This window comes from Embiotoca jacksoni, unplaced genomic scaffold (assembly GCF_022577435.1).
Source record: "Embiotoca jacksoni isolate LCO1_2020_lvr unplaced genomic scaffold, fEmbJac1.0.p SCAF_10, whole genome shotgun sequence".
NCBI classification, from domain to species: Eukaryota; Metazoa; Chordata; class Actinopteri; family Embiotocidae; genus Embiotoca; species Embiotoca jacksoni.
In genome coordinates this window covers 957,273-1,063,130 of record NW_027185230.1, presented here as the reverse complement: position 1 = coordinate 1,063,130, position 105,858 = coordinate 957,273, and the positions used below count along the sequence as shown (strand labels likewise).

General features: G+C 40.5%; 6 protein-coding genes across 6 annotated transcripts; 2 read left to right on the top strand and 4 right to left on the bottom strand.

Moving 5' to 3' along the window:
• The first annotated feature begins 3,915 nt into the window (after positions 1 to 3,915).
• Positions 3,916 to 14,283, top strand: c7b (complement component 7b). Its single transcript, XM_069160942.1, has 18 exons — positions 3,916 to 3,948; positions 4,161 to 4,222; positions 4,523 to 4,598; positions 6,291 to 6,432; positions 6,516 to 6,660; positions 6,807 to 6,945; positions 7,769 to 7,897; positions 8,081 to 8,324; positions 8,726 to 8,839; positions 8,962 to 9,128; positions 10,617 to 10,845; positions 11,082 to 11,253; positions 11,616 to 11,703; positions 11,918 to 12,050; positions 12,330 to 12,521; positions 13,407 to 13,503; positions 13,614 to 13,795; positions 13,890 to 14,283. The coding sequence occupies exons 1-18, from the start codon at positions 3,931 to 3,933 to the stop codon at positions 14,063 to 14,065; spliced, it is 2,505 nt and encodes an 834-aa protein (XP_069017043.1). The 5' UTR covers positions 3,916 to 3,930; the 3' UTR covers positions 14,066 to 14,283.
• Positions 14,284 to 14,376: 93 nt separating this feature from the next.
• Positions 14,377 to 25,490, bottom strand: c6.2 (complement component 6, duplicate 2). Its single transcript, XM_069160931.1, has 18 exons — positions 25,293 to 25,490; positions 24,765 to 24,939; positions 23,983 to 24,139; positions 23,555 to 23,699; positions 23,228 to 23,369; positions 22,790 to 22,928; positions 21,609 to 21,806; positions 21,229 to 21,472; positions 20,574 to 20,696; positions 20,302 to 20,468; positions 19,982 to 20,207; positions 19,682 to 19,850; positions 19,355 to 19,466; positions 17,869 to 18,001; positions 17,515 to 17,709; positions 17,036 to 17,123; positions 16,616 to 16,848; positions 14,377 to 16,352 (listed from the first exon to the last, which is right to left on the bottom strand). Exons 2-18 carry the CDS (start codon positions 24,908 to 24,910, stop codon positions 16,171 to 16,173), a joined length of 2,799 nt encoding a protein of 932 aa, XP_069017032.1. The 5' UTR covers positions 24,911 to 24,939; positions 25,293 to 25,490; the 3' UTR covers positions 14,377 to 16,170.
• A 1,986-nt stretch (positions 25,491 to 27,476) lies between these two features.
• LOC138205204 (regulator of G-protein signaling 7-binding protein B-like) lies at positions 27,477 to 35,422 on the bottom strand. The gene is made up of 6 exons (XM_069160971.1): positions 34,797 to 35,422; positions 34,410 to 34,582; positions 33,745 to 33,875; positions 31,096 to 31,234; positions 30,917 to 30,987; positions 27,477 to 30,341 (listed from the first exon to the last, which is right to left on the bottom strand). The coding sequence occupies exons 1-6, from the start codon at positions 34,926 to 34,928 to the stop codon at positions 30,250 to 30,252; spliced, it is 738 nt and encodes a 245-aa protein (XP_069017072.1). The 5' UTR covers positions 34,929 to 35,422; the 3' UTR covers positions 27,477 to 30,249.
• Positions 35,423 to 38,442: 3,020 nt separating this feature from the next.
• LOC138205163 (E3 ubiquitin-protein ligase RNF180-like) lies at positions 38,443 to 47,645 on the bottom strand. The gene is made up of 8 exons (XM_069160919.1): positions 47,581 to 47,645; positions 45,321 to 45,414; positions 44,571 to 44,666; positions 43,488 to 44,234; positions 42,449 to 42,577; positions 41,543 to 41,753; positions 41,267 to 41,392; positions 38,443 to 40,129 (listed from the first exon to the last, which is right to left on the bottom strand). The coding sequence occupies exons 2-8, from the start codon at positions 45,375 to 45,377 to the stop codon at positions 39,963 to 39,965; spliced, it is 1,533 nt and encodes a 510-aa protein (XP_069017020.1). The 5' UTR covers positions 45,378 to 45,414; positions 47,581 to 47,645; the 3' UTR covers positions 38,443 to 39,962.
• Positions 47,646 to 48,708: 1,063 nt separating this feature from the next.
• Positions 48,709 to 50,433, top strand: LOC138204112 (5-hydroxytryptamine receptor 1A-beta). The gene has a single exon (XM_069159262.1). It carries the CDS (start codon positions 48,880 to 48,882, stop codon positions 50,128 to 50,130), a length of 1,251 nt encoding a protein of 416 aa, XP_069015363.1. The 5' UTR covers positions 48,709 to 48,879; the 3' UTR covers positions 50,131 to 50,433.
• Positions 50,434 to 62,540: 12,107 nt separating this feature from the next.
• LOC138204107 (uncharacterized) lies at positions 62,541 to 67,720 on the bottom strand. The gene is made up of 3 exons (XM_069159247.1): positions 67,638 to 67,720; positions 66,259 to 66,675; positions 62,541 to 64,747 (listed from the first exon to the last, which is right to left on the bottom strand). The coding sequence occupies exons 1-3, from the start codon at positions 67,640 to 67,642 to the stop codon at positions 64,282 to 64,284; spliced, it is 888 nt and encodes a 295-aa protein (XP_069015348.1). The 5' UTR covers positions 67,643 to 67,720; the 3' UTR covers positions 62,541 to 64,281.
• Positions 67,721 to 105,858: the final 38,138 nt, after the last annotated feature.

Sequence of the window (105,858 nt, the reverse complement as noted above, 5' to 3'; positions counted from 1 at the left end):
TGCAAATATCGACTCTTTGCATAAACCTTAATGTAATTGTCAATAAAAGCCTTTGACACTTATGAAATGCTTGTAATTATACTTCAGTATACCACAGTAACATCGGACAAAAAGATCTAAAAACACCGAAGCAGCAAACTTTGTGAAAACCAATACTTGTCATTCTCAAAACGTTTGGCCAAAGCTGGATGTTGTGTGGTTATATTGAGTATGTTTGTGTAAATGAAGATGTCTGGTAGTGTAAGGGGATATTTTAATAAAAAACAGCAAAAACAAATTATACCAATACATGGAGACAGGTAGAGACCAACTGGGTCCTGTGTTTTAGTATTTTGTGAAAAAAAAACAACCAAAAAAACCAGGGGATCACCAAAGGGGGATGGGGAGAGGGAGGTGAGTGGGGGAGATGAGGGGGGGGGGGGACCAGGGCTGCAGGGGTAAGAAAAAGGCCAGAATGATATTTTTTCTACCTGTTGTTACAGCAGGTCTTTTGAAATGTCCTTCTGATGTTTATTTGCATAGTATCTTGGTGCTAAATCCAACAGAAGGAAGCAACTGACCACTGAAGGGCAACCACAACCAGCTGTGTATGTAGATGCGCTGTATGATGACACACTACTGGCTGCTGTCTATAATCCTCTCCTGTGGTGGTTTTCGAGCGTTAAAGGAGTTTTCACTCATCATTAGGATCCTCCAGCACATAGTGAAGGTCACTTTGACCTCCTGCACTGTGGGTCGCTAGGCAACCCATTGACAAAGACAGGAGCCACTGGTGAAGGGCCAGACACTCAATTTGTATGATAATAGAAGTAGACTACCGCCAATGTCCCAAGATTAACCAGGTTTCAAGGATGAAGAGAGACATCGTTGATGGTGGGAGTTCATTAAGACCAAAAGACGAAGGAGCTCAGAGGTCGATGGTAAGGTGCCGCTGGCTGTCGAGGTGGTGTCCCGCTAACGATGTGGGCTTCATTGACAATTGGAACCCTTTCTGGGGGAAACCTGGTTTGATCCGGAGAGAGGCATCCATCCCACTTTGGATGGTGCAGCTCTTCTTTCTAGAAACATGGCCATGTCTCCTAACACCCCTAAAACATAACTTCCCGGGGTTGAGGCCAGGACGCAGAGCTGCAGTCTTACACGCTCCTCTGCAGCTTCTTTAGAGCTGTCACTTACCCAAAACCTTCAACACCAGGTAGTCAAGTTTAGGACTGTCTTTAGGTCGCTCTGGGAGTGAATGAAACACGGCAAATGTTTGCAGTTTAAAACAAGGAAATGAACTGCAATGTATTATAGTTATTAACACACACAGAAAACCAAGGGAACAGCATAAAAGAAAAATAACAAATTCAAGTAATAACCCCAATACCGGTATTTCTCCCACAGTCAGTCAGTTTCAGTCTCTTGTCTTTCAGTCTACTACCCGGGTAGTGTACGTCTGGAGGCTCTCAGACTAACTCTTATTTGAATCCTTTGCTCGTCGGTTCCCCGGCAGGAGAATCCAAGAAGCCCAAATGCAGCTTCACCCACGGCGAAGACGATCAGGGGTCGCAGGGTCACTCAGCTCCAGCGCTCTGCGGAGGTTTCGGAGATTCTTCTTGGACTTAAAAGAAACTTCTTCCTTCGGAGTCGGTCTGGTTAACGGGTCAAATAAATAGAGCTCCTCAAAAGCAGTGAGCAAAAATCAACCAAAGGAGATTCTTCATGGTGTAGATCATGACCTGCTGTTTCATTGGAGACATAAAGGGTCGTCTCCGGGGAGAAGGCTTTGATCTCCCGACGTGCACGACAGCGCCTCTCTGGTAAACGTCAGTATTGCGTGTGTGAGTTAACCCTTTAGTTGCTGGTAAAACTAATGTGGGTTACAATCACATAGAGGTTGTGTCTGTTCCTACATTTAAAAATTACACAAAATTCAACAAAAGATATTTCAATAAAAATGTAATCAAAATTGATCCTACCAATTTAATGGATCAAAAAAATTTTGACTATTAAATATCAGATCTCTCTTATCTAAAAAAAATCTGACTCTTTGTCTCTCTCACACAAATTGGAAAAACACAAAATCCGATTCTATTTGTTGTTGTTTATCGTTCACCCGGACAACCATCTCAACTTCGACCAGGACATCAACTCTGTTGTCCAATCATGCCTTTTTCAACTCAGGAAAATCTCAAAAATTCAAGTCATTTCTATCCCCCAAACAGTAATTCATGCTTTCATCTAATCCCATTTAGATTACTGCAATGCACTGTAACACAATTTTACATAAACAAACTTCAACTCATTCAAAATGCAGAAGCCAGACTCATAACCAGGTCCAACAGGAGAGAGCACATTACACCTTTTTTAAAATCACTTCATTGGCTCCCTGTCCATTTTAGAATAGATTTTAAAATTGTAATGATTACTTATAAGGCTCGCAGGGGGCTGGCGTCTGAATATATAGCAGACATCCTGTCCCCCTACGAGCCTACATGCAACCTGAGATCCTCTGGTGGGTCGTTCCTGACCATACCCCGAACTAACCATGAAACTAAAGGTTGACCGGGCGTTTTCTGTTCGGGCCCCTCAGTTATGGAACGACCTGCCAGAGGTGATCGAGGACCCTAACACTCTGTTTTCTTTTAAGTCACTCTTAAAAACGCACTCGTTTAGACTTACCTTTGGTTGATGGCATTTTTATTGATTGACTGTCTATTATATTTTTGTTGTATCTTATCATTATATTTTATACTGTTGCATATTATGTTTTGAAAATGCTTTGTAACTTGTTTTTAAAAAGCACTATAGAAATAAAGTTATTATTAGTATTAGTATTATTATTCCGAGTTTCTAACTGAATTCTCTTTTCTCAACACTCACTGTTATAACCACACCCTCCACCTTGTTCTGTCATACGGCATGGAAACTGAACATATAATCATATTTTCTCTAAACCCTCTTTTGTCGCACCACTTTTTATTAACTTGAACTGTTTGATCACCAAACTGAAGAGCACCAGAGGGACAACAATTCACAAACCGGAGCAGCACTCCACACTGACAGTTTTTTTGACAGACTTTTTATTAACATTTGAAATATGGACTACACAGTGTGTGAGAATAAATTCCATTACAGTAGAAATGTGTCTGATAATGCTGTGTCCATGTTTAAGGAAGCAATTACATGTTTGTCCTCTTCAATGCCGAATGGATTGTCTTGTAGAAAACACTGCAGCCTCTCTGCGTACAACTCTTGATAATGTCGCCGCTCTGAAGAAGAGAGTAATAAACCAGAGGAGGCTGTCTCCTTGGTACAATTCACAATTATGCTCTGTTAGGCAGGCAACGCGAAAACTGGAAAGGAAGTGGCTAATTTCACCTGGCCTGGAAGGATAGTCTAATATCATATAAGAAAGCTCTTCGTAAGGTCAGTATATTGTATTGTATATTATTCATCATTAATAGAGGAAAACAAGAACAACCCCAGGTTTCTTTTCAGCACTGTAGCCAGGCTGCTTCTCATGGCTTTAAATTTCAGAAAAAACAGTTGTGATGCAACAACTCCTGTCCCACTCCAGTGAGGCTCTACTGCCAAAATAATTTTCTTTTAAAAAGATTTCATCATCTTGTTGTTGTACACATGAGAACCCAAAGCCCAACAGGATTACCTTTTTTTTTTTTTTTACTGGAAACAAGCTTACTGTTGTTGGAAATAAACGCAGGAAGAAAAAGAAGAAAACAGAGCTTTAAACGTGGACTGAGGAAAAGAACACCGGGTCTGTGTTCATGACTTATTGTGTCAGTGAGTCCATATATTTCATCATAGATGAAAGTTTCTTCAGTGGGGGAATTCCTGAACTCCAGGTCTGTTGAGTAACACCACCCACCAACCCCCCCAACCACTTGATTATATGACCCTGAGTGTTCCAGTGCTGGACCAGACCAGATGGAGCACATCATGAAGGTAAACCCCTTATTATTATTATTATTATTATTATTATTATTATTATTATTATTATTATTATTATTATTTACCCTTCAGACTCAGATTAGGTTTCAGAAATCTGTTTCTTATTGATCAACAATCATCTGATTTCATTTCATTTCATTTAAAAGGTTAGTACTCTCTCTTCTTTCTTAGATTGAGTAAACTCTCTTCTTTCTTTATGTTCACAGCTGAATGCTGCTGCAGCTCTGCTCTCTTCAGTAGTGTTGCTCATCTTTATGTCACCGATTAGGTATGTACACACACGCCTGGACCTCTGAGACTGTCTTTACATCTTCCTGCAGTGATATTAGTTGGATAATAATGTCTTGATGATTTTAAATAATTATCTTTTATCGGTAATATTTATATTCCAATGACATTAGAATGCAAATGTTGTCAAATGTATGGCCTCTCTTTTATTTGTTTAATGTTATTCTTCTGCTTTATTATAAAAAGGAAACTGTACCATGAGTATCAAGTTTATTCTCAAGAAAGTAATATACTGATAAAATATTTGTTTTGTAATAATGACAGTGTTTCCTCCCGTCAGGTGTCAGCAGCCTGTAAACTGCAGATGGGGGTCTTATGGAGAGTGGTCTGCGTGTGATGGCTGCACCAGTACAAAGGTACTACAGACACTGCTCACACTGAGGACATTGTATAGAATACTGTATTCTCATTTTATGGAAGTTATGTCAAGGCCTAAACCCAACAATTGCCCTCACCTTTTTTTATTATGTATTTGACCAAAGTCCGCCGAGCGGAATGACCATGCAGATTGTTTGTTCTATCACAATAATCATAATAAGCTACAAGCACAAACAACCTGTGCGGTGTTGTTTTTTTAATGAAAGGACAGTCTCTTCTGGACCTTACTGTAAAGCCTGTAGCCTTACAATATCATTACTGACTGTTTGAGTAATGTGTATGCTTGTTAGTTTGAAGTTAGTTTTGTGTCTTGCAAGGAAAGGAAAGAAAGGAGCTCGGTCACCTAGAAGACAATAACTGACCGCAGTTTATTCAGAGCATGTTGTATGTTAGCACTGACTTCTCTCAGTGTTTATTGTGGAGCAGTTTATACTCTGGCAGATCAGGGTTGAATATGAAGCAGTAAGCAACAGCTGATAATACAGTGTCTTCTCTTACAGACTCTCTAGTTTTCTGTTCCCTCAAAAGTTAGATCTGCCAGAATGGTTTGGTATTTGGCACCGGTGTAAAATGGACTCTCAAAGTTGAAATCAGTGTAACAAAGATACAGATTTACTACGTCCCTGCAACCAAGCCACCAATTGTGGCCATTCCACTGAAATGAATTGATATTTCGAGCATTTTAAATGCTGGTGTCGCCACAGATCTTCCCAAGTTTGGCATCAGCATGTCATGTGTGGCCATTTGATATACACTACAAGGGTGGATCAAAAAGTTCTGAGACTGTTCATGTTAAGCACAATTGGAGCAAAGCACCATTACGTGAATGGAGCAGGGGGCAGGGAGAAGGTACAACGTTTGTTTCACCACTTAATCAAAATCAGCACCTGAGTTACACAAGTTTTTGTGACCTGTGACATTTCTGACCAGAGGGAGCACATCAAATATTTGGTCAAAACCAGGAAATGCTTCATATAACTATGTCAATGAATCAATGAGCCTTGAGAGGTGTTTTGAATGACATTTGCGTTTCCAAGGGGCAGAATGTCACTTTCCAAGATTAATAATAGCACATTAGGTCATGTGCCCAACCAGGCTGGTTTCCTTTGCGCACCATAAATTTGTCCCCCAGGGTCAAACTGTCAACACTAAGTTCTGCTGTGATGCTCTGAGGTGTCTGAAGGAAAACATCCGGTGCAAATGACCTGAACTGTGGCGTGATGGCACTTTGGTTCACAGTGCGTTGAAAACACGCTGGTTCCTCGCCCTCAACAACTCTTCACGTCTCCTTTCACCACCACCCCAACGCACTGAATTTGACTCTCCAACTTCCTTTCGTTCCCCAAAAATTTGACACAAACATTGATGTGCATCTTCTGTTTAAGTTTGATGTGTTAGACCGGTGGTAACAAAACACGCGTAATTTAGTTGCTGATGCTAATCAAGTGATTCAGGTTGGAACACTTACTGATATCCAAACTATCTAGGAATTAAAAACTGAAGATATCATAACATCTTCACAGCTGTGACTTAATGTCATTTGGGACCTGAACCAGAGTCACCTGAAAGGTCATAAGTAGCAGAGACTCTGATCTTATTGATTCTGCTAGACATTGGATGATGTTCATCTCTTTCATTGAATTCATGTTTATGATCACTTCCCTTTTCAGGTGCGAACTCGCCACGTTGACGTGTATGCCCAGTTTGGTGGTGTGCCATGTTCTGGAGAAGCCACTCAAACAGAGCCATGTGTGTCACAGAAAAGATGTCTCCTGGAAACAGGCTGTGGAGATAGGTTCCGCTGTACCTCTGGTATGTTGTCATATGAATCATTTCAGACATAATTCTAGTTTTAGAGTGTGTGATAAGAACTCTTTACTGAAACCTTGATGCAGGTCAGTGCATCAGCCAGTCTCTGGTGTGTAACGGAGACCACGACTGTCAGGACAGTCTGGATGAGCGAACCTGTGACCAAGACAACAGTCAATACTCATGTGACCTTGACAAAACACCTCCAAACTCTGACTTCACTGGCAGAGGGTAAATAACTACAACTCCCAACACCATGAAACTGGTTCTAATAACTGCTATCTGTTCAGGAATCAGGATGTGATGTTTAAAGTGGAGCGTATGTCACTTGTTAGAAAGAAAACAATAAATTATATGTGTTGTGTCATATTTTACAGGTACGACATTTTAACAGGGAAACTCAGAGCAGGTGTGCTCAACACTCTGAGCTTTGGAGGGCAGTGTAGGAAGGTGTTCAGCGGTGACCATACAATATTTTACAGACTGCCACAGAACATCCTCAGATACAACTTTGAGGTGAGTCAAAAGAGAAATGTTCACAAGAAATAATCCAGACATTTTTGTAGCAAATGTGATATGAATTTACATAATACAAGAGGTGAAAGTGTCTGCCTTGAAAATATGTAATAGATAGTTAAAGTAAATAACTGAATACGTTGTATCACCACTATTATTGATTTTATGTTTTTCAAATGTAAAATGTTGTCATTAAGAAGTTGGTGTCTATGGAATTTGATTTTGAGATAAACTCTAAATAAGGAAAGATGTTACAATATTTATTAACATTGATAAAAAAAAATGTTCTTAGTGCACTTTCCCTGTTGCATTGCAGATAAAGAAATAGAATAACAAGAACCAGAGACTGTGTTAGCGTGCTAACATTTTCTTACAGCACAGGGTACATATTAGGATGATAAAGAAGTCACTTTTGGAAGTATTTTGAATAATTTGATGAATATAAAATATTGGGTAAATTGAAATGCTGCCTTTATTATGGTATTATTATAATTCATTCTGAAAAGGAAAATGTTTTTGAGTGTTGAAAAATTTCACTGATATCCACATACATGCACCTTATTCTGCCACTGGACGAAAAGTTAGAGGATCACTAATGTGGGTCCCTGGTAATCATGATTGTTCAGAATTTTATGTCAATCCAGTCTAATATTTCAGTCTGGACCAAAGTGGTGAAACGACAGATACGCCAAACAACAATGCAATCCTTTGAGCCACACAACTAACAGAGCTAAAAATAGAATAATGTAAACAACAGAGTAGGATGAGCTGTTCTCGCAGCTGCCGTCCCTATGAAAGCAAACTGTGTTTGTTTGTGCTGCAGGTGAAAGTAGACAACGAAGAGAGCGATGAATCCTACGAGAGCGCCTGGTCCTACATGCAGCACATCCAGGCCAACGCCTTGGTGGGACACGACCGTCGCACCTTTCACAAAGAGCTCACTGACAACAAGGTGATTATATAAACCTGATCTGCTTCACAAACCACTCTTCAAGTTAAGACCTCCCAAAGACCAGCTGATGGACGAGCTGAAAGACTGGCCCGGCATCACTGTCTGTGGGCTCTGTCATTAGCAGTTCAAAGTTTTCTGTTTCCCGTTTCCGAAGATCACACCCTGTTATTATCTGTCGTTCAGGCCTACAGACTGATAATCCTGAAGAATAAAGTGGAGCTGGCCCAATTTCAGAACTCCGCCCCCCAGTACCTGACTCTGTCCGAAGGCTTCTGGAAGGCCTTGTCCTCACTACCCTTCACATATGACTACTCAGCCTACCGCCGGCTGCTGCAGACGTACGGCACTCACTACCTCTCTGAGGGCTCACTGGGAGGCGAATACCAAGGCTTGCTGGAGTTGAACCAACAGGCACTCACATCAACCAGTAAGAACCTTTGATATGAATGATGATGATGTGCTGATAATTCTAGGCTATACTGTCACTGTATTAGCCAGAACATTCAAACTTTTCCTTTAGAAGTTATTAATACTGAAAGGGAGGCCACCTAGAGTGTTTGTATTTGTTAAAGACAACTTTTATCAAATAATTATTAGCTAAAAAAAGTTGCCAATTAATGTACATCATAAAATAATACAGACCTATATTAGATATGAGTTTAATTGCACTAAAAGCTGTGAGAAATCCAATTTTGTCTTTTAAGAACATTTTTATTATTGTTATTTTCACAATTTACCAAAATGTGGTTCCCTTCATCTGATAATCTGAACATTGTATATTGATGTATGTCACATTGTATGTCACTTGAATCCATCCTGTTTGTAAAGGTACAACAGATATTGAGTACCAGCGGTGTTGGAGAAAGGTGAAGCGCCGTTTCTTCAGGAAGAAGATCAAAACTGTTTGTGAAAAACTGACGAAATCTTTGTCATCCAGCCATGGTGAGTGAAAGCTTTCATATTTAGACTTTTAAATCACCTGTAGGGCCTTGGAGGGTCGAAGAAATCAAATGACTGAATAAAATTAAACTTAGTTAAACACCGCTATTGTCATTTTTCCACAGGAAACAGTGTAAACAGGATGCCCATTAAGGTCAATGTGTTTGGAGGAGATCCATCCTTCATAGGTGCTCTGGCTGTTCTGGATCTGGAAAACCCGGAGGCTAACGGAGAGATCTATGACAACTGGGCCTCGTCTGTCAAAGACTTCCCCCAAATCATAGATCAGAAGGTATGACAGTCAATACATCTACTTGACTGATTGATTAACTCTATATTGACTTTAAAAATTTCTCTTTAAGATTTGTTGTAAGTGACTCTTTGCTCAGGGTCAATACTAGAACCCAGGATTCTGAAGAGGGCAGGGATGAGGTTTAGGTCAGGGTAACATTGGGATCAAGTTTTAGCATCATAAAAGACAATTGTTTGGGCTTAGAGTTCACTTACTCCAAATTTCCACGTAAGTCCTATAATTTAATACCAAGCCTTTGCTTAGCCTAACCTACCTTAGTTACTGTTGTTACACCTGTCAAACATTCCTTTAGCATGGAGCGTTTGTAGTTTCAGCAATGATTTACCTCCTGAAACATATTAATTTGTTCATCACTGGGATGTTGATTCAGATCAAAGTAAACTAAGTTGCTTCTCTTTTTAACCAGTGAACATAATTTTTTCTCCTAAGCTAACGACTGTTGATGACAAATTTTATCAGCTCAAGGTAGCTGGTCAATTAAAAAAGGTTAGCTCTGTGAATTGTCTGAAAACTGGTTGTCAAGTTTTTTAAAGGCAACCCATCAAAATGCTTATAATGATGCAGTCTGACCATGCTGCATTGTGGATGGTCTCCAGCTATTGCATCCGAATGGATGGAGACCTCAAGTTAATTTCCAGCCTTTAACCAATCAGCATTGACACCATATGTGTTGTGCGCCAAACCTCACCAAGCTGTGACCCTCCCCCGATGTGAGCAATGCTGGGTGCTGATTGGTCAGACCTTCAGAGTGGCTAAGGTTGCTAACACAGTTACTTTATTTGGTCTGGACCGTTGGATTTCTTAGCTTCGTGTCAAAGGTGCTCAGACCAACGGTCTAAAGGACCAAAATAAATGGTCTCAGTCCAGTTCAAACTGAGCAGTGGTTTGTTTCATTTGCAGGATAAAAACACTTCATTGATGGTTCGGACTTTTGAGACATTTATAGGAAATTTAGGCAGTAATCATTAAACTAAACAGAACAAGAAAAGTAACCTTGGTTTGGACCTTGGTCCAGACTTTCAAGTGTGAAAATGCCCTGACCGAACCCTCATATGAACACGGTTTCCAGACTATAATCAGAATCAGAATCAGAATCAGCTTTATTGGCCCGGTATGTTTACACATACTGTACAAGGAATTTGACTCCGGTTGTAGCTGCTCTCTCAGGGTGCAAAAAACAAAATCAGACGTACATAAATAGACATATAAAACATAAATAGACATATAAAAACAGCTAATCACAGCAAAGACTGAAGCTGTGAGATGTAGGTGGGAAGAACCATGCTGGGTTGGACTGTCTTCCTCACCATAGAAGTCTTAAATAGGGCTTTTCCTAATGTTTCCCTCAAAATAATGTAGTGTTCGTTTTTTTTTGGTTTTTTTTTAGCTGAAATACCTTGTTTTATCTCCATTTATTTCTTCCTTGTCCACATGAATGTTAAAAAAAATGTCAAACTTCTACCTCAGCTGCGCCCTCTGTACGAGCTGGTGAAGGAGGTGCAGTGTGCAAGTTTGAAGAAGCTCCACCTGAAAAGGGCCACAGAGGAGTACCTGGCGGAGGAGCATCCCTGTCACTGCCGACCGTGCCAGAACAACGGCCAGCCGCTGCTGACGGCCTCCGAGTGTCGCTGCGTCTGCCGCCCGGGAACCTCAGGACAGGCCTGCGAGAGGGGAGCTGTGATCGGTGAACAACCAGGTGAACAACCAAAACACTCGGAGGGGATCATGGGGACAGATAACGTTACTCTCTGAATAGACTTTTAATTGGCAATAAAGTTGAATATATCCAGGTTTGGATAAGATTTCATGCAAAGGCTACAAAAATTTAGGAAATATTTCTACTTCTGCACTACCATGACATCCAGTCAGTACGACAACCTCCTTCACAGACAAGACAGAAGAAGAAAGAGAATCTCTCTTTCTTTTTCTCAGGGGTGATCCATGGCAGCTGGAACTGCTGGTCGTCCTGGGGATCCTGCTCTGGAGGTCAGAGGTCAAGGACCCGAAGCTGCAACAACCCCGCCCCGAGCAGAGGAGGACACCGCTGCACCGGACTTCAGGTGGAGCAGAAGCCTTGTGAGGACCCTGACATCCAGTTCTTGCAGTAAGAACACACACAAATACAGAATGACAGAAACTTACCCTAAAGACTAATATCAAATGGGATTAAACATAAAATGCAATGCTTTATCTTGTGGGGACCTGATTTGTGCCATAAAATAGGAAATTCTACCTTTAAAGTATCATTATAAGTAGTGCACATAGTTATATTTTTCTTTATTTACATCTGGAGGATCACAGAGGAAACACAACTTTATTTTGATGTGTATACAGTATATGGAGGTGATACAATCAAACGATCATGTCCCCGTATAGTACCAATCAATCAATTCAAACACTTGAGTTTCAGGAATATGTGAGATTCTTAATATGCAGCGTGTGTCACTGTGAACTTTTTGCTCTTAGGATGATGGAGCCTCAGTGCTTCAGTCTTTCCGTAACACCGCCAAAAACCTGTGGGCCACCTCCAAACCTCAGGAATGGATTTATTCAGGTGAGATAGTGTAACTGATATTTCCATTCATTTTTATTTGATTTAATAATAATAATAATAATAATAATAATAATAATAATAATAATAATAATAATAATAATAATCATTTAATTTTGAGACCACTGGGCTTTGTCATTTGGGGACAGAAAAGGTTGCTAAATTGTATTAAACCTCAAGTGTGTATTGCTTATTTCTGTGATTATATTTTCCTCAGAATCCCAAAGATTTTTACCTGGTTGGACACGCGGTGGAGTACTCCTGCATAGACGGGTATCACCTCAGTGGAAACGCTGTTGCCACATGTGCTGAAAACCAGAAGTGGAGCACAGGAGGGATGGTTTGTAAAAGTACGTCTTCACTTCACAAACAATATTTTCTTTTTCACTACTCGCACGTTTTCTCAGAAACTACTTATTTTACAAGATTACGACGTTTATTTCCGAAAACTCATGATTTACCAACCACCATGTAACCATTTGTGAAGCACCTTATGTTATTACACAAACATTGTTCTTGGAGTCTTTGGTTTACTATTCAGGCACACTGAAGTTCCTGTTTTCTGAATTACAATGGTGTTGTGTTTCTCTCACTTCCTTTTGCTCAAAATGCCTCTTTTCCTGTTCCAGGTTCAACATGTGGGATTCCTCCAATCAACAGTTTAGTATTAGCCACGCCCACCAAAGCAGCCTATCAGATTGGAGACAGAGTGTCCCTGTCCTGTGCTGTGGGGTCAGTGCCAGACACTGAGGTGTCAGATATCATATGCAGTCCCAGTCTGCAGTGGTCTCCGTCTCCCGCTGACACTCATTGTAAAGCAGGTACAGCACATACAGTGTCCACAGTGTCAGCTGTCATTGTTGTGATGCCTCATACCTTCAACAGGTAGAAATCTCAGAAATAGTTGAGACTAAGAAACGTTTAAAACAGTTGCACTTTTAACTTTATATGGCTAATGTGTTAGCCAACAGTTTCCTTTTTGCACATTCAGCAAATACAAAGCAACATTATCACTAATTAGTTCATTTTTTTTGGTCTCCAGTTACTCCTGTGAGAAATATGGGACTCTTTAGCTGTTAGATATTTACTATGTTCTGATACTGGGTAGTTTACTGACGTCGATGATGGGTGGGCCGGGGGACACGCTGCCTGTGTGGTGTGTGTGTGCATTACCTTTTTGGACATTGAGTGTTTTTATTTTGGCGTCCATGTTAACAGATTAGAGCAGCCGCGCTGCCTGCGAGTCACGCCTCGGGCGTGCGGCGCATCACACCCGGCACTTATTCTTCACACGTGCCACGGCCGGTTCCCAGAAGAAATACAGGGAAAAGATCTGTGATCACATGTGCACAATAAAATCATGACAAAAACCCAGTGGAGGCTCTAATTACAGTTGTATCATGTCAGTAGTTTAATAGGCCGTGTTTTCCTGCTGCTCTCTCCCTCTCTTTCTCTCCTTAGTGTCCGTGTGAGTGCTTCTGTGTGTGTCTGTGTGTCTCGCACTGAACGAGGGTAAACAAAAACGTTGCTCCATCGACCTTCACCTGAGTTACAGTTCTTTGCGAGTGCATTGCCACAAGCAACTATTTTCACACACTAATCTTGTGACCAGTTGTCGTTGTACACGTGTTTATTAAAGCTGCTTTAAGGTTGAGTGTCTGTGGAGTGAACACACATTAATCCTGCTCTCTTTATTTTCTTCTCAGAGCCCGCGGCTCCTTCTCCTCCATCCGGCCTGAAGTGTAAAGTTTGGGAGACTGTAGGAAAAACGGATTGCGTATGTAAAATGCCGTTTCAGTGCTCGTGAGTGAACTTTTCAAGAAGAATTATATCCACATTCAGCACAAAATGCTCTGTCACACTACAAAAGATAATTAAAATGCAGAATTGTTCTATTCATTGTCTTCTCTTAGAACTTCTCTGCAGTTGTGTGCCAGACTGGGTTCGACCCAAGCCCGTTTACTGGGCGTTTGCCAGCTGGGAGCTCTGCAGTGTTTGGGGCGGAGCTTCACACTGGCCACTGACAGTGACTGTAACTGGCCGGAGGAGGCGTTCACGTCCTGTGAGGACTGTAAACTGGGGACAACTTGTCATGGTGAGTCTACTGGACAACTTTAAATTTGGATGAGTGTGTGACTGCATCAGTATTCATAATTAATATATATATATATTTTTTTTTATTATCGTAGAATCAACAAAAAAATGCATCTGCCAGAACGTGTCAGAGTGCCCTTCAGACTCCGCCCCCCTGTGCGTCAGCTCTGTTGGCAGCGCTGCTGTGACCATGACTGACTGTGAGGTGGGGGCCCGGCGGTGTGCTGGGCTGCAGGTCAACGTGATCAGCATCGAGGCTTGTCCAGAGTAAAGATAGTTGTTTTATTTCACTGACTGTTTTCACACTACATTATGCACGTCCTTTTTTTTTTTTTCTTTTTTTCTCATAATTGAATTGTAAATAGAACCAAGTAATTTTTTTCAACACTTTTTATATTCATAATGATTAAATATATTTGGAATTTCAGAAGAACATCTGTTTTATAAATTGTTTTTTCATAGAAAATGAATAAAAAAAATTTTTTTTTTTTTGAATATTTGTGCGGTCTTGATTTGATCATATCTCGTTGAAGGGGTTACTGTTAGGTTCAGAACCGTAACATAGTGCTGATAGGATAAGAATCAAACCCACAGTCAGACAAAAACAAGGCTTGGACCCAAATCTGAGTTTTACTTGCAGCAAGGGAAGTCCGTGCAGGGTCTTAGAGTTGTAAGCTCTTCACCTGGCATCAGCCAACTCCGAATCAGACTTCCCTCTTTGCACCTTTTATTGTACATATGAGGTTACATAACAGCACGTGATTACAGTCATATATAAGCATGTTCACATGTTGTGCAACGTGAGTATGTAGGCATTAAATGTTCTTTGCACACTATATGGGTATGTTTGCTTTTAATTTATGTGCGTGCTAAACTAGATAAGCCAGTTCCTCCTCCGAGGGGATGTGTTGCAGGAGAGGAATTCGTGATTTGTGCATACAGTAGTGACCTTTCAACTACAGTTTAATGCATAGACTAGATGAAACTTTACACACATAGCAGTAACTTAATTTACACACTGACAATGAGTTACTATTTTTCCTAACAGTTACTTTTCTGGAAGGCCCCTCATCATATACAAGCCAGACGATTTCACAACACATCAGTGATGAATTCAAAGCACCGACCAACAATTATGTGAAGTCAAAATATCTTTCTTTTCTCCTTTTCTCCAAAGCAGTTTTTTTTAAGAACACAAATGTGTCATTTTAATCAACTTTGGTGCAGAATTTCAATATATTTCTATATATTTTATGAATATGCTCTGATCTTCAAATACTGGTCTGTATATTAGATGTATCATTTTGATTCGACCTGCTGAGACTTGTGCTTAAATGGTACGAGGTGCAGTGAAAATCTCTGTAAGAACTAAAAACAGACAGTGTAAGAATTTTATATTTTTATTCTTACATGTGAAGCACATTTAGCAAGTATAAATATTCCACACCACTGAGTGATAGAGCAGGGACTGAGCTTTTCTTCCATGGTGTCTGCAACAAAATGGACTATAGTGCGTTGATGTATTTGCCAATCACATGTTAAAAAAACTATTTCAAATTTTCTTTCTTTAAACAATATCTTTAATGTTGCTGAACAGAAACATTGGCCTGATTCAGGTAATGCAACGCTTGTAGGTTTATGTTGAAGACACCGGTTTGAATTATTTAAATTTGTTTCTCAGAGACAATGATTTTTTTTATAGTACGTCAGCTGATTAAAATAAAGTTCAGTGATTTGTGGTGGCCAGCTTGTCCCTTGAAAATGTTATAATGACCAGTTTATACCATCTTCTTTTAATCAAATAACCAGAAACTTTGTCATGCAGTTCTAAATCATTTGGACAGATTTGGACTAACTGTGTGGGTTCATGCTGATAAAAGTCACATTAGTGCTCCAACTGTGAGTTCAATAACATTTTCTATGGGAAAAATGAATGGAATTTTTACTCGTGGAAATGGGGGGTCCGAAGCAGCTCCACCCACTCAGAGAGGGTACCTCATCGTCCACAGTTGTCAAGTGGTCATCTAGTGCCTTTTTGAAAAATAGCACGAGATGCCCTGTAGCACAAACGTGGTAAAATGCATCCCAAAGCACCTGCTGTTTGACCCAAAAATACCTGCTTACCATTTAAATTTGTGCGTATGTAAACGTAATGTTTTGTTTTAAATGTCAGAGTGCAAAATGTGCTCACATCTACGTCTTTTCATTTGTGGGTATAATGCACAATGAACTAGAAAAACATAGTCATGGTCATTTTTGTGAATCACCTGCATTATACACTACATATTTACTTCACAATTTTTAAAGCAGTGCTGGAATATTGTTTTAGATGAATCCAGAAGTTTGGTGTAAAGCAGCAGAAAAGCATCAGCAGGATCATCTGGACTCACAGACACCTTCACTGAGAATTTCAAACTGATAGTTGACACATTTAAGGGCGGCCATAGAGCAGAGGCTCAGGCTACGAGTTCTCTGGGTTGTCGTCAGCTTCACACAGAACATGTGGTCCTCCGATCTGGCGCAGTTCCGAGCAGCTCTGCACTCACACTTCTTAGACGCTGGGGACAGATGGGAGGTAATGTTAGCTCATCTATTTAATGGGAGATGTTGATATTCAAATCATATTTGTGTTCATTAAGTTGCCTCATGAGGCTTTATTACATAATAAAAATAAACCACTTTAGGTTTTTAACAGGTATAATCCGTTTAAATGACAGCAAAAACTACTATCTTACACCCTGCAGTACACCATTAAAGCAAGTTAGTGTGGAACTTGTAAAAACTTGATCCGCATCAAAGTTTTCATGTCCGACAAACTCACCAGAACATGTCTCCCATTCGTAACACGTGTCAAGATTACAGGGCTCTTGAACAGAGCTCTTGGAGGACATCTTGGCTCTGAACTTGGCCCACTCCAGTTTGCCGTCACACTCTCCCTCACTGACGAAGAAGAGTGGATCTCCGTGGCAACGGCCAGAGTGGAAGGAGCAGGGGGACATTAACATGGTGGTGCCGACATCTGCGTTCAGGATGCAGAGGTTCTCCATTTGTGAACTAAACACACACACACACACGCACGCACGCACGCACGCACGCACGCACACACACACATACATACATATTTCATATGCATGGCTAAATCACAAAATGAAACTGCTTCACCCAAGAATAACTTCAAAAAGATCATTTTAATTTAATTTAAAAGAATTAAAACAGGATAATATGAAGAATAAAATCTTACAGGCAGCTCTCGCGTTGGATACAAACACAGTGAGAGTTCTGCATCTTCTTCCCCAGACCGCACTCACCGTCTGCAACAATCGGTTCCTCTACACTCAGGAAACACACAGAAACAAGAGAAACCAAGAAATGTTCAGCTCATAAAACATGTTAAATTATAACAGATTAAAGTAGTTCCACATCTGGTGTTATGGCTATTTTAGACTAATTCTCATTAAATTAGGTTTATGTTAAATATATCGGGGACACTATATGCAAAAATTGGTTCAGATTTCTATAAATAAAAGCTGTTTTAAAATGTATGATTTATGCATGTCTGTCCACTCTGATTGGCTGAAGGTGAGGTCAGAATACTACCTAATGAAAAATGTCAATGTAATAACTCTGTGGCACACCTGTAAGAAAAGCGTCAGAGGTTTTTCCTGATTTCTCGTCACTGTTGGAACTCAAAATTCTGGAAACTTAAACCATGTACACTACCATTAGAGCAGCGCAGGTTAGCCGGTAACGGAGGCTCCCAGGTGAGACTGATACTGCATTTGTAGAAGCCTCGTGGCAGCGGCTCCATGCCCGCCTCGTTGCAGTTCAAACCCACTGATTCACCCACTCTGTACTCCTCTTTGCTGTGAAACAGCGTCATGTCCTCAGGGATCTCAGGAGGAAGACATAACTTCCCTAAAGGTTACAGGAGGACAGGTTTCAGGTGCAGAAATATTTGAGGTCATTTATACAGTTTTTTGAATTATAGAGAACAAAGTAATCAGAAAAGGTAAACACACGGCTGCCAAAGCACATCTATAATTTTGCACTGGTCTGGTGAGACGACAGACTTACTGCTGCACTGTCCCTTTGGTTGAGTCCAGGTTCCGTCTGGCAAACAGTTGATGTACTGAAAACCCTCCAGGTCAAACCCAGTGAAGCACTGGAACTCCTCATCCTCACCAAAGTTATAATACTGCTTTGATTTCTGCCAGAGGACAAAATTAATAAATATCAATCCAAAAATAGTCTTCTTTATACTCTTTTACAACTCACTCTAATTTTTGTCTTTTCTTTTCTTTTCTTTTCTTTTCTTTTAATTTCCTTTTTCCTGGCTTTCTCTCTTTATTTTCCTTCATTTCCATAATTCTTGGATTTCTTATAAAATAGTAGCACATAATAATGTGTTACTATTGTTAGACCAAGGCGATATTGAGTTATAATCATATAAGTTTAAATTAATTGTTGAGGGAAACTAAATGAAAGTTTTGGTTATGATTTTAAGATACTGCACTTCATTTGATTGATCACGACAAAGTCATTATTGAGAAAGAGTTAATTTTCTTACAGTGTGTTATGACGTACAGACTTTGATGAGTGACAACAGAACAAGAGCTTTTATCAGAGCTGCTACTGCTTTGTTGGTTGGATTTCATTTTCAGGAGTCACACTGCTTCTGCTTTTACATATTAAATACAGTCATCTTTAAATTAAAGAGATAGTCTGGCAGTTTAGTGTTGAACTTTCATTAGGGACCCATGAGAGACAAAATGGAGAAGTGACAATGGGCAGTGAATGGTTGAAATTGACGCAGCAGCGGAAAATATATCTTGGCTGGAAGTCAATAGTATTAGTCATGCTCCAAAAACACTGGATTCCCACAATGCAACTCATTGGTGTCTCAAGTCTCATTAAGTTCACAACTTTTGTAATCAATTATCTAATTATGTGTTAAAATGTAATCATATTGTTTTATCCTTTTAAAATTGTGACATGTTTTCCTTTAATTGTATAATTTAAATGTAATTGCATTTAATTTGTAATGTCATTTTGTAATGTTTTTCAAATGTGGCACATCTCTGACTTCATAAAGTGGTAAATCTTTATTTTACTCCCATCCTCCCATTGAGCATGTATGAGCAGTAAATAAAGACTTAAGAAAGGCTTTAATCACTCCTCAGGAGTTACAACATATAGTAGTTATATAAATCATTTTTACATTGGAGGAGTTAAAACTGATGAAAATACTGTGCACAAACAAACTTTATAATGTCCTTATATTTACATATAACAACATTGTGTTACCAATAATGTATTATAAGTTTATGTGCTTGTTTTAAGTAATGTATAGGGGTTTGAAGTGGAGCCCATCCTCATATATTATGTTTTTTAAAATTTTTATTATTATTATTATTATTATTATTATTATTATTATGGACTTTTCCTATGTGCAATTATTTTACTGGCAGTAAAGAGCTTCCATATGAGGACACTTTAACCAATAAATCTAAGCCTCTGTGTCTTTGAATCTCTAACTGCAGGCTGGCCGTTTCGTTTTTACCCTGAGGAAGCTGTTGGCAGGCCTCTGTGGCCTCAGACAGCCCTGCACACCGGGAGGCAGCTCGTCCCTCCAGCCCACAGTGAAATCATCATCATTGTCACAGGTCTCCTGTCTGAACGACAAACACGAATCACAGCGGGCAGAATTAAACCGAGAAGATTTGTAAATTTGAGTTTAAATGTGTGAAGGAGGAGACACAGCGTAAAAAGAGTGAAAATGTAACAAAAAGCTAATGTTTTCGTAAGTAAAAAAAAAAAGAAGGGTTAATGTAAAGACTTGACAACACCAATTCAGATTAAAGGTTGCTGTTTTAACAGTCGGTCCTACTTTTCAAAGATGGAGATGTAACACGGCTCCTCCTGTCTGTCTGGACCAGCGCAGGGTTGGCCTCCTCTGAGGGGGGCGGGGTTATCACACCGCCTTGTTCGATGTCTCTTCATGGAGGCTACACAGCGACTCCACGGCCCCCAGCAGCTCCAGTAACCATCCACCGCCTCTGTGGAAATTACACCCCAAACCACATTTCCAAAGTGAACTTTAATTATCTCTGCTCATCAGGCAGCAACAATCTTGACTTCAACCCCTTGAGGACTGAGCATGTTGCTTGTTGTAGCTGTCGCTGTGTACCTGAAGTGTAATCCTGAGCCCGTCTCTCACAGTTGGTGCCGAAGGTGCCGGTCTGGCAAAGACACTTGCACTCTGTGCCAGAGAGAACTGGTCTGGCATTGTTGGGGCAAGGAGCACACTTACAGGTATCAAACTCCTCCAGGTACTGCAGCAGGGCCTTCCTCAGGTGCCTCCTCTTCGTGACAGCACAGGGAATTCCCCGAACCAGATCTATGATGGGAAGCAGCTGGAAAAAAAAAACGCACATACAATGAGCCTTTTCAAAAGGATGACTTAGAGGATGTCACTGTGGTGCTTGAATGAAGAACTGGAGAGGGAACCTTGTAATCAACCACTGCAGGGTTGTCGAGAACAGACTTGGCCCAGTTCTTGTAGGAGGTTCTGTCCGGAGTGGGGCCCTGCCTCTGCCAGGCCAGAGATGCTGCCTCTCTGATTCGACCTCCTTTCACCAAGGAGAAAGACTTCTCTGCTGCCTGAATGTACGAGCCTGGAGAAAAGAAATGTGGAGGAAATTAACAAAGTAAAGAACAAGATCAATGTTGTTATCTGAGTCAGAAATACAGGAATACTGAAGACAGATTTTTGATAAAACCTTGATATGTCTGAGTCATCCTGTTGTCAGAGCAGCGGGTCACACTGCTGTGTTCAGTGTAGAGGATGACGGACCAGGTGGTCTCTCGGCTCAGGCAGCCTTTGACACGCTCTTCTGTTTCACCTGTCAGAGAGTGGACATGATGGAGAAACAAAGAAACTGACATCAAGCATTATACTGGCACTACAACAAAACAAAACAAAAACTGCAGAGAGTTTTCTTTGAACAAGATGAAATTAGATTAAAATAGAAATCAATATCAGTCCTCTGTGTTAGAAAACCTTTCCATGTGGATATATGTTTAATGTTGAGGAGAGAAGCTCAACTGATTGCCCAGAAATGTTCTCAGGATGGCAGATGGAAGTGTACTTTACAAATCACCATGTTGTGAATTACAAAAACACTTAGCGGATAAAGCATTTTTGGAGAAGTCAGGATGCAGTGAGATTCTTCCAGGAAGTTATGACAGCTGCGTTGTTGAATGCGGCCGTTCGGGATAAGTATTAACAGAGTCAATCCCGACCTGCCCTGCGACCTGGTTTGTCTCTAGTACACTGAGCCTCTTCCAGTTCTAGGTTTGTGTCAAGATGTTTGGGTTCCCACTGCAGCCCTGGGTGTCATTCTAAACTTTGTCCACCAGGCAGCGCTGTTGTACCTGAACTGGTGAGCTCCTCCCGGCTGTACTGGTACAGCAGGTCATAGTGGCCCCCCAGTGTCCCCGAGCTGTAGTAGTGAGTCCCGAACCGCTGGAAGATGTCCCTGTAGAGGGCGTAGCTGTACAGGAGGGGAAGAGCGTGGAGGAACTGGAGGAAGGGCTGCGACAGGACCAGATCCGCCGGGTCCTTTATCTTGAACGTAGACACGGGAAGAACCTGATGCACTCTGAAAAACTTGGAGTCCTAGAAGAACAAAAAACGATGGTGAAGAGGAGTGTAGTTATAACCAGCAATGTCTGCTTATGTTAGTATATGTATCTTTGTAAGGGCCAAGTTACAGACCTTGGAAATGAGGAGTGCTGAAGTTTTCATCACTCACCTTTTTCTTTGAAGCTTCAAAAGCGTACTTGTTGGAGCTGACCTGCGTCATAGCTCTCCTGTTTAAGAAAAAGATAAGGAAGCTAACGCTGCTGTGATCTTGTTTGTTGCTTTCAGGAGATGAATGGGATGTTTTCACATTGATGGACTCGGTGTGGAGCGACTGAGGTTGGTTGCTGAAGTCCTCTAACTCTCCAACCTAAACAAAGACATCATCATGTATTAAACTAAGGTCTGTAACAAGAAGAACAAAAAACAAAACCTTTCCTGAAGCGTTCTTTGATGTTGCAAAATTGAAAAGATTGAAGATTTGAATCATTTTTAAAATATCCAAATCATTATGTGTGTGTGTAATAACTGTTGTCTAAAATTAAATTAAATGATAATTCTTTGGACAGTTGGAGTGCAGTTGTTAAGCCTTTCACGTGAGGCTCTTGTGGACCGTCAGGTGGAGGCTCGTGATTTAAGCTTTTAGAATCATTTGTAAAAGCTCATAAAAATCAATATTCTTTTAAAAGTCCAATAAATTGCCATTTTGTTTATTTATTCATCCTGACATTGTGTTGGTGAGGTTTTGTTTTTTTACTAACAGCTGATATGTGCAGAAGCAATTGTTAGCGGCAGTTAACTTGTTTCACGTAACATTTTGAAGAAAAAAAATTGCAGTTTCAAGAGTTATTAATGGAACATAACTGCCTGAATTTGCAGTAGTCTCTTGTGGTTCTGCACCTATGATGTTCACAATATTAATTTATATAAATGAAAACAAGGAAGTTGTTTGAAAAGTTTGAAGCAGGTCAAATGTGGAGAGTACATCCTTCATGACTCATCACTTGGTTCTCAATTCTATGTGAGGAACTTTCTAATGTTCAGACAAACGAGGACATTTTAGGGAACAAAAATGCAGTTTTTACTCCTTTAAAAAAACACGAGTTTAACTGGGAGTTATTCATCTGGACCAGTGGTGGTGATGTCAAACTGTAGCTGACTGCTGCAGCTGGTTCTTTCATACACGTTGCATCAACAAGCTCTTCACTGCCTTGACGAATGCTTATGTTGCCCCTTTTTGTCACACAGGTAATGTACGGCGTCCTCGTTGTTAAGCTCTCATTGGTCAGTTGTTTTTTACAATAATCAGGAAATGGCTCTCACAAAATACAAAACCACATTACCAAATCCCACCTTAATGTCAAAGCTCTCGAAGTTGTGAGGAACGCGATGGTAGAGTAACGTGCTCGGAGGCCTCCTGATGACGCAGCTTCCTCCCATAAACATGTTGTCCAGCACAGCTCCCTTCGGCTCCTCTGCCAGAGCATCAAACCTTCAAACACAAGGCAAGGAAAGTCAGATATTGTTCAGCCATGAGGAACAGTAAATATCAAAGTCTGACAGGACATTGGCCGATATTATTGGCTGTTTGATTTTTGCATGTTTGGGTTTGTGGTACAACCACAGTCAGAGCTTCAAGATCACAATCACTGCAACGATGTCTGAAGTTCCAGTAATGATCTGCTACAAGGAGCAACATGACAGAAGAGCTCTTGAAGCCAATTTAGAAACACAGCAGGGAAGCATGTGAGTTGTGAAGTCAGTGGTGACCTTTTGACCTTTGCAGCTTACCCATTTCCCACCAGGTCAGCCCCCGGGGCCGGTCTCCTGTCGGCCGGACACACAATTTTGAAGTTGTCACAGTCCCTCTCATCAGAGTTATCTCCACAGTCGTTCTGTTTGTTGCAGGTTAGTGTGGAGTTGATGCAGCGTCCTGCAGCAGGAAGAGTGCTTTTAGACGTGTGGTGTATGTGTATATGTGTTTACATATGTATATGTATATGTGTATGTGTACATGGTGTATGTGCGTGTTGTGACAGGAGATGGCAAAATCAGCTTTAGAAAAAAACACAAGTTTCTATTAATCTATGACACATTTAAAAGAAATCCAGTACTCACCATTATCACACTTGAAGTCGTCTCTGCAGTCGACGGGCACTAACTTGCACTCAGTGGAGGGATGACAGGGCCTGTCCTCTGTCAGCTCCACGCTGCAGTCCGATCCGCCGAACTGGGACGGCCTCTGGACAGACCGAGTCCGAAACTATGGCAACGACATGAGTGACAGGTTGATGAAGAGTTAAGTTATATTTAGACCAATTATCATCTACTCAGAGACCTGAAACTGGTCACCATGAACAGTAGTTAGAAAGAAAAATGATCTGTTTTCTAGCTGTGAGCTGCTCCTTCATTGTGCATTGCATTGTGGGACACAAGTAATACACTACACACCCCAAACCAGCTTTGGAACTTGTCTATATGGAAACAGTATGAGTTCAGGGAGAGTGTGTGTCTGTGTCACTGCAGTGTGATTATGTGTTTCTTACCTGCTTCTTGGCGCAGGGCGAGCAGTCGGACCACAGCCCGAACTCTGTCAGCAGGCAGTTGATTGGACAGGCCTCCTCATTACAAGCTCTCCTGTCTTGTTTCTCACACAGTTGACGGCAGCTGCTTCTCCAGAAATAATCATCATACTGAAACTGCCTGTCAAAACAGCACAAAAAAATCCCTCTTGGATCAACTGCTTTGGGCTTTTATTTCACAACGGTAACTGAAGTGATTAAAAAGGTTCACTATCGATTGCATTATTGAACAATTCCTCTGACTCTATTTTCACAACAGTTTACATTTGCAAAATGCTTCTAATGCTGGCCGATACACACCTGTCACACCAAACAGCGACGTTTATTGACAGAAGTCGATCGAGGAGAGTGTTAAGTGTAAAGGTGTCTAGCCAATGCATCTAAAAAGTAAAGTGGAAGGGAAAAGAAGCAGAGGAAGACAGAAACTCTGCTGGACAGATGGAATTACAACTGTCACAAAGAAATCAATTTATAGGTGCTACATCAAAGCTCAAAACTGCTATGAATGGAAAAACTTCATCAAAAAGGTCACGAATACTCAGATATGAGTAGAACGACGAAGACGACAATGCATATCAGAGTTTCCCCTTTTCCCAGGTCCAGTTGATGCCCGCCTAATCCTTGAAACTTAGATAACCTTGGAAGTCTGTCTCAGTAGCCCTAATAAACCTGTCTCCTGTGTCTGTGCGGTTGTGGTGTTTGACTCGTGTTCAAAGTGCATCTGGTTTAGGTCTGTGCTGTCTCACCTGTGTCTCTGCTGTGTACCGTGGTTGCAGGTCCTGGTGCAGGTAGACCAGGAGCTCCAGGGGTATCGGTCACAGAAACAGGCCAAACCAGCTGATATGCAGCCGAGGAGCTGCAGCAGGAGGACCAAGTTGCTGGACGGAGCCATCGGGGGAGCTCAAAGTGGTTTTACCTCCTCTGAAAAACAATAATCTTCTTTAAATATTTAGATAAATACAAAATCAAATAGCTTTTTTTTTTATTTTATTTTAAAAACCAAAGCAATTATCAAAAGTTAAGAATGAACTTTGTTTTGTCATTTTTTTCAAACAATACATTTCTAGGACAGGTTTAGCACATTTTAAACATAAAAACATTTAATAATGAAAGACAAAATAATAACAAATAAAAGAAAGAACAAAGCAACTAATATGGTTGTGGTACAGTTTTTAGCAGAACCACACACATTTTAATCTTTGCAACATTTCATGTTTCAGTTTTTTAGCACCAATTTGTCAAAACGTGATTTAAAACCTTTAAATCTGACTCACCACATGTACTGATGCCTTCCTCAGCAGGTATCAGCATGTAATTGTGCAGCTCCTGTGTCTGGCTGTATGGCAGTTGGGAGTGTAAGTAGAGTGAGTGGTCTCCGCACTGCAGGCAGAGCTGAAACCGACTCTGAGGTTTGTGCCTTAGTTGACTGCAGGGATATAAACCCTCCGGCAGCAAGTCCTCACGGGAATCCATTTTTTTTTGGACTGAAACCGATCAATCTGTGTTCAAAAGCATATCAAAAATAAATTTATATAAAAAACACTTATGAGAGCACAAAACACCACTTAAAGTTCTTGCATAACCCTGTTGTCCCTCGTTATTACGGGAAGGAAAGCGCTCTGGAGTTTCCCAGCAGCTGACACGTACTCCAGATGTTCTCTGTCTGAGACTTGACAGTTAGAGATACTGTGGGGGGGACAAACACTTTCCACACTTTCTTAAGTTGTTCAAGCATTTTCACAATCTGGCACTAAACACAAAGAACCCATTGTTTTTGGTCCATGTTGTAAAAATCAACATAATTGAATTCAGTCTCACCTAATAAAACTGCAACACTGTCACCGCTATCTACTGCATGACTGGAGGATTTTGATTCATTACAGTTTGTAAATAACACTTTTTTTATGGCCTGCAAGATGTCTGGATGTTTCACTGTTTTCACAAATATGTAGCTGTTGAAACATTGCTTGAATTGTTTTGATGGTATCATAAACAGGCCCATACGGTTGCATTTTGTTGTCTATAATACAATAAAAGGGATGCGTGTGATTGCTTTATTTCATGTATTAATATATCTATTGACATTAAATGTTTTTGTAACTATTAATTGACTAAATATTCTGTGGCCCTCCAGCTCCCAGTGTTGTTCCTATCCAGCCCGTTATTATCGAGTTTGAATAGTCCTGGCTTCATATATCTCATTGTGGCAGTAGTACAAAAGATGAGACATTAAATGTATTTTTGAAATTTCACAGGTGAAACTGAACCAAATGAGAAAGATAAACAGGATATTAATAGCAAGATCATACCAATATAAATTGGAGATATTGAAACAAGTGAAATCTGAAGGTAACTTTTGATTTGACAGAAACAGAAAAGTGAATTCGGTAAGAAGACTGTCAAAATGAAAAATATAAGTCAAATATTCTTTCTTTTAAGGTGCTTTTGCCATACTAGTTCTATATTTTGTTAACCTGGCTTTGTCAAAAGCCCAGAAATAAACATAATGAACACTAAATAACATTTTGTTTAATTGCCAGTTACATAGAAAAACAAACATTTGTTTTGGTGGACATTAGTGAGGTTGCCAGGAGATGAACATTTCTGACAACCTGCACTGGAACCTTTAAATACAGTCTACGATTGGAACAAGAGATGCTGCACAAAAATGCAGGATGGATCAAAGGGTTGGGAGGTCCCTTTTTCTTACATGGAACAGAACCAGGTGATTTCCCTCTGCTTCATGCATGTTAACTAGGCTAACAACATCCTGACCATAGACTGTATATAAAAGTGTTTGTAGCTTCCGGATCTGAAAAATGAGGCTGATGCAAAAGTGCCTTAACACCACTAGGTGCTGCTTGAGGTCGGCTCCAAAAAGTCTCCGACTCCAAAAAGTCTCCGGCTCCATGGACTCACATTCAACTGGTCCCATAAAATTCTAAGGCAATAAAATTTCTCCATGAGTTATTTCAATTTTGCTGGGTAAAGTCGCTCCCTCTTATTAGTGTTCTGGCTGTCCATCTGAAAATAATCCTGTAATTTATTATAAAACAAGCTTTAAAATTTTTATTTTTTTTGGGGGGGGGGGCATGTCTGTTTGATTGACAGGCATGTGGTGCAGTCAGGTCACAGTAATTGGTAGGCAGAACATAGTATCACCCGGTTTCCAATCAGATTGAGTCAGATCGCCGCTCCCTCCCCCCTGCTCGCCCGAATATGGTCACTACCGGCCTCAAACCATTCAAACTAGCAAGATGGCGCCTGAACTCGAGCTGTTCACAAACCAAAGTCACAGCTGGTTGCCGCTTGATCCTGACTCTAGCTCTGTACAGAATGCAAAAAGCATTGGTTCATGTTGATCTCATCATCTGACTCGAAGAGAGAAAACAAATTAGTCATTTCCCAAAATATTCAATTATTTTTTTTTAAATTGAACCCAATTAAAAAAAATCAGCCCATTTGTATATAAAACTTTATTCACGTTATAAAATGTCTTAAGCTGTACATAAGTTTAGCTGTGTTAGTCTACATTGCAGGACACACTAACTACACATGGCCCAGTTTGAGTCATACACATGCCAAAACAAAACAGAGACTTTAGCAATTTAAATATCACCACATTACATTAAAGAAAAGAAATTGCACAAACACTAATTTACAAATTACATTTGACTTACATTCAATGGGAAAATGGCTGAACAATGGAGAATACTTCAGATGAAGAACCTCACAAGGGGATTTTAATAAGGTTTCTTTGTGTGTGTTTTTTTCAACCCTACTGTTTCTGCATGTGGAACATCTGCAAAGCCCTTGTGATGGAAAAGCTGCAAGTTCAAAATTGGGGAAGACTGCTGATGCTAGTGTCCCCTAGAGGCTGCAGTGTGTGTTACATCCCTTAATGCTGACTGAAAAACACATCAAAAAAGATTAGAGCAACTGGTAGGTAAAATATGTGAGGGGAAAAAGTTCAGATATAAAGGAACTAAGTCTTTGGAAAATTAGATTCAGTGCTCTGATTTTTTACAATGAACGAGCTTGAAAAGAATCTGAATAATTTACCACTTCATTCTCAAATTTACGGCTTCTTCCTGAAAATCCCGACTTCATTTTGTAATGTTATGATCAATTCTCCTAACTCGACTCCCTTTGACTGGCAGGAACAATAAAACTCTCTTATAACTCGTACAGTATTACTGGGGCTAATAATCAAAATTTTGTTCAGAGGGTAGTGCTGGAGGAAAGTCAATAGGAATCAAGGGAGTTTATCCTCTGGGGAGCACATTTACAAAAGGTAACTTTCATATCACATCTTTCCAATTAGACATTTTCTACATATTCTGTAGAATATATTAGATTTAGACTTTAAATGGACAAAAAGCAAAGTTTATGGCTGAGGTATCCATCCTCTGGGGACTCTGAATATGCATATGGCTGAGAGTTCTTAAGGTCTCATGCAATGGAAAACAAATGGAAAATGGTAAACTTGACTTCCCGTAACAGAAGAAACCAAAGGCTGTATTCATAAAGATTCCTCGGACTAAAAGTTACTTCGAGTGATGAAATTCTCTGAAAATTCTTACAATTGTGACATTTTCTGGGAATTTACCCTTAAAGTTAAGAGTAGGTCCTTGTAAAGAAACAACTTGAGCTCCAGAGAGAAAAACTGTTAAAAGCAGGGAGGAAGATTTTTAAAGAGGATTCATATTTTTTTTTAAGTCGTGGAGAAACTTTCTGAAGTACAGCGAGGTAAAAGAAATATCCTTTAAACGCTGAATGACAGCAGATTAGTGAAACGGTATAAATTACATCGTGCTGGGATGATGTTTGTGTTCGATCTCATTTGAGACGCTCACTTCTCCAACTCAACGCAATAACGGCAGAAATAAAAGTGATTTCAGCGCTAACGGGAAAAATGACTCGAGTCTGCAGCGAGCACAAACAAAAACAGCTTTCGCAGCCTCGTATTGGCGCGCAGTTCATTTTGTTTCCACTGGATGTCACTGTCTATTCTGTGGCCTTTCTCCCAAAGAGAGCTTTCTTTAAAAAAAAACAAAAACAAAAAAAACCCACCAATCAAATCTTTTAAAAGAATGTGTCACACCTAGCAACAGGGATGACCACACCTCCTCCCTGAGATAAGGGTTTCTTTCCTTTCCTTACACTCCTAAGCTGAGACTCATTGCCAAAACAGTTGAGGCTTTTTTAAGTTCGGAGCTCTCTGAGAAGATTCGAAGAATGTTTTATGAATACGGCAGCAGGAGATCACCGAAACCAATAGAAACCATCATCTGTCCAAAACGGAATAGAACTCGAGTATTGAACCAACTGATTGACAACATCATTGTTTAACACCGACAACATCAGGGTGTAAAACAAAAAGGTTGATGACGTCTAAAAGGTTCAAGTTCAGGTCAAATCTGAAACAGCGTTTTCTTTTTGGGCATAAAGTTTTTTGTTTTTTTACACACACACAGTTGAATAAGGTCTAAATCCTTTTATTTTTTTCCTACAGTAATATAAATGTTATGATTATAGGAGGCAGTAATGTGGATGCACCATAATACTGTAGATGAATTGCTTTGTTTTCTACATGGAGTCACACCAGACAGGTGAGCACAGACTCAGCGGTCTCAAAAGACATCTCACATTGTGACACATTCAAACATGGAGGCAGTGTAACACAAGCACAGAGAGACAACTGCAAACTGAACATACCTGTGCATAGCCTGAATATGTACATTTATTAGCTTTCATTATAGAAAAACAGAGAGGTTAAGAGGGAAATGACTGAATGTGTGAAATAAAAAATAAATGGTTCACCTTAGAAAGAGCCAAACAGAGTTCGGCCAACTAAACCTGAACTTTGCTGCCAATCTGAGAGCAGCGAGCGATTTATTTCTGCTTTATCTAATGCATTACTCGCTGTCAGCTCGGCAGCCGGAGCGTATCTGCTGCCTGCCAGACACATCTCTTAATAAGAAACAATTGAAAATAATCAAATCCAAATCAAGCCTGAAACTTTATGCACTAAAACGACCTGAATCCAAATGAGCTGAGGAGTGAAAATCTGATGAGATATTACAAGGTTACAATTTCAGATATTGGTAAAAAAAAAAAAAAAAAATGAAGAATTTCATGAAAGAATAGGAGATCATCTTTAAATGAACATACGTCACTGAATGAAACAAGCTGAAATGAATGTCCTCCCTGTGTGCTGCCGTCCGACTGTCAGCCGGACACCATGCAGCAGAGTCCGGGGAAACGTCTCTTCCTCTGCCTGACCAGCGGGTGTGGAGTCAGATTCAACAAGCTGCTGTCGTCTGCAACACACAAGCATCATGTCGTCAGACTTAAGTCAGTGGTTCTCGACCAGTTTACTTAACACCCCTAAATATGAAACAGCAACACATGTTGTACGTGTCCCAGCAGCTCTTGAAATATATTGATTTAAAAAAAAAAAAAAAAAAATTTAAACTGGCTGATTTTCATTTTGCTCTCCTTCCCAATTTCTAACGCATGATCCCATCCAGATGATTACAACTCCCTCCAGTGAATACTAACTGTTGTGGTGGGAAGCAAAAGGAGTGCATATGTCTTTACCTCCACATTGTATTTCATGCAACAGTATTTCAGTAAAAAAAGATGTCCCTCCGTAACTCTTCAGGGGCTCTTTCATCAAACTCTACTAATTTAAAAAGCAAAAATTATGTATTAAATCATGCCCAGACATTATATTTAAAACCAGGACAACTTTCTGCTCCTTGTTATTTCTTAAAAAAATAATGTCCTGCTTCTCTTTCTTCCTCACCACCTCTCTGTGGTTCTCACTCAGTCTTATTCTGCTGTTCTTGTCTCCATAATAATTTGTTGAATTTCAAGGCTACTAAACGTATACCTTGATTTTTCAGTGGCAATGGCATCGTCTCCCTGAGTTTGCTGAGTAAGTTTCGCATCTCTCGCATGTCTCTGTGAACACAAAGAAACCCTGAATCAGCAGATTGTTATTTACAGTTAAAACGAGTTCTTCTGCAGAAAACTACAGTTCAGGCTGCATCAAAAAAAGCAGGAGTGTACCTCTCTATGTTTTCTATATCAGTTCCCACCAGCCACTGCTCGTGAGAGAAGTCGATGGGAGAGGACGATCGGTCCTCCAGGATGGGAATGTCCGAGCTCTCGTCCAGCCTGAAGTCCACCCTCGGCTCCGAGTCGGTTCCTTCAGGAGCCAACAGAGACAGCAGCTCTGACGCAACATCACCAACAACAAAGGTCCGTTTTTTTGTAATATTCAGATTGATTCCGCATTGATCATTAATTGTATTAAAGTCTGAACACCTAAAACCACATTTGGAGGACGTTTGACATGCGATTCAAAATTTCTACAGATGCGTCTCAGTCTGGACGCTATGGAGGACAACGATACGCAGAAATACGTAAATGGTCTGCTGGCACTTTGCTTTCACGTTGCAAAGGCGTAGCTACATGTACGCAGACAGGATGGTGATGTCTGGACACACCGTTATCGATCCATTTACTTACTAATAACAGTGAGAAATGTCTGTCCTGAAGATCTGATTTGAGAAACAAATCTGATTTGCCTGCAGTCTGAACAAAACCGAAGAAACCTCACACTAAAAACAGCAACATATTTAAAGCAATGGATGATTGTTAGCCATAAAACAGGAAGTTCAGGTGATCTCAAAAGGCCAACATATACATTGTGCCAATCATTTGATCATTGAGGAATCAAATTTTTCTGGAAGTCAAGTTTTTTCTCATAAATGTAAATAGAAATGTCTTCATCTCCCAAAAGCTATTTTAAATTTGATCTTTATATGGCTTCTAATTGTTTTTTTTTTTTTTTTTTTTTTTTTTTTTTTTTTAAAGTAATGAAATGAGCCCAAGTCCCTGTGGAAATGTACCATAGGCAACACTAATAGCTATCTGCTGCCCTCTGTTGTGTGATTCAAAAATAAAAAATAAAAAGTGTTGTTTTATTTTTTTTTTATATTTTTTTTTTATTGATGTATACACACCATATAGTGTATATTTTATAGCTTTTATATTCTTTATTATTGACTGCTTCAGCTCATCATAATTATAATATCTGCAAGCAAACATAACCAGTATTTTAAAAAATACTGTGTTTTAAACACATTTGCAGTTGATTGGATTTCAAGAAGAAAATATGTGGTATAGCTTGAAAAAGCACTTCATACTTCGTACTTTTATTATCTTTATTTGTCTGAAATGCTTTGATATCCCCATGAATCAGTGGAATCAGATTGCGGAACAAACAACTTAAAAGTGTTTTCCTGTGCTAATATGCATTATTTTATACACTTTCGAATCATTACACTGAAACTAAAGTCTACTTAAGTTTCTTACATGAAGGCCATCGAGGCCACGATACATTCTTAGCTAAAGCTGACTGAACTTGCATTTAATCATTTACGTAACGCTATTTCCCCCTCAAGGCCTTAACATAGTTCAACTGCAAGGAGAGCTTCTGTCACTCCTTATCGGGTGACAGGTGGAATCTGTCTTACTGACATTCAGCGTCTGCTGTTCTCTTTGATGTTGAAAGGTGCAGTGTCATCATGCCAAAATATAAAGGGCTCAGTAAGGCCTCAACAAAAGCTCGTGGATGTCCACGCATCTGTCAAAAGATCTAAAACCATCTCCAAATTATTCCACTGGAAGACAAATCATCTACAACGACTGCCAGTTTGTCTGAGTCTGTCCGCCGCAGAAAATTCAGCCCATGATGAGCAGCCACTTTGATGCAAAAAGAAGTCTCCAAGAACCCAAACAGCTCAATCAATGTGGATGGATCTACAGTCAGAAAGAGATCGAACAAATTGGACCTGCATGGGAGGTGTGCCGGTAAAAAGCCTCTGCTGTCCAAATACAACGGTAAGTAGTCTGCACTTATTCAGCACCTTTTTACCTCGCCGGTCGACAAGGTGCTTAAGAATGTTTGCCTCCGTTTCACTCCATCACACACCGATGACGGTGGAGCTTCCATGCCAGGCGTTGGCTGACACTGGGAAGAACTTGGGGTTCGCTAAGACAAATACATGTGGACGAGAGGACCGGGAACCTTTCGATGAGTGGGTGACCCGCTCCACCACCTCAGCCACAGATTTCCCAGAAGAACATTTGAACAAAGCTGCAGTTTGCCAGTGAAGTTACAGAAGAAGAGCAGACCTTCTGGAATAAAGTGTTCTGGTTTGGACTTGCAGTCATACAACTGCATCACAATAAAGAACGTTCATCTGTTCCCTTTTAAAATGAATGAACTTTTTGTTCTACTCAAAACTTTTGTTAAGGGGAAAACGTTAAAATGGGAGGAAAGATATGATAAATTGTTTCCATATATACGTCCTTTTGGATTTGAAATGATGTAAGAAAAGATGTAAAATCTGTGTCTTATCAGGCTTTTCTCATTTCTGACTGACAGATGGTCACTGAAAGAGTTGATCTTTGTGTAAAACAATTGGAAGGTGATTCAAATGAATTAATATCAATAATTAATTATAAGCTTGAGATCCAAATCTGAAATGTAATAATCAATGCAAACAAATTAATTTAGAAAATTTGAAAATGTTTCACTCTTCAAAATGATGTACATCTGCCGTCAGTAATCTCTTACTTTGATATTGGATTCAATTGGCTTTTATTTTGTGATCTTTACTTAAAAACGTGTCATATCGTGTACGGTACTTTTTCGGTGTAGCTGCAGCACCCCCAGCAGGCACATGGACTTGAGCATCTCCGTTATGAACATCTCCAGGCAGCACTGCAGCTGGATGAAGAGCCGACAGATCTCAGGGTGGATCTCTCCGTCCTCTGGCCTGCAGTGTGACGAAGAGGACAGGAGACATGGTGAGAGGAAGACAGAGATACGATCAGAGTTAACTTACAGACACGTCACAGACCCGTGGCAGTGCACTTGATGTCTGCTTCGTTTCTCAGCCACAGAAGTGTCATTTACAGCATCTGATATTCACTTTATTAAATTACTCCGGAACCTCTTATGTTGCTGCAAATGTGCCGTTTCCTATCAGAAAAAAAAAAAAATTGTCTGTTGTAATTTTTATGCTAAAAATGTGTGGGGGGCTGAGAAAAAAAAACATTTAAACTGTGTTTAACTGTTTTCTTACTATTTTGACTTACTCAGCTTTTTGCTTTCATCCTTTTCCGTCTTGTTATTTTTATTTTAAAACACACTAATTTCTCTTTAAGATTCACCTGTTCTTTCACCAGAACTTTATTTTGTAATGGTGCTTGGAAACAAACCATGGACAGTTGAAATGTTTGATGAAATAAAACATGTGGAGCCCAAATTCTTTCATTAAAAATTAATAAAATTCCCACTCCCCTCTTACCCTGAAACAGAGACGACGGCGAGGTCCTGGTGCGCAGCCCGGGCCATGGAGCATCCTTTGGACCGTGTGTGATGCATCTGAGCCCGCAGGGACGGACAGTCGGCTGAGATCTCCCCGACGGAGATGACCTGCTCCCGGTACAGCGCTACGAGGGTGTTGAATTCCTGGACAGTCTGGGAGAAAAATGATAAACCGCCATCACCGACAGTCAGATAACCTTGAAACAGACCGAGAACGTACAGATTGTGTTCTTGTCCGTTTTGCGCCAGTGCCGCTGCACCTGCACATGATAAAGTCGGTGATAAACACGAGACTCTGTCTTTTGGTGCAGAGCTCAGCATCTCCTGTCAATCATTAACAGGCACTAATGCTTATTTCAGTACCCACCATCCTGCTGCCGTCCACGGGCCCCTCCGTGCTCTCCCTGCGCTCCGGCTCCGGCTGCGCCGCTTTGCTGATGGGGAAAATACTCCCTGCAGATCTTGGGCGCTTTTTCCGCCCGTACGGTGCAGAACACATGCATGCACACCCACCACCGGAGCCCAGACACACACAGCGAGAAATAGCGTCTCTTTACAGGCGACTGCCGCGTCCCTCCGTGGAGAAGAAAATGACTCGGTCCGACGCCTGCTGGGTCAGTCGGGTTTTGGTTATTGCTGAAAGCCCCCGCAAGAGCGAGTGGTTATTCCCCGTGACAGGATCGTGTATCGGGCCGAAAGGACCCGCAGCGGCTCCCGCTGCATCCCAGCTAAGAGGAGAGTCACCTTCAGCCCTTCCTAAAGGCCGACACGGAGGCTCCTCCGTCTTCCGCCCTTCGCTCACGTGTGCGGAGGATTCAGAGGGAGCCAACAGCAAAACAAGTCGTCACCCTCCGACTGACAGTTAACTGTTTATGAGCAGCGGTGGTTCACAACAAGAACCGCATTATTTCCCCATGTGACACACAATATCAAACCTGAAACATGTACATCACATTACCTGCATATTGTTGTTCTAACGGGTGGAAATGGATTCAGTTTGGAAGCAGGCTATTTAACATAGTGGCCACGAGGGGGTGCTGTTCTCACCGAGCATGATTGTATGTTCGCAAACAATTCACACCAGGGGTCTTCAACGTTTTTCAGGCCAAGGACCCCCAAACTGATAGAGAGATGGAGCAGGGACCCCCTACTATATATATTGTATAAAATTGTGTTTTATATTAAAGTGTAGGAGTGCAGCAGGCTTGGAGGGACAGGTCCAGGCTAGTCTCGCTGTGAGTGAACCGGTGCCCAGCTTCAGAGAGCTCCTGTGTGTCGCTGAATGTGTGCATTTCTGGCTGGAAGATAACATCTTCTGCCTCCATTTAGCCATTCACTATAATATGTTGGATTCATGTTAATGTGTATTTAAAGACATTTTAATTCGTGGAAAAAAAAAATTGTGGGAAAAAAAACCCCTGAAAAATTGGACGATCTCACTGTTGGCAGCTCATTAGCGAAGCATTATCAGAAGAACAATGTTTACACTTGCTGTACCATCAAGTTTTTTAGAGCAAACATTTTGATGTGTAATAGCAGAAAAAGCACCGGTGAGGAAAATTTAATTAAGGAAGGCTTGGTTCTTTTATCGTCCCAGTATAAGCCATGACAGTGACATAGGACGTTTAAACACCTGAAATTCTAGACCAAGGTTCATGTCTGTCATATTGTAAACATTTGATCTGGTTTGGTTTTGGTGCTTCTGTTAATGGTTCCTTTCCAGATGTGAAGTTTACCCATGCCATGTGCACTAATGCATTCCCATACACTCATGGATGCTGGCTTTTCAACTGTTCACTGATAACAAGCTGGGTGGTCCCTCTCCTCTTTAGCCAAGAGGATGCAGCGTACAGGATTTCCAAAAAGAATCTCAAGACAGTTTTCCACTTCCCTTTGGGGCCCAGAGAAAGAGGCGGCGCTTCTGGATCATGTTTATGTGATTCTTCTTTGCATGGTAGAGATTTAATCAGCATTTGTGGATGCAGTGATGAACTGTGTTCACAGATAGTTTTCAGAAGTGTGTAGCCCAGACAATGATTTCCATTACAGATTTATGTCTGTTTTTAATACTGTGCTGCGTGAGGGCCCGAAGATCACTGCAATCCCATTTTGGTTTTCTGGCTTGTCCCTTGTGTACATAGATATCTCCAGATTCTCACTTTTTTTTTAATCGTATAATAGGCGATAAAATCCAAAAATTCTACATGTCCTTAAAATCTACATGATACATCTAATAGCAGTAGTTAATTAAAAAAAAAAAAAAAAAAAAAAAAGTTCACAGCTCAAATGACAGTTTACTTTCAGTAAGAAGACAGTTAATGATAAAGACAGGAATATAAGCAGTGTTTCCCTTATGTGCATTCAGCAGAGTTGCAAAAATACACCAAAAATTGTTACAGTGGCAGAGAGAAGGAGGCGACTCCGTCTCATCGCTTTAAAAAAATAACATATTTTTTTGCTGTATGTTGGACAACAGGAAACCCTTAATGTGTGACGTGATGGAGGTTAATGCTGGAAAAAGAACCGTGCAAATGATTGACAGCTGGTGGATGTAACCAGTCACCTAGTGGGTGATTTCAGTCAAACAGAAAACTTGTAGTCAAATTACATTTTAATTTTCTAATTTTACTGTATATGGCTGCTTGTGGATAGATCTTTTTTGTTCAAAAAATGTTTAGTGCACAAAACCTGTTTTGGCACGTGCGTTAACTTTTTTCCATAACGTGCACACGCACAGAATACTTTTCCACGTGCACGCATGCTTCACCTCTGCAAGTGGAAAACTGTTCTGTGGTCTGACAAAATAAAATGTTATATTCTTTTTGGATATCATGGATGCTGCAGCCTCAGGGCTAAAGAGGAGAGGGACCATCCATCTTGTTGTCAGTGCCCAGTTCAAGAGCCAGCATCTGGGATGTACACGAATGCATTAGTGCACATGGCATGGGTAGCTTGCACATCTGGGAAGGGGCCATTGTTGCTGAATGATATATTCAGGTTTTGGAGCAACATATGCTGACATCCAGACAACGTCTCTTTCAGGGAAGGCCTGAAGCAACGAGTCCATCCGGGGAAACACGAAAGGTTTTGGATATTTAGACACTTTTATAACTCCACCACTTAATCAATTGAACGAGGCCAATTCTAACCCATTACTTGAAGAAAAAAAAGCTAAAATCAGATTTAAATGATGGAACACACTTTCTGTTTCCTGGTTAGGATGAATAGCACTGATAGAAATGAATGCATTACCTACATTGCCATATCCCATTCAAATAATCCCTATATTGTTTTGGAAGAGGTTCTTAAAAGATTTGAAGAGGTGGCTGGGCTCTATGTGGAATAAACATAGACCCAGACTTAAAATAACAATACTCCAATTGCTGGGCTCAATGGTGGATTAGGTTTTTCTAATATTAAAGTGTATCAGCTGTGCGCTCACTTAAAGGTTTATACCTGAATGGGTGAAGAGCGATACCTCCTCTATTTGGCTGGATATTGTCGTCATCATTGTCAGAATGTAGATTGTGTGACTTACAATTCTTTGATAACATAAAAAGTAGAAAGAGAAAAAGGCACCAATCCGAAAACAGTCAATACGCTGGCAGCATGGCGATCAATCAGGCCAGACGTCAGGGGGAACCGTGTATGAAACGCTAGAAGGCTTTATATTTGAAATGGATAAAGGGAGTTGTAGCATTTGGCTGACCAATGCTGTAACTTTATCACTCGGCCACTCGGTGACAAGACACACGTTTGCGAGCCCGGTCCCCCTGTTGCAGTCAAGCCAAAAACACATCTACCATAAGGGCTCACTCATTGCCAATTAGTATCTTGTTTAATTGTTTTCTGAATTTGTTTTAATTGTGGGAAGAGCTAGCAAAGCAGTTTCCAACTGCTTCCAGTCTTTAAAGTAAGCTCGGCCAATCGCCTCATTGCTTCAGCTCTCTACGTACGACACAGAAATGAGATTTTATCGATCTTCTCATCCAACTCTCAGAAACAAAAGGGAACAGATTTTCCTGAATTGTTGAAAGATTGCATCAAATATCAAAAACCAGAGAATAAAATTACATTTTGCCGTATTATCACCCAAATGTTTTACAACAAACGGAAGGTTTCACAATAAACCGCATGTTTTTAACAATTCAATTCATTACTAGAAGAAATGTCACTCAGCTTCAGCTTGTGTCTTGCTCAGTAAATAAGAGGTTTTCAAAGTGTACGGAATAAAAAAAAAAACACAGGACATGATGTTTGACTGTCCCTTGTGCCAAGGTGGTGAGCACTTCCAGGAAATTAACCTTGTTTTTCTATGAGAGTGGTTGATGATCGACAAGTGGGGGTTTTCGGGCTTGTGGGGTGGGGGGTGGGGGGTATCTCAGTCTGGTTTAGGTTGTAGAATTTTGGGACAGCTGGGCCCAGAACACATCGTCAGTAATGTTCCTTTGTATCATTGGGTGTTTTGGCCTTTCGACACTATAAACCCTCCTCGAAGGAGGAGCTGCAGGATGATCAGCCCTCAGCTTGTGTGCCGTGCCCGACTGTCCCCAAATTGGCAACATTGAGGAAGGCAGACGGCTGAATGGTAAACAGGTGGGGGTTCTCAAGTGGGTTATGTTGGCGTAGTTGGAGCCCAGCATGGGTCATTCTGCTTAATCCAAATCCACTGGCTGCTTCTTTCAGCCGCCTCTGAGACTGCCCTGATGTTCTGCCGCCGAGTCTGACCGTGGCTTCCCAGCTCTTTCAACAGTCTGATGGTCGAAGAAGCCACAAATCCTCTGCATCCCACTTCCACTGGAAAGATTTTAGTGTTCCAGCCGTGCTGCTTTGCTTCTGCTGCAAGCTCTGCATAGCGCAGCTTCTGACGTTCGTAGGCCTCTTCAAGCGCGTTCTCCCATGAGACTGTGAGCTCCATGATGTAAACAGTCTTCAGCGACGTGGACCAGAGTACCAGGTCTGGCCTGAGGTTGGTGGAAGCAATCTCCGGAGGAAAGATCAATTGCTGGCCGATGTCTACCAGCATCTTCCAGTCGCGGGCCATGATTAAGTGTCCCGTCTCTGGATTGGTGGAAAGATGTTTGGGGGCTTTTTGTCCTTCTCGGACAAATGCTGTTGCCTTCAGGGGATTGGCTACTCTCGGGGGCAAGGAGTTGGTCGCACACCGCTTGATGTCAATCGCTGCTGCCAGGCTCTTGAGGACCTGGTTGTGCCACCAGGTATATCTGCCTAGCGTGAGGCTGGTCTTGCAGCTTACCATGATGTGTTTGAGAGTCGCTGGAGTTGGGCAGAGGCCACAGGTTGGATCCTCGCCATACCACTGATGGAGATTCTTTGATGGTGGAAGCACGTCATAAGTAGCCCCTGTAACTCCTCGACCGCCAATGTTTTTCATGTCAATTTTCATGTCCTGAGCTCCTCTTTCATCCCTGAGATATTCCAACAGTGAAACAACAGCTCCGGCGTGTGTATCTTACCTTCCCCTTTCAAAGACACGGAAACCTGCACGGCAAACTGTCGAGCATGAAGTGTCTTAAAATAGGAAGTAGTAGAGGAGCATAGAGAGGCAAGGGAGAGCCAGGATCCACTGGATGAAGCCAATGTTCTGAACGATGACGAAGAACCAGCCGAACAAGTCCTCCTCGTTGAAAATGGGCAAGTGATTGAAGCCACTCAAATCGTCCAGCATCAGTGTCCTTTCTGAAGTATAAAACATAAAAAGGTACAATTTGTATTCAGAGATAAAACCAGTTTTCCAGGTTTGAACTTAATTAGCAGACAGAAATTCAAACAATTCAGTTTGAATATTTCTGTCCCAACACGCTTTTTTTTTGTCTATTACCAAATTAGTTATTTAGTTTGTTTGTAAACTTACATTCACACCTAAAACACTGTGTGGATGTTTTGGACTGATTATTATAGAATATGACCACAGAAAATACCACTGTGTTGTTTTAGAGCACCTGCCTCAATTCAAATCAAACAGTCCAGTTTGCAGTTGTATTGTATGCTAATTCCACCAAACAACCCTTTTCAGTGTGATTCTTTTTACTTTCATATTTTTTTTAAATATATTTTAAAATAAGAAAAAACATAAATTGAATATATTCCACACTTTTTTCAACAACAAAAAAAGAAAGAAGGAAATTTAATTTCACCAATATCAGACAAAAATAAAAATAATATCTAATATATACACACACACACACACATACATACACACACACACACACACACACACCTATTTACAACACAGTCATATGCCTGTGACAGGTTAATTTTTGTCAAAGTTTTAAAAGAGACGTGGAATAAAGTGATTTCAATGACATATCACTATTTTAAGGTTATGTTTGGTAGGTTGCTGATGGAAGTGTACGTGTGCATGATTAGTTCAAGAAACATCAAAAGTTTGAAAGCTGTGAAAATGTCAGTTTTTACAGTTTCTGGCTGATATTGTGTCAATTTGGTGTGTTTTCTTCAGATGTGAGGTGAAATAACTTTATGGAATAAGTCCTGGATTTGATTTAGTGCTCATAAAGCAGTGTCTAAAACTGAATCATCACTTCCTGAAAAGAAAACATTTACCACTGCTACTGAAGTGATAACATTTCTTGCTTTTGCAGTGAACTTGGTCACTGTAAGAAGTTAGAAGTTAAGACTTAAAATGAGGTCTGTCCTACCGAGAGAAACATGTTTTGTTTTGTTACAAGCCCGTCGTAGTAAACCACAACATGTCTTTACAAAAACTGTATCAAGACTTCACTGTCAAAAGAGAACACTGAAACCTGGCAGATAGAAACAAATACATCCGTACAACTAATCAGCGAAGTTTCTCACCCAAGGCGGAAAGGTGGTTTCGGTAAAACCTGGGCAAAGGCCAGTTAGCACACGAGGCCTTCTGGAAGTTCTTCTGGCGGGCGAAGTAAACTTTAGGGAAGAAGATCTTTGTTGTCTGGTTGAGCTCTGAAGAAGAAGGACAACAGCACAGTGAGAAATAAACACAAAAGCCTCGCATTTGAGCTGGTGAAACCAGAAAAGTGCTGGAAATAATTATGTTTTCTGTCACCGTAATAACATCTGGATGGACAGATAGGTCCGGGTGGGGAAGCTCACCTTTGTGGAAGCTGGTGCTTGAGATGACGGCGCGGCAGAGAGGGCAGGTTGTGTTTTCCATCCGGTTATTGGCGAGCGTGCGGAGACAGGGCTCGCAGAAGACATGACCGCAGGGCTGACAGCTGTACGGGCTGAAGAAGACGTCCAGACAGATGGCGCAGGTGAGGCCGTCTCGGTCTTCGTCCGGCGGTAAATCGCTTTCACTCACAGCCTGGACACAAACACATCGGATATTTTTCCCACCTGCTGAAAGTTTTTGTAATGGTTACAATGGTTTTCTGAAATGTTTTTTTTTTCTTCTTCTTTTAGCCCAGACAATGATTTCTACCACTGAACCGAGTCTGTTTTTAATGCAGTGCTGCCTGAGGGCCCGAAGATCACCGCAATCCAATATTGGTTTTCGGCCTCGTCCCTCGCACACAGAGATTTCTCCAGATTCTCCAAGTCTCAATCATATTATGTAACACAGATGATGAAATCCCAAAATTCTTATTCTTAAGATTGTTGCACTATTTTCCCACACAGTGGTGAACATCTCCCCATCTTCAGTGTATATCTTTTAGTATTTTTTTTTATTTTTTTTATTGCCTTTACACAATTGAATGCTTTTCATTTGTATTTGTATGCAGTTTTTTCTAGTTTCATGTGTGTATAAAATAAAATTCTTTCACAAACATATTAAGACAGTACATTACCAAAATTGTCACTGGATATATTACTAAAAAAAACCATTTCCTCAGTGTCTTTTATATGCAAGTCAAGCTTTGTAGGAGCAGAAGAGATATCCAATATTTGTTTCCAGTTTTAATGTACTTCTGAAAAAGGGCAGTAATTGCACATTTGTTCAGTGGTAGTTATTTCGAACTACACTCTGAATACACTCTTCAACGTTGCTCTCTCTCACACCTGCTCCTGCTCCTGCTGACGGCGAAGCCATCTCTCTCTCCTCCTCTGTTTCCTGCGCAGACTCTTCAGATGGTTCTTCTCTCTTTTGCTCAGTCGGTTGGAGGGTGAAGAGTCCACAGAGGCTTCAACCTGAGAGGGTCACACACACACACACACACACACACACACACACACACACACACACACACACACACACACACACACAAGCAGTTTAGTCAAAAGATGAGTTCGATGAGTGCTTGTTCACTGGGTTATAAAGTCATGATTTAACCACACCGACTGCTTAAACTTCAGCCACTCCATTGTTCTCCTGATCTGTGGAGGCAGTAATGATTACCATCTTCGAGCAAATCTTTAATAAATATTCCCACAACAAAATTAATGGGTTCGATAAAAGAAAACAATCTAAAACTTGACACATAGAAATTATGATTCCCAGAAGAAAAATCTCAATTTACTTATGTCGGCGTTTCCTGTAGGAATCTGATTGGACGAGGTAAAAAGCCAACAGTAGCCTGATTAAAATCCACTGTGGTGTGCTCTCCCGCAATCTTTAAAAAAAAAGAAATTACAAGAGGTGTATAAAATTAGATATAACGGTAGCAGAGGTGGTGTTCGTTTCCAGTGAGATGGCCCACCTGAAACCCTGAATGTGCTGCTTTCTTGGTTCTTATAAACATCACAAGGGCTGAAAATTCCATTTTAAGTTCCAGCTATAAAAAAAAAAAAAAAAAGAACTCTTTCACATGTAGCTCTGTGCTGGTTACATTATATTGAGTTGCGCACGATCACACAGCCCCTCCTACAAGAGGACAAAAGGGCGAAAATGGTCGCTGCAAACAAAATAGCTGTCAATTAACTTCAGAAGTGCGGCCATTGTCGTGTGACATTTTTATGCCCCTGTGCTGTAAGTTATGGAAACATTTAATAAAATAAATGTAGTAGAAATATTGATATAATGTGATAATATATCAAAATAATCATAGGCTACAGTCCTAATAAAAGCAGTTTGAATGCCACTGCAAATAAAGAAATGTACCAGCACTTCTTCCTCCTCCTTAGCTTCGCTGTCAGAGAGGGACGTTCCTCTGAGAAGCAGCGCTGCATCAGGAACCTCCTCGTCGACAACCGTGGTCTCTACAGAAGACTCGACGTCCTGCCCGGATGGCAGCAGCTGTGGATTCCGATGCGGCCGCGTACCTCCAGAAACAGATGAACGGCGAGGGACGGCGTCACCATCTCTGGCAAACTGCCAACTTGTGGGATATGAGACAGTTGACCTTGCGGACTCGTACGACCCTGATCTCATCAAATCCACAACAGACGTGTTCGCGGGGCCCGCGGGGCAAAAACACGACGACCTTAAGTCGGCATCGTCTTCCAGACTGCCCCTCCTCCGGTGAGAGATGCAGTATAGAGGACTGAAAGAAAACAAGAGGCTGTTTTCACCATCACCGAGCGGATTTGAGGCCTCCGCTGGGCGCATGAAGGACGTGACGGCGGCACAGTTCAGCTGTAAACTGTCCTGCGCAGTCCTGTCAAAGTCGGTCCTCTCCTCTCTACTCCGAGAGCCATCGCTCAGCAGACCAGCCCGTCCCCTCCCGGGCCTCGTCCTCCTCGGCTGGACGATGAGGACGGCGGGATCCTGGTCGTGATCCACGCGGCTTTTGCTGAGGTGGACGGTGCCGTCCTGGCCACAGGGACACTCGCTGCAATTGATGAAGTTGAAGCCGCCCAAACGAGCACCGCAGTTCTGGCAGTTCAGTTTCCCCACAGTCCACTGGGCCTAGACAGAAACCACAGACACACGAACCGCAGCAAGATCACGAAAGGGATTGGTTTTTACTAAATAAAATGTATCATCTACTTTTTGTATGACTGAATTATAGGGATGCATATATTTTCTAATCAATTATTCATTTGTTGATTATATTTCCAATAATAACCTAACAAAAACACTATCTCTCTGTAATGTAGCATGTTTTAATTTTGTTATGCGGAAATTTGATATGATTGAAAATATGAAAGTTAAAATCCAATTATATATTTTTTTTGTCTTCCTCCTTGAACAGCAGTGAACACAATAATCTAAAACTCGTCCCACCTCAGCTGACACACTTACCTGGTTCACTGAGATCAGTATCCACTCTGGCATCGTGTCAACATTCACGTGCCAAATTCTGCAAACAGCAGCTGAACTTTCTTCTGTGGCCTGAACCTAAAAAACAATGAGTGGTGACAGTTCTCATCAGACCCAGTTATCTTTTTTTTTTAATGACTGAAACACAAACTGTTATGTTTCACTTTTAACACTGATGTTCCCAAACAACCTTACGACTACTATTACGGCTGCAACTAATTTATGGGTTCCATTGTCAGATTATCTCGTAATTTGTGGGGATTTGTTGATGAATAGATTAATTCACTAAATAAAATGTGAGTTAATGGTGAGAAAAACCCTAAAGAACTTCTCAGAACCCAACAAGATATCCCGTCTCGTTTTGTCTGACCTGCAACTAATTTAACTAAAAAAAAATTATCTACAGACCAGTGGTTCTCAACTCGTGGGTCAGGACCCAAAAGTTGGTCGCGGAGCAACTTTGAGTGGGTCCCTGATGTGCGTGTGAAATATACATTTCCTATTAAGCACCAGTGGGTGTGTAGCCCTATTTGGACTTTTGTAGGAGTAAATGTAAAAACTGGGTTGTGACTTAATGAGTAAGGAAATATGCGAGTCCTGAGGCTGCCCCAGTTGAGAACCACCACTGTCGACTATGTCAGCTCACCAGGCCTGAAAATACACACAAAAGTGAGGGTTGACAGATGAAAAGACAATTTCCGTACGCATCAGACACACAAAATCTGCACCAACCGTCGACAAACATGTCGAGTCGATAATGGCTTTCCGACACTTCCTGCAGCGAAGCATGGTGCTCTCTCTTAACAGCAGTAGGTTTTCAGTCCAGCTGTTGATGAAGATGATTGACAAGACACAGTCAGGACGTACAACTGAAAACACACCTGCATCAGTGCTGATTCTGGCAAAAACATCGTTGTCTTCTTCAAAGTAAAAGATAAATTCAGAAATGGCACAAAACCAAAGGCTCAGCATTGTCAGCTATGTGTATATGCATTTGACCAGATATGCTCACATACCATAAACTGTAATCAGATTGTACGGACTTTTGGCGAGACAAATGTGCACACATCGGATGATCAGTTGTAAATTAACCTTTAAAAAGGAGTAAAAAGACAGGAGTGGGAAGCTATTGCACTGCACCAGTTTATTAACATGAGGTAACCAGAAGTTTTACTCTGTACAGCTGCATTTACATCGATGGGAACTATTGTTTATGGAGGACTTCTTTAGAACTGAACAGGAGATAAATTGAAGAGCCGTAACATTAAAACCAGCAACAGGTGAGGCATTAGGCATAATAAAACAGTCTGGCATTAAATGTTCCCATTATGAGCATTATAATATTGAACTGTTTTTTAATGATTGCGAGAGGTGAGGATTCATTTAAATGGTGAGTAGATAGATAGAGATAGAAATAGACAGATCGACACATAATATAGACTGACTTTATATTGTGTTACAGCAACATGGGTAAAATACATTAAGAAACTAATAAAACTGACAGAATATAATGGATAGAAAAATATAATATAAAACCTGTACGGTATATACATAATAAAAATAGAATAGTGCAACAGTCTAGCCTGGTGTGAACCAGACCCATATTGTTTGGCCACCGCCGTAGAGATTTGTTAGCAGTCGTTCAACCCAATTGACGCAGACCTCGGCTTCATTTTAACCAATCAGCATGCGCTGAAACCTGCTGACACTCTGCCACCGCTGCAACTACCCAAGGCCGGTCCAACAAAGCCATTTTTCTTGGAGTACAGCACATGTTTTAATTTGTTTTAATGAACGGCAGCAGCTTGACGAGGTTCTGAGCGTTTATTCTGTGCTAAACGTTCAGTATTCTCACAATGGCACCAGTTTCATCCAGATGCGACCGAGCTCGCTGCAGCAGGTACATGATGGCGTCGTCCACTCCCCCATGGAGGCGCGTATGCAAATTGCAGAGGGTGCAATGATTTCACCTCCAGCATGAGGTGGACCAGGACCAGCCTCTCCAGCACCGTCATCACACGAGATGTGAGGCAACCGGTCGATAGTCGTTGAGGCCAGATGGAGTCGTCTTCTCGGAAACTGGTACCGGTCGTGATGTCGTCTACATCACTGGGATTTTCTCCTGCTTCAGCCTCAGGGTTGTGAGAACCTGAGGCTGATGCTGCCAGCGCCTGCAGCCTTGCATTGGTCTCCAGCTGTCTCCTAACCCAGACTGGCTGAGGGGGGTGGGGCGTGGGGGCTGGGGTGTGTGGGGCTCACTCAGGAAGGGGCTGAGGAGAAGAGGGCAACAGCAGCGAAGGTGTGTGTGGGGGGTGGAGGAGGGCTATGGGGGGTATCACTGTGTGTGGGGGTGGGGGTGGGGGGTATCACTGTAGGCATCCAGGGCATTTGCATACACGAGTTTCAACATGTTATTGTTCATGGCTGGGCAGTTAACGTACTGATCAAAAGTTCGTTGTGTGCAGTGTGGTGCTGTTGAGGTGATCAGAACACCTCTCAGGACAACACGTGTTTGTTTTTACCCTCGTTCAGAGCAACATACACAAACACCGACAGAGAGGGACGATGGGGGGAGGGGGGGGGGGGGGCTACTATTGTGTTATAACTGTTAAAAACCAATGTGTCCCAGGACAGTCAGGAGCACGAACACCAGCCACACACTAAAAGTATGCGAGCAGCCTCGTCCGGAATTTCAAACATTAAGCTCCGAGGCTGTGCTGCAGGGCGATGAGATGAGAAATGTCCCGTCATTGTCCCGTCAGTGTCCCGTCACTGTCCCGTCAGTGTCCCGTCAGTGTTTGAATTTCAGCGCGGACATACATCTGGTATTCGTATCGTTTAGCGTGTACACTGCAGAGCTATCGTAGCTCGTCAACTACTGAGGTCTGTTTACAACAACAGGGTTTCTCATGGCAGTTTTAAGAAAACAAGTAATATTGTTAAGATGGTGAAAGTCACCGCATTGAAAGTTGCACTATTTAAATGAGCTTACCTGACAACTTGGAAGACTTGCAGTGTCGCTGTAGCAAAGGACACAAGTCCGAGGAAAATAAAAAGTTAAACAGCTGTTAGCTTTAAAAAAAAAAAAAAAAAAAAAAAAAAGGGGCTGTGACGTCACGAAAACTGGGACACTACGGGATCTCCACTATGCCAAAAATCCTTTTGCGCTAAAAGCTTAAAGGGTCAGTTGACCATTTTACTTGAAAGAAATTGAATCTAATGAACGGGAATGTGCCAAAATATGGAATCATGTTGGACCGACGATTTCATTTTTTTTTCTTTCTTTTTTTTAGGCCACACCTTCACTCTCTGGCCTTAATGTAGAAAAATGAAGTAAACAACATTTTTAAATATAGTTTAGTTGGATAAAAGCTCATATTTAAGTAAACCTAATACTTCTGGACTCCTTGTAAAGTTGAGTTAAGTGGCCAGCGTCCCAGATTATGGAAAAGAAAATGATCTGTACATTTAAAAATCAATGTACAAATAGATGTCAAATTTTCCTGTGGAGCAATATGTCATGCATGGTAGGATTTTGTGGCAAAAAAACAACAACGCATTCATAAAAAAAGAAGAGGCATATGGCATACAATAGGCTAATTATTGTCCCTGTGTGTTTTTACAACGTTATTAGAACCTAATTTTATTTAAGGTTGCATCAATTTGTATTTTTTTAGTCCAACGCCAGGTGGCAGTGTCACATCTGGTGGCCCAAGTGCGCTGGGCATGGTGCTGAAAACAGATGAGAGTAAGTATAAAATAAAAACTGAGGATGAAAATAAAACAACTAATTGCTATCGAGGCTAAATTGAAACAAATATTTGAATTTGCGTAAAAGGAAAAAAAGACTGCAAATACAACTTCATAGCTCACTAAATGGCCAAATCCATTATTTCAAGAAATAACAGTTTATATGAAAATAACTCACAAGTATCCCTTGATTTTCAGTCTGTCAAGGTTAAAAAAAAAAAAAAAGAAAGAAAGAAAATATTTATGTTTTATGTGTTTATTTCATTGCTCCGTCATCCTCACTGACTGAGCTGTCAACTGAACAAACAGAACCAAAACAGCCGGACTCCGTTACATCCTCACAAATGACGCATTTTCCATCACTGGTATAAATATGCAGCATCATTCTCCCCCAGCAGCCAACACTTGCAGTTCAGAGCCTCGTTGAAGCACTGTGCAGTCCAACAGTCCGCTATGCGCTCTGCAGGGTGACACCGTGTGATGCGCACTGGGCTCTTCACGGGGTAACCGAAGCTCTCCAAACACATCTAGTTTACTAACAATGGAGGGAACAAACAACACGACATTCTGGTCTCAGTTTGACAACTTTTCCAACAAATCCCTCAAACCTGAAGACGAGGAGGTGAAGCTGAGTTATCAAGTGGTCACATCCTTCTTGCTGGGCGCGCTCATCCTCTGCGCAATATTTGGGAACGCGTGCGTGGTTGCAGCCATTGCGTTGGAGCGGTCTCTCCAGAATGTGGCCAACTACCTGATCGGTTCCCTAGCCGTCACCGACCTGATGGTGTCAGTGCTTGTGCTGCCCATGGCGGCGCTTTACCAGGTTTTAAACCGATGGACTCTCGGGCAAATTCCATGCGACATCTTCATCTCTCTGGATGTGTTGTGCTGCACGTCGTCCATCCTGCACCTGTGCGCTATCGCGCTGGACAGATACTGGGCAATAACAGAGCCCATAGAATATATGAAGAAAAGGACGCCGAGGAGAGCGGCGGTCCTCATCAGTGTCACTTGGCTCGTTGGGTTCTCTATCTCAGTGCCACCCATGTTGATCATGCGCTCCCAGCCCAGCAGCATGGCAGAAGACAGGGCGAACCCTAAGCAGTGTAAGATAGGACAAGACCCCTGGTACACAATATACTCCACATTTGGGGCATTTTACATCCCGTTGACGCTGATGTTAGTTTTATACGGTCGGATATTCAAAGCAGCCCGGTTTCGGATCAGGAGGACTGTGCGTAAAACAGAGAAAAAAAAAGTGTCCGACTCTTGCTTGGCGTTATCTCCCGCGCTGTTCCACAAAAAGACTCATGGAGACGCACAAGGCAAGGGCTGGAAAAGAAGCGTGGAGCCGCGGCCGCTGCCGAGTGTCAACGGCGCGGTGAAACACGCGGAGGACGGGGAGTCCCTGGAGATCATCGAAGTTCACAGCAACTCTAAAGGCAACCTGCCGCTGCCCAACACCCCGAGCTCCGTCCCACTGTTCGAGAGCAGGCACGAGAAGGCGACCGAGGCGAAGAGGAAGATCGCGATGGCACGGGAACGCAAAACAGTGAAGACTCTGGGCATCATCATGGGCACCTTCATCCTCTGCTGGCTGCCCTTCTTCATCGTCGCTCTTGTGATGCCTTTTTGCCAAGAATCGTGCTACATGCCCCGCTGGCTGGAGGATGTCATAAACTGGCTTGGCTACTCCAACTCCTTACTGAACCCCATCATTTACGCGTACTTCAACAAAGACTTTCAGAGCGCCTTTAAGAAAATAATCAAGTGTCATTTCTGCAGACCGTGATGGTTCCAGTTTTTTAATATTTTGTTTATGTTTTGTTTTTTTGTGATTTCACCATCGACTGCATCACCGAGGTTTGATCTGGAGACATCCAGGTGAAAAGAGGCGCTCCCTGGAAGCCTACAGCCTATAAAGAGATTGTTCTGAATAAAGAATGAAGCTACATCTGAAATGAGGGCTCATTATGATTATTGTTGATCATCACCATCGTTAAATATCTCCAAAAATGTCTGTAGTCTATGCATAGATAAAGCTGTGATCGTTTGATTGAAGCTGCATGTTCTCCATCCTGTTCTGTAATGTCCAATAAAGAAATACTTTACTAATTTTTTTGAAGTCATTATTTCAAAAATTCTGACTTATAATTTTATATTCTGCAATCTAAACAATTTCAAAAGTGTTAAATGAAGAAAAGGTGGCTCTACATCTGCAGTTGCAACTTGGGCATATTGGAAAAATTTTGATCATGGATCAATCATTTCATAAAACTAACATACCAGTTCATTTCATTTTCCAGCTTCTTAAATGTTGGAATTTATTTTTCTCAGTTAATTATTGTTGTAAATTGAAGGCATCACTGTGGTGTATTTTCTAACATTTTAATGACCAACCCATTCATATTTTGAAATATAGTTAAAGGATTGATGCACAGTGAAAATGTCCAGCTCCAGCCTATTTTACTCTAAATACTATACGTCATACTATATGTTTAAATACTTTAATATTGTATATGATGCCCTTAGAAAATTAGGAATGAAAGCACAGTTTCACATTTTCAACAATTAGTTGATAAACTAATACAAAAGACTTAAGTCCTTTAACTTTTAGGGTTTTTACTGGAGACAACTGTCATCTTCCATCTGCAAATTATCTCTCCATGTGCATGTAAATGATTGTATTAAACTCCTAGCCTCCTACTGCAGTGCCCACAAGCAAGGCACAAAATGAGACACCTTTTCAAATAGAAGTTTTCAGCATGGAGGATGTAACTGTACAATTTTCAGGTGTGGATTTGGTTGATTTGCTTGTATGTGTGTCTCTGTCTGTGAGTGTGTTTCTGTATGACTGTGAAGCAGAAAAATCATGATTCATGGACCATGAAAAAACAACCTCTTTAACTTGGCAGGTTGGCAGATCACTTGTTCCAAACTTATTCAGGAATAATTTTTTGAAATCCAAAGAACTGCGTTTTTACTCTGATCGAGGATCCATCAAAAGATAATACATAAATCAGGCTGAATTTTGGGTAAATTTGCTTGATAGGCTATAAGAATTAGACAGAGCGGTATCTTTAAACTAAAGAAGCTGAAAGACTGAAACAGATTATTTATGTGATCCTGCACAGATTGTTTTAATAACCTTATTAAAGGGAAAAAGGGAATAGTTGTGAATTTCAATTTGTCACAGAGGGACTTTAATTCCTAAAAGCTTCGCAGCATTTGATCCCCTGCAACAGAAAACGTGTTATGCTCCTCAGCATGTCTTCAGCCCCCAAATGGTTTCCCCTGAGCTCCATCTGTACCCTGATCCTCTCGTGTCATGCGTGTGCAGGTCTGCTGTATATCAGAGCTGATTGTGAAACGAAGATAATCCTTATTATAGTTTAAAGAAATCCATTTTGTCTTCCCAGTGATACAGAGAACATCTCAGATGTGCATAGGTGGGTAAACAGACACACACACACACACACACACACACACACACACACACACACACACACACACACACACACACACTGGTCACCATAGATGAGCAGTAATAAAAACCTTGCTGTTAAAGTGCACCAAGTGCCACTTGTAGCGCCTTGTTGCCCTTTTCCTTCACCACTTCGGGCCTTATAACATAAGTCCGTCTCAGAAGGGGTGTGAAGGCGGAGCACAGATGGTTGGTGGAGAGGTGGTCGCCATAGCGACATATGGAGGATGCAAACTCCGGCCGAGGGGCAATTACCTGATCAAAGGCCTGTTGCAACACAAGAATACAGAGGTGTGTGTGAGGGGCCCACAGCTGGCAGCCAGCTCAGACAATAAGCAGGTGTATTATTTTTATTTCATTCATTTATTTATTGGCTGCTGCTAAACAGTACGATTACTCCACAATCTTCTGTCTGTAACAGTTCCCCGTCCACCCTTTTTAAAAAGTTGGTCTAAACTTAACGGTTTTCCACTGTTTGACAGTGTCAGGGTCATACATACATACATGCATATATATATATATATATATATATATATATATATATATATATATATATATATATATATATATATATATATATATATGTATACACACACACATACTTAATGAGTTTGCTATTCATTCAATTTAATAATCATAGGCAATCTTACCATGTTTTTATATTGTAAGAAGGAAAGAGAAGCAACAGGAATAATACTGTAATAATAATAATAATAATAATAATAATAATAATAATAATAATAACATGCATGGAGTTGACCTGAAGGTTCGTTTGCAATTATGGGAACATTTATCCTTCACTGCGGTCGGTCGTGTCGTGATGTACATACTTGTGATTTGTCTTGCTGGTTGTACTTTAAAATCAAAACATTTCAATCTTCATTCAAGTTATATTGAAGAACTTCTAATATATGACAGTAGTCCGTATTGAGTTCTATTGTAACTGTGATGGCATTGTGACAAGTTACCATCTTAGTCTTTAGGTCTTTTCAGTTTCCATGCTCAGTTTAAAATATTTGTTAGATATAATTAAAAAAATGAGTTATATTACTTTGATGAAGAAATATTTACATTCAATTTTCAAAAGGGTAAGTAATGTGTGAACTATTACATTTAAATAATAGGCATCCAAACACCAACATTAATTTCAGCTTTCTATTTGTTTCTTAGGTGGAGAAATTTCTTTACTTGCTAACTAAACTTTCCCTGAGAGAATCCAAATTTCATAAGGTCACCTGGAAAGTGTGCAGCACGATACTAAAACCACTTTACCACTCTTTGGACGTGTCGCTGCAGATGCTTGCACATTCACCAGGTTCGTTCTCTGCGCTCCCACGGAGACTGCTGCCGAGAGCATTTGGCTGTAAATACGTCTGGATATTGGAGGAGGTGAAGAGCATGGATTAAATTTCATCCATGCGCTCCTGAACTGTGCAGTCATGCTTCCCCTGCAGGGCTGCTGGTGGCGTTTTGCTGTCAGAAGAATTACGTTACGGGATTTCACAACCTCACAGGACACAAAGATACAATAACGCCTCCTCATCTTATTTTGGATTTCTTCTTGGAGCTGTTGTTAAAGAGCTTCGAGGGAAAGAGCAAAACAGGAGCTGCAGAAAAAAGAACTATAGTTCTACCAATATGCTGCTATGCTAACTTTAGGTTTTTTTTGTATCTTTACATGGGAAAGACATCTTTACTGCAGTATATGGTGTCTGAAAGTGAGTGGTGGATTCTGTGTTTTGTTGCAGTCACGCTCAACAAGAACAAGGGAATAATTAGGTGTTGTAGGACCTTTATGTGATTGGTGTAGCATCTTTCAATTTTTTGATGGGATGATTTTTTTTTTGGGAAAAGTTAGACAATTCCCTTTGGTGCAGTCTGTGTTGCTTTAAAAACATCCATCTCTCTGTTCTTGTGTTGGAACTACAGGAAATGTACTAAAATGTAATGTAATGTAATTACTTGTTTTTCCTGTCACTGTCGAATGTTATAAAGCTCAAATTATATTAAACCAGAAGAGCAGAGAAGAAAACATTTCAAATGCAACAATTTCATTAATAAATATTCTGAAACAAATTGTCATTTATGCCAAATCCAAACTGTCAGTCTATAATCGTCATTATGATTGTCATTTACAAGTGCCTTCATCTTTTTTGTCTCTGGCGCCACTCTCAGGAAAGTTTCTACAAAGTAGGCTAAATATGGTATCAAGCTAAATGAGAAAGTACTGTTTTGCCCTGTAGCCCAAGAGGGTTAGACTGTATTAAACTCAGCAAAATAATTTGGTACTGTGGTTACACATTTATATTTTCCTTTAATTTGCTGACATTATATTAATTCAATTCAATCCAATTTTATTTATATGGTGCCAAATCACAACACCAGTTATTGCAGGGCACTTAACATACAGTAAAGTTGTTACAACAGAACTTTACAACATTAAAAAAAAAGGAACCCAAATATGCTCAGAGATGAGTTGGCGTCTGCCTCGACCGGATTACAGCCACCACAAGATACTGGTAATATCAGACCAAGTAAGGTAGAGTACTGAAATGATTAATGGTGCATATTATACATTTGAAATAAACTCTTTTCATTCATTAAGAAAATTTTCTGACCTTAATCTATGTCATAGAAATGCATTTTCATCATCTCGTGATATAGGCTGGAGCCAGAAGAGGCCAAAGTTCGATTCCTTTTTAATATAAGGTTTAATACTCCCATGCCTCTTTTGATCAATTTAGTTAATACATTGCTCCTGACTACACTTTTAAAAGTGCAACTTGTGTTTCTTTGGTGATGAAACTTCAATTAATGGGATCATGTGAAACGTAAATTACTGGTGATGTGCAAATGTTTCTCATGGAGCTATAAGATAACTAATGAAGCCTCTGCTGTGGAGTCTTGAGGCTTCAGTGTGCAGCACAGGGCTTCTCCAGCAGTAATGAACTCACGACTGATTATGTTTACATCTTTATTAAATTAACTTTACCAACCTGAGGCCTGAGAAAAGCTTTCTTGGACTTTACTTGGGTGCTCAGGCCCTTTAACATTTGAACTTTGGTGCTAATTGGCTGTCTACAGTTTTACATTGAGTGCCTTAAATCCTGATGTCAAATACTGTGTTAGCAAATCTTAACAGCTGTTTTTTAAATACAAATTTTTCAGGGAATTGGGCTTTTACTGTTGCTGTGTTCCAAATGGTGTACTTGTGTACTAACACACTATTCAAGTACCGAAACATGCAGTGCACTACAAGTACCAGAATGACGCACTTAAAACGGTCCAAAAAAGATGTGTGAAACGTCGGACACTTTCCAGCCTAAACTGTCGCCATCTTGGCTACGTAGAGGAAGGGGCTGACGTAAAGAATTTTCAAATTAAGGCATCTGAGGAAGCCGCCGCTGTTCCTGAACACCAAACAAAAGTGTTTTGTTTTTTTCCACTTCTGCTACTGGACAGATACATCAGTGTGTTTATTGAGGGTGTTAAACAGAGGGCACAAAAACACATTAATTTCTGGGTAAAATAATGAAAGCTGCAGATATTTTGACGGGTGGCAGCAGTGTGCGGTTTGAAACAACACTACTCTGTCAAAATTCCTGCGCTACACAAGTAAGAGTCCTTTAGTGGATGAGCACTATTTGTTAGTGTACTACAGGAAGTTTGTCATTTGGAACACAGCAAGAGTCAAGCAGAGGACCTCTAAAGCTCACATTAACTGGTTAATCTATTCACAAACAGAAGTATCGATACAAATTTGTTTTATTTTAGATGAGTTATGTGCGTAACTACTTCTTGGCAAACTAGTGTTCACTGTTTTTGTTCATTCACAAGCTGCTCTCCCTTCATAAAACCCAAAGCCAGGTCTCCCTGAACCTGACCCTCTTAATCCCACAGCAGGTGTCAGCGCCGTCGCCTTGTTCCGTTTCACAGGCAGTCATTTTTAGGTGGGACATCAAACAGAGGCTTATTGTTTGTTGCCTTGCTCTTTGATAACTTCTGCAGGTGTTGCTTCTCCAGCGGATTTAAGCACAAGAAGATAAGCTGTTACCTGGACAACCTTGTTGTTCTGTCGGAATGCATTTACTGAGATTTTACATTCGAGCAACATATTTGTTGATAAGGCATAAGAAATGCAAAGTTATGTTTACTTCTGGACCTTATTTACCTTATGTTTCTTATCTAAAATACAAGCCCGTCTCCAAAAATGTTGGGACGCTGTGTAAAATGTAAATAAAAAAAAGAATGTGATAATTTGCAAATCATGTAAAGCCCTAGTGAATTGAAAATAGAGCAAAGACTACATATCTAATGCTGAAACTGAGAAATGTTATTGTTCTATGACAAATATATGCTCAGTTTGGATTTGATGCCAGCATGTTGGACTGACTCTTGTGAACACTGTGTAGCTATATAGTAGGGATGAATTCAGAGGAAAGATATTTTCACCAGCAGCATTACATTTAATCACTGATTTTTTTGTGTGTGACTGTTTCTCCCATAATAGATTTGTTCATTCTTTCTTTTCCGTTTCTAAACAATGAAAAGAAACTCCAACAGGGTAAACAATCCTTATTAAAAATGCTGAAAGCACAGCATCATTTAAAAACAGCAAGGCATGCGTCACTGTGCAGAGCGATTTCCAGGCGTTCTCACTCAGAGTTAATACGGATGGATCAATCCGTGACATTTTCCATCTGCCTTTTGAATCGACTGTCTGGGCACTTTGAGACACATGTCTGGAAGATGGAAGTCTGTTTTTATTGTTCAAAGCTAACACCAATCTTCTCAGGATTATGACTGCATGATTCCACCATTAACTGAGAGTTACCTTTCAGCATTCCCTTATGGTTTAATATGATTCTTGTTGGTAAGTTATCAATAAAATGCTGCATTCAGCTTTTGATAAATTCTTCTTTATTCTTCTTACTTTTAATAAATTGTATGAAATACCATCAGTAAACTGAACTCAGCAAGTTGTCTGTGTTCCTAAAATCCGATTTTTTTTGTTTTTAATTTCATTTGTGTCCAGAAAAAACATGAATTAACCAAAAGGAGTTACAGTGGGTGATGTGCTCCTTCAACTTGACCACATGTTTACCATCCTGCTGCTGTAAATACAAAGTACCATCTAATGTATATTAATCCACCACTATTCCCTAAACGAATGGGACTATCTACTAATGTAATGTTTGCTAAACACACAGTGGCCAGTGGTTTTAGTGCATTAATGAGCCTTCTTTTGTAAAATAAAACTATGTACTTGTGACCTTTGTGACGTCTGACGTTTTTAAAATCTTGAACCAGTATGAAGCCACAGACAGGGTATGGAAGTCTGTGAAGTAATTAGAGAGGCACGAACACATGGTTGGTCTTCAGTTATAGCGCCCTTAGTCGTCCAGTTGTATGAAACTTGGGGATCCTCCACAGCATGGCATAAAGATTGGTCAATTTTGTGATATTCAGATGTTGCATTTGCAAGACATAAGACATCTACTGAACATATATGTTTAGATGAAGAGTTTTTCACATGTAAAATGTAAATCGAGTTTTGTAATGACTGGTCAAGCAGTTGCTGCGGTCAAAGGAAGGTTTCTCAGGAAATGGAGGAACAGTAGCACAATTTGATACAAGACCAGTGGAGTAAAGAGGCAGATGAATTCACAACAAAACAATATGGTTCCTGCAACTTGTACAAAACAGCAGCAAAGCAGAAGACCCTGCTGGCAGCATGATGCTATGGGAGTGTTTCTCAGTGGCAGGGACAGATAGATTGGTCAGAACTGAGGGAAGGATGAATGGATTCACACTCAGAGAGGTTAGATAAAACCTGCTCAGTGCAGTGACCTGAGACTGGGGCGGTGGTTCACATTTCACCATGACAGTGAAGCAAAGTAAACAGCCAAGACGATGTTGGAATGGCTTCAAGTAAAAATCTCTGACCGTCTTTGAGTGGCTAAGCAAAAAGCCCAGACTTAAACCATGTAGAACATCAATACAAATTCCTAAAGATGGCAGTTCAGAGACTTCCCATCCAATCTGAGGGAGCTTAACAGGATCTGAGGAAGAATGGGATAAACTGCTCAATTCTAAATGTGCAAAGCCTGCAGAGACTTAACCAAGAAAACCTGAACTTGAAATTGCTGCAAAAGAGGCTTCTGACTGAGAACCTCGGGACACTATGCTGGGCCATTTATCCCGACATCCTAACTGCACCCAGGTATGTCAATAAAACCAGGCAGGCTCCCAAAAATACATCTCTTGGAGGCCTATCATCCATCCATCCATTATCTATACCTGCTTTATCCTGAACCGGGTCATGGAGGGCTGGAGTCTGAAGCAGACAGGCTACCAGTGATATACTGTGAAATTATTTTCAGAAGGACCACCAGGACTGGACAGAAGGCATCAATTTAGCTAATAACACCCTAATGACCTTTGAAAAAAAAAAAATCAAATTACTTTGTATTCATGGGTAAATTGATGTTTTTCACTGGGAGTCTATTGGAGCCAGAGGTTATTAGGAGCCAGCCCCTAGTGGCCCTGAGGGGTATTGCACTTTTAGGAACTTTCACATTGGCTTCAATTGTTACACCCGGAAAAAAGTAGTTCCTATTTATTTTTGATTGATCCTGGTAATAGTATAGTTTATTTTCCTGTCAAACATATAATACACATTTACTCCAAATTCCTGACTTTGAATATCGATCGTTTCATAAGAAAATCTATACTAGAAGAGAAACGTTTGGGATCAGAATTACCAATATTTTTGTATCAATCTGCACACCAATAGCCAAAATCAATACTCTAGTGGTAGCAGACGTTCTGCTCACTCACTGTGTGTCGTGTTATGAGTGATGCACGAAATTGAGACCCACCAGAGCATTCAGACTGAGACACACCTGTAGAAATCCACTTCCAAATTTGCAAAAGTTGCATTTCATGTGTTTTTTGCTGTTCAGACTTTCAATAATCGATCTGGATATAACAAAAATACAGATTTGGGCTGGCAGTGTGAAGAAGGCCTCAAATTCACGTAAGGTGCTTTAGGTTTAAGCATAAAAAAATCCCTTGGTTAGGAAAAGATCCTGGTTTGGGCTAAACATGATACAGTCGTAATTTGGTTTAGGTAAGCCATCAACACTGCATGGTTTGGGCGAAGTAAGTTACTTAATGTAAGTGGCTGAGTTAACACTAATGCGAGCCGAGTTCCCAGACTGTTATCACAGTGAAAAAACGGAAGCTCTGAGTGAAGGTCGGTGCAGCCAGGATAATTTGTTGCATCATCCTGGCGACTTGGGTGCAACTAATACAAATCTATTTATTTACTTAAGAAAACAATGCAAGTGTTCAAAATTCAGTGGAAGTGGGGTTGCATTAAAACAGGCCCAACTTGCTCTTAATTAAAAAATAGGTCAGTTTAAGTTGACATGACTCAAAAAAGTGACTTGATTGTAATGAATGTTGTAAAAAAGTAAAATAGAAGGAACTGTTAGAGTTGTTTTTCCTGCTTTCCACAGCTAAAGGTCAAGTTAGCAGAAATTCTCACTTTGCAATGAATCACGTCCAAGACTCCAAACTATCAATCATAAATGCCTGTAATCCTTCTTTCCTCTAATTAATGCATGTTGGCAGTTTTTACTGTGCAGCTACTGTAGCACAGCTCATTGTTTCCTCAGATTGGAGGCATTTTCTGAGCTGTTTCTTTGAGACAGGGTCCCTCCCTGTTTCACACCCCTCTCTGGATTCTCTGTGTTCCCTCCAACTGTCTCTGGTTCTGCATCAGACTTACTTTGTAGTTCCGTCACTCACAGTTTTAAATTATAACTGAAGTTTTCCTTTTTCATAAAAACAACAACAACAAAAAAAGAGTATTTCTGACATGAATTAAAATTTTTCACTTTAATACATTCAAAAGCTTGCACAACAGTTAACTAACTTCCTGAGTCACGGTACAACTTCTGAATACTTTATTCCTTAGCGGTCAAACTAAGACTTTACACAGCTGCACAGATTGAGGATTCTCTGAAGACAACAAACATCTGAAGACAGATGTCAAAGCCTGTTGACATCTGTCTTTTTCTTCTATGATAATCTTACCTTGGCTTTAACAAGCTGTTAAGATGAATTTTCCCTCAATATTTAACAAATTTTTTTTCAGCTGGTCTCTCATTTATTATTCATCAATAGTTTGAAAATTCATGAGGAAAACTGTTTCAGTTGATGGCTGTTTGTGGCTTTCTGCATGCCAGGGTGAAAACGGAAACCTTGAGTGACATTCCTCTTTCGTCTTTTCTGTATCCAAGTCTGCAAATGAGGCCGTTGTCTCCATACTAAAACCCAGTTAATTCAATCTGTGCATGTTCTGCTGCATTGTCTCTGAATTGGTTGTAAGCTGAACAGGAAAGATATTTGTAACAATATACTGCAGAAGCAATTAAATAAAATGAGGCAATGTCAAGCAAGGATGAATATGAATGTGTTTGTGTTCGAGATGTGATTATTATTAATTGGAGGTTTTCATCTCAAAATGTTACTCATTCATTTTAAGAATGCTCATAGAAATGCTTCGCACAGCAGGAAAAAGTCTGCATGAGGAAATTGTTCACTGAAAAGAAGGTTGCTGTTCCATTTTCAAAAGCAACTAATTCAAGTATTTTTAAAAAAATTTAATTTCTCCTTTTAACATGTGAAGCACTTGTTAGATCTGGTTTATAATTCCCTCACTCATTCCCAAGTAATACTTTAACAACAGCGATTGAAATCAGGTAAAATAAATATACTGCCGTTTACAGGCAAAAGAAAGTAATAATCTGTTGTGTGTTTAACTTTTTGTGCCCCCTGCAGACAACGAGTGGTACAGCTGCAGGATGTTTTTCCCTTTTAGTACATAAAACTATCGCATTTCTCTTTCTAAAGATCATGCTTAGAAGAAGAGTTTCACATCTTGTAATTTAAAAGTGGTTATTAATCTTTGCTACTGAAGAGGGCAGGATCAATGCTACTACCTGATTTAATGTCATGAATAGGAGATTCAGGATTCATTTTTATATTTTTTTCAACAAAGAATATCGGACGATGTCACATTAAAAGTCTTCACTTGTGTGGACAATCAAATTGAAATATAAAATAGAATATTTTGCACCCCACAACGAAACTCACTATATCCATAGCACCCAATATACTTTCCTCTTTCTTGGTTAAATTACATGTTCCAGATCTCGTAATTACAACATTTTTGAAAAAGCAAGGTCCACAATTTTTTTTACCCTTTTGTGACTTATCGGCAATACCTTTTTTAAGGACCGATTTGGCATTCCCTTGCAATATGTTTTACATTACCTCGCAATAAATTTTGCTTGTCCTTTTCTTCTTCCTTTCCTTTTGCGCTATATGTCTGCTGGTCCTCATGAACAGTGTTTAACTGTCTGCTAAAAATATGTTGTTGTTCCACAGGAGTGGCCGATAAGTACTTCATTATTTTAAAAAAATGTACACCATTTTCTTTGCGTTTATTACCCCTAAACTATTGCAGTGGGAGCTCAATTGTAATTTTCTGGAATGTACCCCATGTTTCATTTGTTGTAAAACTTTTTAGGTTAATTTTCCTCCCTGAAATTAAACCAAAAAGAGTTTTTTGTGAACAAACATGACTAATCGTCGACAGTCTGCTGAATCATAAATCTGACCCTGACTGCCAATAAATGACTGTTTGTCCCAGAAGCCCTCGAATCAAAGTGCAGATTCTTGGTGATTGCATCTGTCTTCTCACTTTTTAATCACTGCTATAACAGTGAGAGGAAATGGCCTTTGTTCGCATTGCCCTCAGTGTTGTTACCTCTGCACGATAACAAATACGGGGCTAGAACAGTGACATTAAAGTTTGATAAACAAAACCTGAAACTGAAAAATAAATCATTGCCATCATCATGGCATTGAAACACTTGGCAGGTAAGAGTGATGCACTTCATTAATATGCTAATTATATGGAAATGATGCGTACGTCTCATGCTCCTTGCCCCTTCACTCAAACTTCTCTCTACGCCAAAATGGTAACAGAAAATTGCAACTGAAAAACAGAAGATTGGAATTGTAACCTGTGACATTGAACAAATACTGAGCGCAAAAAAACCTGACAAACAGGAAATGAAAATCTAAAGATGAAAGATGGAAATCACATCGTACTGCAAAAAATATCAAAATAAAATACAGTAATAAAATGTAAGATTATGTTTCTTTTAATGACTGTGTTACTTTTCAGGAAACTTTTTTTTATTAAGTACCAATACAACTTTTAATGCAAGTATTTCAATGCCAATGATTCCTCTTTTCAGTTTCAGGGTTTTCTTTTTGTGCCAATGCCAATCTTACTTTCATTGTCAAACTTTAATGTCACTGTTCCAGGCAAATAATATTCTACCACCGATAACAACACTATCACTTACTCAGGCCACTGAACTCTGTTGGGAAGCAGCTCTCAAACATTCTCTGCCAGGGCGAGGGGCAAGGACTCAACCTGCAGCAGGGTCCCACCAGCCCTGTGTGCATGCTTGGATTACTGTATGAGCATACTAACATGCCCTGGGGCCCAAAGGGTCAGAAGGCATCTACCACTCTTCTTGTTTGAGGGGACTTCTCAAAAGTGTTTTCATATATATGTACTGCACGGTGCAAAAGTTTAGGCACTACAAGTAAAGAGATGCTTTCAGAAAGGATACCATGGATAGATTTTATTTATGAAAAATCTAAATCAAGTCAAACAGTTGATGACCACTCCTTGCCTTCATAGCAGCATCAGATATAATTGTGCAACATTTTTCAGTACTTGGCATGTAGATTGTATCAAGTATCTTGTCACGGCGGATGTTAAATTATTTGGTTAATTTATGGCAAAAGTTTTTCATTTAGTTAATCCGGTATGTATTTATTTTTCTTTGTAATTGCATTTGCATTTAATTGTTTTCAATTTAGTGGGTGTCTTGATTACTCTTTTACACACATCTATCAAACAAATGATGTGATGCAATCATGGCAACATGAAGCATAATCTCAAGGCAATGTTTCAAACATCTTGTAAAATCCACAAGAATTGAATCTATTTCATAGCAAATTCAATTAAAGCTAATGCTAGTTTCTAATTGAGTGCTCACTGTATTTTCAAGGAAAAAAAGATTGAGGATAATCCTGGAGGTCTGAATGATAATGACGCCATTTTGTGATGGACAAAGCATACAACCACGAGTTTAACTTTCATACTTTTCTCCTAAACAGGTTTCTAACAATTAACATAAGGTTTAGGTAAAGAAACTTCCACTGTGGGTCTGTCACACAGTGCTTATATCAACCTTCAAGAAGAGACAATCCTATCCAATGAAACAAAACTGAATATAGCTGAGATGTTTTGGTCTAAACTTCCATTTTCTTGCACAATTCTGCTTCGTTTTAAGGAACAGTACATAAATCAGTTCATCGGCTGACAAAGTTCAAATGTCATTTTTTGAAGTTTTGGAAAGCCACCAAAATATCTACTTCAAATATCTTGCATGTACACATAATATAGCAAACAGTATCCAATCAAGCATCTAGTAATCTTTGGATGGTTAGAGTCCATGAGTCCAAAACGTATTTGATAATCACTACAAGGGATGATCAAAAAGTTCTGAGACTGCTGCTGTGACGCCTGAATGGGGTGAGGCACAGTGACGCTGAGCAGGGTGAAGCAATAACCTTTGTTAGTAAGTACTCCAACATCCGCACCTGAGTTAGTTACCTAAAACTTGAGCTGAGAGCACACATCACATTTGTTTTCAGATATTTGAGAAACAAAAAGAAGTAGAAGGGAGCCACATCTGACAGGTGTTGTTGAGGACGCCATGTTGGAGAACCAAGGTGCCATCAGGCCGCAGTTCAAGTCATTCACAGCGAATGCTTTCCCTCAGATGCTTCTCAACACTACAGCAGAACTCATTGATGACAGTCTGACCCTGGAGGATGAATTCATGCTGCACAACCCTGCGAATTCTGAAGAAAAACCCATCTGGTTTCCCTCCTGACCTGGCACCCCTCTTTCAGTCATGGACAGGGATGCTCTGTTTTAAAATGCAAATGCCCCTCCAAACACCTCACCCAGCTCATTGGTTCATAGGCTTTCTGAAGCAATTCAAGGATCTCTGTTTCCAATTTCCTGAGTTGGGCACAAAATGTAATGTGTGCTCTCAAGTCCATGGTAAGATTGCGAATGCAGACATGCAAGTGGTCACAAAGACGTGTTTAACTCAGGTGCTGATGTTGACCAAGCGAAATAACTTGGAATATTTACTTATGAAATGAGCTTTCCTCTACTTTAGTTAGCTTCCTCATACCCACGGTATTACCGCACAAAAGTGAAGGACAGAAGTAGTCTTGGAACTTTTGGATTACCCCTTGTACAATCGACAGTCATGTTTTTGTGAAAGTTCAGAGAGAGGAGTGTTCAAACAGAATAACTGTCGATTGGCTGGAAAGGCTGGAGAGCCTGGAGGGCCTGAAAGCTCCAATCCGAGAGTAAACATCTGCATCTGAGCAGGCACCCCACGACAAGTGAGGGCTCGGTGGGGTGGTGTGGATCACAGGCAGGGGAAGAGGAAGAGACAGGACACGAGGTGTTTGAGGGAGAGAAGGCGGAGGGTGGAGGGGTGGGGTTGGTAGGACAGGAGGTGGGGGGAGTGGCAGGGGAAGTGGAGGAGACACCGGTGGGGGTGACACTGGGGTGATGTCAGGAGGTGTCACTGTGGTTAAGCTTTGGACAGGTGGAGCAGCTTCAGTGACGGTCCCATTCTTGGCTGGCAGGTCCTGGCAAGGTGTGGGCTGTTTGAGTGAGTAGGTGGCAGTGTGGTAGAAGCTGTAGTACTCCAACGCGTGCCTCGCCCTCGCCAACCTCAGCCTGCAACACCAAACAAACGTGGCACAATGTCAACACAAGTTCTTTCTTTTCTATCATTGTCACTTGATATTAAACGGTTTAGAATATTGTGTGGGATGGGAACATTGATCAAAATCTCATGTCGTTGCATCAGGTGCAGCGTGGCAGTCAGGACATTCTTCAGACTGAGGGAGGAAGAAGACAGGGAGCCACACTTCGTTCAAAGCTGAGAAAGTGCAGGCCACCCTCACCGGCAAGTGACAACAACATTTCTATGTCTTTTCAAAACAGGTGGTTCTTAAAGCTTGTGGCACACTGGCTAGTCACACAGTTAGTTTGTGAACTGCTGTCGGTATGGAGCTAACCTCAAACATACTAGCCAACATTATGTTAGATAACTCTCCGAACTATGTGACCGGATTCTATTCTGTTTCTATGTCAGAGGAGTTTAACACACCTTTACATGGCCGTAAATGTTCTCGGTTTGATTCCCTAATAGACAGACTTCTGCTGAATGTCATTGTCTTTTTTTGCATTTCCTATCTATTTCCAATTTCTCTAGCAAATTACATAATTGAATACCCCAAAATTCTTATCATGAAAATTGCTGTGTTCAAATGGGTTCCTATTGACCATGGAGACGAGAAGGGTCTCGTGGTATTCATGACGTTGGGACTTGAAATATTTTATAAGCCTCAAGTTCACAAGTTTTGACGTGTTTGCTGACATTTACGGAAATGTAGAGTGTGTCTTTGTAACTTAGATAATAACCTACACCAGAGAAAAAGCTTGATCTTCCCAACGGTCTCATCTTTTCCTTTGCTGTCTTTGCATTTCCTGCATTACGTTATCCCAGTTAACTTGCTAAATTATTAGACTCTATGGCTTCTAGATGCCATGTTGCTGTTACCTGGCATCTGTGTTTTTACGACTTAACAACTTGAACAGTAAGCATGCGGTGCACACGACTTCCTATTTTGTAACCACGCGCTCTCAAGTCCCATTTGAATGCACCAATAGTTACAGGTAATAAGTACAACATTTTCTATTTTAGTTTTGCCTGTCAGCTCGAAAAGAAGTTTTGGCATGATGATGGCACTAATTTAAAAAGGAAACCAATGTTTAAACCCTGAACAGAGCATACATGTGTACATGAATGTATGATTTCAGTCTGGACTGGAGTTGTAGACTATTCAGTTGCCGGCATTGCCATCCCAAAATGCATGCAGTTAGCAAGGTTAAAATTGACTGGAAAACCCGACCTTTACATCCACTTAGCATAGCTAAAGGTGGTGAGACAATGGCCTTGTATTCTCCACTTTGCTGCCATGTTTGTGTCTCAGCTGGTCAAGACACAGATACAATGTATATAGAGTACACTTGAAAGTTACCAATCAGACATTCATTTTCTTTTAACATAAAGAAGCTATAAAGAAAACAGAAAGAGGAAAAACAGCAGAGAAAATATGTCAGATCTGGAGAAGTAATCTATATCAAGTATGTATGTTACATCATATTACTCCTTTGCACACCTGTGTCTCAGCTGTAAGAGTCTGTACAGCAGAAGGAGGATTACAGCTCCTGCCAGGGTCATCAGAAGCACTGCCAGCCTCATGTCGAAGCTCCAGCACGATTTCCCCGTAGATCCAGGTGAGCTGCAGCTCCTGGGGGGCTGTGGGGTCTGCAGCTGGGGGGGTTCCCCCATCCCCCGCTTCGGATTGATGATGGCTCTGAACAAGACGGGCTGGATTGTGTCCAGCAGGATTGGGTGGCGGTTCCTGAGTAAAGCAGTCTCAGGCTGGGGAGGGATCTGGAGAGAGGTGCTGCCAGTGACCTGATGACCAAGCTGCATCGCTGCCAGGTTTGAGAAGGAGTGGTGGAGTGTTGCTCGATACAAATCAGTTGTCCATTCTTTCTCAGAAGTCCCCAAGGTTTGGCCTGTGGCAGCTCTGTAACATAAAAAAGTTCTCAATCACCTCATATTTTCAAAACAAGACTTGATATGATATAAATAGAAACCTTCTCTCAGTGCCATTTTCTATCTGACACTGATACAAACACTTACAATCCTACTTTTGTGTCCTCAAGAAGTTTTACTTTTCTCCTTGCTGCCATGATGTGGAAGTGGGTGTGTCAATGGTGTGTCAGTACATGGTGACATCATTGTGGTTACAGTTGCAACTGACCACACCACACCACATAAACTTTAATTTCAACCAGAGAGAAACGCAGAATAGTGTTTTTAACCAGTGTTCATTTACTCTTTGATGGCTTAAAATGCCGTAGATTAAGTTAAAGGTCCTTTGTGGAGTTTTCTTACAAACAAACTAATGTGATATTCAGCATTTCTGACTAAATTAAATCTGCAGTTCCTTCCAAATTAAACAATTGCAAAGCCCTGTTTTTCATATTAAAACTTTAAGTACGTGATTCAAAAAAATTGATTCTGGCCACTTGGGAGCCACATAAACAAGTTGCAATGATATTTAGCCATCTTCTGTTTCATTGCTTTGGCAGGAACATGCGCTTCCTGTTGCGATACTTCTGAAAACTGTCATCAGTATTGTGTATCGTTTACTCCCGGTAAACATAAAAATCAGGGACACAAACATTCAACATTTCTCTACAGCGCCTCTAGTGGTCAAAAACTCCACAGGGTACCTTTTGAATTAAAACAACTTAAACAATGATGAAATATATTTAATGGCTAATTATCTAACTTTGTTTGTCTTTTGACAAATTAATTGATTTCAGTGTTTTAAAGAGAACGGAATGAACATATTTACTTATTATAAGAAAAACTAAGTATTAGATATGTGGGAAACGAGAAATAGAAACATGGCATTTATGAATAGAACTTTAAAACTGGAACTTCCTTTATACAATTTTTTATAAGAAATGTTAAACTTACGTCATTCAAACTTGACATCCTTGTAGGTAAATTCATTAGAAAAATGAACAAAACAGAAAAATTAACAGACACACGAGTTGTGGTGAAGAACTGTGCTGCGTTTCAGGACAATCCTGAATCCTGACTCCACACCAATAGGGAGGAAGCCAGTGAAAACAGCAGGAAACAGTGCACTTCCCCAACACACAATACAAAAATGTGATTGGAGGACACTTCCTATTGCCATGGTTACAGGAAACTGGTCAAGGATATCTTTTTTTAAGGACATGAGTGCGAGTCTGAACAAAACATTCAGATATGAGCTCAGACTGAAAATAATAGAAAACATGGAGTCTGTTGACGAGAAGTAAGACGTATTTTTCTTCAAGTATTTTGGATAAGCTCTAATCTCTGCCATCAATATTGCTGCACATCATGCACCCATGTCAGACAAAAAATAAAATTAGTTCTGTGTTAAAAGGCTTTTCAAGGCTTTTTCACTTCAATATTTAAGACAACAAAAAAACAAATAGAGCAGTGAGACCACATATATACCATACCTGGGTAAAAGAAGTAAACCAATAAAAGCAGTTTCAAAGTAAAAGGGACACTGCTGTTTCGGTGCCACTGAGTCGGCCCACATTAGTCCTGGCCGTGCCAGCGCGGCTCAACAAATGCAGAGAGATGGCGGCTGCCACGAAAGGCCTGCTATCTGATTGAGCCAGTATTCAGGGGAGGCTTAAATGACACACGGGCACAGAAAGAGGCCCACTCCAATGCAAGTCCAGCTCTCATTTATCTGTCTAATAAGTTTTCATGCCGGGCCAAGCCAAAAAGGAGAAACGAAGCTCTCGCTCAATATCCCTGCCTGGCACTCTCACAATCCTCTGATATTGAAGAGGGGAGTAATATTAAAAGATCCCTTATCAGAGGCCCAATTGTAGTTCGGGTGGAGGGATGTGGGAGGTGGGAGTGGAGTGATCTGCCCAGAAAACCTGCCAGAAAAGGATTCAGATGCTGTTTCTTAAAACCACAACAATGATAACAAAAATACATGTCTTCACAAGGATTTTTCCAATTATTTTATTCATTCCCAATGTCTCTTTACCATCATATTACTAGGATACTCTCTGTTTTTGCAGAGCATCATAAGTAGGGAATGGACAACATAAAATGAACACCCCTAAAGCATTACGTAGTTAAACAACTGGCTACTGAAGCATTTCCTTTACACTGATGAGGAATCTCTTGTGGTTGTATAATCAGCACAAATCAACAGTAAAAGGAAACATAGTTCACTAAAAAAGAAATCTCACAGGGTTCCCACAAGATGTACTGTCATCAAGTTGCCACTTGACTTTTGTAAAATTAACTCAACACACTGAGCTGCTTAAAAAAACAATTTACATTCAGGTAACTGTGTTTTTCAGTGCAATGTTCTCATAAAAACATTATATTTTTATCAGTCCAAGTACTCAAGAGGGACGAAAACTCTGTTGTGTTTGTCCAGTTCGTATTAATACAGTATGTACAAAAAAAATGCACAAGAATTATATGCAAAAGCAATGATGAAGGTGGACAATAATGCTGATCATGATGATGATGATGATGATGTGGCGCAGGTGGTAATGATGATGGTGACGATTCCATCGAGATGGATGATGAGGATGAGGACTTGATGCGAATGAGGAATAACAAAGATGACGATGATGATGATGTTGATGATGATGATGATGATGATGATGATGATGAGGCTGCTGATGATGACAATGTGACTAGGATGTTGGGGACAATGATAATGACAACAGAGATGATGATATTGGTGATGACAATGATTAAAACAGTGTTATTGATAACGATGATGAGGGTGTGTATGATGACCACGATGACGACAGCCATGAGGAAGATGAGAGTGAGAATAGAGATGACATAACGTGGGTGACAATGATGGTCACGTTGACGAGGCTGATGATGATAATGACGGGATGATGATTGTGACAAAGACAACATCCAGGATGAGGATGCACTAAAGATGTCAATTAGGACGATGATGAGGATGATGATGGGGAAGATGACAGTGATAGTGATGATGACAAAAAGTCGACAATGATAACATTATTGTCACCACCTGCTGCAGGGACAGCGGAGCACTTTCTCCAAAAGATTCCTCCAGCTCCGCTGTCACAAGGACAGATACAGGAGATCATTTCTGCCGACCGCAATTAGACTGTACAATAACTCACCTCTGGCAAAATAATACTGTTGACTGTGTTTCTTGGTTGTTTGTATATAATATATATATATATATATATGTATATACAGTGTATACAGTACAATATATATATATATATATGTATATATATATATATATACTGTACTGTATACACTGTATATACTGTGCATTTTATATTTTATATTTTTACTGCTATTTTACTGCTATTTTATTGCTTTTCTATTATTCTATTATTATCTTATTACTTCTGTATGCTGCTGTGATGAAAAAAATTTCCCCTCGGGGATTAATAAAGTAACTACCTAACCTAACCTAACCTAACCTAACCTAATTAGCGATGATGGTAGTGACAGTGTGATAAGATGATAATGCTCTAAAGATGTTGATGAGATGATGATGACAATGTTTGCAATGACGATGAGGATGTGCTAAAGACGAGGATGATGAGGAGGATGTGTGATGATGATATTGTGATGATGAGGATGTTGATGTGTGATGATGATATTGTGATGATCAGGACGGTGATGTGTGACGATGATGAGGATGGTGATGTGTGATGATGAGATTGTGACGATGATGATGAGGATGGTGATGTGTGATGATGAGATTGTGACGATGATGATGAGGATGGTGATATGTGATGATGATATTGTGATGATGATGAGGATAATCATCCTCGTCTTTATAAAGATATTTTGATGACAATGTGAATAATAAGGATGATGAGGATGATGAAGATGATGTGTTGAAGCTGATGGCACCAGCAGTGGTGCGATGAAGACACTGTGGTGTGAATTCTGTGGAGAGAATCCTCCAGTTAACGATCTCAGACATGTAAATCTATTCATGAGCTCTTAATGTGAAGAGCTAATGTGGCCGTTTTCATGCGAATGTGGAGCCGCGGTTCTGACAGGCTGAACGAGCCGGCAGACGGCTGAAGTAGGAGTTCAGTGATTGGACTGTTTTTGTGTGTGTGTGTGTGTGTGTGTGTGTGTGTGTGTGTGTGTGTGTGTGTGTGTGTGACTAAAGACTACCAGGAAGCTGTTAAGTGCTCTTTGACTGGCCACTGTTAAATACTGTTCATGGCATCCAGCTCACTGCAGCCGCCTCCAAAAGCCTTCAAGTACGATGACGTATGGGCGAGTTTGTCTTCATAGAGAATCACACGAGGAACTGGATGCAGAACATAATTCATCTTTGTCCAGTTTTACTATGGTGGTAATGTTGACAGAAACTGTAGCTTTGGTCTGAATTATGTTTAGTAAAACATCACACAGGAATTTGATCTGAGTAGTGAACTGCGAAGCCAGATTAGTGGGTTAGCGAGGTATGTTGAGACTAAAGCCAGTGTTGGTTACGTCACAATGGTAATTTATGCAGCAAACTTAACCTGGTCCGGAGCAGGTTATGTTGGGGATATCGGATCAATCAATTCTCTCTGAAAATTGTCACCACCAATCAGAGAAGATCCTGTGGCGCTCGGTGCGAAGAGTGAGACAGTCCTGAGGAGTAGGACAATGAGAGTGTGATTGGTCAGATGCCACAAACACCTCCTCTTTTCTGTGAATGTGCTCAGAGCCGAAAGCAGAGAGCCTGAGAAAGCTAATAACCACCATCGTAGTACCGATTATCTACTGAAAAGACAGTCAGGAGTAACACCTCAGTACTTCAATATCTCCCTCCTGGATATCTCAGCATTGATCGACGGCAGGGATTGAACTCTTGATCTGTGTAATGTGTCCCAGTCTGGACTACCCACCAGGCCAGCTCTGCATGTGCCGATTAAAAGAGAAGGAGCTCTAATTGTTTAATTGACGTGCAAATTGTTGTTGTTAACAGCTGGACGCCTCACAGTCCTCACACTCCTCCTGACTCCACATCAGTCAGTCTGGGTTCTGGTGGCTATCTTCGCTCTCACATGTGTGTCTGTGGCCTCGAGCTTCATGCTGTCAGATCAGCTTTCCACGGCAGACAGCACAAGGTCATCAGATGAAGACCCTCGGCTGGAGCTGCCAAGGGGTCGCTCAGCTGTCCACACTCATTTTCAGTCAGCCGTTGTCCTGCTCTCACCAACCATCACGGTGGCACCCCTCTGCAGCCAGCAAACCCTCATCTGTCAACACTTCGAGTCACAGCTAAATATCTCCTCTTAAAGCATGAAGCCTCATATTGTGGGAGATTCATTGTTAAATTGGTGTGTAACTATCAACATCAGTTTAATCTCCAAGCACTCAATGTAGAAGCATTTCAGTCTTTCAGGAGCTGAGGGTGTGCAGATTTACTTGTTCTTATATGTATTGCCATAGTTTTATTAACCAGCCCATTATATCCTCAATTAATCATATAGTCAGAAAACAGTGAAATACACCACAATTTCTCAAAGCCCAAAGTGATGTCATCACTTATGCTGTTCCAAGGATATTTAGTTTGCTGTCAAATGACGGAGAAAAACTAAAAATGCTCATAAACAAGAAAATGGAACAAATTAATATTTGTCAGTCTTGCTTGAAAAACAAGCAAAGTTAAATGAAAAGGTAATTTTAATCTTTTTTTTTACTATCAACTAATCAATTACCATCCATTCTAGTTATTATTCAGCTTATTACATTTCCACAACTGTAATTTCACAAAATTGGCCCTATCATGCTGTGCTCATTTTTTTTTTTTTTTTAATTACTGTTAAGCTATCATCAATTAATTCTGCTGCACAGATGTTTTTAAATTAAAAGTCCTCCAGGAAAAGGGATTTTTGAAATGCTTTTAACATGGAACAATTGTAGAGAGTGTTGAGTTTCACGGACAAGTGCCTAAAGGAATCGTATTACATTTCCAGAGATGCACTTATTAATTTTTTGCCAAGAGCGGATTGATACTAAATGTAAATGTAGCTTATATAAAGGTAGCTTAGCTTATTAAAAGAACAAAACAAAACAAAAACAGTGAGAAACTGAGTGGGAAGCAGCTAGCCTATACAAATCTGCCTACCACTTCTATAGCTCATGAATTATTATGTGATATTATTATATCTCATTTGTTATCTGTACTAACATTTAAATGTAAAAACTACAAGTTAGAGCAAGGCTGTTCTTTGCTTGTTTACTTCCAGTTAATAGGCTAAACCTACAGTTTCCCAAATTAACATGTAAGGACTAATAAAAGACCTACATTAGTCTTTTCATCTTAGGTCAGCCTTATCTTCAAAATAACGTTACAACTTGGGATATAGGAGCGTCGACGACAGGAGGAAACCAGGAAAAAAAACAGAGGCAAAGAAAGGCAGAACAGAAGAGCAGGTCTCAGTCTTCTTTACACAGTGACATATTTTCAATGTATTATGTACGCATGTGTCATTCAGGCAGACGTCAACACCGAAGTGAAGAGTCCATTTGTGCTGAGTGAGCTCTGACCCTGTCTCCTCTGCCATCCGATAAATTACTCACAGGCTGAGAATGAATTGAGACTTAATAGAGGGTAGAGGACAAAATGCGAGCAGTTTAGGACTCTTGATGGCAATCATCTGATAGCTTAGTTGGAAATTGGCGCTGCTGGTTAATGTGCCTCTGTGTCAAAAAAACGCTGAAGAGCACTGAAAAGCTTAACCCTCCAAATCCTTCAACACACACAACAAGGCTAAAAGTCTAAAGGCCTGCTAATGTCGCCAAAGGGCTGCACTGATCATTACGCCCTAAGAACGGTGGTAGTGGCGGGTTGTAGTAGTAGTGGGTTGAAAGCTAAAATGAATTATATTCACTCCATATAATCATTACACAGGGGAATGAAACTTCAGGTCAAAGTTTGTTTTGTCACTTTCTCTGACTTTCTGGAATTAGACAAGATAGATATCGCTGTCTTAATCTGTCCGTTAAACATGAAGCAAGCAGGATGTAATTAATGTAACATAAAGATAAGAATCAGCTAGCCTAGCTCTGTCAATAGTAAATTCAAAAATGTAAAAAAATCAGCTGCTAGCGTCGTATATTGCATGATCTGTGTAGGTCCTTGTCAGTTAAACATAATTAAAACTCAGATTCTTTCTTAAAATCTCCAAGAACGGAATATATACTTTTTGATCAGTTTTCACGCCCCATGATTTCAAGTGGATGTTGGTGTTGATTTCCTTATATAAGAAGATGAGATGTGGGTTGAAAGGCTTTCATTAGTCTCTAATCAAATGCTTAATATATGCTTAACACTCATCAAGCCATGGTTCATTCGACTTTACAATTTCCTTACTCATGTCGTTAATGTAGAGGTCTGAGTTTGAATTACTGTCAAGGTGCCTCAACATTTTTGTAATCACATTTTAAATGTTTCTAAGTTCAATGATGAGCCTTCCTGGTCAATCAAGTAAAGGTCTACTTACTAGCTTGTTCCAGACCTTTGTAATCCATGTCACATAGTTTTGAGCAGACAAGAAGTGAAATGTCAAAAGGGCTCAGAGGTAAGTTTTGTGACTGGTGAGAAAACTCCATCCACTGATCAAGACCATGTCATTATGGGTGAAGTTTTATTTATGAACTTTCAAAAGCTTTAAAGCCAACATAGATGGGGTATCTTAAAACTACTTGCACTAAGAGAAATGGAAATCTTGAACAGCTACAGTTCGACTGTATGACAACTGAACAAAGTGACGAAGCTCATGCAAGTAAACCTTGAGTTAATATTTTGTCAAAAATAAATTAGTTTGAAAGACATAGAAGGACAGTGAAGGCTCATATGAGCCTAAATTGTATCAAAGTAAGGATTGTTTTCCCCAGTTAGTCTCAGGGACTGCAATGCAAACTAAACTAGTAGACTCAGTAGCTGCAGGGTTTGCCATATGTGTGAATAATATAAATCCTGAATTAAAATACCCACAAAATGTGCCGTATAACATTTTTCCTTATCTGCAAAATCTTTTGTTAAGTGTCTTCTGTTGAGATTATAATGTTCTGGTTTATGTGTTAAGCAATCCGTGTGTGCCATGTCAGTAACATCTGCCTGACAATAGAGAAAATTATAATTTTTTACAACTGTGTGAATTATTCTTTTGTAAATTGCATTTTGTTTTAACAAGGTGGCAAGAACTGCCTGGAACCAATGCAAGAATTACAAAAAAAAAATAATGTGTAAACCTGTTCTCAGATTGATTAAGTATAACAGTACAGTTGAGGCAAAGGACACAAGAGGGGCGAGGCTGAACAAGAAAACAGAAATCACATAAGGAGTAAAAGATAAAACAGAAACATTCAACTCGTGAGCAATTTGTGAGCTTGTGGTTACAACATGGAAAGTCATGTGCATGGTATACTTGGTGTTCAAGTGGTTAAGTGGACGGGATCTAGAAACCACACAGGCTAACAATTTAGCAAGCTAACAGGAGGATAACATAATCAGGAAATGCAAAGGCACCGACAGAAAAGATGAGGCGGTTGGGAAGATCAACATTTTCCTCAGACGTAGGCTATTATCTAAGTTATGAAGACAAACTCTGCTTGACTAAAATTACACTTCACTAGCTTGTCATCTACAAAAAAAAATTAACTTCCGTTTACGTAAACGTCAGCAAACTCGAGGCTGATAGAAAATTTGGACTTGGTGTTCAAGTGGTTCAGAGTAGATTTTACTTGGTCAGGGTTTAGGAGCGATCATGGTGTGGGTTCAAATAAATAATTTTACTTACGTATGTCACTTAAGTTACTTTACGTATATTATGTTGGGTAAATGTTACGTTACATAAAAAACTTGTGTACGTTACCTAAAAGAAATCCACATTGCTGGCTCATGAACTCGAACACCAGTCTCCTGCAGTTCAAAGTTCTGTTCAATCCAACCTCCACCCTATGCAGACTTTCATTTCTTCTTCTGCTCAGTCACATGACCTCCTCCTTTGACTCGGGTGATCACCTCGTCTGCATCTCTCTTACGTCAACAGCTTTGACAAAATGTTAGTATTTGATGGCCTATGGATGAGAATGGGCCGGTGGCGACCAGGCATTTCCCATCATGCCCTGACGTTGTGCAGCCACAGCAAACGACTGTAGCGCCTGCCCCGAAAAGTGCACTCGATTGGTTTTCTTTCAAACCAGTGTTTTCTGATCTCATGCCACTGTGGGCAGGATGACAATGTTGGTCAGCATCCTCCCTGACGGTTCAGACAGACCACAGTCATTATTCAGTTGATCACAAGAGGCTGCTTGTTGAATTTGTGAAGAATTGACCCATGCTGACAGTCTTGAAACATATTACATTACATACAGTATAATTACACATATCATAAACATAGTATAAGCACATCAGATCTAAATTTGACTGGATTTGTCACTGTGTGCCATGAGGCTTTTGCTCAAGTGACAACAAAGGCATTTTAGCAATTCAAATCTTCCACCAAGTCCAAATCAGCTAAGCAGCACAAAGATCCATCTGTGGATACATATACATATGACTGCAACACTCATCTGCATCCAGCTTTAAATGGCAAAAATCCACCAGCAAAAGAAAATAAACATATCACTTCACCACATACAACTGCACAGTAAAAATATCCGGTCTAATCCTTTTAACGGCATCTCTCCTGTTTGCCGAGAAGACTCATACCAGCTTTTGTCTGTCTGAGGGCATCATGAGGACGCACAAGGAAACAGTCCAAAAGCAGAGTGATTATGTCTGAAAGCAAAGTAAATCAATTACTATGGATGAATCTTAGGTTTAAATTTGGACGTGTATTTTCTTTACCATCTCCAATGATGATGGTTTTACAAGGTAAGAAAGCAAGAAATGAATTCAACTTGAAATCCTCATTTCCTGTAAGAAAGATGTAAAGAAAGTTATTTGGTCAACAGTGGCCTCTGTGGGGATACTGATACATGAATCCAAGTGAAAGGGATATTTCCATAAATTAAAAATTAAATATTCATATAGTTTGTGGGCTTCTGATAAACACATAAAAAAAAAGAATGGTAAAAAAAAAAATCGAACTTGTCCCATAGTCCAAGTTGATACCATCTCTCATCAGATTTTCCCTGACTGATAAACAGCCCATCCCCTAATTGAAAACAACCATTTTTAAAACTGTGATTTCCCACTCTTGAGTAAGCTCCCTTCAGACCAGCAAATGTTTAATTCAAGATGTTCAGTTATTTTTACAGGCTGAATAGTTCTCTTCATGACAAATTCATTAAACCTCATTTGTGAAAATGGTGAAATGCTGAAATGTAATTATAATGAACAATAGCAGATACAAGGAGATGTCCGATTCTTACGATCCTTTTCATGGCACCCATTAGGGTTCTGGTCTGAGGGGGCAGAAGCTTATTACAGCCAGCACTGGACAGGACCGAACAGGTTGCCAGTCCATGTCAGTCCACTTGAGCAGTACTGTAATACAGTGAAAATACGGCAATGGCCCACTGTTAGATTAATGACTTCATCAGGAAGTCCAGAACTTAACAGCAAGAGAAAAATAATTGAAAAAATGAGTGGTGTTTTTTTTATGTGACTTATAACCAAACCAGGGGGTCACTTCTTATACTCATACTGTCAACATAACGTGTATCCACTAAGATTAATTGCTTTCTTCGCCTCCTTCATTATTTTTCTTCTGACTGCAAAGAGTTGTTCACTCTAAACGGTACTAATTATTAACTCCAGAGTGTTTTCTTTTGTGCTGTCTGCCTTGAACTAGTCGTCTGTTTTTGTAGTGTTGCAATGATCTACCGTTGGTCTTTGTTGTTAGGTCTTTCTTTCCATGCAAATAGGTGAAATGAATAGTAATATGCTTCATGGCATCTTAAGAGAGTTCTTTGTTGTGAAAATCCAGTGAAGGCACTTGACAATGTACACATCTCAGTTGTTCGAGGAGTTTTTTTAAATAGTCAAATTTGAGAAGGGAAAAGGAGTTTATTTTTTACTGAGGGTGATGCTGTTTTGATTTTCAGTGTAGCAGCCATGTACATATTATATGAAATGGATTTAATAATCGATGTGTGAAATGCAAAGCCAGTAAGAAAATGTCTTGAAGTGCAATACCACCGACGGCCGCTGGGGCCTGTCTCCAAAAAACTTTGGCTCTGATGTTTTTTTCACGGCAGACATTTTGACTTGTAATTGGAGGGAAAACACGAGCTTTTCTGATTTTGTGTATTCTGGTTCACTTTTGGGGTTTACTGAAACACTTAATGGAATTGAGCTAACATTAACATACTGTGAGCTTTTGCTACTGTGACAAGTCAGAATATAGGGTGTGACAAAGGTCTATAGGCTCCTATTGAAAGAGTGTGAACATCTCCCTTTGAAAACAAAAGCCAATCAGTTTTTTCCACAAGTCAAGATGATGTTATTTGCAAAACTCACTCCTTCTGATAACTGTTCTGGTGGTCCTGCTGAAATTTTTCCATCATTAATTCGCAGTCATATTAAGTTCAAATATGGTCACATCTGGCACCAAAAAAAACCAAGATGGTGATGGCCAAAATAACTTATGGCTTCAAAACGGCAGTTCACAAACCAATAGGAAAGTCCACTTAGTAGCAGCTGGAATCCACCTTCTTACATCTCAAACCTGATATCATGGAAGTTGCATTCAGTCCTCTTTCAGAGTGTCATCAGTATCTCATTTCAGTGGTTTCTAATAGTGTGCCAAGTGAAGGGCATTGAGTCATTCGGGCATTCTTCAGGGTAAGATGGAACATGAAATCAACAGATGGATTGGAGTCACATTAAGAGCAATGCAAAAAATGTACCAGACTGTCATGTTGAAAACTACAGATGTACCAGTGAATCTACTTTTCAATTACCATTGACTGTATGACCATGAGTTTTGAGGAATGACACGAAGAATGTGATCACAGATACAAGTAGCCAAAATTAACCTTCACAAAGTGCCTCTGCTTAAAACTTTGGGACATGATAAGGAGCAGAAATATCTCAAAGTCCGGAAGAAGACCCACTTGCTCCTACACTAAAAGAGACCAGTCAAGGTTCATGCATCTGATCAGGTTGACTCTTGAACGCCTCCCTATGGAGATTTCTGGGCATGTCCAACTTGGATGAGGCAGGACCACCCCAGGACAGAAATACTCTCTTGGCAGGGGATTCATTTTTCATGACGAAGAAAAGAAGGGTGTGGTCAAGGAAAAGGATGTGGGCTACCTTGGCTGGCCTGTTGCTACTGCAACCAAGGCTAAGACAGTGGCAGACAATGGAGGGGATTAAACAAAGTTGAAGATTTGTTCATTTGCTGGAGCTGGCAAGACCTTGAACCAAAACAGGAATTGCATTCTTGAATTTGTCATCCTCACTGACTTTAGTTGTTCCATCCAGTATTTGAATTCTTGAATTCTTCTCGTTAAACTGTTACCTCCAGAGCTCCTCTTGAAGTAGAGTATTTGGCAATTCATTTAAGGATCAACAACTTTTTGAAACATGCTGAACATCGATGTTTTCTTAATTGTTGACTCTGCTATTGGCTAACTCTATTGGAATTTATTGTATATATATTATTTGGTTTGACTTGGTTTCATTTTATTTCTTACATCTGCACATCCTCATACTACACACATTACTGATGAACTGAATTCACATTTACTTAGGTTTTCTTAAATAAATAAATTTGACTTTAAATGATCATGTATGGTCTCCACATTTTGTCCTTCCTCTGAGCCGGGTCGTGGCATCCTTTAATATGTGATTGTTCGTGCCAGCACTGTTGAAGTGACGGGCGAGTGCCACCTGTTTTTGGAGGTAAAAAAAAGGGAACAAGCACCACTTCAGACTTTTTTTTTATGTTCGGGGGATCCACATGTGCAATTCCTTTACTTACCTACAGAACTCAAATTGGATCCAAATTTGCATCATTTTAAACTCAAACTGAAACAACTTCTGAAGTGGGATTAGTTGTGTTTTCATGAATAACCTGGTGCTCTTGTTTTGAGCAGGGTTTCGGTCTGGGTTTTCTTGTTGAGTTTTCTGTTTTGTGTTTTGAATGTACATTTATTGTAGAATTTGTGATTTGTAATGTATCTTGTGACTTGTAGAGTTTTAATTATTTTTATGGCACATTTAGGCATTGCAAATTGGCTTAGGATATAAATGCTGCAATGTGTGAAATTGATTTATGCTACATACTTGTCACTATACAAAATATGCAAATAAATGCCAGGTATTCAGGATCAGCGACTCACTTGGATATTTGAAATCTTGGGAGCTTCTTCTTGTCATGTCCTGTGTTATTAATTAGTGGTAAAATATAGAGAAAACCAAAACAGAACTGTCAGACAGTGGCTACTCCTGAAGTTCCTACATCAGTACATCAATGGGAAGACCATGCCGATGATTAAATTTATGTTCCGCTGGTCCACTTCAACTGATCATTACAATGATGATGAAATTATTTAAACATCTATTTTTCTTGGTAAAGATTTATCCAGCACTAATCCAGCACTAATCTTGAAAAATGAACTGTTCGCAAGAACACAACGTGTACTTCAGTAAACTACTACTAAAGGTTGTGTACTGTGTTTGACTGGAGCAGCGTGTCATCCAACCTACTCTGTCTGTGGTTTCCAGCCTTTAGAAATCTTCAAAATATACTCTTTGTACTGGGATAAATGGGCATGTAAATGCTCTGACGAAAACAAAAAGTAATATGCTTTTAGTCACCATGGTTACTGAAACGTGGAAATAGACATTTAGTGGAATTATCTGACAACACAGGAAAATGTACAGCACATGTTAAGTGCATCTATTTTAGATGAGTTAGCCACTAAAGAGTGGAAGACATGGCCTCAGAGACAATGTAGAACAGAAAACCAAGTGGTGGAGGTCATAAAACATACTGTACATGTTTTACAGATGGAGGGAAGGAACTAAATCAAATAGATCACACAAATAAAAAAGCCGAATAAGCAGAAAACTTTTCTCAGAAAATGAAACATTCTCAAGTAAATTTCTGTCCACTGATTCTCGTGACAAGCAAATATTTCTAGTTATAGGAAAATAAAGAAAGACAAATAACTGATTTGTAAGTCAAGTCTACACGATGACTACTGCGTTATGTCTGCATATGGGCAAATATAGGTAAAATGGGTTATAAATAGTATATAGAATGTACAATACATTATATATAGGTGTATGTAGAGCTGTTGTTTAATACTTTACAACTGTGCAGGGTTACATATATGCAGTCTGCATTGTAAGTAATGCTGAAGCAATCAGCCAACTGATTGATAAGATAAAGATTTTATGTAGACAGACAAAAGAGAAATTCTCCTGTGTTTTTTCCATGCAGGTTTAAGACAATATTTCATCTGTCTTTTGTTTATTAAATTATTAGATTAATTAGTGCATTCACATTATGTGTTGTGGACATCGTTATATTTTGGTAAGTGGAGGAATTGAAATGATTGATTCAAATAAGGTGGGAGGTGTCAACAGTGACTTCAGTCAAACCAGATAGTGGAAAAGGAGAAGACAAATGCACTGACTGGGTCCAATAGAGGTTCGTCGGACATTTGAAGCCCAAGGCAAAACCCACCACTATCCCTCTGTCTGCGTGTGTGTGTGTGTGTGTGTATGTGTGTGTTTAGCGACCAAATATAATGGGAGAGGATTGCTTGCAAAATAGAATGTGAGTGATATTGCTTGGAGGGAGGAGTGGCTTTTTTCAAAGTCGAAGCATCAGCGTTCCCTTTTGCTCCCTCTAACAAGTCTGTATTCAGTGCAAAGCTCATTTTTGAATTTCTGTCTCCACCGAATACTATTGTTCTTTCTCTTTTTGCCATTGATGGCTAATGGACCACTTTTTTCAGAGGTTCTGTTTGTTTATTTTTGTTTTCTGTATATAAGAATTATACAAGTAAAGGTCTGGTGACAATGGTGCGATTTTTGCGTCATGGCACTACCATGTTTCTATAACTTCCTCACTCATCACTTGATGCACTCAGGCCCAAAAATGATTTTTTTTAATTCACAATCACTGGAAAAGAAGCTTGGGGAAGTCAGTCACATGTGCTTGTGGGTGGATTAAATGCACAACATGTAGGTATGGAGAAAGCTTGGAAAAATATGTGAGCATATGAACATGTGGCAACCCAACTCGATGTCACCCGCTGGTTTGTGCGGTGCTGTTTTGAAGCCTCCAATCTGGAATTTTGGCTGCAGCCATCTTGGTTTTTTTTGGAGCTAGGAGTGACCATATTTAGATGAGTTACATGGGGAGGAGTGAGTGGTGGGTCTGACTGAGAACCCAAAGAATTATGCCAATCCACCTATTCCAGAAACCTGCTGCACCTTAAGCATATCAACCAAACCAGACACGCCCCCAAACATAACGCTCTATTAATCACCAGAACACTGATCCGAGGGAGCAAATTTAATTAATGACACTAATAGAGTTTGTGGGAAAAATGTATTTACTTTTTATTTCATGGGTGAAGTTGATGCACTCTAAATGGTTGTCTATTGCAGCCAGAGTTTATTTTTTGGAGCCAGCCCCTAGTAGCCCTTAATGGTTTTGCACTTTAAGGCACTTTTGCATTTGCTTCACTTTTCAGACCTGGAGACTATGACAATACAGCCAATGCATATGCGTAATTGAACAGTTTTCATTCAAAAGAATGAGGTGCCACTAACACTTCTAAACACTTCTTCAGTTGGCATGTGACCCCTGTTGAGGAAGCATGTTTGCTATATGGCCAGGATATATGTAGTAGGGTTAGTGTTTTATTGACTTGCAGTAAGAAAACAGAATTGTGAAGCTTGCACCATCTCTACATAGAAGGCATGGATTGTGGACAGCAGCTTCCATGCTGCATGATTCACTACATAAGTAAGAGGGATCGGACTCCTTTTCGGCTAACATCCACAGTTAGAGAATTCCTATCAGGATCTGAGCAATAAAAAACTTGTTGATGTCCGAATAGATTTTTAGGAACTACAGAAGCACTTTTTTTTTTTTTTTTTTTTTTATTATTATTATCATTTCAAGTACTCTTATGCTGAGCCAGTGAGTAGGAGCACCAAAGTATTCTGATATCCAAGGTTGAGTTTGCTGCTTTGTGACGCATTAGTGATAGATTTCAAAGGTAATCGTATTTCCCTTTAAATTACAGAATTTTACCACCAAATAAATAAACACACAGGTCTGAATAGCATGCGTAATAATAGTAATTTCAATTGTTGAACCGAAGATAAAATCATGAACCAGTTTCTCAGCCCTGGCTCTATGACATCCAATCATAAAAGTACACTGCATTTCACATTCAGCCTCTCGGCTTTTGCGCACCATGTGGTGTTTCGCCATGACACGTACCAGGGACATCACCTCTCCGAACATAAACATGAAAAATGGGCTCATTTGAGAGAGGAGAGTTATTAGGCGGCATCTCACCCACACATCCACTGATAGCCGCAATCAGCAGAAGGAAGAAGGGGACTCGAGAGGGCAGCTCGTCAGCTCTGATAAGGCCTTTTGTATCGCCTCTGATTGAGTTGGAATACTTAGAAGATGCACTGTAATGACAGTCATCTCAGCTAGTGCCTGTGCGGGTGTGATGTCTGAGGAGCTCTGCCATTTTGTATTCATGTGCATGTCCATGAGAGCGAGGGAGAGAAAGAAAGGATATGGGGGTGTTTGTGTAAGTCAAGGACTTGAGCTTGAAAAGATGAACACATACCTCCATTAAGACATTCAATCTAATGTCATGCCGAAATCGGATGAAATATGAGTGAAAAATACAGCCAGATGCCAAAAGATCCATTTATATTTTCACTGAGAACATGTCACTAAATAGGCTCCTACTTAGAGTAATTTTCAGTGACTTAATTAAGGCAGTAAATATAGTTCTTCTGTTGTGTTCAACTAAGAATTACTAGGAAATTACCTCAAAACTTTTGTTGATGAACCTCTTTGTTTCTGAAGCCCTAAGGCTACATTCAGACCAAATTGGGGAATGGAGCCCGTTCCCACAGGGTGTTGCATAGGTGGCAGCATGTCACTAAGGCTGATTTGTGTTACATCATGTTGTGAACTTTCGCACCAAAGAAAATCAGAGATGAAACAACTTTACCATCGAGCCCAACAGATTTTCTGAAAATAACAAACTATAGGAACAACATGTTAGATATGTTTCAAACTGTTTTTAAGCACATACTTTAAGGAACACATAGGGAAGTACCCATTATTGATGCGGTCAGCCTTTGCCAGTCATGCGGCTTATATGATTAAATGTTGTCCGTATCGACAGATTATGAAGCTACATTTTGTTATGAGGTGGTTATAATAAACGGACCCAAGTGCAAACACATGCAGCAGGACAAAACAAGGAATAAACTCGAAATATTCGAATTTGTGGGCGGCAAAGTACAAAGCGTCAGGCAGGCAGGCTGACGGAGAGGACCTATTGTGTAGGCATAGCGCCGCTGTGTGGTTTCCCGAGGTCCAACACAGGGACAGTAGACTGGTGTTGCTTGTGTGGCATCCCAAGGCCCGACACAAGAACAGCAGGCTGGATCAGCTTGTGTGGCTTCCCGAGGCCCGACACAGGATTGCCAAGACATCAGCAGATAAACACTGAGTAACGAACTGGATGTCTTCTTCGCACAGGTGAAACCAGAGGCTCGACACTGGACGGCAGGTAAGTAGGAGACAGACAGGGAGTCAGAACTTCTCACTGAATGAGATAGACTGACTTATGGGGACGAGATACCAGTCAGGTAAACGGATGGACTGACAACGGAGGAGATAATGGCCGGAGTATATATGTCAGATGGCGGTGATCAGAGGAAGGCAATGACTGAAATGCTAAACATAAGGTTCACAAACCAACCGGTGATGTCACAGTTGGTTGCCGCTTGGTTGCAGCCATACTTTAGTACTTAAAATATAACATTAATAAATCTTACCTGAAATGACACCTTGCATTATAAATGTGTTTAACAATCTAAAAGTCTGCTCTCTTACAAATGGGTCAAACGATTATCCCCTGAATTAGCTTGTTCAGGGTTAAAAAGTGAGGAAAAAAAGAGACTTCTGTTGCTGTAACTATATCAGTTGGTTTTCAGGATATTCACAGATTGTGGAACCTGTCTACAGGGATTTGATTAAATTTAGCCACAAGAGAATGTGTGACGTCCAACTCCTTTGTCTGGTGATAAGTCCTGGGGTTGATGTCACTGCTTATGCAGGCCAGTCAAGTTCTTCAACACAAAACTGGGGAAATGTTTTCTTTATGCTTGGAGGCCATTGTTATTTTGAAACAGTAAACGATCTTCAACAATTTGTCACAAAGTTGGAAGCACAGGATTTTCTTAAATATCATTGCGTGCATTTAAATTTACCTGCTAGCTAAAATCATCTTAACAGCTTTTGCGTGTTTACATGCTTTTAGCTTAGCCGTATATATATAAAAAAAGATACTTTGTGTTTTAGCAATAATGAGCATGCAGACAACTTTTTATTTAGAGCGCTACTGTTTGACAGGATGGCTGGAGCTTTCTGACTGGCAGCATGTCGCAAGTTTCCCAAAATCATCTTTGGTATCATGTAGCTGTCAAAATCTGACACAGTTGAACATGCTGCAAGCGATCATATCAATAGATGACAAAAACCTTCCTAATATTATCTGTTTTGCACACAAGTTTTAGATCATTCTAAGGTTTTGTCATGCCTACTCACAAAGTGCCCGACTCGTAAATACAAGTTATTGCCGACTTCTTCCTACTTTTTAATGTGTGACCTAACTGTTGATATTTTTCCGTCTTACATTCAGAAATGCAGTGTGAATGAACACAACAGGTAGAGTACACAGGTGGCACTGCATCAAAGAGTTTGGCATAAGAAAACCCTCAGGATCCATTGGGTGGAGGCAGAGCATGTGACAGAGGAGAACAGTCATTTCGATGGACGGACAGACGGACGGACTCCTCTTCAATGACGCTGACTCTATCAGCTCAGGTTCCAGGTCACACCCTGTTGCCACATGTGTATGAGCTATTTCCTCCCACCCAGTTTAAGTCAGAACCAGCTGCTGGTCATGGGGCTCTGCTTGTGGGTGGATGACAAAAAAAAAGAAAAAAAAAGCCAGCTCACTTTGGCCTTGACGTATAAACCTGTGGGGACTGTGGAAAGCTTGTCCCTTGAAGCTTCATCCTTCAAGAAAACATATTGAAAGTGTGATAAGAGAAGCAGAGACTAAAAGTCTGAAGCAACTCAACCAGTATTGTAAATTTCTAATGCTCTTTAAACTCTTTATATTCTTTGATGCCGTACATGACAGTAGAGTAAGATGTGTCTATTATGACAGTGGTGCCAGAGAAAATACTTCAGTCGTGTGAAAATCTAAGCACATCCCACAGAATATATATGTATATATATATTTTTTTTTACACATTTGGAAAAGCAAAATGTTATCCTCTCTGAAACAGTGCCTCCAAATAAAGATGGTTTACTTGAACAAGAAGGAAAATTTACTTTTTCAATCAATTATTCCGTTGGTAATTCCAATAGACAATGGTGCCACTTGTTTGACCGATGCAAAGTAAGTATGGGCCATGATATTTGAATAGTCATTAACATTTAAAAAATAGAATAGTTTTGTATGTCCTTATTTCCTCATTTCTATTTTTTAATGGTGCCTGGTTGTAATGTATTAGTCCCATCAAAAGGTGGTGATAATGCACCTAAAAGCTGCCTGCCAGCCCCTTTTAAGGAAAAGTTGAAGAAGAACATGTAAAAGTAGCTTCCGACTTCCCAAAAATGAGGCTGATGCAGAAGTGCAAGCTGCAATACCACCGGGTGCCACTAGAGGTTGGCTCCAAGGTAGGTAGGTAGGTAGGTATTTACTTTATTAATCCCTGAGGGGAAATTTTTTCGCTACAGCAGCATACAGAAGCAATAAGATAATAATAGAAATAATAGAATAAAATACTAGAATAGAATATAATAATAGAAAAGCAATAAAATAGCAGTAAATAGCAGTAAGAAATATAAATATAAAATATACAATATAAAATGCACAGTTTATACAGTACATTATATATCTATATATATTATATACAAACAAACCAAGAACACAGTCAACATATATATATATATATACAGTACAGTATATATCTATATATATTATATACAAACAAACCAAGAAACACAGTCAACAGTGTAATTATACTGTGATGGATTTTGCCAGAGGTGAGTTATTGTACAGTCTTATTGCAGTGGGCAGGAATGATCTCCTGTATCAGGAATGATCTCCTGTATCTGTCCTTGTGACAGCGGAGCTGGAGGAATCTTTTAGAAAAAGTGCTCCGCTGTCCCTGCAGCAGGTGGTGGAGAGGGTGGACAGGATTATCCAATATGGACAATAATTTGTTCAGCGTCCTCCTCTCCACTACCTTTTCCAGGCTGTCCAGTTTGTAGCCGATGATGGAGCCGGCCTTCTTAACCAGTTTGTTAATTCTGTTGGTGTCACCGGCTCCAATGCTGCTCCCCCAGCAGACCCCAGCGAAGTACAAAGCACTGGCCACAACAGACTGGTAGAACATCTCCAACATCTCGCTGCACACATTGAAGGATCGAAGTTTCCTCAAGAAAAAGAGTCGACTCATCACCTTCTTGTAGACAGCGTTGATGTTGGTCTTCCAGTTCAGTCTGTTGTCGATGGACACACCCAGGTACTTGTACTCCTCAACCATGTCCACCTCCTCTCCCAGAACTCTCAGCGGTTGTGGAGCTGTCGCCTTCCTCCTGAAGTCAACCACCATCTCTCTGGTCTTGGCCACATTCAGGAGCAGGTGATTCCTTCCCGCCCACTCCACAAAGTCCTCCACTACTGCCCTGTACTCATCCTCCCGTCCATCCCTTATACACCCTACCACTGCAGAGTCATCAGAGAACTTCTGCAGATGGCAGAACTCTGAGTTGTACTGGAAGTCAGTTGTGTATAAGGTGAACAGGAAGGGAGACAGAACAGTTCCCTGAGGAGCTCCAATACCACTGACCACCATATCAGACAGCACACTGCCCAGACGGACAAACTGTGGTCTGCCTGTCAGGTAGTCATTGATCCAAGAGACGGTGGACGCGTCCACCCCCACCACCTGCAGCTTCTCACTCAGCAGCAGTGGTTGGATGGTGTTGAATGCACTGGAGAAATCAAAGAAAGTGATTCTCACAGATTCACCGTTTCCATCCAGGTGAGACTGAGCTTGTTGCAGCAGGTAGATGATGGCGTCGTCCACACCCACATGAGGCTGGTACGCAAATTGCAGAGGGTCCAGAGAAGATTTCACCAGTGGCCTGAGGTGGGCCAAGACCAGCCTCTCCAGCACCTTCATCACATGAGATGTGAGGGCAACCGGTCGGTAGTCGTTGAGGCCAGATGGAGTCGTCTTCTTGGGGACAGGAACCAGGCAGGACGTCTTCCACAGCACCGGGACCTCCTCCTGCTTCAGGCTCAGGTTGAAGAGGTGTTATAGGACCTCAGCCAGCTGGACGGCGCAGGTCTTCAGGACCATGGGGCTGATGCCGTCAGGTCCTGCAGCCTTGCGCTGGTGGATTCTCTCCAGCTGTCTCCTAACCTGGCCAGTAGTCACAGAGAGGGGGGAGAGGGGTGTGTGTGTGTGTGTGTGTGGGGGGGGGGGGGTCGAGGTGTCGATGGAGGAAGAGCCCTTTGAGATTGAGGGCTCTATGCAGTTCACCAGGGGGCGCAGAGGGGGGAGGGAGGGAGGCAGCAGAGGTGTTTGGGAGGTGTGAGGTGTGGAGGAGACAGATGAGGGTGGTGAACTAAACCTGTTGAAGAAACAGTTTAATTCATTTGACCTCTCCAGGGAGCCCCCTGGTTGTCTCTCTCTCCCCTTGAACCCAGTAATCTCCTTCATACCGGTCCACACCTCCCTCACGTTGTTCTGCTGGAGTTTTGCCTCCAGCTTCCTCCTGTAGGAGTCCTTGCACTCCCTGAGCTTCTCCTTCAGGTGGCGCTGCACTCTCCTGAACTCCTCCCTGTCCCCAGACCTGAAAGCTGCTTTCTTCTTATTAAGAAGCACCTTCAGGTCACTGGTGATCCATGTCTTATTGTTGGGGAAGCATTTTACAGTCCGGGATGGTACGGTGGTGTGTTCACAGAATTTGATGTATTCTGTGATACAGTCCGTCACGCTGTTGATGTCCTCCCCATGTGGTCCAAACAGCACATTCCAGTCCGTGGACTCAAAGCAGTCCTGCAGGGCTTCTTTAGCCTCCTGTGTCCACCTCCTCACAGTCCTGGTGGTCACAGGCTGCCTCTGCACCAGGGGGACATAAAATTCCCCTGGACTCCCATTCAACTAGTCTCCATCCATAAAATTTCCCCTTATGTTATCTCAGTTTTGCTAGCTTATATTGCTCTTTCTTATTAGTTTTCTTGCAGTCCATCTGAAAAGAATCCCATCATTAATTATAAAATAAGCCTCAGAAAGTCATGTTTTTTTGGGAGGGGAGGTCTCTTTGATTGACAGGCCTGTGGTGCAGTCATGTTACAGCTATCAGTGGGCGGGATGTACAGTAGTATCGTTGGGTTTCCAATCAGATTGAGTCCCATACCCCGCTCACTCACCCCCAGCTCGCCCAAATATGGTCACTACCAGCTCCTAACCGCTCAGGACTAGCAAAATGGCACCGGTCAAATTCTTAACTCAAGTCTTTCTTATGACCATCCCAATGGGTGACGTCACTGCTGGTTGCTGCTGGGTTGCTACCAGGATCTGGAGCTTTTCCAAGTAAAGATCCGTGGCGTGAGATTAGATGCCACAGTGCGAACAGGAGACGAGGAGACTAAGAAGAACAGGTTCTGGGTGCATCTCCTTCAAAACATAAAGGAAGATGAGGTGTAGTGCAAACTCTGCAGGTAAAGCTAGCATATAAGTCTACCACAACTGACCACATTCATTAGAGTGAAGCACCCAGCATCAATCCATCCGCTGATCATTAATCAATTGTCAGACGATGTGAGTTTGATTTTGGACATGAAGAACAAACAACAGCATTCATATCAAAGAGGCTAAAGACATGCTTTGCTTGAGTTTTGTTCAAGCGAAGGATTTTGGAAGTTGGATGGCATTTATTGAGCCCAGGTTTATGGCGCGGTGGGGTGGGCTTGAGGGGTAATAGTCAAATAGTCCTGAGCAATGATCAAATTGTTTGAAATGCCCATTCATACACCGTACATTACCGTACTTGGTGACAAAACAATAATGCCTCCTCAAGTGAAGTCTCCTCATTGTAAACAACCAGCTTCTTGACCGGACTGTTGTATGTGAAATCGAATATTAAGGTGGTAATTTACACGACAGAGTAGGTTTGAAACCCATCTCATGTCATGTTGGAACACTGTCCACCACCAAAGGACAGAAGCAGTGCAGAATTGCATCACTCTTTTTTATTTCATTAAGTGATATATGAATCTGAAAAGGCTGTGTCCTTTTTTTTTTTTCTTTTACGTAATGTACTAATATTGATCCCACTCTGACAGCCAGTTAGAGTTTTGACCTCACTCATTAGAGCCATCGATCCTAGTCACAGTAGTAAGAAAATCTTCCCCGGGGATGCTGTAGACTTGAGTAAGATACAACTATTTTCTCGTGTTTGCACATAAAGTATATGTATATCAAGCCATATTGAAGCCAGTCCCTGTTAGAAACAAATATAATGACAACTTTTGCAGATTCTCAAGCAGCTCACAAACAGGTGTTTTGTTTACTTCCCTATATATAATTATATATAATTTTTGTTTAGTTGACCAGCATGTTAGGTCTGCTCAAGATCATTTCAGTCTGGCATTTTCTTGTGGACACATTTTGCATTTTTCTGTCCTTGCGACGATTACATTTAACCAAGAGTGGATGTGAAAATGAATAGGTGTTACACTCGTGCAAGGGGCCACACATGTCCCAGGGTCGTGAATATTCATTATGAATCCAATAATGATGATCAGAAAATAAAACAGGACTTTGGACACCAGTACATTACATACTCCGAAATGTATGTCATTAACAAACTGTAAAACAGAATTTGGCTATAAATGATTATGAAGTATGGTTTTATATGCATATGTTGAAGTCACTTCTGGCAAATTTACCACAGAATCGCTGGAGATTTTTTAAACAATACTTTATTTTACTCTCCTTTGACTCTGTAATCACCTAATTATCTGTTAACCTTGGTACACCCTCCTATGCGCTGTATTGTTTTGAGATTCATTGACACTACACAAGTGTATTTTGTGTATAATGACCGCACCATGTCACGCGACGCATCAAAAACAGCAGGGTTTTAGCTTCATATATCTGTATGTTCAAAGGACATGTAAATCCCTCTGTCTGTTTTGGACGAAGGTACATTTCTCCATCGGTTTAGGGGAGGAGAGAGATCGAAATGAAGGACTAGAGCTTTGATCACAACACTCTGTGTCTTTCATGTTTTGGGGAGAGAACATGAGTACTGAGGACACTTTGTTGTTGTGGCTCTCTTTGTCAATATTGTCGAAATTAGGAACATCCTGTGTCGGAGCGATGCTGAAAAAACGAATGCATGCATTTGTTACCTCTAAGCTGGACTTCCTTATTATCAGGATGTCTAAGTGACTTTATGATAAGCCTCCAGTTGATCCAAAATATTGCAGTGAGAGTGACTGGATTTAGTGAGAGATTTTTCTCCCATATTAGCTTCTCTTCATTGGCTTCCTGTAAAATCAAAAATAGTAAACTTTTGATATTAAAAAACATATAATCCTTCTTACAAACAAAACCCTGAATGACCAAGCTCTATCATACTTTAATATCTTACTCTCAGTGTTGTGCTACTCAGAGTTTCCAAAAGTAGATTGAGAGGCAGATCCTTCAGCTTTCAGTCTCCTCTCCTGTGGAAGCAGCTCCGAGTTGAATTCAGGAGGCAGACAACCCTCTCTACTTTAAAGATGAGCTTTAAAACTTTACTTTTTGTTCGAGCTGGTTCACATGACCCTGAGCCATCTGTTCGTTATGCGTCTGTAGGCCTATGCTGCTGGAGGACCTCCCATGATGCACTGAGCTCATCTCCTCTTCTCTCTCTTCCACTCTGCATCCATATGCCCCAATTGCATGTTATTAAGTTTGTGTCTTCTCCCGACCGTAGTTTGTGATTCCTCGTCTCTGGCTTTTTCCACTCTGTATCTTTCTCAAAGTACCTCTGGTTTTGGATCTTGCCTTGGAAAAATGAATGATCCCAGAATCAAATGCACTCAAGACTGAAAGCAAAACCCAAAATACCTGTTGTAGTTGTCCAAAATGTATTTTAATTTGCTGATCAGCTATTATACTATACATAGTTCAATGGTCTCATCCTTTTTTTTTTTTATAGTACTCTATTAATCCCCGAGGGGAAATTTCTTCGCTACAGCGGGGGGGCTCTCAGGGGGGGAGTTGCTGCAACAGGCTGCCACTAGCGCGGCGCCAGGTAACCTGACCTGAGGTGCATGTTTTTGGATGATGGGAGGAAGCCGGAGAGAACCCATGCAAGCACAGGGAGAACATGCAAACTCCACTTAGAAAGGCCCAGGACCGGATTCGAACCCGGAACCGTTTTGCTATGAGGCGACAATGCTAACCACTGCACCACCGTGCCAACCTGTTTCCTCACCATGTACTGAACTTTATGAAACGTAACTCTTAAAGTAAGCAGATAAAAATTGCAGAGAAGAGCATTGTTTTCAAAATTCCGACCTCTTCATATTTCACATACAGACACATACTGACTGGCCCAGATTGAGTCACATCATCACCATCCCAAAATTACTCACTGACACAGACAGAAAGTTGCCTGTAAGTTCCCAGGAGAAAATGATCACAAACAAATGAATGAAAGCAAATGATTATGAATAAATGATAAGCATATGAATAATCATGAAATATGAGCTTATTACTAAGTTTACTTTCACAACCTGTTTGTTTCTTATTTGAAGTTACTGGCCCCACCAACCTGCTCAGTGTTTATTATTTGTTGTCTCTCTATGCTGTTCTTTTCTCCCTCTGCTCTCCCCTTTCACTCACCAGTCGTGGCAGACAGCTGCCCACCTCTGGGTGTGGTTATGTTTGGGGTTTCTTCCTGCTTGCTCATGTGCTAATTCTTCAATTGTTTGGTTTTTGTCTATAATGTTGTAAAGTCATATACACAAATATTAACTACACAGATAGTAAATCTTACTGACCAGAGAAGGCGGTCTCCCTAGAAGACTCTTATCCAACTGTGGCATTTTTCAAGTGGTGCAGAGTTTCAAACGGTGAAAGATTCTTGCGAGACAAAAAGATTACCCGCCATGAAATACTGTGGAAGAAAACCTGACCTCCTCATAATCTCAATATGCCACAGTTCCTGTCCTTCACAGATCTCCGCTCATTTGTGCCTTCTAGTCATTTCTATGGTGAGAAACAGAATGCAACACCCACTGCTACCATCTGCCTGTCTGCACTGGCCTGACACCGGTTAACTGGATTTCACATTATGGAGCCGCTCATGACACTCATATGCTTCCAGATAGAGAAAAGCAGGATCATTTACAGGAGTGATGAACTGAAACACGTCTGAATGTTTCCATAAAACCTCCAACATAATGTAAAGACCTCTCTGTATGTTGAGCGAATTAAACTTTCTGGGAGTAAGTCATGAAAGTCAGTGAAAGTGATAACATTATGACATTATAACAATGGTCTGTGTGTGTGTTGTTTGTGTGTTTGTACGTGTGTGTGTGTGTCTGTGTGCACGTGCACGCAGCAGCTGTTGAGTACCAGTGGGAGTTCAGGTATGTGTTTATCCACTGTTTAGGTCCCGGGGAGAGAAAATGTGTCAATTCGATTTAAACCACTAAAGGTAATTGGTTTAGACTGATACGACAATATGGTACCTTAATTAAACATCGGATGTCTCTGATAAAGATAATGATATTCATATATAATTTAATGACTACAGATATAATAGTTATTACCATAATAGAGGGTGAATCAAAGAGCATGCAGCAAAAAACCTTACCACGTGGACATTGGTTGAGACTGCTGGAAAAATAAACAGAAACAAACTATATATGATGACATATAAAACGCTGTCTGTAAACTTGATTTGTATATTTAGATCTGTAAATATTTTCCAATTAATCTTGTTTTAATTTGTAAAATGTCATAAAATATTCTCCAATATCTATCACAGGCTCCCAAAGATTGTTTTTGTACTGTTTCATTTGTAGGCTCAGCATTCAAAACCCCAAAGATACTCAGTAAACACCAAAGGTTTGTGCTGTGCTAATAATGTTTATGTCATAAATACCAGCCTTACAACTACAACTGTACGTTTGAAAAAGACTAAAAGTCTACAGCCAGTCTAGCAGCTCAATGGAGCTGCAATTGCTATCATCAGCTTACATGCTCATGTTCAACAGGTATAAAGTTGATCATGCTTCACCATTGAGGCTTAGCATGCTGGTATGCTAATAGATTCTAATTAGCGCAGAAAATATTGCTTAAATTATCGTTTTGACCTGACGATCTGTGCTGTTTGAAAAATTAAGGGTTTGGTAATCCCTCCAGTAGTTGAGATATTTCGGGACCAAAATGATGAACCAACCAGCTGTCAGTAGCATCCATGAGACTAACATGGTGAATGGTCGTATTATATTGGGGAACTCAATGAATAGAGCGAATATACATTACACCACAACGTGATATAGGAGAGTGTTGCATCATATTTTCCTACAGCCTTAACGTTGCTAGGTTAATGAAAAGGTGTTTAGTTAGGTCGGTTTTATCGCCAGGAGTGAATGAAGACTTGTGTGATGTGTTTTAATGCAACAGAGGAAAAAGTGTCTCCCAAAGTCCCTTAAGAGGACAAGAATTAGGGGTGTCACAAAGTGTCGTTTTGATAAATGCTAAATGCCAGAAAAAAAATCTTTCCAACAGCCTGACAGGAGTGTGTGCGCATGAGACCGAGGAATTAAATGCACTTTAAAACATGGACAAAATTCACGTGTTTTTTTGTTGTTTTTTTTTTTTTCATTTATTCATTCATTCATTCAACCTTTATTTATACTCATAAAATCATTGAGTGACCCTCATTTACAATGACATAGAGTCATTTACAGAGCAAAGAAATAAAAACGATGGCAGTGATCACAGCAATAAGACAAGCTTATAGTTAACCATTTAACTGTAAGATAAACCCTGAACCAACTACATATATTAGAGTCTAGTCCAATATTATGCAGCCTCTGTAAGATCAGGCAATGATTGACAGTATCAAATGCTTTTGACAGATCAACAAAAAGTGCTGAACAGTGCTTGTTGATGCAATGCTGATGCAATGTCATTTAGAACCATAGTAACACCAGTTACAGTACTGTGACCTAACCTTAAAACAGACTGAAACAGGCTCAAGATGGAAGCTCTGGACAGAAATACCTTCAATTGAACATTTATTAAAGATTCCAGGAGTTTTGAAAGGCAAGGCAGTTTGGATATGGGTCTGTAATTGTTAACATCATTCCTGTCACCTCCGTTATGTAGTGGTGTAACGTGAGCCATTTTCCAGACTTTTGGAACTATACCAGAAAAGATGGAGCGATTGAAAATATGGGATATTGATATTGTGATTATTTGGGCTGAAAGCCTGTGGAAAAAGGGATCCAAATTGTCTTCTCTGGTGCACTTAATGAGACTGATTGCAAGGAGAGCATCTCTGACTTAATTTAGGGATATGGGGTTGAAGGAAAACAGAGGGCTACGAGAATCAGTAGCCATTAGTGCATTATCATACATTGTAGTGATCCCCCATTTTCAAAAAGCTGACCAGCTGCTACAAAATGTTTATTGAAAGCTAAGCTCTTTTCATTATGTTTAGTAGAAGCATTTCAATATATATTTTTAAGTGATAGAACTCTTCAAAATGAGGATAATTTTATCCTTTGGATTCCAGTAAAACTTTTCCAGCAAGCGAAATTAGCGGTTGCAGAGCAACTTGATCATTCTTTTGGAGTCCTGTTTGTGTCCATCTGATATTTATCTTGTATTTACAAGTCCCTCACCTAACCCCTTTTTCACCAAGGCAGTTGGAGGGCCAGTTGAAAGTCAGTAGTTGGCATTGCTCCACCTAATTATTGCTCACAGCCTCAGTTTTAGCTGTAATTCACAGGGGTGAACCTATCAGCAGTTTGGAGGCTGAAGAAACCATATTTGGATGAGCTGAGGAGGAGCTAGTGGTGGATCTGACTCGATCTGATTGGATACTCTGTGATACTACGTCCCGCCCAACAACAGCTGTAACCTGACTGCACCACTCCCCTGTCAATCAAACTGACACGCCCCCAAAACATAGCTTTTTAAAGTTTATTGTCTAATTAACGACGGTATTATTTTCAGATGGACTGCCAGAAAACTAAGAAGAAGGAATGATTTTAGCTCACACAACCAAAATAACTTGCGGAAAAAAATTATTGATTGAGAATTTTATGGGTTGAATGGGAGTCCATGAAGCTGGAGGCTGTTTAGAGCCAACCTCTGGTGGCACTTGGTGGTATTGCAGTTTAAGGCACTTCCACAAAGGCCTAATTTTTGAGACCGGGAATCTACGTCCACTTTTATATAGAATCTATGGGCTAGACGCATACATTCATGCAGCAAATTTTGGGTCTGGTAATCCCAGGCTAGTTTATACCAACTCTAGAAGAAAAAATGTGACTCTTTAGCTACTAAAAATTCCCTTAAACTATACTCACCAGCTATTTTGTTTTTTGGAACGAAGCACATAATGTTCAATGGGTTGTTAGAGCTTTCTCTGTAAATGCACCTGCCTGTCGTGGCCTAAAACTATGCTACGATAGTCAGGGAGTGAAGTTGTGGGTTGACCCAATGAGCTGAAACTCTTTAAAGTTATGTAAAAGGATAGGGATTTGCCCATTTGGGTGATAATGTGTGAATCTTTTTCACTGTCCAATTGTTATTTGAGATGTTTTATTTTAGGTTTAAAAAGGGCTTGACACAATATAAAATTATTGATCAAGATCATGTTGCTTATTGACACAATCTTGGCAAAGATAATTGTAAAATCTGAAATGTCTATTTTGCACAATAGTGCTCTTATTGGTTTCTGCGACATCCATTAAAACCATTTTTCGATTGTGATTAGCAATTTTGGAAGGAACAAAACTCTTACATAATGTCCCTGCTCTTTTTCAAACTTGTATCTTCTTCTAGCAGCTGTTGATTGATCATCATCATCGACCCCAATCTACACGGAGACCTTTGGGACTTCATCAGAACATTGTGTGAAACAGGGAAAAAAAATGTCGGGTTTTGGCTTAGCTGTGGAGACCAAAAGGCGCCCAGATGAGTCAATATGTCATTTTATCTGAGTGTGTCCAGGCTGCAGCCGCTGCAACCACCACTGCATCAATCATCACATTCCTCCCGTCAATATAAATGCAAATCATACAATCTGAAAAGGCTGTGTGGTTTATGATTTAGCAGCAGACTGTCGCTGCAAAATGATGCTGTGAAAGGTCACCGGCTCATTAAGTTCGGGCAAACTGCCCAGACTGGAACACAGAGCATAAGAGGAGCTGACAGTGAAGAGCAACAGGACTGCGGTGCCATTTTAAGATGTACACATCAGGTGTACAATCAGGCAGCAGCTGTATGATGCGCCAAAACATGCACTTACAGTGAGGTCAACCAGTGCAAAAGGACTGTGACCTGTTTTATATATTGTCTATACATTTTATACATTGATAAATTGGAAATTCCATTTATTTTCTGTTTTGCTTTGTCTATTACAAAATTATTTTTAAATTCACAGCTCTTTTCATTTGATTTTTTTTCCTTAGCACGAGAACATTCATTACCATGCTTTCAAGAAAATTCTAAATCAGGCAATATCCTTTTTAAGAGGAGAACTGTTTGGCAACAGTTTTGTGTTGTGTTTGAATGACTAATAAATGAATATACTACTGCATATATTCAGTCCCACAGGGCAGATGTTGCAAATTAATATTTCAAGAAATGACCTGGCTTTGGAACCAGTTCCCTGATCATGTAGTGAGTCACACACAATTGAACACACCTTTAATTACTTTAATTTGATTCTAAAGGGGAAGAAAAACATGTAATTTGCTTTTATGTCTGTCATTCTACAGAAAGGAGAAGAGATCAGTCACGAGTCCCCTCTGGCTTGACCAGAGTTTTCATTTATTCATTTTTTTAACATCAGCTGAATGGACTGGCAATAAATTTGAACCATCCGGTAACTAGCAGATGGCTTGCCTTAAAAAAAAACCTGAGGATAATAATAATTAAAAAAAAAAAAGTGATTGATTTTTTTAACTGTATTGTCACCATTTGGTCAAAATTTCCATTGAAGAATAGATGCAAAACTGATGACATTCCCATCAGCGTATCGACCAAATTAAGATATTGTAAATGTTACAAGAGTAATATGAGCTTGTCAGCATTGTCACTGTGATTGTCACTGTGTCTATTCAGACCTGCTGCATTCACTTGTCTACAGCTTTACAAACTGCTAGCATAGCTGTAAACCGTAGTCTTTTTTAATTATCAATAAATACCATGGAAAGACCAAAAGCACTCAGCCAAAAGACTACTGGTTCACACATTGGACAAAAATCTATCAAAATAGGTCAGAATGTATTTTTTGATTATAAGACTTGAATGTAAATTAGGATGAATTAATAGACTTTTGGTGCTTGAGGAGTATTGAAAGTAGCAGAACGGTACACATGGGATTGACTCAAAATAATCTACAGAGCAATTTGTCATGGTGATGAAAGAAGAGGTCAGCCAGTGCAACAGTGTGGGATACTTGACATCAGAACCGATTTTTCATGAAACAACTGTAAAACTAAATTCCCATGTTTGAAAGCTAACATTAGCATTTAGCTTTTAGCCTTACTGGACTATTTGGTTTCTTGCACATGGACATTTGATGTTCTATGTTAAATGCACATTATGTAGCATTTCCGCAGAACATAAGTAGTGTATGTAAAACATAGGGAACAGATTCAGCCAGAAAATTCCAGTTTTAGCTCATTTTCAATTTGCCACCTGGTGGGCCTGCTGGTCAACAACAAGATAAATATGAACTATTTTGTCATGAAATTTGAGATGGATATTCATGACGACCAGAAAAATAAGTCCAAATAGGTTTTGTGACTCTCTCAACTCGAACTCTCTCAAACTGCTGCAACATATCCAGTCAAATTATTCAATAAATAACATTGTTAATTGAACAACTGATTGTTTTTCATGAAATTTGATATGAAATGAAATGAAATTTGGTATTGATAATTTGGTGATGAACCCTTTACACTCATGAACCCTTTACATTCATGAGCTTCCTGTGGCACCACTCTTAGATCAAAATGTCAAGTTTACACATGTATTCTAATATATCTCTGAGATGATAAAATACTGAAAATCATTTGGGCAGATTCTCACATTCACATCCCCCCCCGGAGGATGACAGCTTGTCATTGTGTGATCTTTCCTCTTGTGCCACCCTCATGACAAGCTTTAAGGTTACATGAATAGCAAAATGTGTTGTTTGCTCTGTCCAACTCCTTTCTAAGATTGAGTGTACCTACACACACACACACATGCACATGCAAACAGATGGACACCTCTGTTCTGGACTTAATGTAGTGGTGGCTAAACTCCAGCCTCAATAAAACAGTCCATTTAAATTGCAGACCTTTCTCCACTCCAGAGATAATTACCCCCATTATTCTATTGATCAAGTGGCACCTGAGAATCCCTTTAATGTTTTACCCTTTTTGTATTATGCAGCCTGCAGTGTTGTCTAAGCAAAAAAGTTCTTTTATAAAGGGTTATAATGACTGCGTGGGCCTTGGATCAACCTCCAGAGAAACCAAATGTCTGCCTGTGTCAAACTGCGTTAAAGGAACATTAAACTCCACCTGCTGCCTCCCTGCGCTTTTAAAATATCAATGCAACAAAGGCCTCATCATCGGTACTTTCTGGGACTCTCAGGATCAAGCATAGTAAGAAAGAAAAAGTTATTCCTGAAATGTTCGAGAAGTTTCGGTTTGGTTATTCATTCATGACAGCCCCCCTTCACTGCCCAATCCCACAGAGGTTTCAGAGGGCGGCAGCCATCCTCATTTGTTTTGCAAACTAATTCAGGGCTATCAGCAGCCAGGCCCATTAATTAGGCAATCGGTCGGGAGCACAGGGAGTTTGTCACAGCGAGGTCACTGCATGAGGTGTCCATTATTCTCGCCTCCCACTGGTGTATGTCAACTTCTTACTGTTGGCCTCTCTCAGTGAAAACAATACTGATCGCCAGCTGAAATGTCTTAACTGTGCATTTAAAGGATTGTAACGCAGATCTTATTCACACTGCTTCTAGTTTCTCAGTTTTAAGAAGTTTTTGTATTTTTGGTGTATTTAAATGGTCATTGATTCATTTTCTGTCTATACTGACTTGCCACTTTGTAATGTAACCGGGTTTGCAGTAAAGAAAACAACAGGCAATTAGTTACGGCAGTTTGGACATACTTTCCAACACAGTTGGAGCAGCTGCTGCTTTGATACAGCTCATGCTGACAGTTGAGGTACTTATACCTTTAGGATATGGTTGCTCCAAGTTGCGCCAAAAACTATGCAGACTGTGTATAAAAATGGACTTCATTGGTTGAATGTAACTAAATACATTTATTTAAGTATTTTTATGAAGAGCAATTTTGGTGTACTTGTACTTTACTGGACTATCTCTGTTATGCTACTTTCTATTTTTAAACCACCATATTTGGGAGGCTAATATTGTACTTTGTACTCCACTACATATATTTTAAAGCTTTGATCAGCCTACTCCTTATTTGGCAGAATCAGATTATAAATATGAAATACAAATCAGCTAATAAAGTATTCTGTACTATTATAGATAAAGCTATTCAACAGTATATAAAGTATTTAAAATGAGCTCCAGCTGCTACATCACGTTGATGCCCACATGAATGATTCAATAATAATAATCCAATAATAATATATATGTGTTTCTGCATTATAAGTAATTTTACTTTAGGTGCTAAAAGTGCATTTTGATGTGGATACTTTTGTACTTTTACTTTAGTAGGATTGTGAATGCAGAACTTGTAACAGGATTTTTTTTTTTCACTGCAGTGTTGCTATTTTCACTTAAGTGAAGGAACTAAATACTTCCCACTGCTTCTGGCTCTAAAAAAACAGATGGCAATGGCCAAAACACCAGATTGGAGGCTATAAAATGGCAGTCCACAAACCAATGAGGTACCTCACAGTGGGGTGCCTCTTGGTCATATCTCAGTCAACTTTTAACACACATATTAATATTTAGTGTGATGAACACAATCTAAGGAAATGTTTATCTCCCTTGTCACAAAAAATTGACTTAAATAAATCCACTTATAAATCATAGGAAAAAGATCATTCTTAAAACTCCTATTCCTGGCTGGTGATTGGCTGATCTCGTCTGACGTTACGGTGAGCGTATTGCGTCACTTCCTGTCTACAAACATTGTGACTAGTGTTACTTCTCTCTGCTATTTCAGCTTCTTTTCCTGAATTATACGTATCTTAACTCTCTCCACACTTCTTCTAATCTCAAGACTGTTAAATCTTTGACCAACGTTCACTTAAATTTGCGTTTTGGTACTGCTAGCTTAGCAGTTAGCAATGGCTTCCCTCTCTCCCTCCACCTCTTCTTGTTTTTCCTGCTCGGTGTGTGACATGTTTAGTTACGACCCTGCCTCCCTTAATGATAATGCTACCTGTAATAAATGTAGTGTAGTTAGGGCTCTGGAGGCCAGGGTCACCGAAATAGAATCGCGGCTGTGCACCATGCTAAATAACCAGCTCGCCGTAGGAGCTTCTCAGAGAGCTGCCCAGGGCTGCAGGCTTAGTCAGCCGGTCCCCCGCAGCACCCGGACAGCCGGGCGACTGGGTGGTAGTACGAAGGAGGCATAGTCCCAAGCAGAAGCCCACGGTTCACCACCGACCCCGTCATGTCTCCAACCGATTTTCCCCACTCGGCGAAACACCTGCTGAGAAACCAACCCTGGTTATTGGAGAGACTATTTAACGTGAAGTTAGTGAAACCAGCGGCCAGAGTCAGATGTCTTCCAGGGGCCAGAGTCAGATGTCTTCCCGGGGCCAGAGTCAGATGTCTTCCAGGGGCCAGAGTCAGATGTCTTCCCGGGGCCAGAGTCAGATGTCTTCCCGGGGCCAGAGTCAGATGTCTTCCCGGGGCCAGAGTCATTCCCGGAGCCAGAGTCAGATGTCTTCCAGGGGCCAGAGTCATTTGTCTTCCCGGGGCCAGAGTCAGATGTCTTCCCGGGGCCAGAGTCAGATGTCTTCCCGGGGCCAGAGTCATTCCCGGAGCCAGAGTCAGATGTCTTCCAGGGGCCAGAGTCATTTGTCTTCCCGGGGCCAGAGTCAGATGTCTTCCCGGGGCCAGAGTCAGATGTCTTCCCGGGGCCAGAGTCATTCCCGGAGCCAGAGTCAGATGTCTTCCAGGGGCCAGAGTCATTTGTCTTCCAGGGGCCAGAGTCATTTGTCTTCCCGGGGCCATAGTCAGATGTCTTCCCGGGGCCAGAGTCATTTGTCTTCCCGGAGCCAGAGTCAGATGTCTTCCAGGGGCCAGAGTCATTTGTCTTCCCGGGGCCAGAGTCAGATGTCTTCCCGGGGCCAGAGTCAGATGTCTTCCCGGGGCCAGAGTCAGATGTCTTCCCGGGGCCAGAGTCATTCCCGGAGCCAGAGTCAGATGTCTTCCAGGGGCCAGAGTCATTTGTCTTCCAGGGGCCAGAGTCATTTGTCTTCCCGGGGCCATAGTCAGATGTCTTCCCGGGGCCATAGTCATTTGTCTTCCCGGGGCCAGAGTCAGATGTCTTCCTGGGGCCAGAGTCAGATGTCTTCCAGGGACAGAGTCAGATGTCTTCCCGGGGCCAGAGCGGGCGACATTGAATCAAACCTGAAACTGCTGGCTACGGCTAATCATAAATCCAGTCAGGTTGTTATTAACGTTGGCAGTAACGACACCCGGTTACGTCAATCGGAGGTCACTAAAGTTAATGTGGAATTGGTGTGCAACTTTGCAAAAACAATGTCGGACTCCGTAGTTTTCTCTGGACCCCTTCCTAACCGGACCAGTGATGATATGTTTAGCCGTACGTCTTCACTTCACCGCTGGTTGTCGAGGTGGTGTCCCGCTAACAATGTGGGCTTCATTGACAATTGGAATACTTTCTGGGGAAAACCTGGTCTGATCCGGAGAGATGGCATCCATCCTATTTTGGATGGTGCAGCTCTTCTTTCTAGAAATATGGCCATGTCTCCTACCAGCCCTAAAACCTGACATCCAGGGTTGAGGCCAGGACACAGAGCTGCAGTCTTACAGCTCCTCTGCAGCTTCTTTAGAGCTGTCATTCACCCAAAACATTCAACATCCCATATCTGTACCCAGACCACCTTTGTTTAAAAAACTCAAGAAAAGATGTATCAATAAAAATTGATCCTACCGAATCAATGGATCAAAAAAATCTGACAATTAAAAGTGGACTATTAAGTATCAGATCTCTCTGGTCTAAATCTCTGTTAGTAAATGACTTGATAACTGATCATCAGATGGATTTACTCTGTCTCAAAGAGACCTGGCTGCAACAGGAAGAATATGTTAGTATTAATGAAGCAACTCCTCCCGGTCATATTCATTATCATATTCCTAGAGATTCAGACTGAGGAGGAGGAGGAAGAGGAGGAGGAGGAGGAGTGGCAGCAATCTTCCACTCAAGTTTATCAATTAATCCAAAGCCTAAACTTAGTTATACATTAAATCATTTGAGAGTCTGACTCTTAGTCTCTCGCACCCAAACTGGAAGGCAGAGAAACCGATTCTATTTGTTGTTGTTTATCGTCCTTATTCAGAGTTTCTAACTGAATTCTCTAACTTTTTATCAGATTTAGTGCTGAGTTCAGATAAAGTGATGATAGTGGGAGACTTTAACATTCATGTTGACGTGGACAACGACAGCCTCAGTTCTACTTTTAGCTCATTATTAGATTCTATAGGCTTTTCTCAGAATGTAAATAAACCCCGTCACCGTGGTAACCACACCCTCGATCTGGTTCTGTCGTATGGGATGGAAACTGAAAATTTAATTGTATTTCCTCAAAACCCGGTTTTGTCGGACCACTTCTTATTAACATTTGAAGTTACAATAATGGACTATACAGCATGTGGGAATAAATCCCACTACAGTAGATGTCTGTCAGATAATGTCGTGGCCAAGTTTAAGGAAGCAGTTACATGCTTATCCTCTTCGATGCCGTGTGTTAAAGCAGCGAAAGGCATCTACGTTGATCTTAGTCCCACACAAGTGGATCATCTGGTAGAAAACACTGCAGTATCTCTGCGCACAACTCTAGATAATGTCACCCCTCTGAAGAAGAGAGTAATGAACCAGAGGAAGTTGTCTCCATAGTACAACTCAGAATTACGCTCTGCTAGACAGGCGACTAGAAAGCTGGAAAGGAAATGGCGTTCCACTAATTTAGAAGAATTTCACCTGCCTGGAAGGATAGTCTAATATTATATAAGAAAGCTCTTCGTAAGGCCAGAACTTTATATGATTCATCATTAATAGAGGACATGAACAACCCCAGGTTTCTTTTCAGCACTGCTACAGTGCTGACAAAGAGTCACAGTTCTGTTGAGCCCTCTATTCCTTCAGCTCTCAGCAGTAATGACTTCATCAACTTTACCAATAAAATTCTTACTATTAGGGAGAGAATCAGGCAGACCCTTCCTGCCACCGTCACTGATGTGATGTTAAGCACAGCAGCCCTGAAAGCAACTGTAGGACCAGATGTAAACTTGGAAAATGTCTCTCCTGTTGAGCTCTCTGAGTTAACTAGAATCATTTCTTCACCTGGATCCTCTAGATCCCATCCCAACTAAATTTTTAAGGAAGTTTTCCCTTTAATTAATACTTCCATATTAGATCAGATCAACTTATCTATTGTAACCGACTATGTACCGCAGGCTTTTAAAGTGGCTGTAATTAAACCTTTACTAAAAAAGCCGACTCTTGATCCAGCTGTTTTAGGAAACTACAGACCAATTTCCAACCTGACGTTTATTTCTAAAATCCTTGAAAAAGTTGTTGCAAATCAACTTTTTGATCGTTTACAAAGGAATGATCGATTTGAAGATTTTCAGTCAGGCTTTAGAGTTCATCATAGCACAGAAACAGCTCTGGTGAAAGTTACTAACGACCTTTTATTAGCCTCAGATAATGGACTCGTCTCTGTACTTGTTCTTCTGGACCTCAGTGCTGCTTTTGATACAATTGATCATACGATCTTATTACAGAGATTAGAAGATGTTGCGAGGATTAAAGTAACTGCATTTGGACTGGTTCAAATCCTACTTATCAGATAGATTCCAGTTTGTCCATGTCAACAATGAATCTTCCAGACGAACAAGAGTTAGTTATGGAGTGCCACAAGGCTCAGTGTTAGGCCCAATACTTTTTACTTTGTACATGCTCCCATTAGGAGATGTCATCAGGAAGCACTGCATAAACTTCCATTGTTATGCAGATGACACTCAGCTATATCTTTCTATAAAACCAGATATAGTTAGTAAAACTTGAAGCCTGTCTAAAAGACATAAAGGCCTGGATGACCAAAAACTTCCTGCTTCTAAATTCAGACAAAACGGAAGTTATTGTACTTGGTCCTAAACACCTCAGAAACTCTTTCTGTAATCACTCTAGATGACGTTGTCTTGGCCTCCAGCAAAACTGTGATGAACCTTGGAGTCCTATTTGATGAGGATTTGTCCTTTAGCCACCATATAAAGGAAATCTCCAGAACTGCCTTCTTTCATCTACGTAATATTAATAAAATCAGGAAAATTCTTCCTCAGGGTGACACAGAAAAACACATTCATGCCTTTGTTACTTCTCGGCTAGA

Excerpts from the sequence above, each read along its gene's own strand:
- c7b (XM_069160942.1), top strand. Across the intron at positions 6,661-6,806 it reads TCTGACTTCACTGGCAGAGG|GTACGACATTTTAACAGGGA; the intron begins GTAAATAACTAC and ends CATATTTTACAG. Across the intron at positions 11,704-11,917 it reads TCAGGAATGGATTTATTCAG|AATCCCAAAGATTTTTACCT; the intron begins GTGAGATAGTGT and ends TATTTTCCTCAG.
- c6.2 (XM_069160931.1), bottom strand. The coding sequence starts at position 24,910 with ATGGCTCCGTCCAGCAACTTGGTCCTCCTGCTGCAGCTCCTCGGCTGC. Across the intron at positions 23,700-23,982 it reads CGCCCTGCGCCAAGAAGCAG|TTTCGGACTCGGTCTGTCCA; the intron begins GTAAGAAACACA and ends TCGTTGCCATAG. Across the intron at positions 21,807-22,789 it reads TCGAGAGCTTTGACATTAAG|GTTGGAGAGTTAGAGGACTT; the intron begins GTGGGATTTGGT and ends GTCTTTGTTTAG.
- LOC138205204 (XM_069160971.1), bottom strand. The coding sequence starts at position 34,928 with ATGTGTTCTGCACCGTACGGGCGGAAAAAGCGCCCAAGATCTGCAGGG. Across the intron at positions 34,583-34,796 it reads CCGTGGACGGCAGCAGGATG|ACTGTCCAGGAATTCAACAC; the intron begins GTGGGTACTGAA and ends TTTTTCTCCCAG. Across the intron at positions 30,988-31,095 it reads GATATAGAAAACATAGAGAG|AGACATGCGAGAGATGCGAA; the intron begins GTACACTCCTGC and ends TTGTGTTCACAG.
- LOC138205163 (XM_069160919.1), bottom strand. The coding sequence starts at position 45,377 with ATGCTTCGCTGCAGGAAGTGTCGGAAAGCCATTATCGACTCGACATGT. Across the intron at positions 44,667-45,320 it reads ACTCGACATGTTTGTCGACG|GTTCAGGCCACAGAAGAAAG; the intron begins GTTGGTGCAGAT and ends ATTGTTTTTTAG. Across the intron at positions 44,235-44,570 it reads TACTGATCTCAGTGAACCAG|GCCCAGTGGACTGTGGGGAA; the intron begins GTAAGTGTGTCA and ends GTTTCTGTCTAG.
- LOC138204112 (XM_069159262.1), top strand. The coding sequence starts at position 48,880 with ATGGAGGGAACAAACAACACGACATTCTGGTCTCAGTTTGACAACTTT.
- LOC138204107 (XM_069159247.1), bottom strand. Across the intron at positions 64,748-66,258 it reads CTCTTACAGCTGAGACACAG|GCTGAGGTTGGCGAGGGCGA; the intron begins GTGTGCAAAGGA and ends TTGGTGTTGCAG.